The 144179-nt window shown below is 46.0% G+C and overlaps 1 protein-coding gene and 2 long non-coding RNA genes across 3 annotated transcripts in view; all 3 read left to right on the forward strand.

Moving 5' to 3' along the window:
- Positions 1 to 39508: 39508 nt before the first annotated feature.
- Positions 39509 to 79969, forward strand: LOC139047593 (uncharacterized). Its single transcript, XM_070521599.1, has 6 exons — positions 39509 to 39585; positions 39942 to 40066; positions 41913 to 42026; positions 77705 to 77947; positions 78307 to 78474; positions 79691 to 79969. The coding sequence occupies exons 1-6, from the start codon at positions 39509 to 39511 to the stop codon at positions 79843 to 79845; spliced, it is 882 nt and encodes a 293-aa protein (XP_070377700.1). The 3' UTR covers positions 79846 to 79969.
- Positions 79970 to 83675: 3706 nt separating this feature from the next.
- Positions 83676 to 85891, forward strand: LOC139054616 (uncharacterized). The gene is made up of 3 exons (XR_011511363.1): positions 83676 to 83706; positions 84454 to 84576; positions 85738 to 85891. It is a non-coding gene; the product is annotated as an uncharacterized lncRNA (long non-coding RNA).
- Positions 85892 to 137858: 51967 nt separating this feature from the next.
- Positions 137859 to 144179, forward strand: part of LOC139054617 (uncharacterized) — a 7915-nt gene continuing 1594 nt past the window's right edge. The window contains exons 1-2 of the long non-coding RNA XR_011511364.1: positions 137859 to 138628; positions 140134 to 140270. This is a non-coding gene — a long non-coding RNA (uncharacterized lncRNA). The remainder of the gene's footprint in view (positions 138629 to 140133; positions 140271 to 144179) is intronic.

The following is a 144179-nucleotide window of genomic DNA, read 5'->3' on the forward strand; positions in this document are numbered from 1 at the left end:
TGGTGCAGTACTTGGCCACAACCTCCTATATGAACAACACAATCAAACCCCGGCCCTCAGTCCCCAGCAGCTGTGAAGCAACTGACCACGGCGGCGGTCAGACCTGCCACGCAGCAGAGGGTGCTAAAAATCACTGGCTCCGGACAGGCCGCCATTGGAATATGAACCTGGCAACGTTTAACGCTAGAACGTTATCTAGTGAGGCGAGTCTAGCAGTGCTATTGGAGGAAATAGAGAGCAGTAAATGGTATATCATAGGGCTCAGTGAAGTTAGGAGGCCAAAAGAAGCATATACGGTGCTAAAAAGCGGACACGTCCTGTGCTACCGGGGCTTAGCGGAGAGAAGAGAGCTAGGCGTCGGATTCCTGATTAATAAGAATATAGCTGGTAACATACAGGAATTCTATAGCATTAACGAGAGGGTGGCAGGTCTTCTTGTGAAACTTAATAAGAGGTACAAAATGAAGATTGTACAGGCCTACGCCCCTACATCCAGTCATGATGAACAGGAAGTCGAAAGCTTCTATGAAGACGTGGAATCGGCGATGGGTAGAGTGAAAACTAAATACACTATACTAATGGGCGACTTTAATGCCAAGGTAGGCAAGAAGCAGGCTGGAGACAAGGCCGTGGGGGAATATGGCATAGGCACTAGGAATATCAGGGGAGAGTTATTAGTAGAGTTTGCGGAACAAAATAATATGAGGCTAATGAATACCTTCCGCAAGCGGGATAGCCGAAAGTGGACGTGGAGGAGCCCGAACGGCGAGACTAGAAATGAAATAGACTTCATACTCTGCGCTAACCCTGGCGCAATACAAGATGTGGACGTGCTCGGCAAGGTGCGCTGCAGTGACCACAGGATGGTAAGAACTCGAATTAGCCTAGACCTGAGAAGGGAACGGAAGAAACTGGTACATAAGAAGCCGATCAATGAGTTAGTGGTAAGAGGGAAAATAGAGGAATTCCAGATCAAGCTCTAGAACAGGTATTCGGCTTTAACGCAAGAAGAGGACCGTAGTGTTGAAGCAATGAACGACAATCTTGTGGGCATCATTAAGGAGTGTACAATGGAAGTCGGTGGTAACTCTGTTAGGCAGGATACCAGTAAACTATCGCAGGAGACGAAAGATCTGATCAAGAAACGCCAATATATGAAAGCCTCTAACCCTACAGCTAGAATAGAACTGGCAGAAATTTCGAAGTTAATCAAGAAGCGTAAGACAGCTGACATAAGGAAGTATAATATGGATAGAATTGAACATGCTCTCAGCAACGGAGGAAGCCTAAAAACAGTGAAGAAGAAACTGGGAATTGGCAAGAATCAGATGTATGCGTTAAGAGACAAAGCCGGCAATATCATTACTAATATGGATGAGATAGTTCAAGTGGCTGAGGAGTTCTATAGACATTTATACAGTACCAGTGGCACCCACGACGATAATGGAAGAGAAAATAGTCTAGACGAATTCGAAATCCCACAGGTAACGCCGGAAGAAGTAAAGAAAGCATTGGGAGATATGCAAAGGGGGAAGGCAGCTGGGGAGGATCAGGTAACAGCAGATTTGTTGAAGGATGGTGGGCAGATTGTTCTACAGAAACTGGCCACCCTGTATACGCAATGCCTCATAACGTCGAGCGTACCGGAATCTTGGAAAAACGCTAACATAATCCTAATCCATAAGAAAGGGGACGCCAATGACTAGAAAAATTATAGACCGATAAGCTTGCTGTCTGTTGCCTACAAAGTATTTACTAAGGTAATCGCAAATAGAATCAGGAACACCTTAGACTTCTGTCAACCAAAGGACCAGGCAGGATTCCGTAAAGGCTACTCAACAATAGACCACATTCACACTATCAATCAGGTTATAGAGAAATGTGCGGAATATAACCAACCCTTATATATAGCTTTCATTGATTACGAGAAAGCATTTGATTCTGTCGAAACCTCAGCAGTCATGCAGGCATTACGGAATCAGGGTGTAGACGAGCCGTATGTGAAAATACTGAAAGATATCTATAGCGGCTCCACAGCCACCGTAGTTCTCCATAAAAAAGCAACAAAATCCCAATAAAGAAAGGCGTCAGGCAGGGAGATACGATCTCTCCAATGCTATTCACAGCGTGTTTACAGGAGGTATTCAGAGACCTGGATTGGGAAGAAATGGGGATAAAAGTTAATGGAGAATACCTTAGTAACTTGCGATTCGCTGATGATATTGCCTTGCTTAGTAACTCAGGGGACCAACTGCAATGCATGCTCACTGACCTCGAGAGGCAAAGCAGAAGAGTGGGTCTAAAAATTAATCTGCAGAAAACTAAAGTAATGTTTAACAGTCTCGGAAGAGAACAGCAATTTACAATAGGCAGCGAGGCACTGGAAGTCGTGAGGGAATACATCTACTTAGTGCAGGTAGTGACTGCGGATCCGGATCATGAGACGGAAATAATCAGAAGAATAAGAATGGGCTGGGGTGCGTTTGGCAGGCATTCTCAGATCATGAACAGCAGGTTGCCATTATCCCTCAAGAGAAAAGTCTATAATAGCTGTGTCTTACCAGTACTCACCTACGGGGCAGAAACCTGGAGGCTTACGAAAAGGGTTCTACTCAAATTGAGGACGACGCAACGAGCTATGGAAAGAAGAATGATAGGTGTAACGTTAAGGGATAAGAAAAGAGCAGATTGGGTGAGGGAACAAACGCGAGTTAATGACATCTTAGTTGAAATCAAGAAAAAGAAATGGGCATGGGCAGGACATGTAATGAGGAGGGAAGATAACCGATGGTCATTAAGGGTTACGGACTGGATTCCAAGGGAAGGGAAGCGTAGCAGGGGGCGGCAGAAAGTTAGGTGGGCGGATGAGATTAAGAAGTTTGCAGGGACGGCATGGCCACAATTAGGACATGACCGGGGTTGGAGAAATATGGGAGAGGCCTTTGCCCTGCAGTGGGCGTGACCAGGCTGATGATGATGGTGATGATGATGAAAAGGCATTAGTCTTGATTACAATACAAACGCAGCAGTGAACAGTGGACAACGTTGCAGCTGTTCAACCAGTATTACTTCATATAGATGCGTTCTTTTAAAAAATGATGGTCCAAAACACAAACGTCAACACCACCTGAGAGCGATGCAAATACTGTGAGCATGCGTTATGAACGAAATATTTTCACGGCGCCAAACGACGGGGAACATGTGGCGATACGCATTCCTCTCGGCTGCCATCGCATATGGCTGCTCATTAGCATAATTCGCGCGGCTTGTCGCACCGCAATTTATGGCAGAAAATATCTGCAATGGCGGCCCAGCGCAACGTCATATTGACATTTATAAAACGGCCCTTCCTGTGACGTTCCCAGGCCACATTTCTTCACCCAATCAGCAAGCTGACATGGCGCCTATCTTGGATCGCCACCACATATTCGCGAAATTGCAGATGCATTGCAATGGCTTCTGTACGCTACTACTTACTTTCTTTTTGAAGCGCTAACGTCCCAATATTAGTCAATATTATGTATTAGTCGATAAAATTTGCAGCCCGACGTCACGTGTCGTCACGTTGATGAAAACGCAAAATTGCAAACCTTGCGTTTCCCGGCTCAAATTTCAAGGCACGTGAGCTCCCGACAGCCAATCAGAGTCGGCATGGCGGATAATGGCGGCCGTGCAGCCACCATGCGTGTCGACACGGAGGAAGGAAAATAAAGGCCGATCCACACGACGGACCAAATTGCTCTTCTGGACCGCGGTCCGCGCATCACGTGATATGACGTCACCAGTTCATGCGTACCGCCGTTGGCCCGCGCAAGACCGCGGCCCTCGCGGTCCAACAAATCGCCGAGGCTTTTCCGCTTCCGTATTGGCGGTGGACCGCATGCAAACCGCAGCAATTTTGGCTTAGCCAACGAATTTTGTCCGGCAACAGAGTGTCTTCAGCCAAATCCAATCTAGTTTTCGGCTCAGCAAAAGCCGGTCAAGCCAGTCGTTTCATGTCCGCCGTTCACCTAGAGTGTACTAGAATGTTTTGAGTGGAAGGAGCGGAGACCACTTCTATTGTTAGCCGGGGCCCCAGCTTGTGTAGAAAGTTGCGGCGGCACTGTCGTCGACCGCACTTGAAGAGCCTTGCTTGCTGGGAATGGTTGGTGCGCTTGGTTTTGGCAGTTCTTCAGGCGCTGGTTCTTCCTATCGAGAAATCTCTGCTGGCCTGCTGTTGATCTGTGATGCTTCCCAAGCGACGGCTAAATCACTGTTACGCGCCAGGGTGCAAAACGGGATATGCTCGAACTGGAAATAACCCCAAGCTGTCCCTTTTCAAAGCTCCAGCTGACGAAGAAAGGCGACTAGTTTGGCAACGGAATTTACACAGGTCTGACAAACCACTGGACGTCGACTGTGCAGTGTGCGAGCTGCATTTTGAGTCACGTTTCATTGTAAAAGACTATGTGCACATTGTGAATGGTGCTGAAGTGCGAATTCTTAGAGGATCACCAACTCTTTCCCCCGATGCGGTGCCGACAATCTTGCCGAAGTTGCCCAACTACCTGAGCGTGAAAACCCCGGCACCGAAGCCAGAGAAGAAACGACGACAAATAGTGACTTCTGAAAAGATGATAAAGCGTCGTTGCACGGACGCTTTATCTCCTACTAGATCAGACGACGTTGATCGTGGAGCAGTGGGACACGAAGGAAACGATGCTAGTGCTAACTGCGTTGGTCTAGCTGATCTTCGCAACCTCGCGCTTCCTTCGAAGTCATGGGCACCGCATGAATTTCAAAATTTTCCTGGAGTGTCATACGTGGCCTGCACACTGGACTCCCGCTCAAACGAGCTCGCAATTGACATAGCCGTGTTTTTTTATTGTTCAAGCCAGGACAGCGTCGAGTGTAAAGAGTATGTGTCAGAAAAGCTCGTAAATAAGTGTCGTTTGATGACCGTGCAAGAAGCAACAGAGCTCTTGCAAAGAGCTGCAAAAATTCCTGTGTGCTGTGGAGTCGCGGAAGCGTCGTTTGTGGCTTCGTGTGAGCTCACAATAGCTCTTCATGCACAAATCCAGTCAAGAAGAGGAGCCCTCTTCTGTGTGAACTGCTCAGGGAGATCACCAGATGCAGGTAAGATTGAAATGTTTATTATTTCACAAAATGTAGGGCATTCCATGGAGATACATTTAAGTAAAACTTATCCAAATAAGTTCTTAATATGATCATACCTGCTTCAGTAAACTTAATCATGTGACAAGAAATATTAAAGAGTGCTGTATCACATTTTGTAAAGTATTTGAAGGATCCAATTCTTTTTCTATTTTTTTACAGGGTTGCCTTGCATACACTGCAAGTACCTGCGCAAGACCCTGCAGACGAGAAAGTCACGCCTGAAATGCCGAGTGACGAAAACTACTCGTAGCAATTTGTGCAAACTCCGAGCTTTCAACAAAAAAGCTAGTAGACTTGCATCAAAGGTTAAAACACTAAGTTGTGTTATCGTCAGCATGAAGGAAGCTGCTGCAGCCACCGCCGAGAGCATTCTGCAGGACAGAATGCAGTCTTTGACCCCAAAGCAACAGCTAGCTGTAAAGCAGCGCTTTCAAGCTGCAAGAAGAAAAAGTACTCGAGACATGCCATACGACAAAGAGTGGATGCTTGAATGCATTCTCCTGAAGATGCGAAGCCCTAGGCTTTATGAATACATCCGCAGACAAAAGATCTTAGTGCTTCCAAGCAGGTGTACCATCAGAAAGTACTTGTCATATTACATGGGCAGTTTTGGGTTCAATCAGAACATGCTGGAAGCACTGAAGAAGAAAACCTCTTTAATGGACCCTTTCAGGTGTCACGGTGGGCTGATTGTAGACGAGATGTCTCTATCCGAGCACCCCTCCGTAAACAGTGCTGGCAAAGTTGCTGGCTTCGTAGACTTGGGCCCCTACACACCGAAAGAGCAGGTACACCTGCTGTCAAATCATGGGCTTGTGGTTATGTTCGTTCCTTTAGTTGGAAAGTGGACTCAGATCTTGGGCACATTTGCAATCCATACCAACATCAAAGCATATCTTCTTGCAAAGATTATCCTTGACGCCACAGTTCTCGCTGAGCAAGCAGGTCTGTTTGTTGATTATGTACCATGTGGTGCTGCGCCATGGTATCGGAAGATGTGGCGAGTGATGGGTGTGAAGGCAACAGCAAAGGAAATAGTAGCAAAGAGGGTCCACCCATTGGACAACAAACGTTTCCTACATTTCCTGTCGGACTTCCCTCATCTGGTGAAGAACCTTCGCAATCGGCTTCTGCAAAGAACTTTCGACACACCAGACGGAACAGTAAGTTCTATTCTTGTAATAAACAATAGTAGGCATGACTACAGCTTTGGTGCACCATGTTTTGCGTCCTGGCGCAGGCATGACTGTCTATAATATGGCTATAAAGTGTGTTGAGAGCTTGTGGTTCATATGAACGTGAACATTCATTTTGCATTTGCATCACAACACGATGTTTAATAGCTCATTCCTGTTCGTCTTCATTTTGATTTTTTCATATAGGTTTTCCTGGAGCCACATAAGGTAGCCCTCAATCTAGATGCAAACAATATAACACTGAAGGCGATTCCCCGACTGACAAAAGTGCATCTTGAGCCTAAAAACTTCGAGAAGATGAGAGTGTCCTATGCTTTTCAGCTGTTCAGCTTGTGGGGAGCACCTGCCTCCGTTTCCTCCCGCGTACCCGCGGCGTCCCGTGCGCATGTGGCGACAGGTCGGGCCGGCGTAGACAAGGGAGAGAGGCACTACGCGCCCTCCCTTTCTCCATCGCTCTGATGACGCGCGTACCCCTCTCCCCCTACGCGGCTCACGGGAAAGGGAAACGTATCCGGCGGGCGAGGAGGACTTCCCCTCGCAAAAAGGTAAAAAGGCATAAAAGCGCGACACCGGGAGAGACTCTCTCTTAGGACGCCGACACCTGGACCGCCCGGACGACAGCACCTGCCGCATGCCGTGAGTGATCTCGTTTGTCTGATCCACCCAGACAACGAGGCACACCTATTTACTACTATTACTGAGAGACGTCCCTCTGCGAGTGTTCGCTATTGCTATTAGCAATAAACGTTATTACCGTTGACACCGCTGGATGCCTTATTCGTTCGAACCCGGCGTAGCCGCTATTCCCGCGCTACGGGTTGGGAATACCACGAAGCGACTTCGTGGGGCTAGATCCGGAGCTCGCCTTCAGCACTAGCTGCACGCAGAGTGGAACCCCCACAAGCTCGGACACTCTAAGAGCCCTGCATCTCTACAAGCCCCAGCTTGAAAAACGTTGTGGAAACATTGCAGCAACACAGATGTTTTTCCGGTGTGTATTGTTAATTCAGCCCTCCTTTTGATATTCGAAATTATTATCATCTTGCGCTTGCTTCTGCATTCTTATCCTCTACCTTTGTAAAAGGCCTATATATTTTTTATCCAATAGCAACATGGGTTATATGAGATCCCCTTACCCGCCGCGGTTGCTCAGTGGCTATGGTGTTAGGCTGCTGAGCACGAGGTCACGGGATCGAATCCCGGCCACGGCGGCCGCATTTCGATGGGGGCGAAATGCGAAAACACCCGTGTACTTGGATTTAGGTGCACGTTAATGAACCCCAGGTGGTCAAAATTTCCGGAGTCCCCCACTACGGCGTGCCTCATAATCGGAAAGTGGTTTTGGCACGGAAAACCGCATATATTATTATGAGATCCCCACTTAGGGATGTTTAAAGGGCACTCATGTTGTACAGCACGTGGACTATTTTGCATTTTATGTTTTTCTTTGAAATGCGGCTACTGTGGCTATAATTCAATATAGTATTTTCATTCCTTTTTGCAGTGCTTAGATGTTTTTGGTATTTTCTTTATCTGCAATGTCACACCCTTTTCATGATTGATACCGTTAATTCATCAACCTTAAAATCAATTATGGTTACTTTTCTACAGGAGGATGGAGTCCCTGATCACCACAATGACGTCACGTTTCTCATGGGAAGCTTTGAAGCGTGATTCACCTGCAGTGCAGGAGCTTGTGAATTTCCTGGAGAGAGAGAGAGAGAGAGCAAATGATAAATGAAAGGGAGGGAGGTTAACCAGGACTGAGCCCGGTTGGCTACCCTACACTGGGGAAAGGGAAATGGGGACGGAAAGATTAAAGAAAGAAGAGAAAGTCCATCGGGGATAACGTTCAGTCACTCAGTCCGGATTACAGACGCTCACTCAATCCTGTATCTTTCAAATATCGCAGCAGCGCTTTTGTGGCCTTTTGTAGCTGCGATATACGAGGCCATGGTCCCAAGATCTTGTTCAAGGTGAACAGTTTGCTATCTAACTTGTTGAGAGCTGTGCAGAGATCTTGTCTTTCATTTTCAAATGATGGGCAGCAGCACAGTAGATGGTCGATAGTTTCTTCGACACCGCAGGCATTGCACTCGGCGCTATCTGCCATGCCAATCAAAAACGTATATGCATTCGTGAATGCGACGCCCAAGCGTAAGCGACACAACATTGTTTCCTCATTACGCGGAAGCCCTGGTAACAGCCGCAGTTGCATAGATGGATCGAGGGGATGCAATCGATGCTGAGTGAAATCAGGTGTGTGCCACTTCTCCAATGTCATACGGTGCGCTAGCTTGCCTAAGTGTTGGGCTGCGTCAGTACGCGATAAAGGTATAGAAACAAGGGTTGCTCCTTCGTGTGCTTTCTTAGCAGCGTCGTCAGCGAGGTCGTTGCCGCAGATACCGCAATGGCCAGGCAGCCACTGAAACACGACGTCGTGCCCTTTAGCAATCATGTGATGGTGAAGTTCTCGTATCTCCGATACGAGTTGTTCACAGGACCCGCGACGAAGAGATGACAGAAGACATTGTAAGGCCGCCTTTGAGTCACAGAATATTGCCCACCGATTAGCCGGTTGGTTGCTAATATAATCAATGGCACCTCGGAGGGCAACAAGCCCCGAACCGGTCGATGTTGTCATGTGAGAAATCTGGTATCGAATGCTTAGTGATTGTGATGGTATAACCACTGCCCCGGTGGAGCTGGTCTGGGTGGAAGAGCGATCCGTATATATGTGGACTCGGTCAAAGTAGGAAGTGTGCAAACAATCCAGAGCTGCTTGCTTCAAGGCCAAGGTAGATAGGTCGGTCTTCTTTCTTATTCCTGGAACCGTAAGACGCACTTGAGGTTGTTTTAAACACCACAAAGCTGAGGTTGAACGTGCTGATGGTGTAAACCCCGATGGTAGGGAGGCACGGTACTTGCTGACCTCGTTGGAGAAGGATGCCTGTGGTCGTCGTTCTGGCAGACAGGCAAGAAAGCTTGATTGAATCCGTGAAATATGACGAACATGGGCCCTGAGCGAGTCGGTGCTGATGTAAGTCGTGATCGGATGGCCTTGAGCCATTATAATGGTTCCTGCTGTTGAAGCGCTCCGCGGAAGGCCTAGGCAAACACGTAGTGCCTGTGCTTGCACGCTCTGAAGTTCTCTAAGATTGGACTTGCATATCTTAGCAAGCACGGGAGAACTATAACGTAGAAATCCGATAAAAAGTGCTCGATATAACTGTAGCATGGAGCCTATTGACGATCCCCATGTTTTGCCGGCGATGAACTTGAAGATGTGAACAATAGATGTGAGCCTCTTCTTCAAGTGGGCAACCTGAGGGCTCCAAGAGAGGTCCCGGTCAACAATGACACCCAAAAACCGATGATTTTTCTTGTAGCTGATAGGCTGGCCATTGATATATACTGGATAACCAGACATTGCTTTCCGTGTAAAAGCGACTAACGCACATTTTTCTGTTGAGATGGTAAGGCCTTGTGTCTGAAGATAGTCAGATGCCTGTGTTGCTGCTTGCTGTAGCCTTGCGCGAACCTGCAGGCGAGTGACCGCTGATGTCCAGATGCAGATGTCGTCGGCGTATATTGAAACACTCACTGTTTCCGGGAGGGATTCAGCCAGCCCCAGAAGCGCGAGGTTGAAAAGAACAGGGCTTAGAACACCGCCTTGGGGAACGCCTCGGCACATGTAGTGGTCGGTAGTCGGACCATCTTCCGTACGCACGAACAAGGACCTTTGTGTCAAGTAGTTTCTGATCCATCGATATACTCGCCCTCCTAGTTCAACTGTGAGAAGTGCGTCGAGAATGGTGAATTTCCTGGACTTCTTGAATAAGTGGGAAGCTCATGCAAAGAACGGGAAGTTCCTGAGTGAATCAACAGCTGAAGGACTGAGAGTCACTCTTACAAGTACCTTGGAGCTGTTGACGTATACAAATTCAGAGCTTGGCTTTTCATATGGGATGACATCACGCCTGAGCCAAGACAAGCTCGAGAGCACATTCGGTATAGTAAGGCAGTCGTCAGGCTGTAATGCCCACCGAAGCCCACAGCAATTCCTAATAACCATCAACTGCCTCAATTATTACAATCTGGCAAAGAGCGTCGCTGGGTCAAATGTGCCTGAGGTTATGGTTTGCTCACCTCTATCAGTCAAGGACCAAGCGGCAGGTTCTCATAAGCAGCAGAAACTTTTTGATATGCTGATCAACATGGGTAATCTTGATGAAGCTGAAAGAGCTCTTAAGGATGAAGAAGCTATGACTGAACATTCTTATAACAATCAGAGGAGTGACTCAAGGCTTACGTACTATATTGCAGGGTATGTTGCAAGAAAGTGTCTTGAAAACAAAATGTCGTGTGTGCAGGGATCAGCTTCTGTTACCAGCTCCCGATGGCAAAAATTTGAATGCTGCCATATTTACAAAAGCATGCGATTTTGAAGGCTTGCTCTACCCCGCATTGAGCCTCTTCAAGTTTATCAGTCAGCTTGAGGACGTTTTCACAGGATGTTTTAGCTCTGGAGAACTGCATCACGACAGCATCATGGATGTGCTTGCTCTTCTGAACAAGACAGGCATGGACCGTATTGGATGCGATCACACTTCAAGGAGCTCACCTCAAGTTGGACTGGGTTTTCTCTTGTGACCAGAATGCATTTTTTTTGTCAAAGGTCTCAACAAGTCTCGTGACTTCGCCCGAAGGAAATTAAGCACAGCAGCATTTAAAGTTGGGCCGTGTGTAGAAAAGTGAGATGCAAGATTTTGTTGAGGACTGAGTGGGGCACAGTATATGTGAATAAAGTTAGTTGTGTCATGCATATTCATGTATGTTTTTAAAGGGGGGGGGCGGCTGCTGCTGCCTGAAGACTGGGTTGCCATGCACAAAGTTTGCCTGACCTATTGGCGCTTCTCTCAAGTTCGCGGAAAGTTGGTATTAGATGCATGAATTAGAGCTGCACTTTCACTAGGTACAGCCTTTGTCAAGAGCTCAGAGCTCACGGGGTTTGCTTGTAGGCCGTGTAGTGGGGCTCCTGTAGCAATTTTGGGCGTAGCGGGACCAAAAATCTTACCTTCAGGAGATAAAGAACGCTGGAAATGCATTACGGGCTACGCGGTGCGGCTCGGAAGTGAACCCCGTCGGCTCGAAATTTTTTACAAAGGCTCTATTTGCACTGATGCTGCAAGTAAGTCCACTAGCTCGCCCTTCTAAAGAACTGCGTGCGCTAAGAGACAACGATAGCGTTCCATGTGACCGAGGCACGCTCCTCGCCGAACCCTGGCCTATTCCCCGTCGTGGGTGTGTGCGATGGCATTAAGGCAACAACATCGCAGTCACTGCATTCCGCAAGGCTGTTACGTAATTCCGTGTCGCAGCATCGTGCAAACTAAACAAGATCGCGGATGTACACGGGGAGGGAGCTCCTGTGTAAATTTCCAGGCATTTCACTTACAGCTACACATTATTTTGGAGTTTTTTATGGGGTGCGTGAGGTCACAGAGAATTTGCATAATTCATTTTACCAAAGAGGAACGATGCATCAGTCTGAACATCACGCGGGCATTGCGCAGCGACTTCCGTACGCGGCAGCAAACGGCAGGCTGACCGCGAAGACACATTCAAGTGCGGTTGACTGCAGTGCCACCGCCAACTTCCACGCTCACCGGCCCTCTCTAGGGCGGCCGGTCGCGCCACTCAAAACATTCTCACTCTAGTTCCGCCTACACGTGCGTGCAGCAGATATATTTTTTAAACACCGTGTCCTCTTGGAGTGACGAGGTTTTTTTTCATTTTGTATGCCTCGTTGAGCAGTTCCCGGCTTTGTGGGACTCGAGCCGGAATGATAACAATGATAACTCTGGACTAGAGTGTAGCTGGTTGGTCCGCTCTGCCGTCTGCTATGGCGGTCCGCCGTGTGGGTGTGCTCCACGGAGGAAGGAAACTAAGGAGAGGCCCTACCCCTTCCGCGCGCTAGGAGAAACGTGTGGCGGAAATGACGAGGTAGGTTCATTTTTTTGCTGCCTTTTTATTTTTTTGCTGTATGGCCCCGCCTTTTGGGCCACAATGGCGGCGTTGTTATGGTTTTGAGCGCTCACACGTGTTGCTCTGGTAGGTTTCGTGCCGTGGCAAAGGCGCTGTGTGGGCGGGTTTGCGTTAGTCACCGTATCTTGTTGTGCTGTGTTACCTGTACCGTTGTTCATATAGGAGGTTCATATAGGAACACCTATAGGTATAGGTGTTCATATAGGAGGTACATGGCCGGGGCTGTTGGAGAAATATGGGAGAGGCCTTTGCCCTGCAGTGGGCGTAACCAGGCTGATGATGATGATGACCTGCACCGTGCTCTGCCGGATGTTGCTGTGGCCATGTGGGACAGGAGGAACTAAAGCTCGTGAGATGAACGCACATATGTAACTCTGTACGCAATGTACCGCGCCATGGCAGTGACAACGGACGAAGGAATATCCGCGGGAAATTTTGCCTCCACTTCAGCGGAATCATGCTAACGTGCCATCGCAGACCGAAATCGATGCGTTTCAGAATCTGTACAGTGAACGCCTTGCAGGTCAGTGATTCCTGCTTTTGACAGCGCATGTTGCATTTGCGGCACGCAGAATATGCGTTATTCAAGAATGCATAATCCTAGTTTCAGAACTTCGTGTTCAGTAACAACTTGCTTTTGTGCATATTAAAACACGTGTTGCTCAACTGTTGCTTGTTTCTCGCATTACTCGGGACAGCGCCGACTCTTTTAGGCAGAGCACGTTCGAGGGTCATGCACACCTGCACAGGTGTACCACAATTAATACACACGTGCTGATAGAGATTTACCCAGAATATGTGCATTTTGCTGCCCTCGACATCGACATTTTCACAAGCTGCACGCCTGCTTTATACCAACATGTAGTGTTTCATGACCTAGATTGGCACGTCGATGTGCACAGTAGCCGTTAAAGCGCTGCATTCATGTAACGGCGCACCATACAGAAAAGCACACGGGCCTACTAATTAAAAAAAAGAAACTAAATAAAACCAGTACTGTACAAAACTATTTGGAAGGCACTCATGACATGTACAAGTGGAAGTGAAATCTCAGTGCACAAAGAGCAAGAAATGCACAATCCTCGCGAGCCAGTTTGCATAATGAGTTTATTAAGCAAGTTCTCCAAGTTGCATCTTTGTCTAATACGATTTGAGCGTAGAGAAAAAACATTAGAACTTGAGACTGACTCCAACCAAATAACTGAATTTTATTAGCCCGACGTTTCGACAGGCAATTCTGTCGAAATGTTTAGAAAAAACATTAGTTTAATTCGGTCACTTTTCCTATAGGCACTTGTGACTGGCAACTGTAAAAGTTTGCACACCCTGTGTCTTAAGTCCAGAAAAGGTTTGTTCATCTTCAAGCCTTTCATGGGAGAGGTTAAAGATTATCATTTAAATACAACATAGCAAATGCAAACCACTGAATCAACAAGTTGAATGTAAGGAGTTCTGCGCCATATAAATGGAACTAATCTAATAAGGAATATACGCATAAGATACTGCTGTGTATTGGTATGACTCAAAGAGGAAGGCGTGGCAATTGTATTCATATAATCAGTTCAATAGAACGTTTAAACCATGCAGTAAAAATGTGCAATAAAACAACTTAGAATGGCAACACAATCCGTTCTTTTCATCCATTTTTATTTTCCTTTCTTATTCATGTACATCTATTCTCAAGTAGCATCAATCAAGTAGCTCAAGCTCAAGCTCAATCAAGCTCAAGTAGCATCAATCCAGAAGAGGCTTGATGAGCTTGAAACAAAAACTAAATCGATTGAGCTCCTAGAGCGCGCTGTTGATCACGTAGAGGACTCGGTCAAGTCGGTTGACGCCCATCTTGGCCATTTAGAATCCCGCCTGAACGAGCAAGAAGACCGCTCCCAGCGCAACAACATAATTCTTCGAGGCATTCCAGATTCTCAAGAATCGTGGGAACAATCCGAGTCCAAGATAAGGTCCATCTTAGCAGGTGCGCTTGACGCCCTGTCGGACAACGCGATCGAGTGCGCACATCGCTTAGGATCATATTCGCAAAACAAATGTCGCCCTATGATCGTCAAATTTTCTGATTTCAAGTTAAAAAAAAAGTTCTTTCAGCAAGAGCAATACTGAAACAGAAAAATGTAAGTGTTAGCGAAGACTTTTGTGCAGCCACACGTGAAGTGAGGCGCAAACTATTTCAATTTGCTGAAGATCAACCTGGCGCACCCGCCTACCAAGTGCGTTACAAAAAGTTAATAATAAATAAGAAACAGTATGTCTATGACCCAATAAGTCAATGTGTCAAAGAAAACGAGTTGTCGCGAACGCGCAGAGCTGCAGACAGTACAGAGCATGCGCCTGGGCAGTCGACGTCCCCTGCTCGCTCTGTGAGATAGGAACGCGACAGGGTCAACAAACGCAACCTATCGAATACTTCAGTTCTTTTTACTAACATCCGAAGCATTATCAACAAACGCGTTGCACTGGAATCGGCCATGGACACGTGCGGGCCGGACATTATCGCGTTAACCGAAACATGGCTTCATCCACAAATCGGAGACCATGAATTATTCATGAACTCGCGCGATTTTTCTGTTTACCGCTGTGACCGCGATACACGCCAAGGAGGCGGTGTACTGCTGGCGATAAATAAAAGGCTCCCTTCAAATTGCATTAAAATTGCATCCAGTTTGGAGATTGTATGGGCATTCGTTAAACTAGCACATCAAAAAATAATTTTGGGTGTCTTCTATCACCCCCCGAATTTCACCGCAACATTTGTGAGCGATTTACACGATGCCATTCATAGTGTTTGCTCTTGTCACACCACAGTGCCAATTTTCTTGCTTGGTGATTTTAATATGCCAAATATTATGTGGTACAATGATCCCCCCACAGTGTATCCTAACTCCTCTATGGCGCAAGACTTCTTAGAATTGTGCAATACCTTTTCGCTGACCCAAATCGTTAAGGAACCGACAAGAATAACCACGTCTGTTTGCAATACACTTGACCTTGTTTTTACTACCCGACCCGATCTTATTTCCGACCTAACATATTCGCCAGGTATCAGCGATCATTGCCTACTTTCATTTAAAGTTTGCCTCGAGCGACCTAAACCGATTAAAAAGATCAAGACATTAAGAAATTATAACAAAGCTGACTTTCTTTCAATTAATAATGAACTCGCAGTGTTCCTTGACGAATACTTGCGTGAATTTGAATGCCGTAATGTTCAGTCAAACTGGAGTATCTTTGTTAATAAAGTGATTGAATTAACAGATAGGCATATCCCATATTAACATAGGCATATTAACATAGGCATATAGGCAGATAGGCATATTTACACGATCACCTCTAATCTAAAGAAACCATGGTATAATCATCAGCTAAAACGCTTGTCTAATAAAAAAAAGTGCCTGTTTAAATCGGTTAAACTAAGCCGTACCAATGTTCGTTGGACAGCCTACAAAATGAGTGCCGATGAGTACGCGCAGGCCCTAAAAGACGCCAAAGATAACTTCTTAAGCAGCACATTACCTCGTATGCCTAAAACTAACCCTAAACAATTTTGGCACACGGTTAATTTTAAAGACAATAATATAATAGCGCTCAGTGACGTTAATGGTGACGCTATACCGGCCAACCAGTGTCCCGGAGTACTAAATGAAGTTTTCGCAAAACATTTCTCGTTGCCTAGTAATTCCACTCCACCACACCTACGACCATATGACCATGATGTAATGTTCCCTGTCATTATCAGCTATGATGGTGTCGCGAGCATCATTAGGTCACTAAAACCATCCTCTGCGCCGGGTAGTGATCACATTAATGTGAAATTCCTTCAAAGCACAGTTTGTTGCACATCAATAATCTTAACTAAAATTTTCCAGCAATCATTGCACGATGGTTTTCTTCCATCCGAGTGGAAGGTCGGGAAGGTAATTCCAATTCATAAATCAGGCAATAAGCATTCCCCTCTAAACTACAGACCGATTTCGCTCACAAGTATACCTTGTGAGATACTAGAGCATATCTTGGCTTCTCATCTTGCTAGTTTTTTGGAGTCGAATTCATTTTTCGCACCATCACAGCATGGATTTCGCAAATCATACTCGTGTGAAACCCAACTAACACTTTTTGTACACAAACTAAACACCATTTTTGACAATAGGTCCTTGGCTGACTGCATTTTCCTTGACTTTGCTAAAGCCTTCGACAAAGTGTGTCGCAAACTGCTCATCTATAAATTACGACTACTTAAGCTCGATCCCTGTATTTTAATCTGAATTGAAAGTTTTCTTGCTAACCGTTCTCAGTTTGTTTCAGCTAACGGCGCGAATTCTGAAAAATGCACAGTCCATTCTGGTGTGCCGCAGGGCTCTGTCCTCGGTCCTCTTCTTTTCCTCATCTATATTAACGATTTACCACCCTGCGTTTCCTCATCAGTTCATTTGTTTGCCGACGATTGCGTTATTTTCCGAGAAATAACAAGTTCAAATGACACCGCTCTTCTTCAAGCTGACATTAACGCTGTCTTTGAGTGGTGTAATATATGGCTTATGGAACTAAACATTAAAAAATGCAAATTCATGCGAGTGTCTAGAAAGATTACTAGTTTACCTACTTATCACCTAAACAATTCACTACTCGACAGCGTATCTTCATATAAGTACCTCGGAGTTCACATCAGTAGCAATCTAACCTGGGATACTCACATCTCTCATGTTGTCTGCAACGCTAATCACATGCTCGGATATCTTCGTCGTAACTTTGCAAAATCGCCTTCGTCTCTCAAACTAATGCTATATAAAACACTCATTCGCCCTAAGTTAGAATATGCCGCTTCGGTTTGGGATCCGCTTTTTAATACTTTGGTACATACGCTTGAAATGGTGCAAAATAATTCCGTCCGTTTTATACTCTCTAATTACAGTCGTAGCGCGAGCATCACGGTAATGAAAGCTAACCTTAATCTACCTACGCTTGCTTCTCGACGTGCGATGCTTCGCTTAAGCCTCTTTCACAAACTGTATCATCATCCCTACCTGCGTGATTTACTAATACTTCCTCCCCATTACGTTTCGCACCGTTTGGATCATGCTCATGAAGTTGGCATTCCATTGTGTAAAACAGAATCATTCCTACATTCCTACATACCACGCACATCAAATGATTGGAATTGCCTTCCCAAATTGGTAGTAACAATTTCAGATCATGAAAAATTTGTGACTTCATTAACCAATGCCCTGTAACATGTTGTTTTTGTTTGCCTCTTTATAGCTATTATTGTATAATTAGAAAAATTGGACTGCTTCTTTGTATATCTATGGTATTTTTTGTAACATGTATTTTGCCTCTTCATAACTACTATCGCATAATTAGAAACATTGTGCTGCCTCTTGTAGTTAAAATAATGTTTTTCTGTGTTTTGTACCACTCCCCTCTGTAATGTCTGTTGACACTGAGGGTATCATAAATAAATAAATAAATAAATATTAAGAAATGTTGATTTCTCCTATGCTTCAATTTCTTTTGGTTTCCTACCATTTTAACTAGCAGACATTGAGCCCCTGGATAAAAAAATGTTTTAATATGTTGCTGTCACATGACAAAATCACCTAAAATTATGTGACCTTGTTGGACAATGCCTAACGGAACTAATGTGTGTGTTGTTTATTTCTTATATTGTGGTGGAGAAAGTAAACGTTCAAAGAAGCAACTCGCACCACAAGATAAATGCGTATGAAATTGTATACGTCCCATACAACAGCAGCATATTCTAGCAATATCCCGATATATTATTTTTTTGCAGACTTGCGGAAGCTCTTCTTAAGAGGAAGCTTTAGCTCGGGCCCAACTCCGACGCGGCCTATTCAAATACATGTAAAAACGCAAAAACGTTTTTCTGAGATAACCCCTGGACCGATTTTAATGAAATTTGTTGCTTTTGAGAGAGAAAGTTAAATTCTAGTGACTGTTGGAAGCGGAATTTTGATTTAGGGCTAGCATTTTGTTAAAGAGATTTACAAAATTTCAGAAGTTTGAAAAAAATAGAAGCACGAAGTTTACAAACTAATAGCTCTGCATCAAGAAGAGAGATCGCGGTTCCGTAAACGGCATCCATTAGATCATTCAAAGCGGACAAATTTCATACGTCATTTTACATCTTACGTGAGTTTGTTACGTTGTTTACGAGGGTTCTGAAAAGTTGTAATTAGGTATTATTAAATTTCTTGAGATTCATGTATAAGATGTCAAATTTGTGCACTTTAGATGCGCAACTAAGTACAATTCACAGAATTGCGATATCACCTATTCTTGCTGAGTTCCAGAGTTGTAAACTTGATGGTTTCGTTTTCTGAAAATTTGCGATTTTTGCCAATTTTTAATAAAAAATGTACGACCTAAATCGAAAATTCGAAACCAACAGTCACTAGATTTTAAGTTTTTCTTTTAAATGCAACAAACCCCGTCAAATTTATTGCTGTGGTTGCCGAGAAAAACGAATTCTCCTTTTACATGCATTTAGATAGGAGCACCCGAGCTAAAGCTTCCTCTTAAGTGCGCCAGTTTCTTCCTTACTTTTTTCCACTATGGTTTTTCAAGTGTGAATCATTCTTCCTAAGGCCATCAGAAATATCTCACAGGCACTTATAACTAGATACCACGGATAGTAGATGATGACTGATGCAATGAGTAAAAGGTTCTTCTAGGTATTGGTCAGTCAGAGTTCTTTATTTTTAGCATGGGATAAAAATGTGTTTAATGGAGCCCATTTTAAGGCAAAATGATTTCCTGGTACAGGATTGAAAAATCAGCAAACTGCCATATATCCATGGCCATATTATGGACAGTGTTATTAAGAAATAGCAGATCGAAAAGAGAGGCACGCACAGAACATGTCAGAATACTCAACTGTATAGTAGCGCATGAATTTGTGGCAACCCAAATTAAACACACCTTGTTGTTTACAAAATAGTATGCTTCATCAAAACGCTGAAGTCATTTTGCAGTATTAGTTTCAACTTCAGTAGCTAATCGATTATTTCATTTTTTATACCCTCAGTGCTTTTACATTGCATAGGGGAATGTTTTAATTTATTTACCTATTTATTTATTTATTTATTTATTTATTTATTTATTTATTTATTTATTTATTTATTTATTTATACAATACTGCAGGCCTCATTGAGGCCCAGGCAGGAGGGGCATACAAAATACAGAATAATTGCATTTGCAGACGTAAGAACAAAAGGACCAAATTAGTGTGCGCAATAGCAATGGAGTCCACCAGCTGCGAGAACCAAATGGGTAAAAATACACTCGGTCTTGTAACCAAACAATTGCCAAAACAAAAGTGAAGAGTAAATGTACAAATGAACCGTCAGTACAATTTTAAGCAATGAGAAGGAATGTAACACAAAGATCAATTTCAGTTATTACTATGAAATCAGTAGTTCAAACGGTCAATGGAATCAGTACTGTTTAGTAGCGACTGAGGTAAATTATTCCAATCGGTTATAGTGCGTGGGAAAAAAGAATATTTAAAAATGTTAGTTCTGGCATTATAGGGAGTTAGAGAGTCAGCATGACGATGACGTGTTCGGCGTGCTGTCATTGGCGTTACATAAGGCTCAGGAGTGAGGGCGAGGAGATTATTTTTAAGAAGAAAAAGAAATTTCAGCCGTTGTATTTTTCTTCGTATTTCCAATGTCTGAATGCCATGTTGTCTCATTATTGCTGTCGGGGAATCAGTCATACGGTATTTCGAAAAAATAAATCTGATTGCTTTACGCTGTACTCTTTCTAGTGCATCAATGTTCGTTTTCGTGTAAGGGTCCCACACTATGCAGGCATACTCCAGTTTTGGCCTTATTATTGATGTGTAGGCTAAAAGTTTAGTTTCAGCGGGAGCTTGTTTTAGTTTATGACGTAGAAGACAGAGTTTACGAAAGGCTGAGTCACATACGTTAGAAATATGAATGTTCCAGTGCAGGTTATGAGTTATTGTGACGCCAAGATATTTGTATTCCCTAACCTCGGTTAATGGTTCAGATCCGAGAGCGTAAGGAAAAGATAGGCTATTTATTTTTTTAGTTATCTTCATGTAAACTGTTTTGTTAGCATTTACCTCCATGTTCCAACGATTGCACCAAGAAAGAAGGTTTTGAAGATTATTGTTCAGGGTTATCTGATCATCGCAACCGGTTACCTCACTGAACAGAACACAATCGTCAGCGAACAGTTTTATTTGAACTGGTGCTGTGACAACGCTGGCAATGTCATTAATATAAATTAAGAATAATAAAGGCCCTAAAACACTACCCTGAGGGACGCCTGAGGTAACTGGAAGTTCATGGGAATGGTAAGTATCGATACTAACAAACTGTTTTCGGTTAGTGAGGTATGCTGAAACCCAATTAACAATGAAACAAGGAATGTTAATTAATCGAAGTTTTTCAATTAACTTGGAGTGTGAAACAAGGTCAAATGCTTTCCTGAAATCTAAAAATATTACATCTACCTGGCTGGATTTGTCGAGAATATTCGCAAAATAATGAATAACCGATGTTAATTGGGTGACAGTAGAAAAACCTTTTCGAAAACCATGTTGCTCAGGTGAGAGTACACTGTTATCACTTAAGAATTTAATAATGTAGTTAGCTATGATGTGTTCTAGCATCTTACAGCATGATGACGTTAGCGATATTGGGCGATAGTTACTTATCAGCGTTAGGTCCCCTTTTTTCGGTACAGGTACTACGCGTGCAGTTAGCCAGTCAATAGGAAGAGTTGCTGTGGATAATGAAGCACGAAAAATGATCACAAGAAACTTGGACACCATTTCTGCGTATCGGCACAGAAAAACATTCGATATATTGTCAGGACCAGGGTTTGATTTGGTTTTTAAGTTAAGAAGCATAGAAACTACGCCAGGTACAGATACAAGGTCCGAGTTTGCAACGGACAAAGAAAAAATGGGAATCGATATATCACTTGTATTTGCAAAGACACTATGGAAGTATGTGTTGAAATGCTCTGCAATACTTTGCTTTTCGACGATAAGAATGCCGCCATCCACTATTTGTTCAATTGGTTTGTTTTTTTACTCAAATATGTCCAAAATTTTTGTGGCGCGGTACGAATAAAATTAGGCAGAGTGTGGTTAAAATATCGCCGTTTAGCATGCCCAATAGACGAGCTTAATTTAGCTCTTGCGGTTTGAATTTGCGTTATAGGGGCGTTCTTTCGTCTCCAGCGTTTAATCTTTCTTTTCAAGTGAATGACTTCCCGCGTAACCCAAGGGTTAACTTTCGCTGTTTTCTTTGTCTTGTTTGGTACAAAATTTTGAACACAATATGTGCAATGTTCTTTAAACCTGTCCCAAAGTTCTATAACATTGTTTCCTTTAAAGTTGCTGAGGTGAAAATCTAGATAATCTAAAATAGTTTCGTCCCTGGCACGTGAAAAGTCCTTCACTACAACACTTTTTGCATTACTGCGATTGCATTTTTCCAAGCAGCATGAAAAACATACCATTTCATGATCAGATATGCCGCGTTCAACAGACACTGATAACTTTTCGACATTTCTATTCACAAACACGAGGTCAAGTATTGACGACGAAGATCCGTATACTCGCGTGGGTAAAGTTACAACTTGATGTAAATTGTGGCATAGAATTATATCACGCATGTAATTGACATGGGGAGTAAGTTCAGTGCAAGAAGTATTATCCTCCCAATTAACTCCTGGAAGATTGAAGTCTCCTAACAGAAATATTTTTTGTGTGTGTGTGAACGAAGTGATATGCGTACGCAAATCACTCATGAATTGAAGCGGTGAACCGGGTGCTCGATAAACGGCAAACAACAGGAAAGATTGTCCCCAACAAGAAATTTTTAGGCTAATAGTTTCTATATCGTCAGCCTGACGCAAAAGAGTAGACGGCATATTTTTCTTTACCAGTACAGCTACCCCACCTCCTCTCGTTGGTCTGTCGCGTCGAAAAACACGATAAGAAGGCGGGAACACGACTTCATCTTCTATTCCGCTGTGTAGCCATGTTTCAGTTAGAACAACTATATGCGGACTATAACCTATAATAATAGCCTCAAGTTGATCACATTTATTAATGATACTACGGGCATTGTTGTTTATAATACGGAGTTCTTTATTATCTGCGTAGTGAAGTCAGTCTTTCTTAGAATTGTTGTACTTTCCAATTTTTACTCGAGCGTTTTCCGTATCATCCCAAACAAAGACGTTATTATCAATGCGTAGTTTTTCGTGAATTAAGTTTACTTTCCTTTTTTGTTGCCTTTCCTCTGAAGCACTGTGCCACAGAAGTTTACGCTTCCTGAGCGTATCTCGCGAGTAGTCATTTTGTACACATGTATTGGAACCTTTTAGTTTGTAAGCATTTTTCATAATCTGGTTTTTTTCTTCGTAATCTTGAAAGTACAAGATGACTGGTCTGGAACTGCCAGACCGACCAAGACGGTGAATTCTGCCAACTGATTTACATGTGACTTCAAGTTTAGTAGAAAAAATTTCAGTTAGAATTTTGTTCCGCAAATCAGCCTCTGTTTCATTTTCGTCCTCAGGCACGCCAAAGACCACTAGATTTGAGCGTCTACTCCTGTCCTCTAAGTCAGTAATCTTGGCCTCCAAGGATTTTACCGTTCGTTCAAGGCTGTCCACGCGCTCAGTTTGCTTTTCTATTTCTAGGAAGCGGGAATCCCACTCCGCAAGACGTTTTTCCATATTTGTTTGCTGTGTTCGGAGGGCTGCCACATCCTCAGCTAGCTTATTCTGACCTAAAAGCAACTTTTCCAGCAACTCGCGAGTGCTAGACTCCTCTGGATTAGGGCCTGGATTTACTTCAACGTCTCCGCACAAGAGAAGCAAGCACATACAGTACACATCATAAGCCATTGAGACACAGTGCTGTGGGCACGGTAGGACCAAAAGATAACGGCAGTCACTTTTTATGGAGCTGTAGTAGGGACTAACCTGCACAAGGCAGAAGAATGGCTTGTTAGGCCACATGCTCGTTCCAAGTCCACCGTGCCCACTGAAGTTGAATGCTTGTAGCTGCTGGTTTATAGCTCGATGCGGTGAAGTCACGTGAGGGCTAGATGGCGCTGTTGGAACGCCACGAGGCAGTGAAGATATGATGCCAGGGAATCGAGGCGCTGAGCACTGCGACGATTGTGACGCAGCTGTAGACTGGGATTTCGTGGTGGTGATAAGCTCGATGAACTGTTCGTCTTCTTTCGCTGATCCGGCAAGCCCAAGAACAAGCACCTGCACAAGGCAGAAGAATGGCTTGCCAGGCCACATGCTCGTTCCAAGTCCACCGTGCCCACTGAAGTTGAATGCTTGTAGCTGCTGGTTTATAGCTCGATGCGGTGAAGTCACGTGAGGGCTAGATGGCGCTGTTGGAACGCCACGAGGCAGTGAAGATATGATGCCAGGGAATCGAGGCGCTGAGCACTGCGACGATTGTGACGCAGCTGTAGACTGGGATTTCGTGGTGGTGATAAGCTCGATGAACTGTTCGTCTTCTTTCGCTAAGACACTTGTGAACAAAAACAATAGACGGAAGTGTGATATAGGAACAGTCTTGCAATCAACAAAAACATTTCAACATGCATGTATGAAGAACAGTGAATGCAGGGCTAATGAAGCACTAAATAACGCCACCGGTGCATACACATTGGAACATCAGCAAAGTCAAAACTTGATGAAAACATAGGCAGGAAAATGAGAAAAAAAACATTGAAGGTTTCAGTACACATTCAACACAAACACATATTTGGCATTACCTTGACTGGAAAAATTGAAATGACGTCATTACTTTCCTTAGTAAATGAAACGTTGCAACAAAATTTTATTGCCCTTTAAATTCAGGCAGTTTTGTGAGCATTTGGCGCACTTGACTGCTGTGGAAACTCTGAGTTGTCTCTTTTCCGACATGATAGAGGCGTACATTGAAATAACATTCTGCTACACTTCTTAAAAGACGGACATAATGATTCTCCAGTGGAGAATTATCAAACATGTGGGAGTGTAGCTCTGCAAACAGCTCTCTTTGCTGCAGTGATTCAAGCACTTGGTGTACTAAGTCCTGCAATAGTGTTTTTGATGACAATTTTTTCATATGCACAGCCCATCGAAGAAGAGATTCTGATATTTGGCAAATTGAAATGACTCTTTGATGGGTAGTGAAGCCTTCCTCTGCTCTTTCTTTGTATAAATGCAGTGTCTGCTGTTCCAGGTGTACTAAACAATGCCGCTTTGCACTGCTCACACATCAGCTTTTGGCCCAGCTTGTATGCCACGTAGCCAGCGACGCAGGCCACAACACGACTCCAAAAATCACTGATTTTTTCTAGTGATGCAGAGTAATCATGTTCACTGGCTATTTGTCTCTCCTCAACCACCGACTCCGGTCAAAAGCTGCTTCCTCTGTGTGCTTGCATTCAGCACATCAGTTGGTGAACGTCTTATGGCTGAACTGCATGACAATATTGTAATACTGTCCAGGACTTGACAATTTCCCGAGACATCAGAAAGTTCATTTTGGACTATCACTTTCCTGAATGCTGCCTGAAACTGCTGTGATGTGGGGTTGTCGTTGTGACCGCCGTGTGCTCTAATTAAACCAAAAAGTAATTCCAACTGGTCCTGGCAAATCTTGTGCACTGGAATGTACTGTAGTACTTTCTTTTCAACAACAAGGAAATTATACATGACTATCACACTCTTCATGCATATAATAAATCCCATGAACCCAGTCTTCCGCGCTGTCTCTATCAAGTTTCCTCTATTTACAGGCTCTTTCAAAGCGGAAAGGTACTGTACTGCAGTATTAAACAAATCTTTTAGATTATTTATATTTTCTTTGCATAGTGGCTTCTTCCACTCTCTTTGATTCATACTGCGGGAATTCAACACATCAAAAAGGTTGTTGACAATGACTAAAAATTCCTCGGTTGGTTCTGTATTGGCAAACCCTTCCACGTGCATGATCCTGCATTCAGCAAGTGCCGTCGCCACGGACAGGCTCATCACTTGGGCTGCCAGGCGAACCTTCATCGGTTGCCTTTGCCGCTCAATATGAGCCTTTCGCAACTTGTTTGCCAAATGGACACCCTCTTTTTCTTGCAAATTGTGCAGCTTTTCCACATATGCCCAAGATACGACCCTTCCATCTTGGTTGATAAAGTATTTGTGATGAGCAAGAGCATTCCTCACCAACTTCAGCATATGGCAGGGATCTAAAAAGGCTGCAACTGGTTCTTTGGTTGCGGGGTGCTGGAAGGTTGTTTGCAGATTGTCAATATCTGCAAAATTGCAGCCAAGCTCTTGAAGCATTGCTATGTTTTCTGGTGCACCATCACAAGTTATTGAGACAAACATGGCCCCTGCCTCATGTGCAGACAGCAATCTTTGCTTAACTAGGTTTGCTCGCTGTTCACCTACAAGTCCATCTACAAGGAAGTAACCCAGCGGAACCGTCCAGTGTCCATCAATACAGAGAACTATTATAACAAAGGCAGCTTTTGCCTGTGGCAAGCAGTCACCTTCAGCTCCTGTGCCCATGTCCACGTAGCCTTCAAAGTGGCCCCCTTGCCATTCGACTTGCTGTCTGATTGACATCTCAACTATGAGGCTGCACACCATTTGATGGCCTCGGGTGCTGTTCTCTGAACACTTCAGCTTTAGAGGAGTCGCAGCCCGTTTAGAAAACCCTGCCTTCCCATCAATGCTTTCGTACCATTTCCTTAAAGTACGAGTATGTGGTAAGCATGTGTCGAATACCTTCCTCACAAAACTGTATGCCCGTGGTGAATAAAAGTTGAGAGTGAGAGCAAATGTCCTCAACTCAGGCGAGTACTCCTTTGGTTTCTGTTGTCCTGTTTGCTTTGCTACCTGTCGTACAGAAACCTGTTCAGACAGAAACCTGTTCTCTGAGCTAAATGTTCTGTGTGGTTAGTGTCTTCAGAACTGATTTTAGTTCGGCATTCTGTTTTTGAAGACGCCGCCTTGATTGCTGCAGTCTTTTGATCGCTTTTCTTTACTGTTGCTGCTGTGAAGCAAATCTTGCTGCACGAGCTCGCAAGAAAGCTTTCTCAGGGGTGTCGACCTACAATGCAAAAACTAAGTGTCACAAGGAAAGCCTAATTTATTATATTATAACCAATTTATCAACTAGTAAGCTGTAACACCTATGCAAACCTAAAGTTCTCTTAACAATGATATAACTAAGCTCAAGGACAGATTTCAGGCTTTATTTTTCCTGCATTCCTGTTCTTTATTCAAGTGGTGTACTGTAGCACGATTAAAAGACTGGACAAACGAAGACACAGAGGGACACACAGCGCTGTGTGTGTCCCTGTGTGTCTTCTTTTGTCCCGTATTTTAATCGCACTACCGTACACCCCTTGAATATGCATTACCAACAAGCCCACATTGCAACACTCCTGTTCTTTCTATCCACATTCATGCAAAAAAATACGTCAAACTTACACATGCATGACAACCATCTGCCATCATATCATGGTCTCCTCAAAGAACTTCTTACCATGACTAGCCAACCAGTTTCGTGAGCTCAAAGCACAGATATTAAAACACTTAATATTACATGCATTTATTGATTTATACATCATGCAGATAAATACAGCATGTGTAGTTAGTATGCATTGTCTGGAATCAAATTATGCCCTTACATACATATCCCTGTCTGCTGTTGTTGCATTACACTGAACTCAATAAATGCTTATTTTTTATGAACATAACTTTTTTATATCGCCCATGACAAGGAGCACAGTTCTTCATCTTGGGCTAGATTACTCACAGACTATAATTGTACAAGGAATTAAAATATATTATTTAACTAATTAAGTTTTTATCTAATTACTGTGCAGCACACGTTGCAATTGATCACTTGTAGCCGATCCCTTCGGAAGTCATCTGCTCCAAGTGAATTATGAAGACGCCAGTTTTGGGATATGCATTCTCAAGTTTCATGAAGAACTGCTTTGGTGTTCCAGCAGTTTTTTTGTGCCTCAGTGTGTAAAGAGACATTGTTAAGAAAAGTAAGCAGACGAACAGTGCATTTTCATCGCAAGTTTCACGGTGCTTATTTCAAAAGGTGTGCAAGTTTAAAAATTCATTCCAAGTGGATGTGCCTTGTGAAATCACCGGCTTCATTTTGTATATTGCAATAAGTAGGCTAAACGTATTAGCTCGAAAGGTTATTAGTGGAATTTCGTTAATTATTCAAATATGGTTTTTAATGTCTTATGTAATTAATTGTCACCTCTTCCAAACCATCCAGATCGATGGGGATAATTGTGCTGTTTCACCACAGGTGATTTTCAAACAAAATGATAATGTCAAAACAAGGACGCCCGGTTACTAGAACTGCTCACATTCATTTACTTGGATGCACATACATTGCTTTGGTAAGATAGTTTCCATCCGTAGATCTCCCTTACCTTTGCCAGCTTCCTTCTTTTGGCGCTGTTAGAGCAGCTTCCACATTCGATGACCTTTGCAATTTCTGCAGAAGCAGTTGATAGCACCTCATTAATTAATGGTTAAATGATTTGCAATGAGCACAAGTACTTATATTTACTGGGACTTGCATAGCCAGTTATGGCAGACACTACTGTACCCTTAATGCGATTTGACTAACACGTGAGATGATGACTGATAACACTACTGACCCTGTTACAATGAATGCACGGCACTAGTTGTTACATGAGCTATGCACCTCAAGGTACGAACATGATTGATCATGAGATGGTGGAATGAAGTTTCTTAAAAACAACATTACACTACAGAATTTTTTACTGTTGTTAACCTGTAGAAGCATACTGCAACCAATATGAAAGCTGCATACTAAGTTTATCCTATGGAAAAAAGGGAAGTGTCAGCAAATCATGAGGTGTATATTGTAGGTGCTCCATATTAGTCCATACCACACTATCACGAGTGCGTGACTGCATGTAACAGGCTAACGCCCTCCAAACATGAGTACCAAACAGTAAGCACTAATCAGCCATGTTTTCAAAGCAGATCTGTAAGCTTGCATGTATGCCCTTGCTAGCTTGAATCAGTTTCTCGAGAGTAATAGCAATCATATAGGTTTTATTAGGTAATAGCTTTATCAAAAATTAGTTGGGCCCACAAACCTGTTACATATTTCTGCTACTTTCATTTTTGTATTGATTGTGATCAAACGGGAGGAGGACAGAAATTCACAGTCACTAAACCAGTGTCTTGTGACTAGAATACCTTCAGCTAGGCTAGTTCATGCATCCCTTAACATCAGAATAATGCAAGCACAAAACTAAATGGAAAGTGCTAACTATGCTTTTTTTACAGAAAAGACGTGTTTACCTGTGCTGGTGTCACCTCCAATTGAAGAACAGCAGCTAGGCTGGATGGGTCGGTGACATAGAGGCTCTCCTGCACTTGACTGTTGTCTCCAGTATCCATTGCAGCCTGGTAGCAAGAGCACATGTCAGCCATTTCCGTTTAAACTTCAATTGCAACCACTGTATGCTTATAACACAATAAAAGTGTTGGGTGAATTGCAGATAGAATAGATGCTCACCTGCGCAAGTTGTGGCTCAATAGGAAGACTGGTACTTAGGCCGGATGGACCGGGCTCAGACAGGCTGGTCTAGACTGCACTTTCATACTCCAAATTCATGGCAGCCTGAAAACAAGAGTGCTTATTGTAATCAGCTGTATGTCGTAAACTGCCTACTTGAAGTACTACAAAGGTGTAGGAAAAGTGCAACACAGAAGGAAATAATGTGCACCTGTTCAAACGTAGTCTGACTGTAGAGACCAGCACCTAAGCCAGACAAACCAGGGGTAGGTAGGCTGGCCAGAGCTGTGTGTTCATCAAAACTTGTGGCAACCTGAGGGCAAGACATCAATGAGTAAATAACCGCTTCAAGTAAAACTGTGCAGCATGATGCGGACTAAGCGAGACGTGGAATTTACAGGGATGAGCGTGCGATAGCCGCATTCATCCCTATTATGCGTTGTGCAGTCTTACTTGAAACTGATATGTGCCAAATGACCTGATACAATTTTGTGTTCAATAGCAACTGCTGACTATTATTAGTGAATTGAAATGTTCACCTGTGCAAGCACCATCAAGCCTTCATCACATCCTTGCGTGAGGTGAGAGGATGCAGAGTGCGAGTGTGCAACATGGCTTGTTGCATCAGATGCACTGTCACCTTGGTAAACTGGATGAGGCAGCTGGGAGGTTGCAAACTTCATATTAATATTACACATGATAAGGAAGGAATGTCAAATAGCAGTAACTGAATGTGTGCTTGGCCACTTTGGGACTGCTAACAACATATCCTTTGTTTGCTCTCACAAAATTATTTGGCATGGTTTGCCAAGATTACTTCTGAAATTGTGCTTTCAGTAAAAAGTTTAAAATACATGCAGTTAATTTTTTCCATCACTCCAACTCATGTACTGGGCGCCACGAATAACCAGAGAAGCAGGTACGATATGCATAATTAAAATTTATGAGAAACATATAGTTTACCTCGTGTTAAAGTTGGAAAACTTGTATAGTGAGTATTGTATACTGCTGAAAATTTATTTATTTGTTTCGGTAAGTCGGTTCATTGTGTGTAAATTTGCTTTCTAAAATTTCATCCTCTACAAAAAATTCTGGTCGCATACAAGTATCAGCATTGTTTACCAGTTTAAAGAAAGCGCCCCCCCTCCCCTTATATGCATGTGTGTATGTATTGCAAGAGCCATGCCACATAAGAAGCATCAGTTCTCACCAAGAGCGTCGGCACTGCATGTTCCCGCAGACGGACTCTACTTAGCGACGTGCGATCTATATGTTCATCCCGAAAGTGAGTTGAACAAATACGGGCTTGCTTCTTAGGCTCTCGATCAACTCTGGAGGATTGCCAAATTGCCTCTATCCACTTTTCCGACGAACGGTGTCACCGGGAAACCTGATAATGAAGAATCACATGCATATGTATTAGATGATAACTTATACTGTGCGAATAAAATATTTAACTGTTATACTACAACCATAGAATTATTATCGCTATGTGAATGCGTGTATCATAAATTCTAGTTTTTCCTCCGATAAAACACCAACCACATAAGGAAATAAACTTACACGTGAAAAGATATGGGCGGTCCACTTTTCGGCGTGCGCGACTTGCATCCTGGCACACAACTAGGCATTGGATGAGCGCATACCTAGGCAAGCGTCCGCACAACTCGTGCGCGGAACGAAAACTGAAAAAACGGTGCCCTTCGCGCATCGTTCGCTGGGAAAGAAACGCAGAAAAAGCAGTCATGGCCAGTCGACTCTTGATCCGGGACGGCTGCTTTGACTTGTTAAGGAACGAATCCTCCCTACCACAAGCTTATCTCATATCTCTGCGTGCGAGAAGCGCTGGGAAGTGAAGGTTAGCGGATGCGCTGCAAGAATATGCAACCACAGAACGTACACCTGAGAACACGTCGAACGGCTAGCTATTCCATGTTTCCACGTAGGCCGGGTCCACGCGCGTATTAACGCGATACCGTTAAGGAGCTCGTGTCGCAGAAAAGCCGGTGTCATCGGCGTCGGTGTCGGCGTTTGCTGCGCTGACCGTCAGCGATAAATCACGGCAGGCGCTTCATACATAAAAAGCAACTTCCAAGATTGGCCTGGTGGGAATCGAACCAGGGTCTCCGGAGTGTGAGACGGAGACGCTACCACTCAGCCACGAGTTCGATGCTTCCAAGCGGTGCAAACGCACTTCTAGTGAATGCGGTGTTGCCTTCGAAACGAGCCGTGGAAAGTTATACTGCAGTGTATATCGGTAATTATGAACATGTAACGTACAGAAGTCACAATTACACGAGTTGCGAAGTGCGTTTCCGCTGCATTTCTTCTGCGCTTTCCGCACACGCAGAGCCATCTTGCGGCAAACACAGAAGACCCCCTCCTCTCAATGTACGGCGCTGCCCCGACAGGAGGCGCGCCGCGCGCGCATTGGGACCGCTGCCAGGCGCGTCGCGGGACTCCCTCTCCCCTGACGACGCTTCGCCGTGCTCCCGTTCCTTTCTTTAGATTACTATCTATCTCTCTGCCCGTGCCGATCACGACGTTTGGCTGGCGTAGATCGTTTCCCCTCCGAGACACCGAGTTCTTTGGTTCGTTCCGTTCGCTCAGGCACACGTTTCGTTCCCGCGCCGAACGCTGCGTTGCTCGACGCTCACCGCGTGATAGGTGGGCGCTAAGTCCGACGCGGGGCGCATCGTAGGTGATCGCTGTGACGTAGCGCATTGTCTTATACCCCTTGGCGGGTCGACGGGAACGCTGTCGCGTCCCACTCTTGAAGGCGAAGCTTAAGCGTCCTCCAATTTTTTGTTCGGCACCGTGCGCCGGCCAGCCGACTCTTCATCCGGGAAGATGGGAAAGAAGCGGCTGCTTTGACTTATTAAGGAAATAATCCTCCCTACCGCAGGCGTACCTTATCTGTGCGCGCGCGAAGCGCAGGGAAGGTCAGCGGATGCGCCGCAAGAGTGAGGAAGGCTCCACAAAGCGTACCTGCGAACACAGCAAACGGCTGTTCCATGGTCGCTGGTAGGCCGGTTCCACGCGCGTACTGTTCTGCGTTGTGCGCCGGCTATCGCAAAACTTTGGTTCCGTGACGCTTCACTTACCGTGCGAAGAAGGCACCTCAAGTCGCAGTCAATGAACCTAAATGCGGAGTCAGAAATGACATTCTGCCTCCTCGCCGGCGCGCTGTCGAAGTTATGCGCGGCCACCCGAAGTTTGTTCAATAAAGCACGACGATTCTTCAAGCGAGAATGTGTTTGTGCTCATAAACTCCAAATGGATCGCAAATGGGTTGGTGTGTCGTACGTGTCTCCAGTGCGTTCTTGCAGTGCAGTAAGAATGCGTACGTCTTTTTTCGCATCGCCAGACGTCTAGCTCACAAGACCGTATGAGAGCCCCAGGAAGCCCAAGCAGAGAAAAGCAAGTAGAAGGCAGCGAAAAAGGGGACCTTTTTTTAAAAAGCACACAAGAGCTGGGTAGCGGCCGGTACCTGCGGTTAATGAGAACGGTTCAGTTGGTTGGCCGTATATGTAAGGTATGTTTATTTTCATAAAAGCCGGTAAAAGCAGCCGATTCGACCTCACGGCCCAATTTGCGAAGTTCATTATGAACTTCTTTTAACATGGGTTCGGCAACGGCAACGCAATGAGACATCGCGATTGTTTAGTATTGCTGCGGAGCGAGCGCGCGCGCTCCGCGCGCGAAACCACGCGCAGCGCGGCGTGGTTTCGCGAAAGATGTAAACAAGAGAGGAGGGTGGCCCGAAAGGCGGAGCATCGCCATGAGCAACGCCAACTTCCGGCTTCACTTTTGCTTCACAAAGAGTGACGTCAGGGCGTCTCCTTAGTTTCCTTCCTCCGTGATGTGCTCTGGGCCGCTATTTTGTAGCGATGCCTTATGCCTTATTCTATGCTATTCTTATCATTCACCACACACGACCATCCGATCCCGTTGATAATGTGGGCAGACCGTCGCTCTGACCACTGGCCAACCGCGAAAAACGTGAAAAAGCATAGAGTAGGAAAAGGCATCGCTACAAAATACCGGCCCTGAGCCGAACCGGACCGCGGCGGGCCGTGACGTCGCATCACGTGACCGATGGGCCCGCGGACTTGGTCCGTCGTGTGGATCGGCCAGAGGCCCTGACGTCACTCTTTATGAAGCTAAAGTGAAGCCGGAAGTCGGCGTTGCTCATGGCGTTGCTCCGCCTATCGGGCCAGCTCTCCTCTCTTGTTTACATTTCTCGCGAAACCACACCGCGCCGCGCGCAACCGTGCTGCTCGGGCCAGCGCGCTCCGCAGCAATACTAAGCAATCGTTAGCACGTTAGCATGATTCCGCGAAAAAGGGCGAAATTTCCCGCAGATATTCCTTCGTCCGTATCCATTGCCATGGCGCAGTACATTGCGTACAGCGATGCATGCGCGTTCATTTCACGAATTTTAGTTCCTCCTGTCCCACCTGGCCACAGCAACATCCTGGAGAACACAGTCCAGATAACGCAGCGCAACAAAACACGAAGACCAACGCAAACCTGCCCGCACGGCGCCTTTGCCACAGTACGAAATCTACGGAGCAACACGTGTGAGTGCACAGAACCAAAACAAACTGGCCATTGTGGCCCGAAAGGCGTGGCCGCTACGACAAAGAAATAAAAAATGAGCAAAAAAAGAGAACGTACTACGTCACTTCCTCCACACTTTTCTCCTAGCGCGCGGAGGGGGTAGGGCCTCTCCTCAGTTTCCTTCCTCCACGCGTGTCGAGAATAGAGCTTCAGGATCAGTTTTACAACCATCTGCCTGCTTCATTGTCGCCAGTGTCTCCAGCTCTGGAATTGCCGCCAAGTGGCGCCACCGCTCCATCTTGCGCCTCACAGTGGCTTCGTCCCCTTCGCTACGTGCGTCAGGCGCCCCTTTTAACGTGCGCTTCAAGGCATGCTACGTCTGCTAGGCGTTTTATATTCCAACATAGCTTTGTAATAAGTTTATCAGCACTCACCTGCATGCTGTCAAGCGACAGAAAACCGTACGAAACATTAGACTCGGACCGTTGCTGAGCAGCCTCCGATGCAGATTTTGCTACGAGATCTGCGCCATACCCGAGCACTCTCGTCGTCTGAGCTTTAGGCTCATTTTTTTTTCATTACGTATATATTACATTCCAGCATGAATGAATACAACGATGCTGTCGGCATCAAGTAGTGCCGACAGCAACATCGCATGCAGATGCAGATTAGTTGGTGTAAGCTAGAACTTTACGTTATTTCCTAACTGAAAGTGCACTAAAGTGTTAGAAAGACTAATTTAGTTGCGACTTCACTATTGCAATTATAGAAGCAGGACTGATGACCGTTGAACAGGACTTTATTTCAAACCCGCACACATGGTAGGGTTGAATTTCTTGCACAAAAGGTAGACGAGCTTTACATGGAACTACAGCGGCTTTGCATGTTTTCTCGCGGACTTTACTTGTATGCTACAGCTTTGGTGATGGTGCAAGGATTTCGTATAAAAATGCATTCGTGCCGTCAGATGAAATATAATGATGCGGGCCCTTAAGTCCTCCAAATGCACTGCTCACACAACGTGACTGACGCAGTTGTTGGACAGTTCATTTACTGCCCATGAGAACAAGTTTCCAAACACTCTGTTTCACCTTGTTTGTCTTTCCATTACACTCTCGATGACTGACAGTAAGAGGTACGGGCACTTGATGGATTCTTCAGTGCACCAGGCACAAAAGGCTTCAGTTAAGGATGGCGGCTCACCACAGATAGTTTTCTTGAATTTGTTTACAGTGCAAAACAAAACAAATGTCATCTCTTAGGGTGAAATGACACGTAAAAAAACACACAAAAAAACAACAAATACCTCCAGTTGGTCCTGGTTGAGCTTTGCTGAGAGTATGCATCTCACATCCTTCTAGTGCAGAAATGTGATAACATCCAGAATGGACATCCTTATTGTCACGCGTAGGGATTCGGTGCTCATTTGCGATGCAAAAAGGTTTGTGTTTTTTTCAACACAGTTTGTTTGTGTTGCATTGAACATTTCCAGAAAGTTTTTGACCTGCCACAATGTAGAACGACATATAATACGTCAACGCACGCACGTACAAATACACTGGATTTTAACAAAGGGATATAATTTCTACCTCAATATGCGATATGTCCTTGCTTACATCGGTGGCTAGACATTTTGCATTTAATTCGTCAAAACAGCTTGATTATCACATTGGTGAGGTTTTCTGTGCCTTCAAAAAGAGCCTTGCACAATTCTGCAGCCTCTCTGCAGAATTACCAGCCAGTGGCAACAATTCTGCTGTACAACTGAAAGTAAAGTAGAAAACTATGGGTTAAGATATTTCGCTCCATTAAAAAAAATAAACATAAAAACTGTTTATTCCTTCTTGGTATGGCATACTCTCTGAATTAAAAGAAATCATGCTTTTTAATACAGCAAACACAATATTGGTTTTGTACCTGTGTTGCAAGTCCCACATTCATCTTCTCCAGATTTTCTGGATTTACATTAGAGCCTGTCAACTTGGGCGCAACTTTTAGCTGTTGGTCTTTTACGGTCTCTAAAGGGGTTGGAAATGCTTAAAGTTGATGCAGTCAAAGCCTGCCTAAAAGAAATTAATGCTTAGTAATATCACAATAGTGTACAGGAGTAACATTTATAATGTTAGATGAACACGAATATTACCTCCAGACGTGTGTGACAAGACATAGATACGCAAGCACTTAAACATGTGTGGCACATCACACAGGAAGTGCAGAAAGAGTCCTATTTCAAGTGATGGTTGAGGTGTTTTGTTGATGGGCTCTGAAATCTTGCCCGACACTCCCAGATGAGCCCACATAAATCTGTTGTTGCTTGCACAATCGCTCACGACAGCAACAACAGATGCCTCATGCATCTTAAGCTACAAAGCATACTCGATTGCTATCTTTCCTAGCACAATGCCTGGCACAAACCTGTAGTCGGAAAACCGGCAATTGGCTGCACCCACATATGGAACAGTGGGATAAAGATCATCACGAGAGCGTGGTCAACTGCAGCAGGTGTCCGTTGCCCTACAATATTTCGAAATTCCAAAAAGGCATCGAATTTGTATGTTTACTCATGGAATCCAATCGACTCTTGGAGCTCAATTCCGTCAAGGATAAGTGTGCCAGACCTTTTAAAATGATGTACATCTTTCAAGAAAGGCCTTCATTGCTCTTTCAGAGCAATATAATTGTACCTGTACTCACAGGGCACACCAAAGAGAACTTGGTTCAGACGGCTGCAGGTTGGGAGTGGACGCAAGTTCATGTTGCACAGGAGATTGTATGCCTTCGGACTGGCAATGCGAAGAAGCAGGCAATTTGTAACCCACATTCTAGAGTATCTGATGCCTTGAGGGCCTTTCGCTTTCACTTGATGCAAGGATGTTTCAAATGCTAGCTGTTTCACTTTGGTATTTGTGCTTGTGTGATTTCGAGGGTTGGTTCGTTTGTGAGTTGCTGTTTTAGGCTTCAATGTTTCTCATAAAGGAAGCCCTCACTGCCGCAGCTCTGATGGCCTTTTTTGCAAGGTTTTGAGTTTATCTTGTTTCATTTGCATCATATTTTGCCTGCGAGTGGTTTGTGCCAGCTGCTTTTTCTTTGAGTGCGGCACGGCAGACATATGTCGGCCCTGTAGACAGAACCTTGCATTTATCGGATATTTGGTTTTTGCCCTTCGTTTTTAATCCTTGACAGACGTTAAGCTAGTGTACAGTATTTATGAACGATGTCAGGCAATTGCGGTGGCAACGCTCACGCTCGAAAATGCCGCGACTGACAAGCCAAAAGCACTTGTCGTAGCCGCTTTCTCGTCTTCTACCTCCACGCATTTTTCGGTTTCCAGCCGTCTTCCAACAGCTTCAAGTTTGAAAAATGCGATGATGCGTCGTCGCTGCCCTCAACTGTGACTTTGTACCACAATGGTGGTGGCAGGACACACTGAATGTTACTCGATTCTTGCACAGCTTCAGGAATATAATCAGTATCCCGCTCATTTCAGGCATCCGTGCCACCATCTCCACGAAGCGGCACTTCAGCGCGATCAGTTAAATTTGAGATTATCCATCCTTCTCTTTCACTTCTTTTTTGAAGGTTTAGGCAGGTACGATGGAAGGTTTGGAAACACTTTGGGGACGGCACCCTCAAGAGAGTCATGACTTATTTATTTTTTTATTTTTATTTCATATTACTGTGAGCCTTTCTCAGGCTCCGAGAGGTGTGGAATGAACAATAGGTGGTACAACAGGTTTGGTGCTTCCGGAACATGAATGAAAAGACACATAACTTATATAAATAATCGAATAAAGTGTGCAGTGCTGTAGAATCATACAATTCATGACTAATAATCAAGAAAGCTATGGCTACAACAGATTTACAAAAGGGACTGCTCTTCAAAGAAAGATTCAACATTCGCAACAAAAACGTCAAGTGACACATCATTCACAATATGGTGGGGCAGGTTATTCCATAGTTCTATGGATCGAGGAAAAAAAGAAAATTTGAATAAATCACATCTAGCAGCAAATGGTCGTATGCACATGTCGTGGTTGATTCTTTTGGAGCGGTGATGAGGTGGCTTTAGGTACGCATGTTTAGTTATGCTGATGCAATCATGATAACAGGAAAAGAAATTCCATACATGTAGTCAGTCGTCGGCATTCTAACGTCAAGATGCTAGCTAGCCCTCTTACGGATAAGTGTCACGCTATCGTAGCGGGACTAACGGGAATAAATAAAACGGAGTGCTATAGGTTTTGAATTCTTTCAAGTTTCGTTTTGAGATAAGACTGATGGGGGTTCCAAACTATGGCGCTATACTCAAGAATGGGTCTTACTAGAGTCTTATAGGCGTTCCGTTTTACATGCGTGGGTGCAGCTGACAATTTTCGTCGGCGTCGGCAGTCGCCTTGCGGCTTGTGAAAATCTGTCCATTGATAACATGCACGTAGCCATTCAGAAGGTCTTGCTCGTGAAGATGTAGATTGCATACCTTGGACTTTGAAGATATTTGTTTATTAGCACGTTGATTGGCTTTATTCCACGCCTAATGGAGATGCTGATCACTGGGAGGGAAAAATAAAGGACGCATGGACTGGTTCTTATCCTTCTCGCCACTTCTGCAGCCGGGAACCCCGCAGAGGCATCTGCGTCAGCAGGCGTTTGATGTGTTGCGACACCACGTATCCGAGCACACGAGGGTTGGACCCTCCCGCGTGTAGCCGTGCGCGGCTTAGCCGTGTCTGGGGAAAGGGGGATTCTGGGGGTTGAGCCGATGCCGAGTGTCTGGACCTTTACGGCCCCTCGGCGGAGGCAACACACCTCTTTGGCCTCGGCTTCACGTAGACGGCACACCCGGACTGACACACCCGGGGGAAATCGGTAGTTGCCTTTTCCTGTCCCCCTCTCCGAACTTTTTCTTGCCTGTATACTTTCTTAACTGTGCTGTCTTCTCTGTTCTTCTGTTACTTCTACATTTTCGTATGCGGCTTGGGTTAACCTTGTGTATACGCCCTCTCTGGGGTATGTTATATTAAGTTATAACAGCAATGCACGGCTGACGTCTGCAGCCGTACATGTTAAGTGCTACACAAGGAGGTTGAAGAAAAATTGCAGTTTTTCTTTAACCTCCTTGGTGCTACAGCGTCCCCTAGTTGGAGGGGGGGGGGGCTCCATGGTGGGTGGCCGCTATTGCCACCGAAAATGGCGGAAGTGTTATGGGAACACCTGCTTTTCCACGTCTACTTGATCGTCACCCTCAAAAGAGGGGACGCACCGGTGAAATTCTAAGCCTGTTCACACCGAAAGAAATTTTCCCCTGCTTTCAAGTTGTGTACAGCGAAAAAACTGAAACACCATCTCAAACGGTATCCCCATTTCTTGCTGCGAAAGGCTTGACTGACGCCCTCGGCCCATATAAGGTAACCAAAATGGCGAGCGGCGAGCTCCTGCTTGAGATCCATAACAAAGAACAGCACGCTAAGCTAAACGAACTTGTAGCATTTGGAGACATTATTCCTGTCACCGTTTCACCTCATCGGTCTATGAATACAGCACACGGAGTGTGTCTGATGTAGATCTGAACGACTTGTCCGAGACAGAACTATTGGATGGCTGGAAAGAGCGAAATGTAACCAACGTACAGCGCATCATTATTGTATCGTATCTAGCGCAGCGCTGGCTTCGCACCTACGGCACGTGTGATGTGACCGATATCTGTATCGCCCATGACACATGGCGGTGAGGGAACACACCCTATCCCACTTAGTCCATATATACACGGCGGTTGAATAAACGGGGACGCTTTCCGCTCCCCTTGCCTGGAGCCTCTGGTCATGTCTTGCCTGCGGCACCGCCCGATACATGGTGTCAGAAGTGGGATGAACGCCGACGTCCAGTCTTGGTGAGCCGACGATTATACTACAAGACCAGCCCCATGGACTTCCTCAAGCCACCAGGCCCGCTGAGCTCGGCTGGTGAAATTGCCGAGAACTGGCAGGCATTCAAGCAAAGGTTCGAATTTTTTCTCGCCGCGTCAGAACAGCCAACCGGCAAGCCTTGAACGGAATCATGCAAGACAGCACTTCTGCTGAGCGTTGCAGGCGAGCAAGCCATCGAGATTTATTCATTTATTTATTTATTCATACTGCAGGTCAACATACTGGCCCATGCAGGAGGGGTAATACTGTTTACAAGGTAATAACAATGCAACAAAGATAATAAAAAATGTATATATAACCAGTGCATGAAAATGATGCATCCCATAGCCACGTTACAAAGATCATAATGCTTCCCTTAGCACAGTAACTACAACAAAATAATCGCACATTTGAATTTATTTGTGGATTTGAGATCTTCAACACGTTCAGCTTTGGCGAAGACGAGAGCAGGAATGACTACGCCACTGTCGTTGCGAAGTTCGATGCATATTGTGCGGCTCAGCAGAACGAAGTCCATGAGCGCTACGTTTTCCGTACGCGAGTCCAGGCCCCTGGTGAGCTTTTCGAACCTTTTTTGCGAGACTTAAAGAACCAAGCTCGAGCATGCAACTTTGGCTCCCAAATGGACGCAATGATTAGGGACCAAATTGTTTATGGAACGAACGACGAGAAACTTAGAGAAAGGTTGCTGCGGGACACTACGCTGAATTTACTGAAGGCTGAGCAGGTTGCTGAAGCAGCTGAAGTGACGGCAGCGCAACAAAATGTTTGGGCAGGGACGAAAGCCGCGTCGACGCGATGCGTAAGGAATACCCAAGTAAACAAAGCGAGTTGCCCAGGCATTACAAGTGTCCTAAGTGCGCACGTATGCATCCGCCACGAAGGTATCCTGCATTCCGGAAAGCATGTCGCAAATGTCAACGCCCCAACCACTTTGCTATCTGCTGCAGACGATTTGCCCATATTGGCGAACTTCAGGGCGGTGAAGATAACTTCGACATTCTCGACGTGTCAAGCTGCGCAGCAAACCAACACGACTGGACAGTTGTGGGCCAAATCAAGAACGTACCACTTGAATTCAAGGTCGACACAGGAGCGCAAGCAAATCTACTACCTTTTGGATGCTACCGTAAAATTCGCCCGAAGCCGCCCCTGAAACCAAGCATCAACAATGCCGCCGAGTCACCGGCCATAACTGGCCACATTCCCGCCTCATACAACGCTCCTGCATGCTTGCAGCAGAACCAAGAACCTGCGTTCAGAAGGTCAACCCGAGAACGAAGGCCCCCACAGAGGCTTCCTTATAATCGAAGCTTTGTGCAAGTTCCCTAAATCGCGGTGTCAATGTTCGTTTCTACTAATGTTCATTCCTGTTTCTTTTTTGCTCCTTTGAAAGAAAAGGGGATGTATCGTATCTAGCCTGCTAGTAACAGCGCAAAATATAGACAAGGGACGAGACAAGAAGACACCACAAGCGCTGACTTTCAACAACGTTTATTCCGAAAGAAACACGGCTTTTTATAAACATTGCCCTCATGTGTCGCAGTCACGTGATCGCACATCATGTGAAACAAGCACTTTTTTCTTTTATGCACTCAAGATAGCGGTTGCACGTGCAAAAGCTCAAGTTCTTTTTTTGTCAGTAACAAGGACGGCGTGCTAACGCATTGATCACGAAGTCTGGTAATCTCGGCTGCCTCAATTATCTCCCGGACCAGCTGGTCATTGTGTTTCTTCAGCACTTTACAGCGTCTAAATTCTGCGGCGCAATCTTTTGAGGGGCAATCCCTGATATGTATGCCTAGATTCCTGTTAGCCTGCTCGACGCTAAGTTTATGTTCCTTCAGTCTCTCATTTGTGCATCTAGAAGTTTGCCCTATATACCTTTTTCCACATTTCAGAGGTATTGAATACACAACGGCTTCTGCGCACTCCACAAAACGATTCTGGTGATTAGTCGTGCACCCTTCCTGCTTTATCGGCTCTTCAGCATTGACGCGTCGGCAGAGGCTTTTTAGTTTTTTTCGTTTTTTCGGGGCAGTAAGCACTACATTGACTCCAGCTTTTCGCCCAATCTTTTTCAGGCGGTGAGATAGGTTGTGCACGTATGGCAGGGCCACGGTCCGTCGTTTTTCTTTTGGCTTCTCGCTACCTGGCTCGCCATGGGCACGCTCGAGTTTTAGGTTCTTGCTCATTTTTCCCGCAACGGACACAAGAAGGTGCGACGGGTAACCAGCCCTAGTAAGCCGGTCAACCTGCCGACGAAAACTTTGTTCCATTGCGTGGATGCACGATTTTTTGAGCGCATTTGTTAGACAAAGGTTTGCAATTGCTCTCTTCACTAGTTTTGAATGCGCTGATTCGAATGGCAGTGGCGCCTTGTCGCCTCTGGGTTCATAGGCCCAGCAGACCTTCCCTTTGGAGAGCTCGAGCCGGAGATCAAGGAATCTCAAGGACCCTTGCGTGGGGACCTCGTGGGTAACAGCAAGCGGCTGAAGCGCATGACTAAAGCATGTTAGTGCCTCCGAAACTGCGTCATCTGAATTCGTGCCAGAGCCATCACATAGAACCAAGTAATCGTCAACATACCGAAAGACTCCCCGGACGTTGGTTCTGGTTAGGGCGTTCTGAAGTAATCTATCTTTCTGGGCAAGAAACAAATCGCTAAGTACTGGCGCAATACATGACCCTATACAGACGCCGCGTTTCTGGAGGTACACATTCCCTTCCCACGTAACATAAGTGGATTTCAAGTATACAGAAAGGAGTTCCAGGAACCCACCGGTTGAAACCCCGGAGGCGTTCTGAAAAGCGACAGCACCGTGTGCATCTATACATTCTTCCACGCACTCCAAAATTTCATGTTGGGGGATCGAATAATATAAATCTTTAACATCTACAGAGCATGCTGCAAAGTCAGTGCTAGAATTGTCTTTTAAAAACCTTATTACAGCGTCTGAGGATTTCACCTGGTAAGGATCGTCAACAGTTAGTAGCTTTAGTTTTTCTTGCAAAAACAGGGCAATCGTTTTCTGCCAAGTGCCCTTCTCAGATACTATAACCCGCAGGGGCCACTCAGGTTTATGCGTTTTTACAGTGAAAAACATGTCAAGGGATGATTTTTTGCTAGTTTCGATGTTACGCACAAGGCGGTCGAGTTTGAGATTTCCGCATAGCTTCTTTGCAGCTGACTTTGCTTTTCGCAGAACAGACTTTTCATGACTGTTAAAAACAGAACTTATGGCCTCTAACGCCTTATATTGGTAGACGTCTTTCGGCATCACAGCGAAGCCCCCCTCCTTGTCAGAAGTAAGCAACGAGAGGGAATGTTCTTTCAAATACGTCACCACTTGTCGCACAGGTAGGCGGTTCGTGCCCATTTTGCAACGGGCAACCACGTCGACTCCGTCGGACAGGCACCTGGCACTTTCAGACTCTGGCCCTGCGCGCGCAACTCGTCGCACCATTGCCAGTAGTTCCGGTGTAGAAGTCCTCGGCTCGACGGCAAATTTAGGTCCATGACGTAGAACCTCCAGGATCGAGTGAGGCAGAGCCTCGACTCCGCTGGTATGGACACTGCTTCCAGGCGTCCGTGTTTCTGCTGCTCTTCGTTTCAGGGTAGTGTCGGTGCGCAGCTTCGCCAGGATGACGTTCCACAGAGCCTCGGTAGACCTGTCGATGACGCGCAACGTATCCCGCCATTGCCGGGTGCAGCTGGAGAGACGTAGGCGTAAACAGTCCCTGTACAGACGGGCCTGGCGGTACCATTCAGATTTTAGAATCTTCAGGCATCTTCGCCCGTGGCTATCAGAGGGTGCATGTCCTCCAAAGAGGGCAATTACTTCCGGCGGAAGAATCTTCATACGTGCGCAGAACGACATGGTTCTCGCTCGGCAGACAGCGTTGACAATGAGGGCAATGAGTGCTGGGAAGTCGAGAGTGAAACATCGAAAAGGGCCCGAGGTACTAGAAATGTATTTCGCTAGAATAGCAGCTTGGGCTTGTTGGTTTTCCATCCTGCTAGTAACAGCGCAAAATATAGACAAGGGACGAGACAAGAAGACACCACAAGCGCTGACTTTCAACAACGTTTATTCCGAAAGAAACACGGCTTTTTATAAACTCTACACTCTATAAACATTTCTAGTACCTCGGGCCCTTTTCGATGTTTCACTCTCGACTTCCCAGCACTCATTGCCCTCATTGTCAACGCTGTCTGCCGAGCGAGAACCATGTCGTTCTGCGCACGTATGAAGATTCTTCCGCCGGAAGTAATTGCCCTCTTTGGAGGACATGCACCCTCTGATAGCCACGGGCGAAGATGCCTGAAGATTCTAAAATCTGAATGGTACCGCCAGGCCCGTCTGTACAGGGACTGTTTACGCCTACGTCTCTCCAGCTGCACCCGGCAATGGCGGGATACGTTGCGCGTCATCGACAGGTCTACCGAGGCTCTGTGGAACGTCATCCTGGCGAAGCTGCGCACCGACACTACCCTGAAACGAAGAGCAGCAGAAACACGGACGCCTGGAAGCAGTGTCCATACCAGCGGAGTCGAGGCTCTGCCTCACTCGATCCTGGAGGTTCTACGTCATGGACCTAAATTTGCCGTCGAGCCGAGGACTTCTACACCGGAACTACTGGCAATGGTGCGACGAGTTGCGCGCGCAGGGCCAGAGTCTGAAAGTGCCAGGTGCCTGTCCGACGGAGTCGACGTGGTTGCCCGTTGCAAAATGGGCACGAACCGCCTACCTGTGCGACAAGTGGTGACGTATTTGAAAGAACATTCCCTCTCGTTGCTTACTTCTGACAAGGAGGGGGGCTTCGCTGTGATGCCGAAAGACGTCTACCAATATAAGGCGTTAGAGGCCATAAGTTCTGTTTTTAACAGTCATGAAAAGTCTGTTCTGCGAAAAGCAAAGTCAGCTGCAAAGAAGCTATGCGGAAATCTCAAACTCGACCGCCTTGTGCGTAACATCGAAACTAGCAAAAAATCATCCCTTGACATGTTTTTCACTGTAAAAACGCATAAACCTGAGTGGCCCCTGCGGGTTATAGTATCTGAGAAGGGCACTTGGCAGAAAACGATTGCCCTGTTTTTGCAAGAAAAACTAAAGCTACTAACTGTTGACGATCCTTACCAGGTGAAATCCTCAGACGCTGTAATAAGGTTTTTAAAAGACAATTCTAGCACTGACTTTGCAGCATGCTCTGTAGATGTTAAAGATTTATATTATTCGATCCCCCAACATGAAATTTTGGAGTGCGTGGAAGAATGTATAGATGCACACGGTGCTGTCGCTTTTCAGAACGCCTCCGGGGTTTCAACCGGTGGGTTCCTGGAACTCCTTTCTGTATACTTGAAATCCACTTATGTTACGTGGGAAGGGAATGTGTACCTCCAGAAACGCGGCGTCTGTATAGGGTCATGTATTGCGCCAGTACTTAGCGATTTGTTTCTTGCCCAGAAAGATAGATTACTTCAGAACGCCCTAACCAGAACCAACGTCCGGGGAGTCTTTCGGTATGTTGACGATTACTTGGTTCTATGTGATGGCTCTGGCATGAATTCAGATGACGCAGTTTCGGAGGCACTAACATGCTTTAGTCATGCGCTTCAGCCGCTTGCTGTTACCCACGAGGTCCCCACGCAAGGGTCCTTGAGATTCCTTGATCTCCGGCTCGAGCTCTCCAAAGGGAAGGTCTGCTGGGCCTATGAACCCAGAGGCGACAAGGCGCCACTGCCATTCGAATCAGCGCATTCAAAACTAGTGAAGAGAGCAATTGCAAACCTTTGTCTAACAAATGCGCTCAAAAAATCGTGCATCCACGCAATGGAACAAAGTTTTCGTCGGCAGGTTGACCGGCTTACTAGGGCTGGTTACCCGTCGCACCTTCTTGTGTCCGTTGCGGAAAAAATGAGCAAGAACCTAAAACTCGAGCGTGCCCATGGCGAGCCAGGTAGCGAGAAGCCAAAAGAAAAACGACGGACCGTGGCCCTGCCATACGTGCACAACCTATCTCACCGCCTGAAAAAGATTGGGCGAAAAGCTGGAGTCAATGTAGTGCTTACTGCCCCGAAAAAACGAAAAAAACTAAAAAGCCTCTGCCGACGCGTCAATGCTGAAGAGCCGATAAAGCAGGAAGGGTGCACGACTAATCACCAGAATCGTTTTGTGGAGTGCGCAGAAGCTGTTGTGTATTCAATACCTCTGAAATGTGGAAAAAGGTATATAGGGCAAACTTCTAGATGCACAAATGAGAGACTGAAGGAACATAAACTTAGCGTCGAGCAGGCTAACAGGAATCTAGGCATACATATCAGGGATTGCCCCTCAAAAGATTGCGCCGCAGAATTTAGACGCTGTAAAGTGCTGAAGAAACACAATGACCAGCTGGTCCGGGAGATAATTGAGGCAGCCGAGATTACCAGACTTCGTGATCAATGCGTTAGCACGCCGTCCTTGTTACTGACAAAAAAAGAACTTGAGCTTTTGCACGTGCAACCGCTATCTTGAGTGCATAAAAGAAAAAAGTGCTTGTTTCACATGATGTGCGATCACGTGACTGCGACACATGAGGGCAATGTTTATAAAAAGCCGTGTTTCTTTCGGAATAAACGTTGTTGAAAGTCAGCGCTTGTGGTGTCTTCTTGTCTCGTCCCTTGTCTATATTTTGCGCTGTTACTAGCAGGATGGAAAACCAACAAGCCCAAGCTGCTATTCTATCGTATCTAGCGTAGCGCTGGCTTCGCACCTACGGCACGTGTGACGTGACCGATATCGTTATCGCCTATGACACATGGTGGTGAGGGAACACACCCTCTCCCACTTAGCGTAAATATACATGGCTGTTGAATAAACGGGGACGGTTTCCGCTCCCCTTGCTTGGAGCCTCTGGTCATGTCTTGCCTGCGGCACCGCCCGATACTTGTATCGGTAACGATATCGATAACGATTGTAACGATAATTGTATCGTATCTAGCGCAGCGCTGCGCTAGATACGTTACAATTATCAGATGAGAAAAAAAGGAAATTCCTACAAAGCACCTAATCCTGACCTTTGCGACTTGCGATCTGCCACGAACAATCGAAATTGAACACACAAAGATAGCTGTCAGACCATACATCCCTAATCCAAGAAGGTGCTTCCAATGCCAAAGATTTCGCCACGGATCACGGAGCTGCCGTGGTAGACTCACATGTGCGAAATGTGGAGTGCAAGGTCACGCCTCAGACAAGAGTGAAGCGACACCTCACCGTATGAACTGTGATGGTGAATATCCAGCATACTCCAAATCTTGTCCCAACTGGAAAAAAGAAAAGCAAATTATCACTCTAAAAGTACACGAGAACATTTCCTTCAAGGAAGCACGTAAAAGGTGCTCACCGTTCCACAGCACACCTTATGCTGACGCGGCGGGTCGGGGGGCGGCGTCGCAGCGGCCAATGCCAAGTGCCCAGCCCACGCGCAGCGAGCTGGTACCTTTGGTTTCTGCCCCAAGGGTGGGCGTAGGTAAGCCTACTCCACTCAACCAGCAAACAGGCCAGGCTACCCTTGGGTTTACCTTAAAATTACAGTGCAAACACCTAAGACAAACCACAAAAGGAAGATAGGACATACACTGGCGCAGTATCAACTAGGCCTAAATGAAGTTTTACTGAAATACCCTTGGGTTTCCGGCCCCACAAACGTTATCTGCGGCAACCTACGCTACACGCAGTGATCCCTCAGGACTGATAGCGGCCTCGAAGGTAGGCGCAGCCAAGGCTGCCTAAGCCTCCCCGGCACCTTCCAGCGCCGGCAATAGCCGGCGCAGCTCAATCCCTCGGGCAGCCCTGTCGACCTTCGGGCTGGTGGGCGCAGGGGTCTTGCCCTCCGAGGCAGGACTCTCTCGGTTAATTTCTCGCTCGCAAGAGAGCGTGTCCGGTGCCCCACAAGAGCCAATGGACACTATACCTATCCTCACGGCGCACTAAGTGCCTAAGGAGCGGCGAGGCTCCCTCGAACGCTCCAGAAAGGACAAAACCCGCGTTACAGGGCCTCTAAAGAGCTCTGTAATCTAATCTGTGTAATCTCTGTAATCACTACTTCTGTTTCTGTACACACAGCACCAATTCACTTCCAATCATCATTATCATCAGCCTGGTTACGCCTACTGCAGGGTAAAGACCTCTCCCATATTTCTCCAACTACCCCGGTCAAGTACTAATTGTGGCCATGTTGTCCCTGCAAACTTAACCTCATCCGCCCACCTAACTTTCTGCCGCCCCCTGCTACGCTTCTATTCCCTTGGAATCCAGTCCGTAACCCTTAATGACCATCGGTTATCTTCCCTCCTCATTACATGTCCTGCTCATGCCCATTTCTTTTTCTTGATTTCACCTAAGACGTCATTAACTCGCGTTTGTTCCCTCACCCAATCTGCTCTTCTCTTATCCCTTAACGTTACACCTATCATTCTTCTTTCCATAGCTCGTTGCGTCGTCCTCAATTTGAGTAGAACCCTTTTCGTAAGCCTCCAGGTTTCTGCCCCGTAGGTGAGTACTGGTAAGACACAGCTATTATAGACTTTTCTCTTGAGCGATAATGGCAACCTGCTGTTCATGATCTGAGAATGCCTGCCAAACGCACCCCAGCCCATTCTTATTCTTCTGATTCTTCTGATTTCTGAATCAATGAAAGCTATATATAAGGGTCGGTTATATTCTGCACATTTCTCTATCCCCTGAATGATAGTGTGAATATGGTCTATTGCTGAGTAGCCTTGGTCCTTTGGTTGACAGAAGTCTAAGGTGTTCCTGATTCTACTTGCAATTACCTTGGTAAATACTTTGTCGGCAACGGACAGTAAGCTGATCGGTCTATAATTTTGCAAGTCTTTGGCGTCCCCTTTTTTATGGATTAGGATTATGTTAGCGTTCTTCCAAGATTCCGGTACGCTCGAGGTCATGAGGCGTTGCGTATACAGAGTGGCCAGTTTTTCTAGAACAATCTGCCCACCATCCTTCAACAAATATGCTGTTACCTGATCCTCCCCAGCTGCCTTCCCCCTTTGCATAGCTACCAAGGCTTTCTCTACTTCTTCCGGCGTTACTTGTGGGATTTCAAATTCCTCTAGACTATTCTCTCTTCCATTATTGTCGTGGCTGCCACTGGTACTGTATAAATCTCTGTAGAACTCCTCAGCCACTTTAACTATCTTATGCATATTAGTAATGATATTACCGGCTTTGTCTCTTAACGCATACATCTTACTCTTGCCTATTCCTAGTTTCTTCTTCACTGCTTTTAGGCTTTCTCCGTTCCTGAGAGCATGTTCAATTCAATCCATATTATACTTCCTTATGTCAGCTGTCTTACGCTTGTTAATTAACTTCGAAAGTTCTGCCAGTTCTATTCTAGCTGCAGGGTTAGAGGCTATAATACATTGGCGTTTCTTGATCGGATCTTTCGTCTCCTGCGATAGCTTACTGATATCCTGTCTAACGGAGTTACCACCAACTTCTATTGCACACTCCTTATTGATGGCCATAAGATTGTCGTTAATTGCTTCAACACTAAGGTCCTCTTCCTGAGCTAAAGCTGAATATCTATTCTGTAGCTTGATCCGGAATTCCTATATGTTCCCTCTTACCGCTAACTCATTGATCGGCTTCTTATGTACCAGTTTCTTCCGTTCCCTCCTCAAGTCTAGGCTAATACGAGTTCTTACCATCCTATCGTCCCTGCAGCGCACCTTGACGAGCACGTCCACATCTTGTGTGATGCCAGGGTTAGCGCAGAGTATAAGGTCTATTTCATTTCTAGTCTCGCCATTCGGGCTCCTCCACGTCCACTTTCGGCTATCCCGCTTGCGGAAGAAGGTATTCATTATCCGCATATTATTCTGTTCTGCAAACTCTACTAATAACTCGGTCTTTCTTGCTATTTCTAGAGCCTGTGCCATAATCCCCCACTGACTTGTCTCCAGCCTGATTCTTGCTTGCCCTGAAGTCGCCAATCAATATAGCTTATATAGTTTTGACTTTACCCATCGCCGATTCCATGTCTTCATAAAAGCTTTCAACTTCCTGGTCATCATGACTGGATGTAGGGGCGTAGACTTGTTCCACCTTGAATTCGTACCTTTTATTAGGCTTCACAAGACCTGCCACCCTCTCGTTAATGCTATAGAGTTCCTGTATGTTACCAGTTATATCCTTATTAATCAGGAATCCGACTCCTAGTTCTCGTCTCTCCGTTAGGCCCCGGTAGCACAGGACGTGCCCTATTTTTAGCACTGTATATGCTTTTTTTTCCTCCTAACTTCACTAAGCCCTATTATATCCAATTTACTGCTCTCTAATTCCTCCAATAGCACTGCTAAACTCGCCTCACTAGATAACGTTCTAGCGTTAAACGTTGCCAGGTTCAGATTCCAATGGCGGCCTGTTCGGAACCAGGTATTCTTAGCCCCCTCTGCTGCGTCACAGGTCTGACCGTCACCATGGTCAGTTGCTTCGCAGCTGCTGGGGACTGAGGGGCCGGGGTTTGATTGTTGTATTCATATAGGAGGTTGTGGCCAAGTATTGCACCATGGTGGCCAATTCTGCTCTGTTGAGGGAGTGCGTAACTGGTTCTGGTCACCGGGATCAGACCGCACTCCAGGCCTGTTTATGCAATTTTATCAATACGCGGATTTTATTTTTAAAAAATGGAAAATTGCACGGCACCGGGATTCGAACCCCAGTCCTCTTGCACGCGAGGCGGATACTCTACCTCTACGCCACCGCTACACCGCTCATTATCCATATACTTCCATTGAGGATACACAAATTCAATGGAACGTGAGAGGTCTTCTTAGAAACCTTGATGATGTTCATGAACTTATGCACGAACACAATCCAAAAGTGCTGTGTATACAGGAAACATACCTAAAATCAAAACACACAAACTTTCTCCGACAGCATGTTACGTTTCGCAAGGATCACGGTGATGCTGTCTCATCATCGGGCGCTATTGCCATTGTTATTCATAAAAGCATAGCGTGTAAACGTATACAGCTACAAAAGCCTCTTGAAGCAGTGGCGGTTCGAGTTGTTCTCCTAAACAAAATCATCACCATTTGCTCCCTTTACATAGCCCCGCAATACAAATTAAACAAACATGAATTTCAGTCCTTTATAGAAGAATTGCCACAACCTTATGTTGTTCTTGGCGATTTCAGTGCGCACAGCTGCCTGTGGGGCGACTCTCGTATAAATGCACGAGGCCGTCTTGTTGAACAGTTCCTTTTTACTTCTGGTGCGTGCCTGCTGAATAACCCACATATTACTGTCTTGCAAACAGAACCTTTTCTTCCATTGACCTGAGTATAGTTTCCCCGTCTATACTCTATACTGCCTGAACTTGAATGGGAAGTTACCAACAATCCTTACAGGAGCGACCACTTCCCCATATTGCTACGAACATCTAAAGAAAACGAATATCCACCACAGGCTCTTAGGTGGAAGATTGATATAGCCGAATGGGAGAAATTCCGAACTCACTAGTATCTCATGGGATGACATGTCTTCGTTAGGAATTGTTGCTGCTGTGCTGTATTTTACAGCCTTCATTATAGATGCCGCATCTAAATGCATATCTGAAGTAAGTGGCTTGGCATGCAAACGGCATGCCCCGTGGTGGAACGACGACTGTAGGATCGCTCGTAAGAAACAGAACAAAGCGTGGGGGTTGCTACGCGCCTATCCCACTGCGGAGAATCTTACTAACTTCAAGAAATTGAAGTCCCAAGGCAGGAGAACGCGCCGACAGGCCAGAAGAGAGAGTTGGCAGAAGTTTCAATCGGGTAGCAACTGCTATACAGATGGGGCCAAAGTCGGAAACAGGGTTAATATGATAAGAGGGCGACAAACATACTCCCTCCCTTTGGTAAACACACAAGGCGGTACCCTGCAAGACCAGGCAGATTCACATGGGGAGCATTTTGAGAGCGTGTCGAGTTCAACCAATTATTAACAATTTTTTCTCAAATATAAACAAATAGAAGAACGTAAGTTATTCACAGGAAAAAGTTGAGAGAATGAGCCTTACAACCGTCCCTTTATTATTGCCGAGCTGAGAGCTGCCTTGATCACATGCAAGAGCTCTGCACCGCGATCTGACAGAATCATGTATGAAATGATCCAAAACTTACACAATGACACGCAAGTTACACTACTCGCACTTTTCAACAGTATTTCGGCTGTAGGTTACCTTCTAACCGCATGGAAAGAAGCCATTGTGGTTCCTGTATTGAAACAAGGTAAAGACCCTTCCTCAGTGGCAAGTTACCTCCCGATAGCCTTCACAAGTTGCCTTTGTAGGGTATTTGAAAAAACGATTAATCGGCGACTCATGTATTTCCTTCAACTGAAGGAAATATCCGGAGCGCATTTGTACACAAACAGTTTTTCTTATCCATATTCCTCGATATGTAGAATGCGTACGGCGCAACGTGGTGTTATGGAATCTTAAGAGACTTGTCAGAAATGGACATCCATGGTAATATGCTAAACCTAATAGAAAGCTATCTGTCCAATCGTACCTTCCGGGTAAAAGTCGGCAATGTACTTTCACGTCCTTCTACGCAAGAAACGGGTGTACCCCAAAGAAGGCGTGCTCAGCTGCACACTATCGTGAAGATGACCACGTTTCGTGCTTCATTACCACCGGCCATCTTTTATTCTGTCTACGGTGTGGGGATTTGGGGAATTCGACGCGCCATTGCGCGGGCGCATTTCACCTTGTTCTGCAATCCTTAAGCCACATCGTCCTCGCTCAGAAGCAGTTTTTAGCGGTGGCGCTCCACTCGCGGTGGTTCGCGGTGAGGGCGGAGCTAGTGACGTCACGGAGCGGCACCTGGTGGCTACTGCCATGACGATAGCGACTCTTTCTCCTAGGGACAGCGCCCGGTATGTAGTACATGCTCCCTCTCGTCCGCCGACATCATTGTGAATAGGACTGAGCTCACGCATGGTGCCTTTGCCCGTGCGGGGAGCGCGTACCTTGTTTTGATTCCTATCCCGACGCTAAGCCGAAGAACGGGTGCCTAGTGCTCACGCGAGGTCGTACCACGCCGAGCCGCACTTATCGGAGGCCCAAGCCGAAGGAGATTGCCCGAGCTCTCGCGAGAGCAGTATCATAGCCGCCGGGACTTTTCCTAGCGGCGTGTCCCAGCTTGAGCCTGTGCTCTCGCAGCGACGTGCTACAGGCGCCCCTGACTGTATTTTCGCCCTTGGTGCGGGACCCCTTTGGTTCCCCGCCGTCCTGGTACCGGGCGTTCGTGCAGTGTTTGGAGACAATAAACGGTTTCCGTCGACTTAGGGCAATACTGTGTTCTTGCGTGCGTTGCTCGGTAGCCCCTTGTGGCCTGACCTCGCGCACAGCGGCGCTAAAGGCTGACGGCTGACGCGGCCCTGTGGCTCGCTAAGCTTGAACCCGCGGTGGCCGGTACTCCTGTGAGACCCTAAGACCCCACAACGTGGACGATATTCAAATCGCTTTCAAATCCTGTAACCTCGCAGTGTGCGAGAGGCACGTACAGCATGGCCTGAACAAAGTGTCAAAGTGGGCAGAGAAAAATGGATTTAAGATCAATCCTAACAAACGTTCTTGTGTTCTTCTTACAAGAAAGAGAGGCCTGGTCCCGGACCCTTACTTAGAACTGTGCGGACAACAAATACCTGTCAACAAAGAGCACACATTTCTTGGTATAATACTTGACTATAGACTCACTTTCCTTCCACACATCAAATATCTGAAAGAAAAATGTCTAAAAACAGTGAACATAATGAAAATTCTATCCCAGACTACATGGGGTAGCGACAGGAAATGTCTAATGAATCTCTACAAGAGCCTAATTCGGTCAAGATTGGATTATGGTGCCGTAGTGTATAACTCTGCCGCACCGAACGCGCTAAGAATGCTGGATCCTGTCCACCATCTAGGTATCCGATTAGCCACTGGCGCTTTCAGAACAAGCCCGATTGATAGCTTATATGCCGAATCGAATGAGTGGTCGCTCCACCTGCAGAGATCATACATCTGCTTCACCTATTGCCTTAACGTGCACTCTAATCGTGAACATCCATGTTTTAATACCGTAACCGATATGACGTGTGCTACACTTTTCCGCAATCGTCTCTCTATAAGACAGCCTTTCTCGCTGCATTTGAAGAAGCCTAGCGATGAAATGCATGTCCCACTCGAGCTTCGCTTAATGCACCTAACCAAGCTCTTACCTCCTTGGGAGTGGCAGGTGATAGAATGTGACGTATCGTTTCTCAAAATTACAAAGCACGCTCCAGAGATTGAAATCCAAATGCATTTCCGGGAACTCCAGTACAAGCACTTGAGCACAGAGTTCTACACAGACGCTTCCAAGTCACATGCTGTAGTGTCCTATGCAGCCGTCGGTCCATGCTTCTCAGAATACGATGTACTACATCCAGAAACAAGTATATTTGCGGCCGAGGCCTACGCATTATGTTCGGCTGTAAAGCATATAAGGAAATCAAAACTCCAAAAATCCGTTATATATAGAGACTCCCTAAGTGTGGTGAAGGCTTTAATGTCACTCTGCAAATATAAAAATCCCGTACTCACTGAGGTCTATTCTGACCTGTGCAAAGCTAATCAATCTAACCAGCATATCATTATATGCTGGGTACCTGGCCATAGGGGAATCGAAGGTAACGTACTGGCAGACGAGATGGCCACGCCAATTGCATTTCCTGCTGTTAATCCTACTGCTTCGGTCCCTGTCACTGACCTAAAGCCTTTCTTAAGAAGGCACGACGCCGCTGAAAGGATGGGACACTTACCGCTGCTGTTTTTCCAGATTACGTTCCTCGGTGCCTTATCTCCGCGGATTCTCGATACTTGGCCGCGCTGGGTTGATCAAGCATTCCTGTCCCGGTTTCCAAAAGTGCAAGGATGGCCAAGTTCGGTTCCTTCTTCTACTGGTGGCTGGCAACATGGTCCCTTCACTGACGCCCTCGCAAGCTATGAAGCGGGATATAAAGGCCAGCAAGGCACCACTTCGGTTGGGCACGAAGTTGAGCCAAAGCCACCTAGAAACAAGCGCAGCTGCTTATATACCGCCGCGACAGCGCGAGTTGGAGCCCCCCCTATTGAAAAATTTGTGTGAGAAATAGAACGAGATGTATGCATGTCGCACAGATTTGACGAGAAATAGAACGAGATGGATGCATGTCGCACAGATTTGACGAGAAAAGAACGATATGAAATGCATATTGAACGAACTCGCAGAGAAAACGGGCGAGATCTGTGTGATGTGCTACGCAGACATTTACGAAGTGCACGAGATTTATGCGATGTGCGATATGAATGCATAGAGCTTGAGTGACATGTGGGCGATGAGTTGTGTAGACCTGACGAGATTATGTATGACGTGTGTGAGGCGGCATGTGATGTGTACGCACTGTAGTCGTATGAGCAACTTGATCTTTGAAGATGACTGAATTGTATAAAAAGTGTGTGCACTTAAGTCGTAGTGCATACAAAAGCTCATTAATGACAGTCAGATTTATGAGCTGTTCGTAGTAAATGCAAGAGTGTGATCAATGTGCTGTATGATCACATTGAATCATTATGACACATATATACCAGCATAAACTACAGAGCAAATAAGACGTTCAGAGCTCAACTTCTGGAATTTCATCCCCATCAAAGCTGGTGTCGGTACTTTTGATGCAATGATTTTCACTTGGGGACATATTCTCGGATGAACACTTATGGCGATACTACTGCCTTTGCATGACGCATTCCTCGACCAGCCAGTAAGCACTGGATAGCACAATGATATTGTCAAAAGCTATCAGCAGAGTTTGAATCCCTAGTACAGAGAGTAGATCTGCCTAAGATTTTCCTGCTGTTAATCCTACTGCTTCGGTCCCTGTCACTGACCTAAAGCCTTTCTTAAGAAGGCACGACGCCGCTGAAAGGATGGGACGCTTACCGCTGCTGTTTTTCCAGGTTGGTTACTTCAAAGATGCATCCTGTATAAAATGCAGCCATTACTGCCTTGTTGCGGTGTCGTGCCCGACCGAACTGTATGATGAGATGCGGCGTTTGCTGCTGTTCTTTTCATTTTTGCGCAAAAATTCTGCATGTCTGTTGTTGTTGCTGTCGGGTGATATTGAATCAAATCCCGGCCCTACCGTCGAACAAACACTTAACATTGTTCTTGAAACTGTGCGTAGGCTAGAAGCTGGTCAGAATACATTAATCGGTGAAATTAAGAGGCTGAGCGAAAAGCAAGATGCTACCGATAAAGAAATTAAAAGCTTGACCGAGAGAGTGGTCACTTTGGAGGCAAAGCTTGTTTCACATGCCACCTCACTGTCTAACAGCTCTGATCATGCTAGTGGCTCATTTGCCGATCAACTTCGGGCAGTAACGTCAAGGTGTGACGATGCTGAGAACAGAATGCGACGGTGCAATCTGTTCTTTGGAATCCCTGACGAGGATAAAGAGAGTTGGTCGACTACAGAAAGAAAAATAATTGCCCTATGCTCAGATAAGTTGGATATCACAACTGCCGGTTCACAGTTTGAACGTGTGCACCGGCTGGGAAAATTTGCTTCAAATAAATCAAGACCAATAATTGCCAAGTTTACGTTATTTAAGGATAAGCAGGAAATTCTCACTAGCGCACATAAGCTGAAAAATACTGGGATCTCTATTAGAGAAGATTTCTCACTAGCTACTCGACAGGCACGTTAGAAATTGCTTCGATTCGCCAGAGAACGTAATAGTCCCTACAAATTGAATGTTGACAAACTTCGTATCAATAATACCACGTATATTTACGATAGTTGTTCTGATTCCGTAGTACCTGCTCGATAGCTAGTTGCCGATGTGCGCGGTGCTAAAGTCCAGCGGCTATCAACTACACGCGCACCTTCACTTTCAGTATCATTCACCAACATCCGCAGTCTGTTGCCAAAACGTGTCATGCTTGCATCATATCTTGAAGATAGCATGTCTGATGTTGTATTGTTAACCGAGACCTGGCTTAATGCAGATGTAGGTGACTCCGAGTTATTTCATACTTCTAATCAGTACGCCATTTATCGCCATGATCGTTCACATAAAAAGGGGGGCGGCGTGTTGGTGGCCATCAATAAAACTATTCCTTCTTTTCTCGTTGACACTGACACTGCTCTTGAGGTAGTTTGGGTGGCTTGTCCTACATTATACGGGAAGTTACTGATGGGTGTGTGTTATCGCCCACCTGCCACTGACCGCTTGTTCGTGTCTGATCTTCATAAAAGTATTACCAGGGCCCTTGAACAGTTTCCCACTAATAAAATATACCTATTTGGGGATTTTAATTTCCCTGACATTAATTGGTCTCGCTTGTCTTCATCGAGCACTGATTCAGGTGATTTTATTGAGCTGTGTTTAGAGTTCAATCTTACGCAAATTGTTTCTGAGCCTACCCGCGGTACTAACATATTAGATCTTATTCTCACAACAGAGACACATAGCATAAGCCCTGTAATACAACTTGATGGATTTAGTGACCATAACCTACTGCAGTTCTCAATTTATATTCCACTGAAATTCGCTGGTGCTGAACGTAAGATTATAAGGGATTATAACAAAGCTAATTACGAACAAATGAACAATGAACTTGAGGTTTTCCTTCAGGAAACGTTTCTTCCATCATTTACAAATAATTCTGTTGAAGTGAATTGGAATTCATTTATAAATATTATTTCACGCCTAGTAGACAAATATGTGCCACTACTCACTATATCTAATGACAAACGTAACCCATGGTTTAATAAATCACTTAGATCACTCCGAAATAAAAAGAAAAGGTTATACGCTTCTGCTAAACGGCTATCGTGTCCCTCGGCATGGTCTAAATATAAGGATTGTTTAAAATCTTACTGCCTAGCAATATGTGAAGCCAAAAAGAAGTAGTTTTTCAAAGATCTGTCCTCACTTCTACACACTAACCCAAGAAAGTTTTGGCAAGCTATCTCTACTGATCGTGGCAGTAATACAGTAACATTACATGACGCTGACAATGTTGTTGTCCCTGCATCTGAGTGTGCTTCAACTTTCAATTCGTTCTTTAGCTCTGTGTTCACCAATGAAGACTGCTCTTCCATTCCCTGTGTCTCCGACCTTCATTATCGCTTCATGTCCCCTATAAATATTAGTGTTGAAGGCATTTCAAAACTAATACGCGATCTAAAGGTGTCTACATCATGTGGCATTGACAATATTAATTCTAAAATTCTAAAGAACACGTCAGCTACATCCAGTCAGATTTTGTGCTACATCTTTCAGCAGTCTTTGTCAACAGGTCTTCTACCTGCTGACTGGAAGATAGCCAAAGTTATTCCTATATTCAAAGATGGAAACAGGCACTCACCTGGTAACTACCGCCCCATTTCACTAACATGCATTTGTTGTAAGCTTCTCGAGCACATAATTGCCTCCCATTTATCCCACCATCTTGAATCTAATAACTTTTTCTTTCAAAATCAACATGGTTTCCGTAAAGCGTTGTCTTGTGACACCCAACTTTTGGAATTTACATCAGATTTACATTATGGCATGAATAACAGCAAAATGATTGATTGCATCTTTCTCGACTATGCAAAAGCATTTGACAGAGTGGCTCACTGTCGTCTAATAGCTAAATTAAGTGCTCTTAAGATTGACTCATTAACATTATCTTGGCTTCGCAATTTCTTATCTAATCGGCACCAGTTTGTATTTGTGAATAACTTTAACTCCTCCACGTCTGTTGTAACATCAGGTGTACCCCAGGGTAGTGTGCTAGCCCCTCTTCTTTTCCTAATCTTTATAAATGATTTACCGAGCAACATTTCCTCCTGCATACGACTCTTTGCGGATGATTGCGTCATTTACAGAACAATTAACTGTCATAATGATCACCAAACTTTGCAAAATGACCTTCACCTAGTTAATCAGTGGTGCGACTGTTGGCAAATGACACTTAACACATCTAAGTGCTGCGTTCTTTCCTTCACTCGTACGAAATCATATCCTAATTTCCCTTACAAAATCTCCTCATCGGAAGTTCCCCGTGACTCTACTTACAAATATCTTGGCATTCATTTTTCTACTAACCTAGCCTGGAGCTTTCACATCGAGAAAATATGCGCTAAAGCTAACAGAACGTTAGGGTTTTTACGTCGTCATCTGCACCTCTCGCCATCTACCATCCGTCAACAGGCCTACCAAACTTTTGTACGCCCTCAACTTGAATACGCTTCTTCGATCTGGTCTCCTCATCAACAATACCTAATAGATAAATTGGAATCCATCCAAAATCGTGCTGCCCGCTTTATAACTTCTAACTACAGTCGTCAATCTAGCATTACCCAAATTAAACGCGATGTTCTCCTGCCGGACTTGGATTCCCGCCGCTCCGTTGCTCTCCTATGCCTCTTTCATAAATACTACTATAACTCATGGTCCAGCCGCCTGTCGCTTGAAACTCCTTCTCGCACATCTACTCGACTTCATAATCATCTCAGTTTCAGGCGCATTTTTGGCCGCACACAGTCATTCAGTAACTCTGCATTACCGCGCGCCATCGCACTATGAAATAGCCTTCCAAATAATAATGTTTCAATAAAAGATCCTGCGAAATTTCGTGAACATTTGGAACTTCACATGTTCCTTTGACTTTTTTGTACGACTTTGTATTGTATTCGCCTTTTTATTGTTTTTGGACTTTGTTTTCCATTGTATTTCCTTGAATTTGTATGTATTTTTCCAATGTTTAACAGTGTTCTTTGTTTTTCTAATGTACAAACGTATTTGTTTCTCTTACTATGCAGTTCCCTTCTTTGCGTTAATTATTTGTCATTTTTCTGTAACCCCCCCTACTCAATGCTCCTCCGAGCCTGTAGGGTAAACTGAATAAAAAAAAAAGAAACTACGAAACTACTGGCAACGCATGTGGGACGAAGAAATAAATAACAAACTGCACGTGATAAAGCCACGGTTAGGTTCTTGGCCCTCCGCAACAAAATCACGGCGAACAGATGTCCTATTCTGTCGCCTAAGAATAGGACACACATTTGGTACGCATAATTTTTTACTCACTGAAAATTATCCTCCAACCTGTGGTAGATGTGGGGAGAGGCTGACTGTCCTCCACCTCCTCCTGAACTGTCGGGCAGCCGAATCTGAGAGAAAGAAGCATTTTCCCCTAGCTTACCGGCAGCACATCCCCCTTCATCCTGTAATGTTACTATGTCTAGAACCACTCTTTGCCACCAACGCAGTCCTAGTTTTTTGAAAGATGTTGTGTTGCATGTTATTAGCCCCACACGCTCGTAGCGCCTGCTCTCTACAGAGGATGCCACTGTGATAGCTGTTTCGTATAGCACATGCCTCCAGGCCCTTGTGTTTCAAGGGTTCTTAGGAGGCAGTAGTGCTCTAGTAAATTTTTTAGAATCAGATATATTTTATACATCGTATCATTCTTTTGAAATGCACCTCAACGTTCATAGTACAAGTGATAAGTCATCGCCATATATTATACATATTTTACGCACTCTAGAGCGAGTATTTTTAAGGCCCCTTTACAGCCACGTCACACCAACTTCATAGAAATCATAATTACACTGCAAACTCATTACCACAGACATGGCGCTCTTTGGTCATATTTGGCCCTTGCGCCATTAAACATCATTCATACATTCATTCGCGCTTCATTACAACCGGCCATCTTTTATTGCATCCACGTGGATCACATAACAATAGGTTTAAAATACGTTGCAGGAATGTTCTTCTCTTCATCTGGCGCGCAGTGCACCCCAGAACGTTGTTGCTGACCAAGTAGTTCGTCTGGCACGGGAAAAGAATCACAATGTTCTTGTTCGGGGAGAACCTCGCTTAACACCTCGCAACGGGACCAGACTGAAACCCGACCTTGACATCGAGACTGGTGGAGATACTCGGAGAGCAGACAAAGCTGCTGCGTGGGACTCAATGAAGGGGCTTAAAAGCATAAATGGCGCGAGAAGGCCTCTGAGTATACTGTTCTCAACAGCTGCTTCAATGTGGAGAAGTTCTCATGTGGATTGGTTTATGGTACAAGGAACATGGTATGCAAAACGACTTTAGAGTTAGGAGGGATTCTGCGATTGTGAAGAGCTGACTTCTCATGGTTGAGTGCTAGCGTCCTTAGAGGTAGTTCAATCAGTTTAAGTAGGTTCAGAAAACGGGTGTAGCCTTGTCAGAAAATCGCGATTATTCCAGAGATCTTGCATTATTTTTTCTCACGTTGACTTCTCTTTCCCTCAATATTGCGTGTTTTCTCTTATGTCTTAAAAGTTAAGCATGTGGCTACAGGAAAAAAGATGCACAAACACAAGAATACACTAGACTTACCCTAGATAGCGTGTGCATAGGACGTCTTGGGGAGGCTTGCATTGGATAGTAATAGCGAACATACGCTGGGTGCTACCCACCAATTGCTGGTCCTTCTCAAACGTCCACTGCACTAAGTCCTCCTGTGACCACTGGTGCCACTCAAGCCATGCAGCAGTCCCTTTTTATGAATGAGACTCATTAAAATATTCGTTATAGGGCATGTATGCTCAGACGATTTCAACCAGAGAGCCGGCAGGTTCACGAAATGTGATTTCACCGCATAACAACGACAAAAAACCTGTCGAACAGCTCATAGAGATAATCAAACAAATTAAGGCCTGTTTACCCTGAGTGAATGCGCAAAAGATCATCATATACAAAATAGGGCACGCTCAGATTAAGTGATTTCGCCAAAAAGAAATACGCCAAAAGAGCTATCCCAGCAGGTTCAAAAATGTGATTTCGTCGGGATGCCAAGGCACAACTCACAGAGGAGTCCCTTTTTATGGAGGAGCCTCATTGAAATAATTGTCCCAGACATGTATGCCCAGGCGATTTCAACCAGAGAGCCGGCAGGTTCACAGTATGTGATTTCTCCGGATAACAGAAAAACAGAAATCTGTCCAAGAGCCCATAGAGATGATCTAAAAAATTGTAGGCATGTTCACCTTAAGTGATTCCGCAAAAGATCAGCATATATAAAATAAGGCATGCTCAGAATATGTGATTTCGCCAAAAAGAAATACGCCGTAAGAGCTATCCGAGCAGGTTCACAAAATGTGATTTCGTCGGGATGCCAAGGCACCACTCCCAGAGTAGTCCCTTTTTATGAAGGAGACTCATTGAAATAATTGTGCCAGACATGTATGCCCAGGCGATTTCAACCAGAGAGCCGGCAGGTTCACAGTATGTGACTTCGCCCGATAACAGAAAAAAAGAAATCGATCCAAGAGCCCATAGACATGATCTAAACATATGTAGGCATGTTCACCTTAAGTGATTCCGCAAAAGATCAGCATATACAAAATAGGGCATGCTCAGAATAAGTGATTTCGCCAAAAAGAAATGCGCCTAAAGAGCTATCCGAACAGGTTCAAAAAATGTGATTTCGTCGGGATGCCAAGGCACAACTCCCAGAGTAGTCCCTTTTTATGAAGGAGACTCATCGAAATAATTGTGCCAGACATGTATGCCCAGGCGATTTCAACCAGAGAGCCGGCAGGTTCACAGTATGTGATTTCGCCCGATAACAGAAAAAAAGAAATCTATCCAAGAGCCCATAGAGATGATCTAAACAAATGTAGGCATGTTCACCTTAGTGATTCCGCAGAACATCAGCATATATAAAATAGGGCATGCTCAGAATAAGTAATTTCGCCAAAAAGAAATACGCCTAAAGAGCTATCCGAACAGGTTCAAAAAATGTGATTTCGTCGGGATGCCAAAGCACAACTCCCAGAGTAGTCCCCTTTTATGAAGGAGACTCATTGAAATAATTGTGCCAGACATGTATGCCCAGGTGATTTCAACCAGAGAGCCGGCAGGTTCACAGTATGTGACTTCGCCCGATAACAGAAAAAAAGAAATCTATCCAAGAGCCCATAGATATGATCTAAACAAATGTAGGCATGTTCACCTTAAGTGATTCCGCAAAAGATCAGCATATACAAAATAGGGCATGCTCAGAATAAGTGATTTCGCCAAAAAGAAATGCGCCTAAAGAGCTATCCGAACAGGTTCAAAAAATGTGATTTCGTCGGGATGCCAAGGCACAACTCCCGGAGTAGTCCCTTTTTATGAAGGAGACTCAACGAAATAATGGTGCCAGACATGTATGCCCAGGCGATTTCAACCAGAGAGCCGGCAGGTTCACAGTATGTGACTTCGCCCGATAACAGAAAAAAAGAAATCGATCCAAGAGCCCATAGACATGATCTAAACATATGTAGGCATGTTCACCTTAAGTGATTCCGCAAAAGATCAGCATATACAAAATAGGGCATGCTCAGAATAAGTGATTTCGCCAAAAAGAAATACGCCAAAAGAGCTATCCCAGAAGGTTCAAAAAATGTGATTTCGTCGGGATGCCAAGGCACAAAACAACTCCCAGAAAAGTCCCCTTTTTATGAAGGAGACTCATTGAAATAATTGCCCCAGGCATCTATGCCCAGGCGATTTCAACCAGAGAGCCGGCAGGTTCACAGAATGTGATTTCGCCGGATAACAGAGAAAAAGAATTTGCAGGTATTATACTTGACTATAGACTCACTTTCCTTCCACACATTAAATATCTTAAAGAAAAATGTCTAAAAACAATGAACTTAAAGAAACTTCTATCCCAGAGTACATGGGGTAGTGACAGCAAGTGTTTAATGAATCTCTCCAAGAGCCTAATTCGGTCGCGATTGGATTATGGTGCCGTAGTATATAACTCTGCCGGCCCGAGCACGCTAAAGATGCTAGGTCTTGCTCACCATCTAGGTATCCGCTTAGCCAATGGTTATTTCAGAACAAGCCCGATTGGAAGCTTAAATGTCGAATCGAATGAGTGGTCACTCCACCTGCAGAGATCATACATCAGCTTTGCACATTTCCTTAAAGCGCACTCTAACCTTGAACATCCATGTTTTAATACCGTTACCGATATGACGTGTACTACACTTTTCTGCAATCGTCCCTCTACAAGACACTCTTTCTCGCTGCTTGTGAAGGAGCTTGGTGATGAAATGCGTGTCCCACTCCTCGAGCATCACTTAATGCACCTAACCAAGCTCTTACCTCCTTGGGAGTGGCATGTGATAGAATGTGACGTATGCTTTCTAAAAGTTACAAAGCACGCTCCAGAGGTAGAAATCCGAATGTATTTCCTAGAACTTCAGTATAAGCACTCGTGCACAGAGTTCTACACATATGCTTCCAAGTCACATGCCGAAGTGTCCTATGCAGCCGTTGGTTCATTCTTCTCAGAATCCGATGTACTACATCCAGAAACAAGTATCTTTAAGGCCGAGGCCTACACACTATTGTCGGTTGTAAAGCATATAAGAAAATCAAAACTCCAAAAAGCTGTTATATATACAGACTCCTTAAGTGTGGTGAAGGCCTTAATGTCACCCTACAAACAAGAAATCCTGTACTCACTGAGGTCTATTCTCACCTGTGCAAAGCTCATCTATCTAACCAGCATATCATCATATGCTGGGTACCTGGCCTCAGGGGAATAGAAGCTAACATTCTGGCAGACCAGATGGCTACGTCAATTGCACGGAACCCCTGCTGTTAATAATACAGCTTTGGTGCCTCTCACAGATCTGAAACCTTACATACGAAAGAAACTGCGAAACCACGGGCAACGCATGTGGGACGCAGAAATAAATAATAAACTGCGCGTTATAAAGCCACAGTTAGGTTTTTGGCCCTCCCCAAGAAAATCTCAGCGAACAGATGTCCTATTCTGTTGCCTCAGAAAAGGACACACATTTGGGACCCATCATTTTCTACTTACTGGAAATGAACCTCCAACCTGTGGTGGATGTGGTGAGAGGCCGACCGTCCTCAACGTCCTCCTGGAGTGTTGGGAAGCCGAAGCGGAGTGACGGAAACATTTTCCTCTTGCATACCGTTATTACATTCCTCTCCACCCGGCTATGTTTCTTGGTAAGGAACCGCTGTTTAACACCAAGGCAGTCCTCGGTTTCCTAAATGATGTTATCTTACATGTTATAAGTCCATTAAATTCGTAGAGCATCCTAGTTACAGAGGATGCCGCTGCGATAATCGTTTTGCATAGCACATGCCTCCAGGCCCTTGTGCTTCAAGGTCTCTATGGAGACAATAGTGCTCTAGCCAATCGTACTCTGATATATTTTATACATCATATCATTCTTTTGAAATTCATCTTAATGTTCATACTACACGTCATATGTAATCGCCATAATCTTTTTATATTATATAGATTTTACGCACTTTAGAGCGACTTTTTTTAAGGCCCCTTTACAGCCACGTCACACCAACTTCATAGACTTCATAACTACAATGCGAATTCATTACTACGGGCATGGCACTCTGTGGCCATACTTGGCCCTTGCGCAAGTAAACATCAAACATTCATTCATTGCAGCGGGGTACGCGACACATCGGCATGGTTTGCTTTGAATATGACTGTTAACACGCACGATTAGGTAGGTCATCATCGACATAATCAGCCTGCTGTGCGAGATAGAAGCAAACACTGCCGCCACACACACTTGCATCGCAGCCTTTGTCGCAGTGGCAGCCAGAAAATGTGGAGCTGGGTGCGACGGCAGCACCACGGATGCACAAATCTGTGGTGGTTCCGTGCAACTTCGCCAAGTTTTAAACCTGAACGTACTCTAGTATCGTTGGGCAAAGCCACCTCGACAACTTCAAAGCCTCCATACGACGGCGTGACGTCACGCTAGTGGGATGGGCCTACAAGCCAGTTTCACCACGCCAGGCTCGCACGACGTGTGCAGGAATTCACGCAGGCCATTTTTGATTACCATAATCAGCACGACGCGCAGAGGCACCACGAGTGCGGGTTGTAAAAGCTGCTTTACAGTAAAAATTATAGTTTTAAAAAATTACCATTTTCCAGGAAGTAATAGCAAACTAGCCAAGAGAATATTTCTTTCCCTTCCACGGCGTAACATGTAGAACTGCCACATAAATTATTGGCGTTATCTGGTTCTTCGCATTCATAAAGTTCATAAAATAATAAAGGATAAATGAGGCCTCCACCCGATCGTAGCAATTGCTACAAAGGAAACCCATGTGGGTCCCTCGAAAGCAAAGCATCGCAATTCAAGAAAAAATCATCCTGGTCTGGGACTCGATCCTGGGACCACTGCCTTTCCGGGGCAGCCACTCTACTATCTGAGCTAACCAGGGGGCCACCAGATGGCAGGGCGAAGTCAAACTTATAAACAACTCGAAGCAAAGGCAGGAGTTTGACGAAATATTTGCAGGTAGTAATTGCGGGTTTCCGCACAACTATTACTTCTTCGCATTCAACACCACCATGAAGAAGTGATATTCGGTTCGACTCTTTCAGCTCTTACATCCATTTATTATATATCCTCAAGAGGACCTGGCTTGCACTCCTATTCTCCTGTATATCATTAGATCATTTTTGTGAAGGTATGAAGTTCTTTCTGCATAACTGATGGATGGTGTTCATCTTCGCAGCCCCCCTTCTAAGGAGTTGAATAGCAAAAGTACATTTTCAAAGCCGGGCATAAATTTTTCCTAAACATAAACAAATGTTCTGGTCCCAAAATTAGCAGTAAATGTTCATTTATTGTTAAGTTTTTCTTCGAAATTCATTTCAAGGTTCATTTACTGAAAAAAGTATCAAAATCACAGTTGCATTGCACAAACTATTGGCACAAATCAAGCCTTTACAGTAGTTATTCTTGCTTTCCCATTTCCATCAGCCTTGTTTGCAAGTGATCTGAGATTTCATAAAATGCTGAGAAACTGAAGAAGACACATCCACAAACGAAATATTTGATACACGAATCATAAAAAAGGTGAGCTAATAAAGTACTGTAGCTTAGAGTGTCCCAAGAAAAAATAAACTTTATGACACACTTAAAAACAGACAGCATAAGCAAAAAGAAGTGTTTAACACAGGTGCATAAAGAAAATAATATGCGGCACAAATTGTTCAACAGTGTATTCGCTGCAGCACAACGACAATTTCCCTCTGCTCCTCTGTTGTATGGCCAAAATCAAACATGTGTAGGTGTTCAGTATCTCCGAGGGCTGAAAATACAAGGCCCACAAGTGCATCCTTCTGCATACGAGGGCTGAAAAACTGCGTGGAAGGTCCTGGGGCCCTGAGCCTTTTCAGGATAATTTTTGTGAAAAGCAGAGCCTTTACAACAGCGGCTCGTGGGAACTTAAGCCCGCCTCTGGACATTTCCTGCGTTATCTAAGTCTACATCTTGCTGAACAAGGTTTTCACTGCACGATGTGCATGTTAGTTTTTTCAAAGCAGCGCGGGCGCAGTGTCCGTCCGGTGACAGAGGTTACCGCTGGCAGCCTAGAAGCTTTTGCCTCAGTGTCAGGATCTGTCACGGGGACCCGAAAGTGATTCTCGAATGAATAAATATGTACCTTTGACACACTTGATGCTTGCAGCATGTTCAGCTTGGGGAAATCTTGAACTCTTTTCAAACACAGCTTTGTCTCTGACTCATATTGGACTGATGGACACATGATGGTTGGCCCCCGACAACTGCCGGTATTTTCAAAGCCGATCCTCCAGGTTATCGGTTTGAAATTTCCCCAAGCCAACATAACTGAAATGAGGTTCTTCCAAACAGTACATGGCGAGTTCGTGCAAGGCCTGGGTGGTATGGCTCAAAGCAGAGTGTGTTTCACGAGTCAGGCGACCATTATTATATTTGATGCTTGCCCAGTGGTCGAGCCAGTGAACTATACTGCTCAGATGTTCGAGCTGAGGACATGAGGATGTCATTGGGCGTTGCAGCTCATCTCGAAGCTGCTGTCCTTTTCGAGCGAAGCCTGTGTTGCCGCACTCATGTCGGCATTGGTGTTACCGAACGAAAAAAACTCAAGCCTTGGAGAAAGTAAAAATTGCGTGTTGGGCTGGGGATTCGAACAACCGACCTCCGGGTTGCGAGACCACCATGCCGATTCAGCCACTGTCGGTTCATCATACACGCCCTCTAAAGCGAGGTTTTATATGCATGAAGAAGTAGATGCAGCGCAAGGCGCGACCAGTCAGGCATCCCCTCCGTCACGAGGAGAGAAAGTGCATGATCGCGCGTTCGCTTGCCTCGTGCCCGCCAGTTGATACTCGGCAGTCAGACGGGGAGGCCGCGTTTGGTTCGTTCTGTCGAAATGCAGGCTACATTGAAGGACGGCAGCGAGAGCAGGCCGCGCGTCTTGTGTTCGGCCGAAGAACAGGCGGCGTTTCATGAATGTTGCTGAGAACTCGTTCGAGAAAGGGCACCCCTTCGTTGCGCCGACCTCGCCATGAGGAAGCGCGACGCCGAGGCGTTACGATAACGAACAGCCGCGGATCCCGAGCATCGCTTGCCCCCCTCTTCACAGTAGTGGAAGGGCGGTCAATTTTTTTGGTGTCTTTACATTTACTACATTCCACGACGTCAAAATGGTGTCGACGTATTTGGATGTTTTCGCTTCACTCCGGAATGAAACTGTATCAAGGGCAGCAACAGTGGACAAGGTTTTAAAAATGTTCAGGGCAAGCTTATTATTCTTGCGTTTCATGTTTAAAAGGTTCAGTGCTTTTACGGTAAGCGTTGGCGCTACGTTTAAGAGCTCATTTTTCTCAGCTTCGTGCAGCTGATACAGAAATTTAAAGGATGCTGTTAATGTATTTGTTGAGCTTCATTACTTTTTGCGTTAAGAAAGTACATGCACTTACCAATGTTGTGCCGATTCAGCCAGTTATTCCCATAGCAATTAAGTGAGCTGGGTTTACCACAAAACACGGGGCATGATCGATCGGCAGGATGCTGGTACACAATACTGAGACTTGCGGACTTAGAAAAGAATGAGATAGCTTTTCTCTTTATGGAGTTATTGTCTGATAGGAGTGCTATGATTCCTAAACCAGATGCTTCGGGATAATAAGCTTCGGAAGAAAGTCATGCGGCACCGTAGCAATAGTTGGCGCAACAGGTAACATGTGCTAAACATCTTTGTTTGAAGAAAGTAGACTCTGGATCACAAAAACATGGGTTGTTTCTGCAGGGTTTGATAAATTAGGAGCAGCGCCAGTCACAAATCCAGCCTTGCAAGCAAAATATGCTTTAAGGTGCGCTTCATGTATAATTAGTCAGTCCGTTCATGCTCTTTGTAGGTGGTCACAAGTCGCTTCGCATAAGAAAGAAAGTCAGATAACTGTTGTTCTCTTGCAGCACTTACATCATATGATGAACAGAGCCTTCTGATTGTGTCTGGGTGCGGTAACTTAAGGTTCATCGAACTTCTCAAAAACATGCACACATGAGTTGAAGTTTTAAACGAAAGACAGGCAAAAGCAAAAAATAGGGTTGATATTGGCTAGCATTGCTTAAAACAAGGTCAACTTGGCTTTTGAAAAAGTCTAGCACCTCGAAATGCCATTCTTGCAATTTGCAGGCAAAATCTTCATCACTCACTTCATTCAGTAAAGTTGCTACCATTTGCAGAAGAGTGTGAATCTTCTGAGAAGGCTCAGCGCAGATACTCCTCTAAAACTCTTTAATCGTCTGCAGTAATACCTTCAAATCGCTTAGGTCACACAGCTTATCAGTTGTGTGACCTAAGACATTACCACACTTGCTCAGGCAGGTCCGACGACACAATCACCGACGAACGGACTGCTAGAGCAGAACGAAGGGCCCAATTAAAGAAAACTTTCCCGTCCTTGTTGATGATAGCCCAGAAGTCAGAATTTTGAAGGCTTGGCAAGACGGGTCGAGCAAGTTGGAGAAACCACTTATTCTGTTATTGGCCTCCTCTGCAGCTTGAGCCCGCTTTAAAAACAGTATATCCAGTTGCAAAGAAGCGGCCTCCAAGCGCATTCTTTCCTTTTCTGATGCTTCTATATGCTTGTGACCGCGGGATAAATAACACGGCACTTCAGAAACAACCTTGAAACTGCAGTTCTTTCAGGTGATAGGTTTTCAGGGGAACTTCGAAAACTTTTCCGGTTTTAACATGTGTAGGTAGTTCTCACGTTGGCAGGAAATGCCCATCACAGAGCTGAAGTAAAATAAAAATCAATTGAGCATGAAACTGGACAAAAAACGGCAAGAAAAGCACGCCGAAAAGTTCAAGGACCCTGTCTCTCAGCGAAAGAAATACAGATCGTCAGCACGTCCTTTACGATGATGCCGTGCATAACCAAAATCATGCATTTGCAACCATCAGCGGATAAATCGCGCGACGAATGCTTTTTTTCTGAGAACACAGAGTAGCAATACAGAAAAGGAATGCTTTCAACAGCGTACTTTGTTGGTAAGAAGACTTTCCGGGGAACATCTCTTGTCCATGCTGCCCGCATCGTCGGGTCGGTAGGCTTAAATCTGTCCGTTCGGACACTTGGACCGCCGTCCTAATTTGGTATCAGTGGGGGGTGCACAGCAAAAGCCAGGCAACGATGAAGACTCGCACAGAAACAACCAACCGCAACCTCGCATGCTCGACTTACGATGCGCTATGTTTATCCATGTCGTCAAAATTATGCTTCTCCTTCAACGTGAACGCGTGCCCCTGAATAAGCGTTGCCAGCAATCGACACAAATTCGCTCAAACTATCGTGCGAAGCGGATATGAAAATTGCATATCTATATGTTTCTATCTATATTAGAGCGAAGCTGTTAAGAGGTACTTTCCCCACTATGGTGTTCGCGTGTGGAAAATGAATCCCATGATAGTACATTGCCGGGCTGACCTGCGGTGGAAATGCAGTAGGCATTAGGCACTCCCCATACGTGGGCCGATCCTGAAGCTAGTGCAATACCAGGCCAACCCGCGACGAAGGTGAAGCAGGCGTAAAGCACTCCCCATACGTGAGCCGATCCCGAAGATAGTGCAATGCCTGTCCGATGCGCGGCGGAAGAGTAGTATGCCATTAAAGCGCCCACATACACAGCTTCGCTCCTCATCCCTATTCACAGAGCGGAAGGGCACCGATATTTTGTATTTAAAACTGAAGGGTTATATATTTGGTTTGTGCTCTTAATTATGAAGAGTGTAAAAAGGCGTTCCCATGTGCCACCATAAAATTTTTTTTCATGCCGTAATCACAGTGAAAGTCGCACTCAGTTAAGCCAGGAACGATAAGCACGTTTGCGGCGCAGCATCCGGTGCCGCCTGTGCGCGCTGGCTCGGCCCCTTGCGACGCAGCCGTGACGTGGCTGCCACAGAAAGGAGGCGGCCTTGATCAGGCTCGCAGCGTTTGAAACTGCTGGTGACACTTCTCGGAAGGGTCGTTCGTACTACTTCCCGCGGTTATATGCGTTCAGACCCCCCAAACGGTCTTTATAATTACACGATGTATTTATGCCTTATGAATAGGTACGTTTGTTTGTTTTATGTAGTTCATTTTATTTTCTTTACTGCCTCTCTGTTATTGCGCGTGCATTGCGGCCGCAGAGTGGGCTTCCATTCGACTATGTTGTACGGTTCCCTTTGAAGAACAAATCTTCTTCTTGCTCTCCAAGCATGTATCTCTCGTGTATATTTTTCGCATATATAGTTTGCCATCAGTAGGTCTTACGAAACGCAGACAGAAAAACTTACGTAAACTATCTGCTTGCGACTTCAAATAAATAAAACATATCTGCCCCATCCGGTAACCTGTTCTCAGATTTACTGGACGTATTTTTATAGAAAAAGAAAAAAATCAGTGGAACATTTCATTCATGGAATGTGGAGTAATCAGTAGGGGTTTTTAATTGTGGTCGGAGGTCGGGCGCCCAAAACAGATTTATATAGCCATCATATAAGCTAATCTTCGTTCCGTACGCCGTGTGAAATTTTTTCCACTCCATGGTTAACAACAACAACAAAAAAAACCGCCGTGGTGGCCTAATTAGTCACGACGTAGTAGATATGGCATTTCGCTGCTAAACTCGAGCTCACGGGTTAAGCCAGGTCGCGGAACTCGATGGGAAGGAAATGAAAAAAAAAAGAAACACTCGTGTACTCCTGTTTAGGTGCACATCAAAAAAGCCCACGTGTTGAGAAATGCCTCATAATCATATCGGTAGACGCAAAATGTCAGAATTTTGTATAATAATAAAAAAGGGTCGTTGCATCCTTCTGGCTTCTTCTAGAAGTGAAAACCAAAGAAATTGTCGAGTGTGATTCCTGAGCAAAAAATGTTGCGCTTATCATATATTGCGTACCTTAATATAGTATCGTCCCAAATATACGTCCGCTTAACTAGGCCGCTTCGGAATTGTAAACGGCTGCATCCAGTTATCCGGTGCTCTACCACAAGGTCGATACTGGAGCAAATAAAGGAACGGCGTGCCTCACATACACGTAGAGATTATTGTAGACCTGCCGCGTTCGTTGATGAAAACAAATGTGGCACCACATTGGACACCCAGATTTATTGGGTTGCTGACATGGTGACTGTAAAGCAAATGCTTTACTTGCCTGAATAAAGTTCGCAGATTTCATCCGGGCTCACAAGGTGCGATATTACACTGCGTTGTACGCAGCTACAATTTCAGCAAATGCGAACTTCGCATTGCCGCTTCACATGCATGCAGTGCGGCAGCTGTCATCTTTGACGTTTTCGAACACCTAATGGAGGACTGAATTATCCTTGGCATCAGTCTGCTTTGATAAAAACAAAGTAAAACAACTTAGAAACTGTTTTCGTCAAGGTTCTTCGGGTTTGAGTGCGTTGCTTCATCAAAACAAAAATTAAGTAGGAAGGCCACGACATGTCTACGATCCACGTTGTGATTGGTTCCCCGTCCTTGCCGTATGTGTGTTTTTGCAGAGATGTTAAGCACTCCGAACATCAAAAAACCGCACGTACGAATGGTCCGACGGCCAATTTGCTGCATCTGTGAATTCGCAAGGGCGAAAACGCAGTCAAATGCGCACCATATGAAACGGGGTTTACAAGCTCCTCCAAAACGAGGCGTTCATATTGAGTGATAGCTAAGAACTTGTTCAGGAGAACCCATTGACACCCGCGCGTTAATTCTCCCGGGAACAAGCCTCTGTGCAACAGCCACGGCCCTCCAGCTGCACAATCATTCGGAATAAGAATCCTCACTTGCATCGGCCCTTCATCTTTGAGACTTCAAAAGTGCTGTTATACATTACATTCGAACGGAAACGGGTATTCGATAATTTTTCAATGTGAATTCTGAATTAAAATACGATCGGAATAGGTAATACCATTCGATTAGACTATATGTTTCTACTTCACTTCGCCTGCTGGCACGTTGAAGGACATCACCAGACAAGCCACAGAGATTACATTGGTAGAGACTTCCTGCTATCCCCCATTCAATCTGAATACATAGGCAATATATTTTCCCTAACACTGTTTTTCATATTAACGTCCAATAATTGCCTTGGATTACGCAGAAGTGGTTTGCCGCGTGCTTACTGTGTAAGCACGCTGGAAAGCAGGAAAACGCTGATACAAGCAAAGGTGCGAAGCAAAGTGCAGTGGTGGCGTAGAGGTAGAACACCCGCCTCGCGTGCAAGAGGTCCGTGGTTCGAATCCCGGTGCCGGCAATTTTCGACCGGATGAAAACAAAATCCGCGTGTTGATAAAATTGCACAAACAGGCCTGGAGTGTGGCCTGATCCCGGTGACCAGAACCGGTAACGCCCCAGACAAAACATCCTCAGGATGTCCTGAAATGGTCAAAATGTCCTCATCCCGTAGCGGATGAACTGAGGACATCCCTAGCACGACCTGGTATCTTGTTCCAGAAAATGTACCTTATAGAACATCCTCAGGAAGTCCCGAAAAGAGCCTACATTTTTATCCCGAAAATGTGCTTGATAGGACGTTCTCTGGAAGTCCCGAAAAGAGCCTACATTTTTATCCCGAAAATGTGCTTGATAGGACGTTCTCTGGAAGTCCTGAAAAGAGCCTACATTTTTATCCCGAAAATGTGCGTGATAGGACGTCCTCTGGAAGTCCTGAAAAGAGCCTACATTATTAACCAGAAAATTATAAATGAATTATATATATATATTATATATTATTATATATAATATATAATATATTATATATATATATTATATATTATTATATATTTTTATATATTATATGTTATTATTATTATATGAATATATATAGCATATTCATTGTCAATTAGTGATAGTGACAGAAGTTCACGTGCCTGCGGCAACGAACGATATGTATGCTAACCATCGTATCATAGTATGCCATGAAATGTGCATGCCGGCATAAATCTGTCTTGGAATTAAGAATAAGGCAATTGAAGAAATCTTTAATTAATAATAATAATAATATATATATATATATATATATATATATATATATATATATATATATATATATATATATATATATATATATATATATATATATATATATATATATATATATATACAAGCGTATATCTGATATAGATGGTGTCTGTAGCCTCTAGACGTGCGCTAGGCAGGTGCAGGTGGAACATCCATCCGCCCTTGCTACTTAGCCGCTGTGTGGAAAATGGCGAACTGCACCTCTCTTTTGATGCTGTAGGCATTCTTCGGCTAAGCTTCCCCCGAAATATGCCTATCTGTTCGTCTTTAACACATATCTACGCGCTCCGTAGGAATACATGGGGTAACGTAACGCGCCATACGTGGGCCGAACCCGGTGTTCGCGCAATACCAGGCCGACCAAGGCAGCAGAGGTGAGTGGCCGATTTCGGTGGTAGTGCAATACCTCGAAAACCCACAGTTAACCTGCAGCAGGCTTAAACCTATGCAAATTTCCAAGGCAAGAATGCTGAAACTTATACTAAAATGTAGGTAGCAATTAAGCTTGATTGGACGCCCCAGAAAAAGACTGATCCCACGCCCTCATAACCACTAGCCACTGTTCCCCCACGAGGCTGCAAATAGTTCGTACTTCAAACTTTCCCTGTTACCTAAATGAGGTGGTAATCAAAAAAACTAAATTATAAGCGCGTAATTTTGGACGTTTTCACTCGTATGCTATAGTGGAATGGTGAAAACCAAATTTTTTATTGAGCTGAAATAAAACGCATGCTTCGCATCAACTATTTATTGTCAAGTTTAAGTCGGCAGTGAAATCTCATGAGTAAAACGGGGTCAGCAGTAAAATGAACTGTACCGCAGACTTTTGAGGATTGAAATGCTCAGACTTCATATACTTTGTTCATTTCTGTTGCACACCTTATCGCTTCCTCCGATGAAAAGCCTCTTCAAGAACAGCAGACGCTCTGGAGGTATTAAGCACGACGCCATTTTGAAAAGGTCACATTGGCAGGCGGAGTAACACAACCCCGCGCGAGCCGTACGTGTGTTGGTTGCCAACTGCTGTTTTTTTTTAAAGTTATATATACCATACAATGATTGCTTACTGTCAAATAATTTCTCAGTGGAGTTTCCCTTACGTTTTTTCGCTCCCAAACATCCTTTTTCTCATATTTTTCTAGGCTGTGCTTCAGTGGCTTGCTTGCACGAAGAACCGGTACACATGGTATGGTGCCTAGAGTATATTCTAGGCACTATAACATGGCGCAGACTAGTGCAGGCTCTCAACAAAAGGGAATCTCGGAGGGTTCCGGCACTTGTTGGGCATAAAAACAAGGCCTTTGAGATTGGCTAATGCTGGCAACGTTGTGCATGCAACAAAGTCAAGTCAGGTCCAAGCAGAAGGCCAGTCAGCCGTCAGCGTTTCGCGCGTTTTCTGTATTTGCCGCAGCAGAGTTTGCAGCGACCTCCCTTGCGGTATTTTGTTCCTCGGAGGCATGCCCTCGGAATCCGAAAAAGGAGGTGAGTGCATTTTATTTGTTAGTGAAATAAAAACCTTAAGTGGAGTAGTTTGTGGCGGTATTCTAGAGACGACTACTTGTTCACGCTTAGCGCCAAGTACTGTACCCTTGTGCACCATGTCGGCGAGTGACCGATGGTTTCGCCGCTTGAGGAAGCGAAGAGTAGATGAATTCTTTATGATCCTAAATCCATCGCAATCTGGAACTAATAGCGAGCAGAATAATGTGCACCCATCTGGCTCTGGAGAGAGCACTTGGCGCAATCAACTTGACGCTGCTAGTGGGAGCTCATTGTTCAGCGATGTTGCATCGGAATCCGACCAACGTGAGCGGCCCAGCATCGAGCACGACGCCGTGTTCTGCAGCAGTAGTTCGGATTCTGAGTGCCTACAGGAGCAAATGAAGCAAACGAATGTGCATCAAGAAGAGCAACCTGAGGTAGACGATGTCGCGCCGTTAAGCGACCAATTACAAGCATGGGCCATTCAGTACGGCTGTTCCCACAGCCCAGTTACTGCCCTTTTGAGAATCTTGCGTGGTCATGAATGTTTTTCTTGTCTTCCACGATCAGCAAGAACGCTGCTAGAAACGCCCAGAAAGTCATTAAACATAGTCAACATAGCAGGAGGGCGGTACTGCCACTTTGGTATCGTGCAACCTCTTCGTGAACTGCTAGATATAGCAAAGGATGTACCATTGGAGCTTGCTCTCAATTTTCATGTTGATGGGCTCCCTCTGGCAAAGAGCTCGAGAAAACAATTTTGGACAATACTTTGTCATGTGAAGAAAATCGAATCTCATGACCCTTTTGTTGTGGGTGTCTTCTTTGGAGAAAAAAAAAACCAGATGATGCAAATGAGTTTCTCCGTCAGTTTGTTGATGAAGTAAAGGAAATCATTAGCTCTGGCATCTGTTTTGGTGCACAGGTTATACCTATCAGAATAAATGCCATCATCTGCGATGCACCTGCACGAGCATTTATCCTGAGTGTAAGAAACCACACTGGGTACTACAGCTGTACAAAATGCACTGTGAAAGGCCTCTACAGTGAAGGGAGAGTGTGCTTTCCGGCAAAAAGTGGGAATCTGCGCACTAACACCACATTTCGAGGCCAATTTCAAGAGCAACACCATGTTGGCAGTACAGTTCTTGAGGAGTTGCCACTTGACTTGGTCAAAGACGTGCCACTGGATTATATGCATCTTGTGTGTCTAGGAGTCATGCGAAAACTGCTTCTGTTGTGGTTTCGAGGTCCCAAGCAGATTAGACAAGGGGCTTCTGCACAAAATCGCATTTCAGCCAAGCAAACAGAGCTTTCTCTTTTTGTACCATCTGACTTCAATCGACGTCCAAGAGGTCTACATGACATAGATCGCTGGAAAGCAACAGAATTCAGGTTTTTTTTGTTCTATAGTGGGCCACTGGTGTTGTTTTCTGTAGTGCCACAAGGGATGTATGAAAACTTTCTGTGTCTTCATGTAGCAATAACCATACTTGCATCACAAAGCGCAGTAGCTGCCGAGCTTGACTATGCTGAAGAGCTTTTGAAGTTATTTGTGAGAGGCTTTGCAGAAATATATGGGCAGCACCGTGTATCCCATAATGTACATGGGCTATGCCACCTTGCAGATGATGTAAGACATTTGGGGCCACTGGACTCATGGAGTGCATTTCCATTTGAGAGCCACATGGGCACCATCAAGAAGCTTCTGAGAAAGCCGCAGCACCCACTGGAGCAACTGTCAAACAGAATTCCTGAAACAAAGAAGCTTCAGTGCAGAAAAAAAATGACTAAGCAGTTCCCCTCTGCTCACTGTACAACATCAAGATGGGCCTCTTGTGCCTCTTTGCCAAGGGCCACAGTTCAAAAAAGTGACGTTTCCGGAAGGAATTGTCTTAGACACTAGTAGGAGGAATAACTGCTGCAAGCTCCTTGACGGAAGTGTAGTTGTGGTGGAGAACTTTGCCCATAATGCACAAGGTATGCCATACATAATTGGAAGGAAGTTCCTGAAGAAAGATGACGTATATTTGACACCCTGTCCCGCATCAGCACTGGGAATATTGATTGTGTCCAAGCCTTCCTTGCTGCGGTGTTGGCCTCTGACATGGGTCTCGGAAAAATGCATGCGAGTTCCATTCAAAAAGAAGCTGGTTGTATTTCCTCTTGTGCATCTGAAGATGTAAATGATGAAGAAACTCCTGTATGTAGAATTGTACAATACGTATATTGTTTTTCTTTAAGGCGATCAATATGCAGTCGTCAAGTTTCCAGAGGAAGGCAACTCTGTGCCTACCTCTGGAAGGCACAGAGTTGCCATACAGACATCCCATACAGACATCCACAGACATCGCCATACCAAGTGGCTGCATGGCGATGTCTGCTTGTGGCCACAGGATTCCAAGAATGTTTCGTATTTAGCCAAATGTGGAGCCTCTCCATCCTCCAACTGGCAAGTCGTGCCATGTGTGCCCATAGACACATTCAGTAAGTTTTATATTTCTCTTCTAATTCTTTTGTAGCATGTCTCATAACATAGTAATCATGTTCATTTTGGCAATGTACTTGAAATTGCAATGTGTGCACACATCTCTGAACTAAAAAGTAACTTTAGAAAGATCTTCTTTGGTGGCACAACTGTAGATTTTACATGCTTACTAGGTGACAATCACTTTTTTATTCAGAAATGAAAGCTCATATACGCACTGGCGCAACAATTTGTTTAAGGTTGCATGGTAACTCTAGATCTCGTAACATTATTAGAAAACTTATCTAAAATTCCATTCAGTTGAAGAATTGGGGCAATGCTTGAATTTATGCTCATTATTATTTTTCACTTTCCGTAGGAACATATGATGCAGCGCGACAAAAGCTCAAGCAAGCTGAAGATGGGTCAGACTTGGGGAGTGAAGTGGACCTGGGACGGGGCAAAAGAAAAAAGCAACGAAGAGCCCTTAGCTCAAGTCCGGAAAGTGTGCAGCGACTACCACTTCCACCGCCATCTATGATGAAAAGTATGTTTACTATTTGTTTTTCACACTAGCAAGCTTTGTTCACTATATTCCTCGTATTAATTTTTCTATGCCACATAATTTTTCCCATTAATATGCTAAGTAGGCCTGCACCTTCAAAGAAAACACATGTGGGTTTCCCTGGCAGGTGGGCAGTGACCTGCCATTTTGCAAATTCACCTCTACATCGTAAATTTTTATACAGCTCTGTAAAATGAAGCTCTCTGCTTTCACTAGAAACTGGCGACATCTGAGCTTTGAAATCACATTGCATGTGGTTGGTACACTAAGGAATTGTAGCTTGTTTCTCGAATTCTTTCAATGTCGTTTTTTTTTCAATTTCAAAAGCACAGAAGAGGGATGGGAGACGTATTCACAAGCAGTCATCGCATGCATCAACATCTAGGGCTAATGATCCCAATGTTTGCAGTAAGTCTGTGCCTTTTGATAATATAAGGAATGCATGTTAAGAATGCTGTCATTGCAAAAAATTGAATATTGAGAAGGAACTGCTCCAAGATGATGTCTGGCAATGGCACAATAATCTTTACAAATCTACTGGTAGCATAGCATGTTATAGAAAAACAGTCAGCATAGGATGGAGCATATAAATAATTGACAGGGCATGTTTCCACTATGGCTTGTACCTGAAGCTGTTGTTGCAAAAGTGGAACATAAAGCTTTTTCTAATGGCATTTTAACGGCGGTGCATTTTGATGTACAAAGTAAAATTGAGACAAGATTGACTGAGGATTGTCAACCAGTGTCTTATTTCTGGACATTGGCTTTTTTTTTTGGTTTACAAGAGCCCTTTGCTTTGGCACTTCCAGTTTCTTTAGAACACTAAAACCTATCAGTCAGTGTTAGAGACAACCCGTCATGGTAGCTCAGTGGCTGTAGCATTGTGCTGCTCAGCACGAGGCCACAGGTTTCACCCTGGCTTCGGTGGCTTTCTGGTGCATCATAAGAGCACCATGTTGTCAACATTAACTTGGAATCCCTCGCTACGGTGTGCTCCAAAACCACGTCACAGATGTGGCATGCAAAACCCCAGTTACATTTTTTTTAGTCTTAGACACAAGCTCTTGTACTTTGTGTACTTTCTTGATGATGGTCGAATAAGTTATCTTTACTGATTTTCCTTATGATTTGCTTGCTACATTATTTGATGCTTGTCAGTCATTCACATGAGTCGGTTTGTTTCCTCTCCTTTTTTTAGGTGATCAAGGCGCAGTGCAATGTGCACAAATGTGTGCTAGCGAGACTTCAGAATCTGAGGGTGAGGCTGAGTCTGGAGGTGAACAAGATGCAATGCAAGAATCATCAGGCATTAAAACATCGTTCACAGCTCACTCTTTGATGAAAAGTATGTAATCTAGCATTGTCTGTTTTCTTTCTTACAGAACCTCTTGAAGTTGTAGCCAAAATGTGTAAAACGTTGTCTTGTAACACAACTGGCTTCCTTTCACAAGCACTACTCAGCAGTAACACACCTTAAAGGCCTGCTGGTGAACATGATTTTGTATTTTTCTTGTTTTGTCGTGCGAAGGAGCAAGCCAAATGGGAAATAGACAGTGCAACAATGAGAAGTGGCATTCAAGTCATTCTGTTGCACCTATTTCAGATGATGGTAAGCATTTAAGAATTCATATTAAGCCAGAGGTTTCATGTGTTAGAGGATTGAGTAATCTTCCAAGTTGTCTAGAGTCATGCATTCAGAGTGAACGGAGCAAATTGCAAGCAAGACAGTGATGCAAACCATGGTCTAGATGCTCTAGGAAGGCCCTGCACAACCTTTAAGGAAACTTGAGCTACATCAATAGATTATTTTTCTAGATGTTCATCATTGCTTTCCATGTGTAAATATATGAATTTGTTGCTTAGAAATTTTGTCCACTCTAGATGAACTATTAGGTTCAATAAACAGAACTGTGATCTCATTTTTTATTTCTGAGTTACGAAAAACATCATAGTTTCATTTCTGAGAATTTGCGTTTTTTGCCAATTTTTATTTAACAAATTGACGACAAATAAAAATTCGCAACAGTCACTAGATCCTTTTTCTTTTCGATGTAACAAACCTCATCAAATTTGGTGCAGTGGTTTCCGAGAAAATCGATTTCTCCTTTCCCAGGTATTTAGATAGGAGCCTTCGAGCTAAGCTTCCTCTTAAGGGAGCCAGTTGCTCTTTGGGGCTCGGATTAATGTTACTATGGCCTAGAGCACCATTTGTGTACTCCGTTAACTTGTTGACTGCTGCTTATTGACTAGTGTACGAACGTCAACATATTTTGTTTGATGCGATAAAGTCGCAATGTAGACCAGATGCCCAAGCAGGAAGTTTGCTCCCTTTTGGTTTACTTTGGGCAGAGGAGCTGTGCAATAACCAGAAATGTTTTGGACTGCATTGTGTGCAGTAATGGTAGTGTTGCACAGCACACTTTCCATCATTACCGAATTTCTTGGTTGTGATTGGCTGTTGTGATTGGCTCCTTCCTGCAATATTGCGGGAGGGAGTCAATTGTGGTTGAGAATTTCTATCAGGATCGGGCTCAAGTCATAATAAATAGTGGCCGTGTGACACCGATGTAACATCAGAGCCTTTCCTCATTTTTCATGAAGTTAACACGAAACATGATTGGCACTGCCACTTTAACAATACAGTACCACCTCTTTTTACACATGCTGCCATTATAATTGGTAGCACGGCGATTCCTGATTGAAATATTTGCTGCATTTCAGTAAGGAAAATGGTTTGGCAAATTTAATCGGATTTCCCTATGAAAAAAAGTTGCCTGTGCTACCTTTTGACACTGTTTTTCGCATAGCTTATAGATGTAGTGCCACCACTGTGCGGGTTTTGACTAAAAGTGGACAGAATGCTTGGCAGAACAATGTTTTTGGGTTCCCAGAGCCCAACCAATGAACTCAATATAGCAAAGGGGCACTAAAGAAGCTTATTAAATTCTATTTCTTTATTGATGCTCTTTTAATAGCAAAACAACCACTCTTGTGGGCTTGGCAAGAATGAAGGATGGGTGACTATACTGTGCTGAAGTTCCACACCAGTCAACTGATTTTGACAGTTGGCTACGAGCTAGTAATTTATTTATCAATGAAGGACTGCATCACACTAAACAAACCAAACGAAACCTGACAACTGCATGAATATTAACTGATCAGCCAGAGTACCCGCCGTGGTTGCTCAGTGGCTATGGTGTTAGGCTGCTGAGCACGAGGTGGCGGGATCGAATCCCGGCCATGGCGGCCGCATTTCGATGGGGGCGAAATGCGAAAACACCCGTGTACTTAGATTTAGGTGCACGTTAAAGAACCCCAGGTGGTCAAAATTTCCGGAGTCCCCCACTACGGCGTGCCTCATAATCAGAAAGTGGTTTTGGCACGTAAAACCCCATATATTATTATTATTATCAGCCAGAGTGTCCTCACGCATTTTCTTCGTGAATTTCAGGCATTAAGCAGGTCATCAGGCATCTACAAACGGCAATCTTGAGAGTCGAGCACCTGGGAAGCCAACTAGACGTAATAAAAGCAAAGCTTTGTGACCAACAACTGCAGCCTGAAGCAGATTTGTTAGAAAAACCATTTTGTGGCATCACGGAGTTCGAACTGTTTGATCAAGGCCTCTCTGAAAGTGATGCAATGAAGTCAAAGTTGGTAAGTGTTTTTAGTGGAGTATTGTTATACACGAATTTTATAAGCGTGAGGTTGACTGACATATCTCACGGTAAACTTTTCCAGGTTTCTATGTATGAAATAAGCAAGTATCCTTGCTTGTATATGTAGAAGGTTTTATGTGCGCTGCAGTTCTTAATTCCAGGTAGAAAAACGTTTTTTTTTCTTCATGTACCTAAAGGCCCTTTTACAGGCATTACATAGGGGGTTACATATTACATAACATCACGGGGAATAAATAATGAAAATATACAAGCGTGAAATGTACCTGGCTTTTTGCACTTAAAAAACGAAATGTAATGTATAATAGCCATATCTTAAGGGACTAATTTTGTGAACAGTGTACTTGTATATTCCTCAGATCCAACGTAACACAGTACCTTTCAAAGTCAGTATTTATGTCAACTGGTCTTTTGCAAACCTGAAAATGGCTGTTTCCTTGAACAGATGGTGTGAGCAATTACTCATATCAGCAACTCGTGTGCGTGGACAATGAGCCCATTTCTACAGTTCTCTAGTGGCATTACCACTAGAAAGCTTCTGCATGCCACTATGTATTTGCATGACTACATATCTATAGTCGGATACAACTTTAGAAAAAAGGGGGCGTTTACTCTTCCGAGGCGGATGCACGCGAGCATCCACCAATGGGCGCGTACACTGGACCGACGTCATGCGCCGGACGGCCAGTGACTTCGCCGCTTCGGTCATCTGGGCGGGGCCTCCCCTTTTTTCTAAAGTTGTATCCGACTATAGTGGCATTTAAAATGTACTGCACATTCATAATTTTTGTCATTGATGGGACAGCAGTACATAATGTACAAAGTTTCAATCTTCCGAAAAGCAGGTTGCTACAAAAGGATTACACGCTTGACATATGCTGCCACCTGCACTCGGTTTTCCATTACACCAAATATATTAGCCTATCACTTCTGGTTTATTTACGAGAAGGATGAAAGTTGTCCATGGGTGTGGACAATCACACTGAAGAGGGCATAGCAATGATGTTAAAGGTTTTTGCAGTGCCATTGTAGTGCTTAAGTGCATAAATGAAATAAAACGACTACTACTTTGCCTGTCATTTTGAATTGCATTGAACTTTTTTGTGAGATACTAAGCGCTGACCTCTGAGGTATAAAACACCGATGAAAACAGTGCCATGCTAGAAACTTGTAGCATGTTTGGTATAAGATGTAAATCTTGTTTAGGATTCTTTATGTTTTAAAATCTGCAATCACGTTTTATTGAACCTTGCACTGCAGCCTGAAACTCGCTTTCACTCAGTGGGTGGCTTGAAAATTCACCTGCTATAAAAAATTGCTTAGTGTTCTTTGAAATGTTGGTATTCCTGTAATGGTGTAAAACCTTGTAAATTCCAGGTACGGGAACTCGCTGCCTTAGGAGGAAGAAATGTTAGTTTGTCTACGCGTCGCATTCTTGAAGCCCTGATGACCCAGGAAGTGGCTGTTCAATATAGTTGGCTCAGACAAAAAGGAAAGAAGAAGTTGTTGTCGTTGACAACCTGCGACTTGATATATAGTAAGTACACTTCAGTATCCTGTTTCTGCTTTTGGCAAGTTTCTTCTCCTTCACCCTGCAGGGAAATGGACTTCTAGCGTTAAACTGCACACATAATGTAGCTATCAGCAGGTTGCTGTGGTGCACCAGGATAGTTTTCTAAGGCCCTTCAACGCCTTACACCTTTAAGGAGTACTTCTGCTATTGACTTATAATCATTTTTTAATTTTGTCTCGACAAGAACTGCGTGTGCACATTGCCTGAATACAAAATAAGCTCACATTAAAGAGAGCATGTGTACGATTGAGCCACTTTCTGTGAAGAACCACATAGGTGCATCATGCGTAATATAAATTGAACAAATGCTACCTGTTGGCTGATAATATAATCAGGAGGGCTACACTGGGTGCACACAACACCTTCAAAGGCCATGTGTGGTTTCTAGCCACATGTCTGAAACATGCAAGTTGTGAAGTTTGAATCTTTCTCCACTATTAAGCAGACACTATTTGCTCTTGCTATATAAAATATTTCATCACTGGCTTGCTCATAAACCTTTGCCTCCCATCATGGCCAGATAAGTAACATAACTGAATTAAATGTATATTCTGGAATATTTTTTTATTGACAGCTAATATACAGCATTAAATTGTGTAAACTAAACTGCAAGCCACTCATCTTTTGTTACCCTTTCTGTTACGACCCTGCTCTCTTTTATGCCATGACTGACTGTCAAGATAACTACAGAGCATCTCCTTATTGTTGCAGAAAGTGTTAAGTGCACATTTGAGACTGTAAAAAGAAGTGAAGTTGAGGACGTTGTAAAAACGTGGCTCAGACACGCTGGGGAGAAGCTTAGAAAGAATAACAAACAGTCTGAAAAAGTCACAGGTGAGTATTTCTTCTGATAGGTTCTCGTAATTATTAAATTTAGGTCTCCACCTAATAACATTTAACTATTAAATAAAATTCAAAGGTTTTCCTGCAGCTGATCTGATAAGTGCTTAAATATACAATCTGAAACATGATTATGTTGGGCAGTTTAACAATATTTAGTGGGATAAGCATCCAGGCTACAGGTTTTTTTATGCTGGTACTCTTCTGTTTGCATGAAGTGTCCACTTGCCGTATTTATTCGAAGAGAAGGCGGGGCATTTTTTCTGAAATCCTCAGTCTAGACGTTACCCCTTACCTTATATGCGACGCTGATAGATTAAGTGACTTATTCAATATGGCGGTAGCGGTGCCAAATCTCTGGTGATCCTAATTTTAGACATCAGCGAGAGGTGTAGCAAATAATAAGCTTTGGCAGGTGAGCCAGTATGGTATTCTGTGCGTACATTCCATACTTAGTATTTGAAAATAAAATTTAATAATGAAGATGAAGTATGGGTTTAGGTGAATTTCTCCTTCAAATGTGGCTTCTGTGGCAGCACGCACCATACTGCTAGGATACCACACCATAAGGCAACATCCGCATATAATCCCAACTGGTCATTCAGTTTATTCTGCTAACTTTCACCGCCGACACCTCAGGAGTAAGATGAGGCGCTGTGCTTTTTGGTATTTCTAGCGAATGCCGATGGGTCTCAATAATTCGTCGGCTACTGTATGTCACCTTATATTATTGTTCATACTAGCTTTTTTTTTCTTGGGTGCCCCAACTGCACCCTCACCTTATAATCGAATAAGTATGGTATATGCTTAGAACTACAGAAAGTTGAACTAGTTAGTTTGGTAGGGGTTCGTTGTGACAGAAGGTAAGGCATAGACATGAACACACAAGAAGAGAACCAGAAAACTCAAACGGCACTTGTGTTGTCTGGTTCTCTTGTGTTTTGTATCTCCACGCCTTACCTTCTCTCACGAAGGTATATGCCTTTACTTCCTCCTCATTGAGAGTTAATTTCTGAAATCTCCCTTTTAATTGAAGAGTACACCTTGAATTGCCAAGTTAAGTTACTGGCAAGTCTTTTCACTTGCTTCCCTTGTTTCTCTTGTAAAAGTAAGTCAGAGACGCTGAATCTGTGATTCATTGTGTGTCTTTTCTAGAGCTGCTGGAGTGACAACGCAGGCCTCACTGAAGTGCAGCATGTTTCAACCACAGCATGGAGGACTTTTTTTCCACATTTTGCTGTTTTAACGATAATTTCGTCATTATAAACCTCATTTTTACTTTTCCGTTCTTTAATATTTAAAGATTGTATTTTAATTCCTCATTTTCTAGTCATTTTTAGTCAGTTACAGTTTATTATTCATTTTTGCATTGCTGTAGCAGGAAGACAATTTTTTCGCGCATTAACAGTGATGCCTTATGTATTCATGTTTTTTATAATAAATTTTATATTTAAGCTTTTGCGAGCCTTTCTTTTTGCAAGAAGAAGTATGTTACGCATTGCGTTGTGATGTGTACATGAGATATTTAAAGAGTAGGTCAGCAGTGATATTTACACGAATGATTCCATGGTACAACACCACCATATAATCACATTCATGGATTCTTTAGAAGTGGACGTGAGCACGTCTTGGAAACATGCCTTAGTGGTCCGGAGATGGTCCTGGCAGAATGTCAAAAGAATGTTCACAGTATGCGATTTGGGGAAAGAAATGGATTTGGGTCGGTAGTGACATTTACACATGTAATTCCATTGTACAGCACCAGTATGTAATCACATTCACGGCTTATTTAAATGTGCTTAGGCACATCCTGGAAAGGTACTGGAATGGTCCAGAAATGATCCTGGCATTATGTCCAAAGAATGTTCACAGTATGTTCTTTGGACGGACAAATGGATCCAAGTAGGATCAGTTGAGGACATTTTAGGATGGCCTGAGGATGTTCAAATATCCGCGATTCCACATCCTGCGGACAAACTCAGGATGTCTTTGCGTTGTCTGGGGCAGTCCCTCATCAGAGCAGGATTGGCCACTCTGGTGCAGTACTTGGCCACAACCTCCTATATGAACACAACAAAGGGTCAGAAAACCATACTTTATTTTCTTTTACTTTCCTGTCTTGTTATCACTTCCGTATTTTGGGCGGCAAGGGTTAACCTGGTGTAATTATCTAATCTTGAGTATCTTAGGTTATAGCAGCGATGCATGGCTGGCATCTGCAGTTATTCTTCCAAACTTGTAGTGTCCTCTTGTTGGGCTCGGTGGTGGGTGGCTACCATCGCCGCCAAATTTTCCGATGCTATAGGGCAAGCGGCTTTCCACTGTTACCAGATCGCTCCTTGAGGGGGCGAACCGATGAAACATTCACGTTTTTCATGCAACCAAAAGAACCTTTTCCCAAGTACTACGTTGTACACAGTCAGCCCGATACCAAAATAGTCAGAATGGTCTAACCATTTGTTGTAGCGAAATGTATCACGGAAGCAATTGACCCAGGCTATAACGTAACGAAGATTGGAACTGGCGATCTTCTCGAACTTCACGACAAAGTACAATATGACAAACTCTCCAAATTTGTAGCATTTGGGGAAATTCTCGTCTCAGTGGGCCCACGCAGGTCAAAAGCATGGCAGTTTGGGCGAGTTGGTATGTCATGACTTTTTTTAGGCTTGTAGCGCAGCTCACAAAGAGCAAAAAGGAAGGTGGAAGGGGTAAAGAAAAGGAACAGACTGAACAGAGAGCACGGGAACCTTCCTTTTTGCTCTTTCTGAGCTGCGCTACAAGCCTAAAAAACCCACGCAGGTCTATGAACACCGTGCGCAAGGTTGTCTCGGAAGATGACCTTCTCGAACTGAGTGAAAGCGAACTACTAGAAGGACGGCAAGACCACGACGTACTAAAAGTGCAAAGAATAAAATTAAGGCGAGATGACAAGCAAATACCAACCAAACACATAATCAATACTTTTGGAACCAGAAACCTACCTGAAACAATAGAAACCAGCTACTGAAAGCTTCACCCACCGTGGTTGCTCAGTGGCTATGGTGTTGGGCTGCTGAGAACGTGGTCGCGGGATTGAATCCCGGCCCCGGCGGCTGCATTTCAATGGGGGCGAAATGCGAAAACACCCGTGTACTTAGATTTAGGTGCACGTTAAAGAACCCCAGGTGGTCGAAATTTCCGGAGTCCTCCACTACGGCGTGCCTCATAATCAGAAAGTGGTTTTGGCACGTAAAACCCCGTAATTTAATTTAAATTTTGCTGAAAGCTTCGTGTCGGATCATACATTCCATATCCGCGTCGATGCTTCAAGTAACAGCGTTTTGAGCATGGGTCGCAAAGCTTCAGAGGGCGTGACAATTGTGCTAAGTGTAGCTCAACAGAATACACTTCAGACATCTGCACTACAGCAACACACTGTGCCAACTTTGAAGGAGATCACCCTGCCTACTCGCGATCCTGCCCCTCGTGGAAAAAAGCGAAACAAATCATAGAACTGACAGTCCAACTCAACCTATCCTTTCCAGAGGCACATAAGCGTTTCGCTCTCCACAATCAGTCCAGTCCTTCCTACACCGATGCGGTGCGCCGGGGGCAGCGCCACATCCTTTGGCGGCCACCGAAGTCGCACGGAGTGTGACCTGGCTACGCCACCAGCCCACCTGGCAGGAGCAGCCAGGTGTGCCCATGCAGACAGACCCGAGAAACTCCAGAGCGTGTCCGCCGAGCGGGCATCATCCACCACCTGAAGGGGCGATGGATGCAACCAACACTCCACCGGTGTCCCAGACGCCAAAGGAACGGCGTAGTTCCGTGGAGCGCGCCGGAATAAAAAAGGAAAATCCCTTATTACGGGGCCTGGAAAGGCCTCGTGAGGTAACTCGACCTACCTCTCTCGACACACAGCACAAAACACTTCCAATATGGCTACACAAATTATACATTGGAATGCCAGAGGTCTACTCCACAATCTGGATGGCATAAATGAACTCCAACACAAATTTAGACCAAGAGTGCTGTGTGTGTAAGAGAAACACCTAAATTCTACACAGACAAACTTTTTTCTGACAATACGCCATCTATACCGCAAGGACCACAACGACGCTCTCACCTCATCGGGCGGGGTCACCATAATAGTCGATAAGGGTGTCACCTGCCAGCATTTAGAGCTGCAAACGCCCCTTGAGGCAGTTGTTAAGCCCCTGACAATTACTTCTTTATACATCCCACCCAACTGTCAACTCTCCAGAACTGAATTTGAAAGCATTATTGGACAGCTTCCGGAGCGCTACATTGTCAGTGGAGACCTGAATTCTCATCATACCTTGTGGGGTGACTTTCGATGTGATGAGAGAGGGCGTCTGATTGAAAATTTCCTCTTAAGTACATTTGCTTGTTTGCTAAATAAGCAAACCAACTTTTTACAGCGTCGCAAACAAAACATTTTCATCTATCAATTTAACCATTGCATCAAGTACACTCGTGCCGTACTTGAAGTGGAAAGTACATGAAAATCCATACGGAAGTGACCATTTCCCGATTCTTTTAAAATTAGGAAAACGGCACGAATGCTCTTCACGTGTGCCCCAGTGGGAAGTTGACTCAGCGACCTGGCAGCGATGCAGAGAGCTGACATATTTGAACTGGGATGACATTTGAGGGGTACATATCAACGCTACGTCGACAATAAATGCAGGTAAATATGACACTGCATCGTCAATACTGAGCGTACAAACAAATGCACCGCCTATTAAATGACGTGTTCCCTGGTGGAATGATGAATATAAGGAAGCGCGAAAGAAACAAAGTAAGGCTTGGAATCACCTCCGTGACATTCCGACTACAGAAAACCTTATCAGCTTTAAGAAAATCATAAGGTAGAAGAACGCGCCGCCGAGCCAAAAGGGACAGTTTGCAAAAATATATCTCCGGCACTAATTCTTATACAGACAAAAGAAAAGCCTGGAACAGTGTAAACGAAATAAAAGGCAGTGAAACTCATCCTCTACATTAGCAAACACACAAGCAGATACTCTTGAGTGCCAGGCTGATTGTCTAGGAGCACATTTCGAGCACGTTTCCAGTACATCTCATTACAAAGATACATTCCTAAAATACCAGCGACAAGCAGAGCAACTGACTCTGGGTTGGAAAGGTTCATCCAATGAAGTATACAATCGTCCATTTAGAATGGCCGAGTTCCAGGCCTCACTGAACTGTTGCAACAAGTCTGCTTCCAGGAAGTGACAAAATAATGTATGAGATGATAGACTTATATCCCGAACCCCCCCCCCCCCCCCACGCCCCCTAAAAAAAATACTGTCACTCTTTAACTCCATGTTCTCTGCCGGATACATTGTTTGCCTGGAAAGAAGCAATGGTAATTCCTATTGTCAAAAAAGAGGGCAAGGACCCTTCCTCACCCAACAGTTAAAGGCCTATAGCTCTGACAAGTTGCCTATGCGAACTATTTGAGAAAATGATTAACCGTCGCCTTATCCATTTTCTTAAGAGCAACAAGGAATTCGATCCCTTACAGTGCGGTTTCAGGGAGGTTAGGTCCACTACAGATCACCTTGTCCGCACCGAGACAAATGTCAGTGATGTCTTTGTCCACAAACAGTTTTTCTTGTCAGTATTGTTAGATATGGAGAAGGCATACAACACAACCTGACGCTTTGAAATCCTCCGTGATCTGTCTGAAATGGGAGTTCGAGGCAACTTGCTGAACGTTATTCATAGTTACCTCTTTTATCGTACGTTCCGTGTTAGAGAGGGTAACGCTGTATCTCGTCCTTTTACGCTGGAGGCTGGTGTTCTACAAGGTTATGTGCTGAGCTGCACCTTTTTTTGTTGTCAAAATGAACTCGATCCAGACTGTCATACCACGTACTATGCTTTATTCTGCATATGTGGATGACATCCAGCTAGGTTACAAATAATGTAATATAAGTATGTGCGAGCGACAAGTACAGCTTTGCTTAAATAAATTCTCTAAGTGGGTGGACGAAAATGGTTTAAAAAAGTATGTGCGTCCTGTTCTCTAACAAGAGAGGTATGCTGGCGGACCCCGTAGTAGATCTCAATGGAGAACAGCTATCTGCGAGCCGTGAACACAAATTTTTAGGGATCGTTTTAGACAGCAAGCTGACTTTTGTACCACACCTGAAGTATCTTAAGGCAAGATGCCTCAAGGCTATGAATCTTCTGAAGCTCTTGTCATGCATATCTTGGGGAAGCGCCAGGAGTGCCTTATATAGTTGTACAAAAGTCTTATACTAATACGCCTTGACTAAGGAGCAATAGTCTATAATTATGCTGGACCTAGTATTCTGAAAATGCTACATCCTATCGACCACTTAGGCATCCGCCTTGCTACAGGTGCTTTTAGGACTAGTTTTGTGCAAAACCTTTACGTTGAATCTAACGAATGGTCTCTATACTGCCAAAGGACATATTTAAGCTTATCGTATGCCTTGAAGGTAAAATCAGCTGTGGGTCACCGATGTCATTCAATTATTAACGACTTCTCCCCGGCCAGGCGGTTCTGTAGCCGCCCAGCTGTGCGGCCTCCTCTGTCCCTCCGACTGGAAACACTCTCAGAAAAAACAGGAGTCCCTCTTTTATAGGGAGGAAGAAGAAGAAGCCGACTAGTGCGGTCGTGCAAACATTGGCTCCCGCTTCGATCAATGTTTTTGCGCCGAATTTCTGTGCCACCCCTGAGAACCTGGTGGCGATCGACGCGTCATATCACAAGGATTACGCGGATGCCCAATTTTTGCCGGTGGGTCCATTTTTCGCCTCGTTGGAAACTATTTTCTGCGCGCCACGTAGAAAAGGTGCCAGCCCCTGACTCGTGCTGTAGGCCTAGGCCTCACCCGCACGACGGAGTGTAGGAATGGCCTCCGGCTTCGCTGTTGACGGCATGGAGATCACCTCGGAGGAAGATATCGGATGGATGACAGCCATCACTCGCCGAAGGAGACGCGCATTAGCCGCTGGCAGGAAATCCGTGGCTATAAAGGATACCAACCATGGCGGGAAAGGTAGTCGCCGGACGGCCACCTCGCAGAACGTGCTTAAGCGCGTCGCTATCGCCTCTAGGATCCCGATGCTACCGAGGGATCACATCAAGATAATTGTCTGCCCCCGTGGCGGCCTCGACGTTAAAAAGTTCAGCCTTAGCGCCGGAAGACACGACGGAGGACACGTACTGTCCGAACGGCTGTCAAAACATCTTGGTGGTATCGACTCCGCGGAAAGAAAACGCAAGAGCTTACGCCAAGGTACGCAAGATCCATACGAGGGATGGACCCTTCGAAGTGGCGGCCTACACCGCAGCAGGAGAAGATGCATGTAAGGGTGTTGTTCGCGGTATCGACCTGGACATTAGCGATGCGGAACTGAAAACCCTTTTCGTCAATAACCGAAATCCGGGCCTCGTCGAGGTACGTCGGATCAAGCAAAGTACAACGGTGGTGGTTTTTTTTAAGGACAAAGAGTGCCAAACCACGTTATTTGTGGTAACGTACTCATGCCCTGTTATCTCTACCGACGACAGATAGATGTGTGCAACGGCTGTAGTGAAATCGGACATAGATCCGACGTGTGTCCCAATCCGGCAAGTGTTAGAAAGTGTAGGGGCTGTGGAATCACTTCCCCACCTGAAGATCATCATTGCGATCCCAAGTGCGCTATTTGCGGTGGCGCACACCAAACTGGGGACCGAAAATGCAGTCGAAGATTCCAGATGCCTTATATTGTGAGGCAAAGGCGTCGAAGGCGCCAACGACAGCAAGCACGCTGTACACAGGTGGCCGACGACATTGAAGACAGCGACAATTCCCAGCGCAAAGGGGTCATGTAAGAAAATGACGCCAACTTGCGCTCTCGCACGAGAGGACGCTCCAGCTCACGAGGGCGCTCCCGCTCCAGAGGGCGTTCTCGATCCAGAGGACAACCCAGCTCTGGAGAATCTTCTGGCGTAAACCCGCAACCCCCAGGACCTGGGGCAAGATCGAGGTCCCGTTCACAGTCGACCCCAAGAGCAACCTGGGCCGATCGAGTCAAGAACCGAGGCCTTGGGAAACCAGGACAACCGACGAGGGCAAGGTCTAGGCGTACTAATGGTAGGGCACAGCCGGAACGTGAGTCAAATCCCCGAATATTGGCATTAGAATCAGAAAATTGGAAATTAAGGCAAGAACTGTCTGAGCTCAGGGAGGCTTTCAAATCCTTTAAAGAAAGGTCCGAAACACCCCGTAGTCAGATGGAGACAACGGCTCCAAAACCCTTGGACGGCAAACCTAAACGTAAAACCCCCCACCCCATTCCCATTAGCGAAATAGAGGAGGAAGATTTAGAAACCTCAGAGGCAGAGGAGATGGGAGAGAATGAAGCGCCCCCCAAACACAAAAAAAGTCAGAATAGCCGCAAGGTTAGCCACAGTTGACAGGACTCTGGCGAAAATCATGGAGCTGATCACTAATCTAGATGCTCGAGTGGGTCAACTAGAAAGGCCCAAAGTTAAGGCAAAGGCAAGCGCAGCGGCTGCATCGGCAGTCCACGGAGGCACAAACGGTAGCCCGAGCGCGGACTCTAGGGGTTCGGGTAGTCAACCAGTGGTATCATAATGGCTTCAAACGACAACAATAACATTAAAATATGGCAGTGGAATTGTGCGAGTTTCCGAAGGCGCAAGGCTCCCCTGCAGCAGCTCATTAGATCGGCCAAAGTTAAGCCGCACGTTATTCTCTTACAGGAAACACTAGCTAAGGAGGATATCTCTCTACCGGGTTACAACTCCGAAACCTTGACCATTCCAGGGGGTTGGGGAATAGCGACTTTGGTTCGAAAGGGTACCTCCTATGAAACTCACGAGCTCCCCAAGTACAAGGTTGGTCTAGAAGCACAAATGATCGAACTCATCCTGAAGAACAAAAAAGCAGCTAACGTGTATATAGCTAACGTTTATAGCTCTCCGCAAGATAGTAAAAGGGATTTTAAGACCCTCTTGGGCCGCATTTCCAGTAAGGCAGATACAGCCCCACTTGTAGTGGCTGGGGACTTCAACGCTTCCAACAAAGAATGGGGCTATGGTCATCAGAGCGTCAAGGGTACTAATTTAGCAACCACGGCAAGTGAATTAAAATTTGCTCTTATTACAGATGCTAACTCCCCCACGAGAACTGGTACCTCCACTACCAGAGATACAACCCCCGATCTTACATTCCTTCGGGGAATTGAAGGCTCATTGGACAATCTGCAGGAGAATTTAGGAAGTGATCACTACATAACTGAAGTCATCTTACAGACGCAACCACCACCACTAAGGAAATATGAGTACGTGGACTGGGATCTCTTCCGTAAGCTGCGTAAGGAAACCAGCATAGATGACGAATCTTATGAGGAGCTTTTAGATCAACTAAAGGCAACGATTAAGAAAGCTACTAAAGTAGTCTCAACAGAAATCGAAGTCCCAAAAATGGACTCCAAGCTAGCTCACATGCTGGAAGCGAAAAATGCCCTTCTAACCAGATGGAAGAGTCACAGACTCAATAGAAGACTTAGAGCGAAGGTCGCCCAAGTTATTCGTGATATCGAAACATACGCGGCTCAAATTTCACGTCAACAATGGGACGAAACTTGCTTAGAAACAGACGGTAGATTGCGCTGAGGAGGCAAATGGAATCTATTGAAGAGCCTACTTAATGACAAGCTCTCCAGAGCTGCTACAAACCTCGCCATAAACAGGCTCGTCAATAAACAGATAACTATAGGGCGGACAGCAACAGAGGTCGCAAACGACCTCGCACACATGTACCTGCCACTTAAAAATGAATATGAAAACGAAGAAGAAATAAGCGATCCTTACTCCGGAACATCGCAACCGGACTTCGACAGTGACTTCACTGCAGCTGAGATAAGGCATGTACTTTTTAATTTAAATGGGAGATCTGCCCCGGGTCCGGATGGCATCACAAGTAAACTTTTGCGAAACCTGGACGATGATGCCATAGACATAATCACGGTCAAAATTAATAGTCACTGGAGATCCGGCACTGTCCCACCGGAATGGAGGGAGGCCAAGGTGACGTTTATACCGAAACCCGGCAAACCACTAAAAAAGGAGAACATCAGGCCCATATCACTTACATCCTGTATTGGCAAAGTAGCCGAACACGCTATTCATAACAGGATAATAGAACACATAGAAAACCAGGAGCTTTTCAGACACAATCTCATAGGCTTTCGGAAGGCATTATCCACACAGGACGCCATGCTCATGATCAAACGGGCTATTAATGACGACCCTTGCAGGGACGTAAAGTGCCTCCTGGGTCTGGATCTTAACAAAGCATTTGATACGGTTGCACATAAACATATCCTACACGAAATCTCAACCTTGAACCTGGGAAGCAATTTTTACAATTATGTGAGGTCCTTTCTAGCTAATCGGACAACTCGGGTCAAATTCGGGATAGTCACAGGCGGTCCATACAATTTAGGCAACAACGGCACACCACAAGGTTCAGTATTGTCCCCACTCCTCTTTAACATTGCCAAGCACAGGCTCTCGGAAGAATTGTCCAAAATCCCGAGCTTGGGGCACGTCATATACGCTGACGATATCACAGTGTGGGTCCCAAGGGGGTCACTCGCAGTACTAGAGCAGACACTACAGGCAGTGGTAGACACCACAGAATCCTTCCTTAAGGGCACCGGACTCAGGCTATCACCAAGTAAATCTGAGCTGCTGCTCTTTTGACAGGGGAGACAAGGCGTTAGAAACCTTGTGCCTTTTGAAACTCTGCCAATAAAAATCACAGACAACACAGGGCGGGTCACACCCAGAGTAGAGCAAATAAAAATTCTGGGTCTTCTCATTGACGCAAGGAGCTGTAACGCTACGGCCCTGAACCGTCTCACAGGTCAGGCCAACAGTACTTTAAAGCTCCTGGGCAGGGTCTCAAACCGAAATGCAGGCCTCAAGGAGGACAATCTCATCAGAGCATATCATGCATTTTTCATCAGTCATGTGACGTACATTGCATCATACCTGAACTGAGGGAAAGGAGAGAAGGCTAAGCTAAACGCACTTATACGCTCCGGACTCAAAAGGGCTCTGGGACTCCCGCACGGAACGCGTACCGAACTCCTCAACAAGTTAGGACTTCATAACACTATAGATGAGCTCATTGAGGCACATTCGATGTTACAAATTGCAAGACTCTCCAACACTAAGCCAGGGTGTAAAATTCTAGATGAAGTCGGAATACTGCCTCGAGGAGGAGACATATCTAAGTTCAAAATACCCAAGGAGGTGGAGACACAATTAGTTGTAGACCCCATACCTAGAAACATTCATCCTGTGTACAACAAGGGCAGGAGGGACGCCAGGGCCAAATGCATTCTGGGTAAACTGCACCAACAACACAGCTCAGCTCTTTTTGTCGATGCAACTAGTTATGGATCGGGCAACCGCTACGCTATCGCCGTGGTCTATGAGAGCGGTAAATTAATAAACGCGGCGTCACTAAGAACGAGCTCCATTCAGGCCGCCGAAGAAGCAAGCCACTTGCAATTACAGTGAGGAGAGGCTTCACGATTTTCTCCGATTCCCGTACAGCTATTAGGAATTACTCAGCCGGCTTCATCTCAGTGGAAGCACACAAGTTACTTATACACAGTATTAATACTCATAATTACGACCAACTGGATAGCTCACACCTAGTCTGGTTTCCGGCTCATCAGGGCCACTCGGTCAGCCCCAGTGGCTGCAATCCTAACGAGCAAGCTCACTCTGCTGTGCGAGATCTCACATGCCGCGCATGTGAGATCTCGAAGATCAGGAACTGGATCAGGATCTCGAGATCAGGAACTGCTCCAGGATGACTGCGGCTCCTACAAAGACCCACTTACTACTTTTCACGAGATCACCTCACACTATAGGGACGGCAGGAGGTTTTTTCCTCCCCCCCATCAGAAGCTCAACCGAGCTCAGGCAGTCACATTAAGAATGGTTGAAACGAAATCTTATCCCACACCTTTTGTGCTTAACAAAATTGACCGGGATTTTCCCGCGGAATGTAAAAGTTGTGGACACACTCTGTGTCCATTTGATCATATGTTCTGGCTGTGCCCCAACCAAAGGGCTTCGGATCTCAACAGTGAGGAGGACTGGAGTCGGCGCATATCCAGCGAAATCCTCCAAGATCAACTCCTGGCCGTCCTGAGTGCTCACGACATCGGGAAAGCCTTTGGCCTACCGGTGCCTACGTGGGCGAAGCCACCGACTTAGCCTGGGGGCTTGTGCCCTCTGACCCTAGTTTCTCTGGACTAAAATAAAGTTCTTGCCATGCCATGCCTCTTTTATAGAATATCATAATGGCTCCTACTCAGCTTCCACCGCCTTGGGAGTGGCAAACTATCGAATGTGACTTCTCTTTCTTAAAAATATCAAAATGAGCACTTGAGGATCACGTACAATCGCATTTTCTTGAGCTTAAAGGGAAGTATTTCTGGGATGAATTTTACACAGACGCTTCGAAGTCTCCTGCTGGTGTTGCTTACGCAGCTTTCGGACCCTAATTTTCAACATCCGGAGCACTAAACGCACACTTCACTATCTTTACAGCGGAGGCATACGCTATAGTCTCGACTCTTAAACACATAAGGCTAACAAATGCCGCTAAAGCTGTTGTCTTCACAGACTCATTAAGTGTCGTGAGAGCCCTAATTAGTTTACGATAACATAAGAATTCCGTTTCGAATGAACTGTATAGCTTGTTGTGCTCCACATATATGTGTAACCAAGCCATTGTCGTATGCTGGGTACCAGGCTACAAAGGTATAATAGGCAACGTAGCTGCTGATGAAAACACTGTGAGCTAGTTTTAGCGACACAGACGATAATGTCCCCATCCCTGCCACAGACCTAAAGTCTTTTCTATGTACGTCGTAAACTGAGGAGTCATTGTCAAAGAGAGTGGGATACACAAACATTGCATCAGCTACACAGGATAAAACCAGAACTAGTGAACTGGATAAGGGAGAAAACAGCGTGGTACAAGGAAGTACTTCTTTGCCGATTAAGAATACAACACACTTACAGTACTCACTTTTATCTCTTGACTGGTGGGGATTCTCCGACTTGTAGTAGGTGCGGCAATAGTCTGACAGTCCTCCATGTTCTTATTCAGTGCCCTGCAACAGAAACAGAGAGAAAAGGTATTTCCCTTCTGCATATCGGGAAAATGGGAAATCGGGAAATATTCACCCTGAAATCTTTCTTCGCGATGAACCGCTTCTTAATCTGCAAATAGTCTTAGATTTCTCAGCCGAAACACCCTTTGGCCAGGTAATTTTAACACGTAATTAACAGCCCTTGTATTCGAGGGCTGTCGTGAAGCTTTAGTGTCACTGTTTCGTTTCCGTATGTTTTTACCATAACACTGTTGCCATCACCTACATCCCCAACTAATCAGTGTCACTATTTTTATACCCATATATTTTACGCTATTTGCAGCGACAGTTTCTAGGCCCTTTAACAGCCATGTCACACATACCATGATGAATTCACTGTCAACGCCCATTCGCAATACATTCTTAAGATTACCATTTGTCATAGCGCTCTTGAGCCATACCTGGCCCTTGCGCCATTAAACACGACATATCATATTTTCTTTCACTTTGTGATGCGCCTTCATCTGGGTAGCCCCGAGCGATCCATGGCTTGTAACAAACGCATGAAAGGGTCTTTGCAGCGCACGTCGCCGTTAATTGACTGCCAGCACATCCATGACAGGTTTGAATTCGGTAGCGGTGCAGTTAATCTGTAGCCGCCACTGATGAGGTGGCGCCTCACTTTTTTTTGACACTCGCTTCTTTTTGCATGTGAGCACCCGTGACTGGGCCCAGATAGCGCTGTGCTTCATTGTCTCCCAATGCAGATTCAGGCTCGCCCCGTGAGCATTTATTAAATTTTGGATACAGCTGTAGGCGTCCTATTCTTCACTGTGAATAATGCTCCCTAGTTGAACATTGGTTGCAGGGATGGGGCCTAGTGTCGCCGCGTCTTCTCGGTCGAGCTTCAAATATCGCACGTCCCCTGCGGTTGCGCAAACCATGCCGAAGAGTCATGGTGCACAATCTGCAACGCCATCGTAATTTCGGCGGCTCGGCGGAACGTTGTCACTCGTTATCAGGTGGCCTCGATTGTACATTCGCTTGCCGCGAAGGAGGCACTCATCAATTTGCACTATCTTCCCAGGGCCACTAAGTGGAGGTCTCGCCAGCCACTCGTCCCTCACGACCACAAGGGCGTTGTTCCTCCAGTCGGCGATGGCGTGCTCCGACAGAGGAAACAATTCGCCCGTAATCTCCTTCTACAGCGACATGTCTATGCTTTTGCTCACGCAGTACGTGAGCCAAATCACTTACCCACTGGTGAGTTACGCATGTTTGGACGGAAGTGCCGGTGCAGTGAAGCGGCATCATGTAACTGTGACAGACTGCTTTCGGTACCTAATGTGAGCACTTCGCCTTCAAAGGTTGGTTGGTCAGGTTTGAACCCCATGTCCTTGCAGATGCCTCAGTTCTCCGATAACGCCGGTGGACCTGACCGGAAACCGGTTCGGAGTGACGAGTTTGGCATGAGTTAGCCTGTCAATCAAAACCATAATTCACGCCCCGCGCGAGGCATGCAACGCTTCAGCGCGCCCTAACTACGGTTGGGTCCCATCCAAATGATTCATAAGCCTCTGAGCCCAGCTGAGAGGCATATCTTGACTATATATATGGTGATTATAAGGAGGAAAGAGACCCTTAAATTTCTGCAGCTCACCAGGGAGCACTGCGCAGCGTCATAGGGGAGAGGAGAGGAAGAGTAGGAGGAAAAGAGGAAAGAGGAGAGATGGTGAGATGGCTCGTCCGCAGATGGCAGCAGAAGAGGCAGGGACTGGCAGGGGAAGGTGTGCTCAATGGTATGCTGCTGACCCACTCGCCTCCATGAACTCCACAAGGCTGTGTAGTGCCGGGAGATGGTAGCGGGGTGGGAACAGAAGGTCAGAGAGTGAGCCAGCAGGAATGCCCTGGAGTCTATAGGCTCGGGTGACCTTCGAACGTTCCTGCGCTAGGACTGGACAGGCGCATAGGAGGTGTTCGAGGGTCTCGGGATCACCGCATCGTCGGCAGGAGGGGGAGGCCAGTCGGCCTTTGGTGTGAAGTCTAGCTGCTGTCCATGTGCAGCCAGTCCGGAGTCACAGCAGGGCGGCCCTATCTCTCCTGGTGAGGCCAGACTCTGGGAGCAGCTTGGGTCCCTTGCCTTTAGCCACCCTCGGGTCTGGGTGAATTGCCCGTAGAAGCTGCTTCAGTCATGGCCTCGAGTAGTCTGAGGCCGCCACTGCTCGAGTGTGGCTCCTGAGTGGTGGGCAGCTTTGGCGAGGGTGTCCGCCTCCTCGTTGCCAGCTATGCCCACATGGGAGGGCAGCCAGTGAAAGGAGACGGACACTCAGGAGGAGGCGAGCGCCGAGAACTTCGCGGCCAGGAGAGTCCCCGTCATTCCAGCTCGATGGCAATTGGAGTGGGACTGTAGCGCCGGTTTGCTGTCGCATAGCACAGCGACCGGTTGTGCAGGTGGGTCCTCCGCCAGGAGATCTGCGGCCAGATGAAGCCCTGCCAGTTCCGCCGTGGTCGAACTCGCTAGGAACGGGAAACGGCATTGCCTGCTGATGGCTCTGGCAGGGATGACGCACGCCGCTGCTGCTGACCCATCCTGCATCACGGATCCGTCGGTGAACACCTGCAGCTGGCCCTCGAGTTGTCCTGGAGTTTGCAGGATGCTGCCTACTGCAGAGTGGCCACAGGTGTCCGATGTTTTGTAGCCACACCGAGGGAGAGGTGCACCTCTGGTGGCCGGTGGTGTGGTGGTGGTGGTGGTGGTGAGGCAATCGCCACTGGTGCGTGTGTGATGATCTGCTCATAGAGAAGGCAGAGCCCTCCTATCCATGAAGATGGTAGGCTGCGAAGCCATTCTAGGAGGGCCCTGCCATCAAGTGTCCGGTGCAGCCGGTCCACATGTCCTAGCGCTCGCTGGAGCATTCGTAGAGAGAGAGGCCACTCGTTGGCCTCGGTGAGTGTAGCTGCTACTGGGGAATACTTGGGGAGCCCCAGGATGGCCCTCACGGCACCCCTGTGCAGTCCCTCCAGTTGGCATGTCCTGGCTGGAGACAGGTTCACCAGTGGGAGGGCGTAAAGGAGAGCAGATGTTGCTGTGGCCTGGTTGAGCGGCAGTGCCCACTTCATAATGCATCCACGGTCATGCTGCTGTAGCTTACTGATTGCTCCCTGGACTCGGCACACTTTGGTCGTGGCCGCCTTGGCAGCTGGAATCCAGGTAAGCCAGTGGTCGATGGTGAGCCCCAGGTACGTGACCACCGGTTTCCATGATAGTGCTTTGGTGCCAACCTTCAGCTGCTTGAGGCACAGACGGGCTTAGGCCAGCGGGTGAATCAGGGGGGCCTCCGTTTTGGCGGCAGAGACCCTGAGCCCTATGCCTCCTAAGCTCGAGACCACTGCATCCAAGGCCACCTGCAGCGACCTCCTGATGGCCGGGATCGATCGCCTCGGTCCCCGCACCCATAGTGCCACATCGTCCGCATAAATGGAGCAGCGGGCCGGGAATCGGGCGGCGGCTGGGAGCGAGGCCGCCAATCCTACCAATGCCATGTTGAAGAAGAGAGGGCTGAGCACTGATGACTGCCGCCATACGACACATACAACGCACCGCCATCGGTGATGTACTGAGCACCACTATCAAAAATGAAGCGTCGAGTTTCACTGGCTTCTGCATACATCTTCTCGATCTATGATGGCGATGCTGAGGAGTCTGTCGGGTTCTCCAAAGACAACGTATTGCAATTGTTGTTTGAGATGGCTGCTCTGTCATTGGTGATGTATGGGAGCCGCAGTGGGGCAAGCCCGGTCAGCGTCGAGAATCGCTCGCTTTTCTAGACGCAGTGCGATAGCATTTCTTCATCACAAGCACTCACACTAAACCGTTGCCACACCTCTATCTGTTCGATGTCTTATTTGTTCAATGCACATAAGAGCCCTCACCTGCCAAAATGCGATCACTGCGATATCGTTACGATATCCGTCTGCTCCAACACCGATCGCAGAGGTGATTGGCAAACACCTTGGAGTTCAGAAGACCCTCAAATACTGCGTACCAGAAGACCCTCAACCCCGCAGGGGCGTCTGCGTCAGCAGGCGTTTGGTGCGTTGCGACACCACGAACCCGAGCACACGAGGGTTGGACCCTCCCGCATGTAGCCGTGCGCGGCTTAGCCGTGTCTGGGGAAAAGGGGATCCTGGGGGTTGAGCCGACGCTGGGTGCTTGGACCTTTAAGGCCCCCCGGTGGAGGCAACACACCTCTTCGGCCTCGGCTTCACATAGACGGCACCTCCAGACTGACCCACCTGGAGGACATCGGCAGTCGCCTTTTCCTGTCTCTCTCTCCCTACAACCTACGTCTTTCCCTTACTTTTCACCTTTCCTGTCTCCTTCTCTCTTCTATTTACATCCTTCTTGGCGGCAAGGGTTAACCCTGTGTGGCTATCCAAGCTTGGGTACACCATATTTGGTTATAGTGGCGGCGTACGACTGGCGTCATGCAGACTTGCATGCAAGCTCTGCCGCGTCCCCTTCATTGGGCTCCATGGTGGGCGGTCGGCGCTGTTGCCGAAATTATTATGCCTATTCATGGAAAATTCTCTTCCCCCACTTCCTGATCGCCCTCCTAAACGAGGGCGCACCGAAGTCTTTCAATTTTCGGGCAACCGAACATGTAACTTTCCCCGCTTTCACGTCGTCCACTCTGATCAATCTGGAAAGACGGTGAGAATGATTTCACCTTTTCTGGTATCGAAATCCCTGACTGAAGTCTTTGGACCTGGCTACAAAGCGTCGAAAATGGCAAGCGGCGATCTCCTACTGGAGTTTCGCGATGAGAAACAGCATGAAAAACTACCTAAACTAGTGTCCTTTGGCGATGTTCCAGTTACAGTTACTCCCCACCGAACCATGAATACCACCCGCGGCGTCGTCTCCGATGCTGATTTGCTAGAGCTATCTGAAACTGAACTCTTGGAGGGCTGGAGTGATCAGAATGTCATCAGTGTCAAACGAATTAAGATGAGGCGGGAAGGGAAAGAAATTCAGACAAAACACCTAATACTTACTTTCGGCTCTAGTGTTCTGCCTGACACCATCGAGGCCGGGTACCTCAAGATTCGTGTTAGGCCATATGTACCAAATCCCCTGAGATGCTTCAAATGTCAAAGGTTCGGCCACAGCTCACAGAACTGTCGAGGCCGGATGACTTGTGCCAAGTGTAGTGAAAACGAACACTCCTCTGAAACATGCCAGAATACCCCACACTGTGTCAACTGTGATGGCGAGCATGCCGCATACTCGCGTTCCTGCCCGTCTTGGAAAAAAGAAAAAGAAATAGTGACCATAAAAGTAAAAGAAAATATCACTTTCAAAGAGGCACGCAGGCGGGTTTCATACCTGCCCAAGAAAAGCTTTGCCGATGTGACGCGTCAGGGGGCAGCGACACAAAGGCTTCCAGCGGCTGTCCGACCCACAGTCAGCGAGTTGGCAGTTACGCCATCTGCCCCCGCGGCGGTTGCAGCTAGCGCTGCTCCGTCAACCAAGGAGAAGGGACCATCGACCCCAAAGGTGGGCGCAGCCGAGGCTGCCCCAACCTCCCAGGTCCCTTCCAGCGCTGGCAACGGCCGGCGCAGCCAAATCCCCCAGGGAGCCCCATCGACCTCCGGGCTGGTGGGCGCAGGGGTCTTGCCCTCCAAAGCGGCACCTTCCCTGGTAACTTCTCGCTCACAAGAGCACGTGTCCGGCACCTCACATGAGGCAATGGACGCTACACCTATCCCCATGGCGCGCCAAGCGCCTAAGGAGCGGCGAGGTTCCCTCGAACGCTCCAGAAAGGGCAGTACTCTCGTTAGAGGGCCTCGAAAGGGCTCTGTAATTTAATCTTTGTAATTTACATAATCACTACTTCTTTTCTGTACACACAGCACCTATTTACTACCCACATGGATACACAGATAATTCAATGGAACGTCAGGGGTCTTCTTAGAAACCTTGATGATGTGCAGGAACTCCTCCAAAAACACAATCCAAAAGTGCTGTGTTTACAGGAAACACACTTAAAAAACAAACACACGAACTTTCTCCGACAATATATAACTTTTCGCAAAGATCGCGATGATGCCGTCGTATCACCGGGAGGTGTTGCCATTGTCACTCATAGAAGTATAGCGTGTCAACCTTTACAGCTAGGAACGCCCCTTGAAGCAGTGGCGGTTCGTGCTGTTCTCCTAAACAAACTTATTACTGTGTGCTCGCTCTACATACCCCCACATTACAAATTAACTAAATATGAATTTCAGTCCTTCATAGATGAATTGCCAGAACCTTATATTGGTCTTGGCGATTTCAATGCACACACCTACCTGTGGGGCAACCCTCGTATAAATGCGCGAGGACGACTTGTTGAACAGTTCCTTTTTTCTTCAGGCGCGTGCTTGCTGAATAAGAAGAAACCCACTTATTACTGTCTTGCAAACAATACCTTTTCTTCAATTGATCTGAGCATAGTTTCCCCGTCGCTACTGTCTGAACTTGAATGGGAGGTTAACAACAATCCTTACGGAAGTGACCACTTCCCCATACTGCAAAGATCACCTAAAGAAAACGAATATCCACCACAGGCTCCTAGGTGGAAGGCTGACACAGCTGACTGGGAGAAATTCCGAACCCTAACTAGTATATCATGGGATGACATGTCCTCGTTAGGAATTGATGCTGCTGTTGAGTATTTTACAGCCTTTATAATAGATGCCGCATCACAATGCATATCAGAAGTAAACGGCCTAGCATGCAAACGGTGTGTCTCGTGGTGGAACCACGATCGCTCGTAAAAAACAGAACAAAGCGTGGGGGTTGCTACGCGCCTCTCCCACTGTGGAGAATCTTATTAACTTTAAGAAAGTAAAGTCCCAAGGCAGGAGAACTCGCCGACAGGCTAAAAGAGAAAGTTGGGAAAAGTTTTTATCGAGTATAAATTCCTATACAGTTGAGGCCAAAGTCTGGAACAAGGTTAATAGGATAAAAGGGCGACAAACATATTCACTTCCTTTGGTAAACACACAAGGTGAAACACTGAAAGATCAGGCAGACTCACTTGGGGAACACTTTCAGAGCGTGTCGAGTTCAAACCATTATTCGCAATCCTTTTTGAAATACAAACAAATTGAAGAACGTAAGCCAATAACACGAAAATCCAGACAGAATGAACCTTATAACCGACCTTTCAGTATTGCTGAGTTGAGAGCTGCCTTGAACACATGCAAAAGCTCTGCACCAGGACCTGACGGAGTCATGTATGAAATGATCAGAAACTTACATACTGACACACAACTTACACTTCTCACACTTTTCAACGCTATTTGGACTACGGGATACCTCCCATCCACATGGAAAGAAGCGATTGTGGTCCCTGTTCTAAAGCAGGGTAAAGACCCTTCCTTGGCGGCAAGTTACCGCCCGATGGCCCTCACAAGTTGCCTTTGTAAGGTATTTGAAAAAATGATTAACCGGCGACTCATTAATTTCCTTGAACAGAGAAAAATGCTTGATCCCTATCAGAGTGGCTTCAGGGAAGGGCGCTCACCAACTGATCACCTTGTACGTATTGAAGCAAACATCCGTGACGCACTTGTACACAAACAGTTTTTCCTATCTATATTCCTTGATATGGAGAAAGCATACGACACAACCTGGCGCTACGGAATCTTGAGAGACCTGTCAGAAATGGGAATCCATGGTAAAATGCTAATCCTAATAGAAAACTATTTGTCCACTCGTACCTTCCGGGTAAAAGTCGGCAATGTTCTCTCACGTCCTTTTACACAGGAAACTGGTATACCTCAAGGAGGCGTGCTCAGCTGCACGCTCTTCATCGTGAAAATGAACACCCTTCGTGCTTCATTACCGCCAGCCATTTTTTATTCTGTTTACGTAGACGATATACAGATAGGCTTCAAGTCCTGTAACCTCACAGTGTGTGAGAGGCAAGTACAAGAGGGCTTGAACAAAGTGTCGAAATGGGCAGAAGAAAACGGATTTAAAGCGAACCCCAACAAAAGTTCTTGTGTGCTTTTCACAAGAAAGAGAGGGATCATTCCAGAACCCTGTATCGAAATGTATGGTCAGCGAATTCCTGTGAACAAAGAACACAAGTTCTTAGGCATCATACTTGATGCTAAATTAACTTTTATTTCAAACATAAAGTACCTCAAGGTCAAATGCTTACAAACAATGAACTTACCTAAAGTGTTATCCCACACAACATGGGGCAGCGACAGGAAATGTTTAATGAATCTTTACAAGAGCCTCATTCGAACACGCTTGGACTACGGTGCCGTGATCTATCATTCTGCAGCACCGAGCGCGCTAAAGATGCTAGATCCGGTCCACCATCTAGGAATCCGACTGGCCACTGGAGCTTTCAGAACAACTCCCATTGAAAGTTTTTATGCAGAATGAAATTAATGGTCACTTCATCTGCAGCGAACATACATCAGCCAAACATATTTTCTGAAAGTCCACTCAAATCCTCAACATCCCTGTTTTAATACCGTTAACGACACGACATATGCTACACTCTTTCGCAATCGTCCCTCCCTAAGACAGCCTTTCTCGCTACGTGTGAGGGAGCTTAGTGAAGAAATGCATGTTCCACTCCTCGAGCTCCGCCTAATGCATCCAGCCAAGCTGCTACCTCCGTGGGAGTGGCAGCTCATACAATGCGATATATCTTTCGTACAAGTCACAAAGCATGCTCCAGAGATTGAAATCCAAATGCATTTCCGGAAGCTCCTGCACAAATACTCCTGCACAGAGTTCTACACAGACGCATCTAAGTCACGCGACGGGGTGTCTTATGCAGCCGTCGGTCCATCCTTCTAGGAATCCGACGTACTGCATCCGGAAACTAGTATCTTTATGGCTGAGGCCTACGCACTGCTGTCAGCCGTAAAGCATATAAATAAATCACAACTCCAGAAATCAATTATATATACGGACTCCCGCAGTGTTGCGAAGGCCTTGATGTCTTTCTGTAATCACAAAAATCCAGTATTTATTGAACTCTACTCCGCACTGTGTAAAGCATATATACCTAACCAGCATGTGATTATGTGCTGGGTGCCTGGACATAGGGGCATCGAGGGAAACGTTCTAGCCGACCAGATGGCCACATCAACTTCATTGCATGCAGTTAATCCTACTGCGTCGGTCGCTGTCACAGACCTGAAACCTTTCTTAAGAAGGAAACTACGAAACCACTGGCAACGCATGTGGGACGAAGAAATAAATAATAAACTGCATGTAATAAAACCACAATTAGGTTTCTGGCCTCCTGTAACAAAATCCCGCCGAACAGATGTCCTATTCTGCCGTCTAAGAATAGGACACACTTTTGGCACACATAACTTTTACTCACGGGAAACGAGCCTCCAACCTGCGGTAGATGCGGGGAGAGGCTGACCGTCCTCCACGTCCTACTGGAGTGTCGAGAAGCCGAATCTGAAAGAAGGAAACATTTTTCCCTAGCATACCGGCAGCACATCCCCCTACATCCCGTAATGCTACTGGGCCCAGAACCTTTATTTGACACCAACGCAGTCCTAAGTTTTCTGAAAGATGTTGTCTTGCATGTTTTTAGCCCCACATGTTCGTAGCGGGTCCTCTCTTCAGAGGATGCCACTGCGATAGCTCTTTAGTATAGCCCATGCCTCTAGGCCCTTGTGTTTCAAGGGCTCTGGCGAGGCAGCAGTGCTCCAAGTAATTTTACCATCTTATATATTTTTTATTTTGCATCATTCTTCTACGATGGATTTTAATGTTCATAGTATTCGTCATTAGTCATCGCCATAATTTTATAGTACATAGATTTTACGCACTTTACAGCGACTATTTTTAGGCCACTTTACATCCAAGTCACATCTTCCATAACACATCGTTAACCCTACCACTTGTCATGGCGCTCTTTGGCCAAACCTGGCCCTTGCGCCACAAAACACCACACATCATCATCAGAAGACCCTCCAATACTGCGTACATGCGCACAGAGACACCATCACTGGGCATGCGATGAATTGCGTCGCTGGACATCGCGGAGGCTTCGCGCACACAGATAAACTAGAAAATTTTCGCGGTGCTTTGTAACTACAGACCCTAGAATACCGCACCACAATTTTGCAACAAGAGCCGTTTCATCCGTCTTCACAGCGAGAGTGCCGTTTTTACTTGGCAAAGTGGCGGTGGATTTAGGAACAATATTTGAAGTCAGAGCAGCACTACATCTGTGTTTTCAAGAAACTGCTATCGAACAATTTTTTATTGGCTACTTGGGTCCCGTTGAACATCTACTTTGGTGAAAATATACTAGTGCCTAGTAACAGTCTGGTTGGCTATTTCATTCACAAATTTCTTTCATGTGCGCCTGGATTGGCTGATTGTATAGATAAATCAGCCACAACGCAGCATAAGCATAAACACTAGCAAAAATAGCTAAACTGGCGCTATAAAACACGACCAAACATACCTACATCTCTCCGTCCGTACCACGCCGGCGTGGCAAAGGAATTAACATCGATATCATGGTCTTCTTTGCCACGGCTTAAACCACTTGCAAATTTGTTCGCATACACGAGAGAGGCATGTGATATTCTTTTCATCCACCAACTTCGCCGTGACTGCAGCAGAACCATAGCCGAACCGTGCACACCCCTGGCGAATGACAACCTGACACTCCTCCTCGGTGAAGTGGGACTTTGCGCACGCTTCCCTTCTTGGGGTACTGCACTTGGAGGGAAGCACGCACGCTATGGCCGATGTTGAAAAAAAAATCTGAAAAAGCTGCCGGCCTAAAATAGTACCACCCCAAAATAGTAATACCCCAAACTGACTGTTTCTGCAGATGTATTAAAAATTGAAAATAAATGTCATATAGGGTAACTTCACAACCTATATCAAATGCACATACCTTTACATCCTGCTTTAATTTTAGGAGATGGTTCGATAATCCCATTACCTAACCTGCGTAAATTCCTAGACGACACTGGCTTTTTAAACAAAATATAGATTAACAAGGCCTTTCTCCTCTTAAATAGTATTATAAAACACCTCTTGTTTGGCGCAGCATAGCCTTAGCCGCTTTTCGCCACTAAACCACATTTAACCAACCAACCAATCATATAGGGTAACTTGCGTGATAAGTCTATTTTTCACTAGAACATCTTTTAGCACTTCCCGCTCTGAAAGACAAAGATTCGCTTCTCGGCGCCCAGCGCAAGCTAACGCTGAAATCTATTCTTGTCAAGTAGTATTTTAATATTTATATGGACGTCCAAAGCACGACGATTATGATGTTACCGGTCTTCAGGCGCCCGAAGCACGGCAAAACTTTGACCTGCAATATCTTGGCTTTTGGTACCGCGGAATGCAGTAATTACGAATGTCGTAAGGCAACCGCAAAACCTTTATGGAGCTCAGTAGTTTATCTCCATTTTATGAATCGAAAGCACAGAATATTATAAGCCAGCTTTCTCGCAGCAAGCAAAATTCGCCATAAAGCAAATCAGTTGACTTTTTTTTTTCACTTTGCCTTCGCTTTGATGCAATGTCGTATGCAGTTTTATTTAATCTGGAGGAGCCGTCGGTAGGAGAGAGGGACGAAAGCATGCGAATAGGGGGCCAAACATTATTTTTATTTTTGGCAGAATAATTTCACAGAAGGTTGACGCTTGCAACCAATTCAGCTTTTTTCGGTCTTTGACCTGTGCACTTTCTCAGGTCAACATTCGCTCTCGCTAAATAACAGCTCTATTTTGCATCGTTTTAGATGTTTGAGGGGCAGCGCTCCAGCACCGTGTTGCTGAGTTTTGGCTTATTCTTTTTAAGAAAGATTGTGACGCTACTGCGCTGACATGTTCCAGCTTAGGGCGTGCTATTTCTATCGCAGAGTCCATGAACCTGATTATCTCGTCAGAAAGCTAGCTGGTGGCCTTTCAATAGCAGGGTGTGGCAAGGGCCGATTTACAATCGCGCCGCATGCCACAACGCTCGCCTGATGCGCGCGTGGTCGGGCTAGAAATTGTACATTTCGCACACTGGTGGACAAATTTTAGTGGGGGCGCACACGCCGTGTAAACTGAAATTTGTGCACCAGAGTTACATATGTAGTTGTTAACAAGACCGGACGCGTGCGACAGGCGGGCCGTGCAACTTGCAGCTCGAGCGTAAATCGGCGCTAAGGCCGTGCTTCAGATGTGTAGCTGGCCACTAAAGCGCGCTGCCGGCAGAGCACTCCGCTCTTGTCACCCTTCGTGTAGCGCAAGCTAATTTTTTTTCGAACTGGGCCGACGTCACCGCAGACTCATTTACCGCAGTCGAACCTTTAAAAATTTCAATTCTGATAACATTTATGAATAGAGTAACCTATTACTTCAAACATTCTAGCAGCACTCCGTCAATAATTCGGCCCCGGCTTGAATTTGAAACATGTTCATATATACAAAGCAAATAATTTTGGGGCGACCTCTCGGCGAGATGATCCACAGGCTACTTTCGGCAAACGCAGGTGCTTTTTCCGATAGAAGAACACAAAAATAAAAAAGTGGAAGTGAACCCTGAACACGCACCCAAAGAAAGGCAGACCGCCTATATTCAGCCTGGTGACAGAGTAACTTAACACGGAGAGTTGTGACTTGAATGCTACCCAGTCAAATTTTGCGTTTGCCACCAAGTTGTCCCACAGCGTGTTCGGCATATGACCCTCACGACAATTCACCTCGCATCAATAACGGCGGCGACGATGCTTCGGCGTACTCTGGCATATGCTCGCCTACAGTTAGCCTCCAACTTGCCGGGTTTGCCCGCCTCGAGCACGGTTTGTCGGACAAAAAGCGCCCGCATTCCATGACTTGTGTTGCATTCGCTAAAGCACACCACCCTATGTACGTGTTGAACGCTTTTCGAGCGTGAGAACCACGTACAGAACTCAAAACAAGTAACAAAACGAGCGAGACCCGTGATACTCTATGGGGCAGCGTATTTTCCGTACTGTGCAGCCGACTTCGCTGACCGAAGCCAGGTTGCGCCACGGTGTTATTAGCATTATTAGCATTATTCTAACAATGACTTACTCGCTCACAATCGCTTTGTTGTGCCATGACTCCAAGCTCTTAGAGGACGGTCATCCTATCACGGCTATTTAAATGTCTTAGGGCAAATCTTCGTCCAACAAGGTACGTAACTAACAATCAGAGCCGAGACCCTACATCTCTGTGCCGAAAAATAATCCCAACGTTCTTTTTCATAAAGAACCTCGCTTAACATCTCACAACGGGACCAGACTGAAACCCGACCTTGACATCGAGACTGGTGGAGATATTCTGAGTCCCACGCAGCAGCTTTGTCTGCTCTCAATGAAGGGGCTTTAAAGCATAAATGGCGCGAGAAGGCCTCTGAGTATGCTGTTCTCAACAGCTGCTTCAATGTAGAGAAGTTCTCATGTGGATTGGTTTATGGTACAAGGAACATGGTATGCAAAAAGACTTTAGGCTTAGGAGGGATTCTGCGATTGTGAAGAGCTGACTTCTCATGGTTGAGTACTAGCGTCCTTAGAGATAGTTCAATCAGATTAAGTAGGTTTAGAAAACGGGTGTAGCCTTGTCAGAAAATCGCGATTACATTACAGAGATCTTGTATTATTTTTTCTCACGTTGACTTCTCTTTCACTCATTATTGCGTGTTTTCTCTTATGTCTTAAGGTTAAGCATGTGGCTACAGGAAAAAAGATGCACAAACACAAGAATACACTAGACTTACCCTAGATAGCGTGTGCATAGGACGCCTTGGGGAGGCTTGCATTGGATAGTAATAGCGAACATACGCTGGGTGCTACCCACCAATTGCTGGTCTTTCTCAAACATCCACTGCACTAAGTCCTTCTGTGACCACTGATGCCACTCAAGCCATGCGGTAGTCCCTTTTTATGAATGAGACTCATTAAAATAATCGTTATAGGTCTTGTATGCTCTCACGATTTCAACCAGAGAGCCGGCAGGTTCACGAAATGTGATTTCACCGCATAACAACGACAAAAAATCTGTCGAACAGCTCATAGAGATAATCAAACAAATTAAGGCCTGTTGACCTTAAGTGACTGGGCAAAAGATCATATACAAAATAGGGCATGCTCAGATTAAGTGATTTTGCCAAAAAGAAATACGCCAAAAGAGCTATCCCAGCAGGTTCACAAATTGTGATTTCGCCGGGATGCCAAGGCACAACTCCAAGAGCAGTCCCTTTTTATGAAGAAGACTCATTGAAATAATTGTCCCAGAAATGTATGCCCAGGCGATTTCAACCAGACGGCAGGTTCACAGTATGTGATTTCACCGGATAACAGAAAAAAAAGAAATCTGTCCAAGAGCCCATAGAGATGATCTAAAAAAATGTAGGCATGTTCACCTTAAGTCATTCCGCAAAAGATCGTCATATACAAAATAGGGCATGTTCAGATTAGGTGAGTTCGCCAAAAAGAAATGCTACAGAAGTGCTATCCCGGCAGGATCACAAATTGTGATTTCGCCGGGATGCCAAGGCACAACTGCAAGAGCAGTCCCTTTTTATGAAGGAGACTCATTGAAATAATATTCCCAGACATGTATGCCCAGGCGATTTCAACCAGAGAGCCGGCAGGTTCACAGTATGTGATTTCACCGGATAACAGAAAAAAGAAATCTGTCCAAGAGCCCATAGAGATGATCTAAAAAATTGTAGGCATGTTCACCTTAAGTGATTCCGCAAAAGATCATCATATACAAAATAGGGCATGTTCAGATTAGGTGATTTCGCCAAAAAGAAATGCTACAGAAGTGCTATCCCGGCAGGTTCACAAATTGTGATTTTGCCGGGATGCTAAGGCACAACTCCAAGAGCAGTCCCTTTTTATGAAGGAGACTCATTGAAATATTTGTCACAGACATATATGCCCAGGGGATTTCAACCAGAGAGCCGGCAGGTTCACAGTATGTGATTTCACCGGATAACAGAAAAAAAGGAATCTGTCCAAGAGCCCATAGAGATGATCTAAAAAATTGTAGGCATGTTCACCTTAAGTGGTTCCGCAAAAGATCATCATATACAAAATAGGGCATGTTCAGATTAGGTGATTTCGCCAAAAAGAAATGCTACAGAAGAGCTATCCCGGCAGGTTCACAAAATGTGATTTCGTCGAGATGCCAAGGCACAGCTCCCAGAGTAGTCCCTTTTTATGAAGGATTCTCATTGAAATAATTGTCCCAGACATGTATGCCCTGGCGATTTTAACCAGAGAGCCGGCAGGTTCACAGTATGTGATTTCACCGGATAACAAAAAAAACGAAATCTGTCCAAGAGCCCATAGACATGATCTAAAAAATTGTAGGCATGTTCACCTTAAGTGATTCCGCAAAAGATAATCATATACAAAATAGGGCATGTTCAGATTAGGTGATTTCGCCAAAAAGAAATGCTACAGAAGAGCTATCCCGGCAGGTTCATAAAATGTGATTACGTCGGGATGCCAAGGCACAACTCCCAGAGCAGTCCCTTTTTATGAAGGAGACTCATTGAAATAATTGTGCCAGACATGTATGCCCAGGCGATTTCAACCAGAGAGCCGGCAGGTTCACAGAATGTGATTTCGCCGGATAACAGAAAAAAAAGGAATCTGTCCAAGAGCCCATAGAGATGATCTAAAAAATATTAGGCATGTTCACCTTAAGTGATTCCGCAAAAAAATCATCATATACAAAACAGCACATGTTCCCATTAAATGATTTCGCCAAAATGAAATGCTACAAAGGTGCTATCCGAGCACGTTCAAAAATGCGGTTACTTGCGCCATACACCAATCCACATGAGAACTTCTGCCTATCGAAGCAGCGGTTGAGAACAGCATATCCGGAGGCCTTCTCGCTCATTTATGCTTTAAAGCCCCTTCATTTGTGTCCCACGCAGCAGCTGTGTCTGCTCTCACCGTATCTCCACCAGTCTCGATGTCAAGGTCGGGTTTCAGTGTGGTCCCGTTGCGAGATGTTAAGCGAGGTTCTTTATGAAAAAGAACGTTGGGATTATTTTTCGGTACAGAGATGTAGGGTCTCGGCTCTGATTGTTATTTACGTACTCTGTTGGACGAAGTTTTGCCCGAAGACAAATAGCCGCGATAGGTTGACCGTCCTCCAAGAGCTTGGAGTCATGGCACAACAAAGCGAGTGTGAGCGAGTAAGTCATTGTTAGAATAATGCTACGAAGCGCTGCAGGAGTGAACGATCACGAGAGGACTGACAACTTAGTGATAAGAGGACTGGGTTCAACTGTACGAACGGGTGAGCATCGGCAAGAACTGGGACCCGACTCTGTGGCTAGCGAACATCATATGTTATTTGGCGGGCACAGCACAAGTGTGGTTTTTGAATCACAAACAGGAACTTACGTGCTGGGAGGTATGTAAGCATGGAGGAAGGAAACTGAGGAGAGAGCCCTACCCCCCGCGCGCTAGGAGAAAAGTGTGGAGGAAATGACGTAGCCGGTAAAAGCATCCGATTCGACCTCACGGCCCAATTTGCGAAGTTCATTATTAACTTCTTTCAAGACGACTTGTGTGTGTGTGAAGTGATTTTTGGAAAGGAAATGGAAGAGATGAGTGCAGCGCCGTAACTGTCTCTCACAGGAGGACACCTCAACAGCACTGCACGGGGAAGGGGGAATGGGAAGAAAAAGATGAAGGGGAGAAAAACAGTACGAACGTGGGAAGGGGAAAAAAAGTGAGTGCGGGGCTCAGAGCCACGATCTCAAGTGCGTGGCATTGCAGTAGTCTAGCAGTGCCGAAAGAGCGTGCTTCACGACGGACGAGTGGGCTGCAGGGAATAGCAGCGCGGTCGCCGTATCGTAAGTCAGTCCCAGTCGCCGATAGACTGTACACAAGTCCGTGCGCTCCACATCGAAGGCAGGGCAGCGAAGTAGTAAGTGGTCGAGCGTCTCCAAATCGGCGCAGTTGCTGCACGCGGGGACGCCAAATCCCTGCAGCCTGTGTGTTCTAGCAGCCGTGTGTTCTAGAAGGCTAGAGGATGCGCTGCAAAAGTCGGCAAGGCTCCACAGAACGTACAGTCGCCCAAATCTTTAACTGGTGTGCGGGAGCGGCGACTTTTCCGTGCGTCAGCGCCGTTTGACGGTGCGAGGCTGGAAACAGTCTGAGGCTAAGCGCATGCGGACAAAGCGCGCTCAGCTGGGCCCATCGTCTACTAGGCTGTTTCCAGCCTCGCCGCGTCATACGGCGCTGACGCCCGGAAAAGTCGCCGCTCCCGCACACCAGTTAAAGATTTGGGCGACTGTACGCCTGCGAACACATCAAACGGCTGTTCTATGGTCGCACGTCGGCCGGTTCTACGCGCGTACTGTTCTGCAGTTTGCGCCGGCTATACTTTGGTTCCGTACGATTCACTCACCTCAGGCCGCAGTCAATCAATTTAAACGCGAAGTCAGAGATGACGTTTTGCCTCCTCGCCGGCGCGCTGACGTAGTGATGCGCGGCCACGCGAACTTTGTTCAATAAAGCTCGACGATTCCTCAAGCGAGAGTGTGTTTGTGCTCATAAACTCCGAATAGATTGCAAATGGGTCGATGTGCCGTACGTGTCTCCAGTGCGTTCTTGCAGTGCAGTGAGAATGCGTACATTTTTGTCGTATCGCCAGACGTCTAGTTCGCAAGATCGTCTGAGCGCCCCAGGAAGTCCAAGCAGAGAAAAGCAAGTAGAAGTCAGCGATAAAGGTGACCTTCTTTAAAATCGTGGAAGAACTGGGCAGCGGCCGGTACCCGCGGTTGATGAGAATAGCTCATTTGGCTGGCCTGATAAAGCATGTTTATTTTCATAAAAGCCGGTAAAAGCATCCGATTCGACTTCACGGCCCAATTTGCGAAGTTCATTATTAACTTCTTTCAAGACGACTTGTGTGTGTGTGAAGTGATTTTTGGAAAGGAAATGGAAGAGATGAGTGTAGCGCCGTAACTGTCTCTCACAGGAGGACACCTCAACAGCACTGCACGGGGAAGGGGGAATGGGAAGAAAAAGATGAAGGAGAGAAAGACAGGACGAACGTGGGAAGGGGAAAAAAAGTGAGTGCGGGGCTCAGAGCCGCGCTCTCAAGTGCGTGGCATTGCAGTAGTCTAGCAGTGCCGAAAGAGCGTGCTTCACGATGGACGAGTGGGCTGCAGGGAATAGCAGCGCGGTCGCCGTATCGTAAGTCAGTCCCAGTCGCCGATAGACTGTACACAAGTCCGTGCGCTCCACATCGAAGGCAGGGCAGCGAAGTAGTAAGTGGTCGAGCGTCTCCAAATCGGCGCAGTTGCTGCACGCGGGGTCGCCAAATCCCTGCAGCCTGTGTGTTCTAGCAGCCGACCTGTAGCAGCCGACGCGCAGGCGAAGCAGGAAAGAGCGGTCCGCACGGGAGAAGCCAAAGCGGGGGAGGAGGCGAGGTGACGCACCCACGGCGACGCGCTGGTCTGGGTGCTGCGCACGGAGCGTTCGCAGAATGATTGCTTTGGCCACGTCGAAGCCACTGACCGAGGTAGCGAGGGGGAAGCGCAGGGAGTGAGCCTGCTTTGCGAGGGCGTCCGCGGCTTCGTTCCCTTGCAGGCCGATGTGTGCTGGAACCCATTGCAACGCCAAATCGCAGCCCTGGCTGACGAGATGGCGGAGCTTTCAGCCGACGCGCTGCACCAACGGAGGTCCAAGGTAATCCTTCGCCAGCATACACAGTGCCGCGCGCGAGTCCGAAAGGATCGCGGCAGAAACAACACTGCGCTGTTGAAGCAGGAGATCAGCTGCTAGGTCGATCGCAGCAAGCTCGGCCACCGTCGACGACCACACAACACGAAGGCGGCACTGCCGTGTAGCGCAAATATCCGGCGCCGTGCACGCTGCAGCACCAGAACCATCACTCGCCACGGAGCCGTCGGTGTAAACGAGCAGCCGGCCCCCTAGGCGCTCGTCTAGCAGTGCGGCCGTTTCCTGCTGCATAGCACAAACAGCTGTTTGACGCTTGGACTTGACGCCTGGCACCGTGGTGTTTACATCGAGTAGCGCGGAGGCGTGCGGCGATACCGACAGAGGTAGGAGTTGCGGCGTCGACGCGACGAGTGCGCTGAACTCGGTGGCACGCAGGCCCATGCACGAGCCCTCGAGGGTGTGGAGGCGACAGACGAGGCGTTGTCCCTGTGGCGAACGTTGAAGGCGCTCGATGTGGCTCATCGCTTGCTTCCATGCGCGAAGTGAGGGCGGCCAGTCTCCCGCTTCGGCGAGAGTTGCTCCTACTTGCGAGTTGCGAGGAAGCCCGTAAATTTGGCGAATTACGGTGCGGTGCTCCATGTCGATGGCGTTCCAGTTGGTGGCTCTGGCGTTCGTGAGGGGAAGCGCATAGAGTGCTCGCGTTGTTGCGACAGAGTTGTAAACTCGAAGCCAGTGGCGTAGCTAGGTCGTCTGGCACCCGGGGCCCATTGGTCTTCTGTCACCCCCCCCCCTTCCCGTTTGTAGTTGAGGAAGGCGAGGATATCGACAATTTCCGGGTTTCAGCACCAGTACAGCCGCCGAATTCCGGATCAAGCTACAGAACAGGTATTCGGCTTTAACTCAGGAAGAGGACCTTAGTATTGAAGCAATGAACGACAATCTTATGGGCATCATTAAGGAGTCTGCAATAGAAGTCGGTGGCAACTCCGTTAGACAGGATACCAGTAAGCTATCGCAGGAGACGAAACATCTGATCAAGAAACGCCAATGTATGAAAGCCTCTAACCCTACAGCTAGAATGGAACTGGCAGAACTTTTCAAGTTAATCAACAAGCGTAAGACAGCTGACATAAGGAAGTATAATATGGATAGAATAGAACATGCACTCAGGAACGGAGGAAGCCTAAAAGCGGTGAAGAAGAAACTAGGAATAGGCAAGAATCAGATGTATGCGTTAAGAGACAAAGCCGCCAATATCATTACTCATACGGATGAAATCGTTAAAGTGGCTTTAGAGTTATATAGAGATTTATACAGTACCAGTGGCAACCACGACGATAATGGTACAGAAAATAGTCTAGAGAAATTCGAAATCCCACAAGTACCGCCGGAAGAAGAAAAGAAAGCCTTGGGAGCTATGCAAAGGGAGAAGGCAGCTGGGGAGGATCAGGTAACAGCAGATTTGTTTGGTGGGCAGATAGTTCTAGAAAAACTGGCCGCCCTGTACACGCAATGCCTCATGACTTCGAGCGTACCGGAATCTTGGAAAAACGCTAACATAATATTATCCATAAGAAAGGGGATGCCATAGGCTGATCAGCTTACTGTCCATTGCCTACAAAGTATTTACTAAGGTAATTGCAAATAGAAACAGGAACACCTTAAACTTCCGTCAACCAAAGGGCCAGGCAGGATTCCGTAAAGGCAACTCAACAATAGATCATATTCACACTATCAATCAGGTGATAGAGCAATGTGCGGAATATAACGAACCCTTATATATAACTTTCATTGATTACGAGAAAGCGTTTGATTCAGTCGAAACCTCAGTAGTCCTGGAGGCATTGCGGAATCAGGGTGTAGACGAGCCATATGTAAAAATACTGAAAGATATCTATAGCGGCTCCACAGCCACCGATGTCTTCCATAATGAAAGCAACAAAATCCCAATACAGAAAGGCGTCAGGCAGGGAGATACGATCTCTCCAATGCTATTTACAGCGTGTTTACAGGAGGTATTCAGAGACCTGGATTGGGAAGAATTGGGGATAAGAGTTAATGGAGAATACCTTAGTAACTTGCGATTCGCTGATGACATTGCCTTGCTTATACTCAGGGGACCAATTGCAATGCATGCTCACTGACCTGGAGAGAGAAGCCGAAGGGTGGGTCTAAAAATTAATCTGCAGAAAACTAAAGTTATGTTTAACAGTCTCGGAAGAGAACAGCAGTTTCAATAGGTAGCGAGGCACTGGAAGAGGTAAGGGAATACATCTACTTGGGACAGGTAGCGACTGCGGATCCGAATCATGAGACTAAAAATAATCAGAAGAATAAGAATGGGCTCGGGTGCGTTTGGCAGGCATTCTCAGATTATGAACAGCAGGTTGCCATTATCCCTCAAGAGAAAAGTATATAACAGCAATGTCTTACCATTACTCACGTACGGGGCAGAAACCTGGAGGCTTACGAAAGGGGTTCTACTTAAATTGAGGACGACGCAACGAGCTATGGAAAGAATGATAGGTGTAACGTTAAGGGTTAAGAAAAGAGCAGATTGGGTGAGGGAACAAACGCGAGTTAATGACATCGTAGTTGAAATCAAGAAAAAGAAATGGGCGTGGGCAGGACATGTTAGGAGGAGTGAAGATAACCGTTGGTCATTAAGGGTTACGGACTGGATTCCAAGGGATGTGAAGCGTAGCAGGGGGCGGCAGAAAGTTAGGTGGGCGGATGAGATTAAGAAGTTTGCAGGGGCGACATTGCCACAATTAGTACGTGACCGGGGTAGTTGGAGAAGTATGTGAGAGGCCTTTGCCCTGCAGTGGGCGTAACCTGGCTGATGATGATGATGATGACAGCCGCCGTGGATACCACGCACGTCCCCCGGGTCCCCCTCTCTTTCGCTTTCTTTCCCATGAGATCGCGAATGCAGCTGGTATTGGCGGCGAGGAGTTACGGAGTCGCCATCTATCGGAAGCGCCTCGCTGGCATTGTATGAGGGATCACGCGGTGCGCTCGTCATAGGTTTTGCTGTCAGCGCTGACTGAAAACACCACGCGGGAGCTCTCCCGGATATTTCTGTAGGTACTTTCGAAACGAGAGAAGGTTTTTACAGTCAAAATAATAAACTTGGGCAAACTGAAAGCACAGAATCGTTTACAGGCGCTATCTCTTTACCGAATACGTACAGTGAACGCGACTGTGCGCGGTCGTCGGGATGGAGTCTCCCAAACCAGCTTCTTACGTGAAAGGTAGGCAAACGCTGAGAGCAAACTATGCGGAAAATGTTCTTATAGTGTTTGTATAACTAAATGGAGTGTAATAGAATGAAGCCTCAATGCAGCGATAGCACAGCTTCGCAGCGACTGACTGCGCGTCTGCATGCTTGTCCGCTATTGGAATCCCACCGATGGCACCGGCTGTTGGAATCTCAGCGCTGCCACCAGCTGTTGGAACCTCAGTGCTGACACCCGTTATTGCAATCGGACCGCTGGCGCCCGTTGTTGCAAATGGGTCGCAAGCCCCAAGGGTAGCGTTGGCCTGGCGGCCTGGGGCACACTGGAAGCATCCGAAGGTCCCGGCAAAGCATGAGTCGACTGACAACAGAACAACTTGTTTATTCTAGCATCGCAAAGAGCGGGCGGTCAGGTCGACCGAAGTGGAGAGACGGGAGAGCACGTTACTCAACAGAAGAAATCGGAGCCTCTCTCTTGGCGTCCGGGAGCAGCTGCTTTTATACTCTTGGCGTCGCGGGCAAGAAGGAAGGGCACGGGATGACACCACGTGACAGCGAGGCACGGACGGACTGAGAGACATGTAGAGACTAGTGTAGTGACGCATCAGCCAGGCCGGCGCCGGTCAGACCTCCTCGCTTCACACTTGGGGAGCTCCTCTCCCCGGCTGCCGCGCTTTGACAAGCGTGGGCACACACACACGCACACACAAAGACACGTGGCACTGAACATGCCGGGACGCGCTCGGCGGGGATGCGTCGCGGCCGCTCCGAACGGGCCAAAATATCCGCCGCTTTGAACGAAGCCCCGGCGTCCGTTGCATCTGCGCCGGCTACACCGCGCGTCGTAGGCGAAACGTGACAGACCGCCCCGCCGGGGGAAGGAGATCCCGATGGTCAGGGGACTGCATCCGCTGTCCGGAGGGATGTCGCTCGATGATGCTCATAACCGAAGTCGGTCGTCCCTCGGCGTTTCTTGAGCGCAGCGCACCGAGAAGGCCTCGTTCTCACGTTCAGGTTCATACAGGACACTGCAAAGTGACTTCGGGAAAGTTGCCATTTTTGTTCTCGTTACCCAGCAAGCGTTAGAACTGCGCTGAAACTCAGCCGCTCAGTCAGCAAGCACGGCACAACCCTCACTAAGCCATGCCAGGCTCTTTCCCCTTTTATACTACTGCCTAGTTCCTTACAGTAGTCTAGCAGCACCCAGAACGCGTCCACAAATCGGAAAATTGCACTAGAAAGCACATCATCACTTTAAAACACTACACAAAAGCAATATGTTAAAAATCCTGCCTAAGGAAGAAAAACATCAATAACAAACAATTTTGCGGCTGATTCCCACGTTAGGGGCTTCGACTTAAGCCATCGGCGTTACCGTTGAGACTCCCCTTCTTGTAACGCACCTCAAAGGAATATTGTTGCAAAGCGAGGCTCCAGCACAGGAGGTGGCCATTTGTGAAAGAGTTGGTGTGCAGCCATTGGAGAGGGCAGTGATCCGTCTCGAAACATGGGATGCGGAGATCGCAGCGAGCGACCGTACACTAGCTCAGCTGGCGAAAACCCTGTAGCCACATGCGGCGCGGTCCTCAATGCAAATATCACCCCAGGCAGAAACAGCTCCCAGTCAGTTTGTTGTTCAAACCACAATGCTCTCCACACGCGCTTCATGACGGAATCTAGCTTCTCAAGGGAATTCGACTGTGGGAGGTACACTGAGCTGTGTAACAGCTTTACCCCACACCTTTCGAGAAAGGCTGTCGTCAAAGCGCTAGTAAACACTGTGCCCTGATCTGATTGGATTTCCGCAGGAAAACCAACTCGCGCATATATGGACAGTAGTGCATTGACTATCTCAACTGAGCTGAGTTCTTTAAGCGGCACTGCTTCAGGGAACTTTGTCGCTGGGCAGATCACAGTCAAAATGTGTCTGTACCCCGTGGCTGTTACCGGCAGAGGTCCCACTGTATCAATAACGAGCCGTCTAAAAGGCTCCGTAATGATAGGTTCCAACTTCAACGGCGCCCTCGATTTGTCCCCTGGTTTGCCCACCCGCTGACAGGTGTCACATGTCTTCACAAAGTGGTCTGCGTCCCGAAAACACCCTGGCCAATAGTACTCTTGCAAGAGACGGTCCTTAGTTTTCTTAACTCCTAGGTGTCCGGACCACGAACCCCCATGCGACAAGCGCAACAGATCCTGACGATAGCATTGAGGCACGATCAGCTGATCGAACTCCACTCCCCTGCGGTCTAGATACTTCCGGTACAGGACCCCACCTCTTTCCACAAAGCGAGCATTTTTCTTGGCGATACCTTCCTTGACAATGCAGCGTATGTTTTCTAGGCTGTCATCCTTCTTTTGCTCGGCTATCAAAGCCGACCGGCTGACTTTTAGCAACCTATTAAGTCCGTCTGACGTAGGCGCGATGAGCAAATCTGCAGATAGCTCTTCTAACTTTCCCGCATCGGAAATGTCCTCTCCAGTATCTGGTGCCTTTAACGCTACAGGCTCAATTTTATTCAGTTCGGGCGTGCTCTGTATATCAGCTTGCTGCGCCTCTGACCCTTTTTCATTGTTCGACAACGCCGGCCCCGCAACTACCGCCTTTGCAGCGAGCTCCCGAACCTTCGATCTGGTTAAGGCCTGAACGCTAGCCTCACCAAACAAAAGCCCCTTCTCGCGCAGGAGGTGATCGGACCTGTTCGAAAATAGGTACGGGTACTGGGGGGGGGGGGGGGGGCAGCATAGATGACACCGCCGCCTCCGTCTCAAGTGCTCCGAAAGGTCCTTCAATAAGCACTTTTGCTACGGGCAGACACACGCTATGTGTTTCCACGGCTTGCTTGATCCATGCGCACTCGCCCGTGAACATATCGGGTTCTACGTAAGAGGGGTGAACCAGATCCATCGTAGCTGCGGAATCGCGAAGCACTCGGAACTCTCTCCCGTTCACAAGGAGGTCTCGCATGTAAGGCTCGAGAAGCTTCATGTTCTCGTCAGTGCTGCATAAGGACAAAAACACGACTTTTGTTTTTGTTCCCGGACACTGCGCCGAAAAGTGACCCGGCTTTTGGCACGTATAACACACGCGCGCTTGCCTCGTCTCGAACCGCTTTCTGTGTTCGGCTTCGGTTGCCGCCGTCTCCTTACGTTCGGTCGGACTGCTTGCACTCGAATCCGCACTACGTGTGTCCGCCTTTGCTCTCATGGGCGTGAACTTCGGCCTCTCAAACTTGGAGCCAAATTCACCCTTTTGACCGTACTTAGCTCCGCGAGCCCGACGCGTCACAAACTCTTCGGCTAGCTCAGCGGCTCTAGCCACCGTACTAACATCTGGCCTATCCAAGACCCAGTACCGCACGTTCTCAGGTAACCGACTATAAAACTGTTCCAGCCCGAAACACTGCAGAACTTTCTCGTGGTCACCAAACGCTTTCTCTTCTTTGAGCCACTCCTCCACGTTTGACATAAGCCTGTAGGCAAACTCTGTATATGACTCACTTTTACCTTTCTCATTTTCCCGAAACTTCCGACGGAACGCCTCCGCTGACAGCCTGTACTTTTTTAGCAGACTCGATTTCACTTTGTCGAAATCCTCTGCCTCCTCTCTCTCCAAGCGAGAGACTACGTCGGCCGCCTCGCCGTGTAATAAAGTGAGCAAGCGCTGTGGCCACGTTTCCCGAGAGAACCCCTGCTTCTCGCACGTTCGCTCAAAGTTAACCAGGAACAAACCAATGTCCTCTCCAAGCTTAAACGGCCGCATCAGGTCAGTCATTTTGAACAATACTCGTTCTCCTGCACCGTGTGCCTGACTTCCATTACGAGCGCGTTCCATCTCTACTTCGAGACGCTTCATTTGCAAAGCGTGATCGCGCTCTTCTTTTTTCTCTTGTTGCTCTCGCTCTTTTTCTTTCTCTTGTTGCTCTCGCTCTTTTTCTTTCTCTTGTTGCTCTAGCTCTTTTTCTTTCTCTTGTTGCTCTCGCTCTTTCTGTTCTTTAAGTTCGCGCTCCTGTCTTTTTGCCCTTTCCTCAATGGTCTCAAGGCATTCCGACAGCTCGTCATCCTCAGCTTCTAACTCAAGAATAGCCGTCAGCAGTTCTGGTTTTCTGAGTTTGTCTGAGACATCCAGACCCAACTCTCTTGCAAGCTCCAACAATTTCGGTTTGCGCAACGACTTCAAATCCATGGCTGCTCTGAATGCTGCTTTCTCTACTGCCTACTATTCATTATGACAAACTAGAAGTGAGGCGTGCAGACAGGACACAAGAGTAGAGAAGTGGACAACACGAACGCCGACTATCAACTGAAGGGAGCACTGAGGCGAAAAATGAAAGACACAAAACTCATCTGCGCATGCTCAGGAATGGTAACACCACGTGTCAATCGGGTACACGTGCTGGTCTACGTGAGAGATAACTGTTAAGGCACTTAATCTCTTCCTTATGTAAAGTAATCGAAGGCTGACTCACGCACGCACTTCCACCATTATAGATATGCCAAGCCTCTACCATAAGACGCGTATCTTCATTCTTATGCCTGTACAGTATCGCGCATTCATCTAACTTTGGCTTGCAGTTACAATCTCGGCAATGTAGCGAAAGATTAGAAGGCGATCCACCGGTTAACGACCTTTTATGCTCCATTAGCCTCTGATTGATACACCGTCCCGTTTGCCCTACGTAGAACTGGCCACAGCTAAGGGGAATTTGATATACCACACCCATACGACATTCTGTAAAACTGTTGTTCTTATTGTGCTTCACTGGACAAATATCTGTTCGTTTTTTGCCTTTAACCCGCTCCTTTTTATTCTGTACGGCAGCGCATATCTTACCTAGCTTATTGGGAGCAGTGAAAGCAACATTAACATCATATCTACTAGCAACTTTTTAAGCCTGTGCGACACTGAATGAATATACGGAATAGCCACTACTCTTTTTTTGCGATTACTGCTTTCTGTGATTACGTCCGTCCCCCTGGAAACAGACTTCTTTAGGCGCTCAGCTACAGTGGCCACCGCTACATTAGGATAACCTGCTTCTAATAGGCGCCGGACCTGCGCATTAAAACTGGCGCTCATTTTGTGCATGCAGGATCTTGTGAGGGAAGACTTAAGGCACGACATGGCGATTCCGTTTTTTACTAATTTAGAATGCTTGGATTGAAAGTTTAGCAACGGCTTCGTACATCTTGGGGAGTACTGCCAACAAACATGATTTTGTTCGAAGATCAAGGAAATGTCAAGAAACTGAATTACGCGTCGCTGAGGTAATTCCTTGGTAAACTTTAATCCTCCCCCATAAAGTTTAAATTGCTCACTTACTGAGGTAGCAGCCGAGTCTAATTCTTCCCTATTGCAGAAAATCAGGTAATCATCAACGTAACGAAATATCTTGATAACGCTATCACCTAAGGCTTTCTCTAAGCAGTTGTCAACCTTACTCAGGTAAATGTTGCTAAGAATAGGGGCAACCTTTGAGCCAATGCAAATGCCTGATTTCTGCAGAAAAACGCCATCTCTCCACCCAATCAGCGTCGACTTCAAGTACATTGAAAGAATTTCTAGAAAAGCTCCCGTGGAAACACCGCATCTGTCAATAAAAGCCGACTCTTGCACTTGTTCTTTAATGCACTCATTTACGGAATTTAGCAACCCGTCATGCGGCAAGGAATAATACAGGTCTTCGATATCCATACTAAAAGCTGTACAATCACCCGGATTCTCCTCTCTTAAATAGTGAACTAGCGCCTGAGAATTACGTAGGCAAAAGGGATCTGAAAAAATTAGTGAAGCTAGGCAGTTCTGTAGGTAACTAGCGACACAGACCTGCCACGTCCCTTTCTCTGACACTATAGCACGAAAAGGAATTTCTTGTTTATGGGTCTTGGCCGAGAAAAACAGTTCTAATGTGTGAAAAAAAAAGTTGCTAGTAGATATGATGTTAATGTTGCTTTCACTGCTCCCAATAAGCTAGGTAAGATATGCGCTGCCGTACAGAATAAAAAGGAGCGGGTTAAAGGCAAAAAACGAACAGATATTTGTCCAGTGAAGCACAATAAGAACAACAGTTTTACAGAATGTCGTATGGGTGTGGTATATCAAATTCCCCTTAGCTGTGGCCAGTTCTACGTAGGGCAAACGGGACGGTGTATCAATCAGAGGCTAATGGAGCATAAAAGGTCGTTAACCGGTGGATCGCCTTCTAATCTTTCGCTACATTGCCGAGATTGTAACTGCAAGCCAAAGTTAGATGAATGCGCGATACTGTACAGGCATAAGAATGAAGATACGCGTCTTATGGTAGAGGTTTGGCATATCTATAATGGTGGAAGTGCGTGCGTGAGTCAGCCTTCGATTACTTTACATAAGGAAGAGATTAAGTGCCTTAACAGTTATCTCTCACGTAGACCAGCACGTGTACCCGATTGACACGTGGTGTTACCATTCCTGAGCATGCGCAGATGAGTTTTGTGTCTTCTTTCATTTTTCGCCTCAGTGCTCCCTTCAGTTGATAGTCGGCGTTCGTGTTGTCCACTTCTCTACTCTTGTGTCCTGTCTGCACGCCTCACTTCTAGTTTGTCATAATGAATCCTTACCAACTAGCTCAGCTTTCTGTCGTTCTATGCCTACTATTGTCTTGCCGCAAACTAACCCGGCAGCAACGACAACCACAATTACCAGCTCTGTTTCTGACACTAACAAAAGCCTGGCAAAACTCAGAAGAAGAAAGCCCCGCACTCACCAAACCTCGCAGCCAAGAATTCAGAGCAGTCGTTCCGCTGCAGGCAACCAGTCATCACACAGGGCTCGTTGCACTGCTCCCGGATGGTCGTTGTGCTGCTCAGCATACAATCAACCTCATATCTTCGCTGCTGGCCTCCGTTGTCGCGATCTCACCGCTGGCAACCAGCTGTTGGAATCCCACTGGTGGCACCGGCTGTTGGAATCTCAGCGCTGCCACCAGCTGTTGGAACCTCAGTGCTGACACCCGTTATTGCAATCGGACCCCTGGCGCCCGTTGTTGCAAATGGGTCGCAAGCCCCAAGGGTAGCGTTGGCCTGGCGGCCTGGGGCACACTGGAAGCATCCGAAGGTCCCGGCAAAGCATGAGTCGACTGCTAACAGAACAACTTGTTTATTCTAGCATCGCAAAGAGCGGGCGGTCAGGTCGACCAAAGTGGAGAGACGGGAGAGCACGTTACTCAACAGAAGAAATCGGAGCCTCTCTCTTGGCGTCCGGGAGCAGCTGCTTTTATACTCTTGGCGTCGCGGGCAAGAAGGAAGGGCACGGGATGACACCACGTGACAGCGAGGCACGGACGGACTGAGAGACATGTAGAGACGAGTGTAGTGACGCATCAGCCGGGCCGGCGCCGGTCAGACCTCCTCGCTTCACACTTGGGGAGCTCCTCTCCCCGGCTGCCGCGCTTTGACAAGCGTGGACACACACACACACACGCACACACAAAGACACGTGGCACTGAACATGCCGGGACGCGCTCGGCGGGGATGCGTCGCGGCCGCTCCGAACGGGCCAAAATGTCCGCTGCTTTGAGCGAAGCCCCGGCGTCCGTTGCATCTGCGCCGGCTACACCGCGCGTCGTAGGCGAAACGTAACACCGCCATCGTTTCGCTTTAACCGCGCGCGCGTTTTCGCACCGTGCCATGAGCTTTAGGTCGCAGAATATGAGCATTTGACAGTATACAAGCAACCATTGTTGCATGGGCGCTATTGGAGCTGTTCAGAAATAATTTCATTGTAGAGACTTCGACGCCTACTGGGACTGTGATGTGACGTCGCCATGATTCATCCTTTTTTTTCTAAATTCTTAGACGTTTCAATATTATTCCTCGAGTTGTGCCGCACTATATGTTTATCGGTGTTCTCAGCGTGCGATTTCTCGCTGCTTCTTTTTATGCGAAGCATATTACTAGAGCTCAACCCAGCTCCTCAGGCGCGGCGGTGTCGCCTTCAATACCACGTGACACCATGACGTCACGACAGAGGAGAAACGGGGCTCCAACTCGCGCCGTCGCTCGCGGCGTCGCGGCGGTATATAAGCAGCTGCGCTTGCCTCTGCTAGACACTCACGAGGTGAGATGCCTCCTGGAGATAGAGCTGCTCGTTGGAATGAGAAGCGAAGGTTGCGGCGTGCTACAGAGACTGTTTCTAGGTGGCTTTGCTACGGCGCAGCGACTACGCGCCCCGCATCAGACGAGGTGAGCGTCGAGCAACGCAGCGTTCGGCGCGACAACGAAATGTGCGCCTGAGCAAGCGCCGCACGCCGAGCCGACGCCGACGACACTGGCTTATCTGCGACACGAGCTCCTTAACGCTGTCGCGTTAAAATAAAGGCTAGTATGCTTCGCATCCTGGGCTTAACCTTAGCTAAGCCACAGCCATTCTTTTATTTGTAGCAAAACGTTTTGTTGGGCTAGTTGGTGCATTACTGAAGTACTATAGCGCCAAACAGACGACACGGGAAGAAGAGACACAGACGAGCGCTTACTAACAACTGATGCTTTAATGACGGAAGCACACAATATATATACACAAATCTGGCGGCGCAACTCGCGCATTGTCAAAACATCACATGGTAAAAGGGCAAAAGGCGATAGAACGATTGTGAATGTGACGTTCCTGAAGATGACACGTGGTGTACAGGGCCAAATGACTATAAGTGATAATGGTTACATGATACACAAACACTGGCGTAAGGGAGTACCCCTTAAAAAACTAAAAGATTAGGAATGTTCACCAGGCGCGGGCGGCGCAGCAACATGCACAGATTCAACTATGGGCTTCTAAAAATGACATCTCACTTTTATAGAGAATTTTAGATGGTTCGCTTACGCATTCAGTGCCCTTCCTTTTAATGTAGAAGGCTTCCTTCAGCTCGTGGGCCACGCTGTCTCGACTTCTGTCCAGAATGATAGTCTCACTTAGGCGAGGCTTGCACCCGCACTCTTTGCAGTAATCCAGTGCACTATTTCATAACACAAGCATGACCATATGCCATGCTTTATTTTAATGTGCTTCTTACCACTCCCTTTCCATTGGAGTGAACTTGCCAGTATCTATAGCATCGACAAGTTCATAGACCAAACCGTCATGATATCAGTCGGGCAGCGGACTCGGGCGAGCGTCTCAGTGCGCGTTTTTCGAACATCGCAGACCCGGCGCCGTGGCAGAAATCTTCCTCGCCCTGTGCTTGCTGCATACCCGAGTTGCAACCAATGACTGTTTGCCGGTTTTATGTTTCGCGAGCCAAGCTTCACGCAGCTTCTTGTCCTGCGGCTACGTATGAATAAGGCTGACACCGGGCTCCGTTCCGTACGTCCGGCACTGCGGCACCGAGCAGTAGTCTACCATGTTGCGCGCCTTCAAAGGCAGCCACTACCTATTGTAGTGCTTTCAATCGTTGTAAGGGAGATACTCGAAGCTGGAAAATCTCGCCACTAAATGAGGACCGCAGCGTACGAGGGAACTTAAACGATCGTTTCCAGCTCGCTTCGGCGCTCCCGAAGCAGCCGACGCGGCCGCTATGTCCACGTGATCCCTAATAGCACGTCACGCCGACGGTGGCGCCAGCTTTTCCAGTGTGCACACAGTGTGCTGCACTGAAAACTTGTGATAAGCGCATGTGCACATCTTCTGTCAGACTGTAAGGCTTGGCAACCAATACAAATGCGGCATCGTGGCTAATACGGTTCACGTCATAAATAGAAAAAAAACATTTTATAAAGATTGAACTATCAATTTTAGCGGCAACATTGCATTTGCAAAACTGAAGGCCGACATTCATATCTTGCCCAACAGCAACTTCACAAAAATCGTCGTAGGTACTATGGCCCGCAGTATTTTGGCTGTGGGCAGCCCTGAACGAAAACGAAAATTAAATTATGTCTCAGTGACGCTGATCTCCCCACCATATTAGAGAAACGGAAAACGCCACCTGCCTCCCTGCTGCGCGGGCGCCAATGCTATGACAATTACGAGTTCTCTTCATTCTGATCAATAAAGCCTGTTTTTATTTGCTGCTATGCGGACAAACGTGATTATCCGAGCTGCGGTACCACCAATAGATTGGGAGCAGAATAGAGCACGCTTCGCGTCGATTCTTGGCGTCACCATGAAGCCCGTGCCAGCGAAACCTGTTCATTTGCACTCGCAATGGAGAGGGTTGAGGGATCAACGCCACTGGTCTACTATTTCATATTTCTTTCGCTACTGCCATACTGGGCGCCGGCGGCAGTGCCAAAGTACTGTAGGCTGCAGCACCCAAAACGATTTTGTTTAAGAAGTTTTTGTTGACTTAGTAATATGACTTTGAATTCTCAATTCTTGGAATTGAAGTGCTTCCTCCTTAAGTACTAATTAAGGGATTATTAAGGATATGGTTATTACTTATCTGCCATATTTTTCACGCTACCGAGTACTTAGTAATCACAACGACATATAACTTCATAGAATAGCAGGAAATAACCTTATAAGATTCACGTTCTTTTTTTTTGTAAAATTTGGTGCAGCTGACACAGACACTGCACTTGTGACATGAAGTCACACAACAACAACAGTTTTCTGAAACTTTCGAGGATAAGAAGGAAAGCGTGAAACATAACGGCAGGTTTCGCAGCGGCTTCTCGGAGCGAGCGGGAGAGGGGAAGTAATAGCGAGCTGAACATCGCGGCATTTACGAATTAATTTGTTTTGCCCACACATTCGTGCAATTATTTCGTGGGGTGTTGATAGAGCTGCAGCCGACAATTCTGCGGCGGCGCAACGCATCGGGTACATGAGCTCGGGCGACTGGATCCCGGAGCATTCTTTGCCATTTGCGTCCAGTCAAGCCGGCGGAAAGAGGGGTGTCTTGAGGCGTATGCCACCCCCCCCCCCCAGTGGCCCCTTGCACCCGGGGTCCACGGCCCCCCGGCCCCCCCTGTTGCTACGCCACTGCTTGAAGCGCAAGTTGCGGTGTACAACCACGACCACGGGCGAGCAGGGAGCGTGCGGCGCCAGCCACCTTCTTAGAATTCTTGCAGAGCTGGGAGACGGCGGCGTTAAAGTTGACCCGGCAGTCGATGTCAAGTTTCGCGAGAAATGTAAACGTCAGGGCCTCTCCTGAGTTTCCTTCCTCCGTGTATGTAAGTAAAAGGGGGGAGGCTCATAGGTTTGTTCGTAAAACCCATCGGACATCGTCGTGCTGCGCATAAAGGACTTGCATGCCGTGCTCAGTCTTTCACCGAGTCATATGTGAAGAACATGTGGGACGTATACATGCGCTGTGTCGCAAAGTCGATGACACAATGCCGGAAACGGAAGAGGTTGCACATATGCTTAAAGGTATCGCGGATGACGCGCTTACACTTCTGGCTTGTAAGAACTCATCCACAGTGCAAATCGTCATAAAGGAGTGCGGACGCTATGAAGAAGCAAGAAGTCGCCGCATTACTCCGAATTTCACACGTTTTCCGAACACGGCTGCGGCGTCAACCTGCGAGGATCTCCGTTTCCCACCCGTTCCTAATGCATCCGACAATATTGAGCGCATTATCCGTCGCGAGATTGAACCTGCCTCCCCGTTCCCCTTCAGGTACGTAACCCCGACGAGTCCCATGCACCCATTTCCCTCATCCATACCGTTGTGCGTCAAGAACTAATGATAATAATATTTGGGGTTTTACGTGCCAAAACCACTTTCTGATTATGAGGCACGCCGTAGTGGAGGACTCCGGAAATTTTGACCACCTGGGGTTCTTTAACGCGCACCTAAATCTAAGCACACGGGTGTTTTCGCATTTCGCCCCCATCGAAATGCGGCCGCCGTGGCCGGGATTCGATCCCGCGACCTCGTGCTCAGCAGCCCAACACCATAGCCACTGAGCAACCACGGCGGGTGTCAAGAACTAGCAAGCGCAGGATAACAGAAGCTTTGGCCAGTCAACGAGCCTGGCAACCACCCACCAGTCACACCCAAGTTATCCAGATGTCCAATCTTTCACCGTCGTTATCAGAATTCCGCAGAATGGCACATTTTCCATGACAGACCCATCTGCTTCTGTTGTGGGTGCGTCGGACACATTTCCCACCATTGTCGCAGTCCTTGGAATTCGCAGCATCTACCGAGTTGTCGAGTTCTACACAGGCGCTTCCAAGTCACATGCCAGAGTGTCCTATGCAGCCGTCGGTCCATCCTTCTCCGAATCCGATGTACTACATCCAGAAACAAGTATCTTTACGGTTGAGGGCTGCGCACTATTATCACCGCGGCATCCTCTGAAAAGAGGAGGCGCTACGAACTAATGGGGCTTATAACATGTAGCAGAACGTCTTTCAGGAAACTTCTTTCACTATTGTCGGCAGTGAAGCATATAAGGAAATCAAAACTCAAAAAAATCGGTTATATATACGGACTCTCTAATTGTTGTGAAGGCCTTGATGTCCTTCTGTGAGCACAAAAATCCAGTAATTAATGAACTCTATTCCGTCCTGTGTAAAGCATATACATCTAACCAGCATGTGATTATATGCTGGGTGCCTGGACATAGGGGCATCGAGGGTGACCTTCTAGCGGACCAGATGGTCGCATCAATTTCATTGCATGCAGTTAATCCTACTGCTGCTGTCCCTGCTACAGATCTGACTCATTTCTTACGAAAGAAACTTCGAAAGCACTGGCAACGCATGTGGGACGCAGAAACAAATAGTAGGCTGCGCGTGATAAAGCCACAGTTAGGTTTTTAGCACTCCGCAACAAAATCATGGCGAACAGATGTCCTATTCTGTCGTCTCAGAATTGGACACACATTTGGCACGCATAGCTTTTTACTCACTGGAAATGAACCTCCAACCTGTGGTAGATGAGGGGAGAGGCTGACCGTCCTCCACGTCCTCCTGGAGTGTAGGGAAGCCGAATCTGAAAGAAAAAAACATTTTCCCTTAGTATACCGGCAGCACATCCCCCTTCATCCTGTTATGTTACTCGGTGCAGAACCGCTCTTTGATACCGACGCTGTCCTAGGTTTCCTGAAAGAAGTTCTGCTACATGTTATAAGCCCCATTAGTTCGTAGCGCCTCCTCTTTTCAGAGGATGCCGCGGTGATAATTATTTTGAATAGCACATGCCTCTAGGCCCTTGTGTTTCAAGGGCTCTGGCGAGGCAGTAGTGCTCTAAGCAATTTAGCATCTCGCATATTTTATATAATACATCATTCTTTCTTAATGCATTTTAGTGATCATAGTACACGTCATTAATCATTGCCATAATTTTATTACGTGTACATTTTATGCAATTTCCACCAACTGTTTTAGGGCTCTTTACAGCCACGTCACATTATATTCACAAAATCCATCAGACCACCACATATTCATTACAACTAGCATGGCGCTCTTTGGCCATACCTGGCCCTTCTTTCATTGCGCCATTAAACCTCAAACATTATCATATTTTAGGCCTCTTTACAGCCACGTCAATTTAAATTCACAGAACCCATAAGACCACTACATATTCATTACCACTAGCATGGCGCTCTTTGGCCATACCAGGCTCTTGCGCCATTAAACCTCAATCATCAAGCGTTTAAACCTGTAGGAAAAATTTATACGTAGCTTTGAAGTACAATCGCCAGTTTTATTAGAAGAAAACTTTTGATTTATATTAAACAATCTTTGAGAGCACAAGGATTGTTGCAGCTAGCGAAGCTGCACAAAAGGTTGGCAACCTGTGAAGCAGACGAAAGTCACTTGTGGATAGGTTGTGTTTGTTTTGTTGCACGGTATTCTTTCGTCGCGCGCAGGCCGTTCAAGTGCACTTTTTGTGTTTACGGACTCCGTGTGATAAGGCGAACTTCATCAGGTCGGCGCTGCGACGGTCTCGCTGCGGCAGGCGCCATTTTGTTTCTGGGCTTCGGATTTGACATACATTGGCCACCGTTGTTATGGTCGATTCTAAAAGAGAGCAAGAAACTCCAAGCTTAGTTTTACATTTCACTGTTTAGTACGACAGTTTAAACTTGTAAATGCATATTTATTTTTTAAATTCATACCATAACATTGCTCACTTCAGAAGACGATGTCATCCCTGCAGGGGCGTCTGCGTCAGCAGGCGTTAGGGGTGTTGCGGCACCACGCACCCGAGGGCTGGACCCTCCCGCGTGTAGCCGTGCGCGGCTTAGCCATGTCCGCGGATAGGCGGATCCTGGGTTTTGAGCCGATGGCGGGTGTTCGAACCGTTAAGGTACGGACACACTAGCGTCAAAACGCGCGCGGCACGCCGCCGGCGGCGCGCCGCGTGCCGGCGTGTACCGCGTACAGGCCGCGTACCGCCGGCCGCGACTTGTAGCGCGCCGCGTGCCGCGCGCGCTAGAAGGAAGTAATATCGGGTTTAATCTCTCATACAAACAGGCGGGTACGGTAATAGAGCAGCAACTCCCAGGTTTATTTTATGCGGATGACATTGTGTTGCTAGCTAACAAGCAAAGTCATTTGCAACGTCTGGCTAATATCTGTGGACAGGAAGGCAACGATCTAGGCTTGAAGTTTAGTGTTAGAAAATCAGGTGTTATGGTATTCAATGAAAACTGTGAACAGACAGTGGAGATACAGGGCCAAGAAATACCTCGGGTAACAGAATATAAATACCTTGGTATATGGATAAACGAAGGCAATGGATATATGGAAACACAGGAAAAAAAACATAACAGTAAAGGGGAAGAGAAATGCAGCCATAATGAAGCATACAGCGCTATGGGGATACAATAGGTACGAGGTCCTCCGAGGTATGTGGAAAAGTGTAATGGTTCCAGGACTTACTTTTGGAAATGCGGTTGTTTGCTATAACTCAGGGGTACAATCACGACTCGACGGGAACCAAAGGTCAGTGGGTTGCCTCGCATTGGGCGCTCACGGGAAGACTACAAATGAAGCTGTGCAGGGTGATATGGGCTGGACTAGTTTTGAAGTGAGGGAAGCTTGCAGTAAAATTGAGTATGAAGAACGGCTGAGTGATATGGAAGAAAGTAAATGGGCTGGGAGAGTGTTCAGGTATCTGTACAGGAAAAACATTGATTCACAGTGGAGGAAAAGAACTAGGAAGCTTACCAGCAAGTATGCGGCCTGTAGGGTGGACAACACAACAACAAAGGTCAAGCGGAATGTCAGAGAAGCTGAAATAATCTCATGGGTGGCGGCAATGGAAAAGAAACCTGCCATGAGTAACTACTTAAGAGGAAAAAACGAAATCAGGAAAGAAACCATTTATGATAACTCAAAGGGAAGCTCATTACTTTTCGAAGCGAGATCAGGATGCCTTAGAACACGCACCTATAAAGCGAGATATAAGAAGGAAGAAGAAGCATGTGCTTGCTGTGGTAAAGCTAGGGAAACTACGGAGCATGTTTTATTAGAATGTGAAGACGTCTACCCAGCGGTCGATTTAGGCACCACTGGCCTCCTTGAAGCCCTTGGGTTCAGAGGGAGCAGTGGTAAAGCAAACATGTCCGCAATAGACATTAGTAAGAGGCGACTCGAGGATTGGTGGAAGAAAAGTAGAGAAACGACAAAAGACGGAGACGTACAAAAGCACAGTTCGCAATACACTCTAAAAATTTTCACACCCTTATGGGTGTAATGCGGGTGTATTCATCTTTTCACCCTTGTAAACACCCTTGAAATACCCTTTTTTAACGAAAAAGGGTGTTCAACAAGAAAACACCCTTGGAACACCCCAGTCTTACTAATTTACACCCTAATTATAAGGGAGTAAGTGAACAAGCTTACAGTATATGATGAATGAACATTGCCAGTTAAGGCGTTGATATTGGCTGTACATGAAACGCGCGCTACCTGCGCTTGAATCAGGTAGCTGGAATGATTAGATCGGGGCACCTAGGCAGCAGCGCACTGGCTCCGAACAGTGGTCAAAAATGAAGTTTCCCACGAATGTTGATATTGAACGGATGACACTAACGCGCAGACTTTGCATAGCCAGATATCTGCAAAAGGCTTCATATGATCAATAGCAAAATATTTACAATGCTATCACTGAATACTTAAAGGTGTGCAACCAGTTAGACTGGGAATGGTTAGGAGTGAGGGCTAACGGTAAATAGCTCACCAACTTACGGTTCGTAGATGACATTGGCATACTCAGCAACACTGCAGACTATTTGCAACAAACGTTTGAGGAACATGTCGAAGAAAGTGTAAGTCTGACTGAGAGTTAGTATGCAGAAGAGAAAAGTAATGTTCCGCAGCGTGGCGAGAGAACGAATGTCATGGTCGGCAGTCAGCCTCTAGAACCTGCGCAGAAATACGTTTATTGAGCTTAATTACTCGCAGGGGCCTCTGATCAAGGAAATTAACAAAAATAAAACATTAGCTGGAGAGCTTACGGCAGGCATTACTAAATCATGACCAGGGAGCTTACTGCTAACCATTGCTTTCTACCGTTACTAACGTATGGGGCCGAAACTTGGAAGTTACCAAAGAAGCTTGGGAAGACGTTGAGGACCGCGCAACGAACGATGGAATGAAAATTATTAGGCATGATGATAATAGACTGGAAGACAGCGATGTGGATTAGAGAGCGAACGGGAATAGCTGATATACTGGTTGACATTATGAGGAAGAAGTCGTGCTGGGCAGACATTGCAATGCGTAAGGGAGAGAACTGCTGGTCTATTGGAGTTGCAAAATGGGTGCTAAGGGAAGGAAAGCACAGTCGAGGACGGCAGAGAATAATGTGGACGTGATGGAATCGGGAAACTTGAAAACACGTGGAACCAGTTAGCACAAGACAGGGGTATTGGAGATCGCTGGAGAAGCTTTCGTCCTGCGATGGACGTCAAAATAAGCTGATGATGATGATGATGTGACGACATCCATGCTAGCTTCGTGGCATGTCTTTCATGTTATGTCATGCATGCGTGTCATGCACGTTCTGATAGCTCGATTTCCGTCGATTGCGGGGGGGGGGGGGGGGGGGGGCGCGCTAGTAGCGGCGTAGCCAAGTGGGGCACACCGGGCACTTGTAACGCTCACTAAAAGTAAAATTTTTGCTGCTATGGCAATGGCCCCGCTCCTTCCCCCTCCACGGTCAATTGGGACCCCCCCCCCCTCACACGAAAAAATTTTCTGGTTACGCCACTGTGGGGAGGGGGGTGTAAGATTGCTCTAGACCCCTCCCCCTAACTTGTCAACGGAAACGGGGGACGGGAGGGCAGCTGCCGCCGGGCCGCAAACCTTAGGCAGCCCAATTAACGGCTGCATTTCCCTTTGGACGTGAATACTGCATTAATGCCATTACACTGTAGGATTCGTGGCGGTTCGAGGGCATGCGACAATAAAAAAAAACACATACAGCCATCAGAAAGTCTTAGCTTGAGCAGATCTTTGGGAGCTGGGCAAGACTCTCACAAAAGAAAAAAAAGCTTGGCACCCCTCTTACAGGCATTGTCAACTCTGGGTCCCACCGCTGACTGTACATTTCCGGTAAACAAAATCACCCATGAACTCCTCTCGGATTTGTCTAAGTGTGCGTAAGCATTGTGACTCTTCCTCATCTACACGCAGTCCATGTCGTTATCAATGTTATGAGACTTGATCCGACAAGTATAAGCGCCAGCGCTGCGGCGACACGGGCTGCTCTGGTAGGCAGCGCAAGCAAAGTACTGCAGGTGGCGGGGCCAGGCGCGCTGGTGACGTTCCGTTCGTTTTGAGCCGTTATCGCTCTTTAGCCCTCCTCATCCGCGACGAACCATTATCAACCGTTCTCCGGCGGCGGCTGCTTGTGGCACGGCCGCGCGAACCGTATCTTGAAAGCGAACTGCATTGTGGACAGAGTGTGCCCACTGCTGAAAACTTCACGCGCTGTGTTCTCACCGTTTACTTCGCTTTGAAAACAGACGCGCGCACACCTATCTTGAAAGTGATCTGCGAAAAGCGCATAGTGCGGCATAAGCTGAAAGCTTCGTGAGCGCAGTGTTCTCGCCGCTTCGGTCGCGTTGAAGCCTTGAAGCGAGAGCTAGCACGAAGGTGAATTCACTCGCTGCTGCGGGTTCTATATTGAAAGATATCGTGCGGTACGGACTGGCGGACGGATGGTTTTTCTTGTTGGGGAAGTATAGAAATGCTTACGTTATAAAAAAAAATCGCAGGGTTCGCGAATTTCGCGATAAGAACCAACACCAACCTACTCCCCCACCCCCCGCTGAGCGATGCCGTCTTGATCGCCCCCTCCCAACCCCAGGAAAAGGGACACTACCTTTCTATCTCAGTTGAAGAAAGGATGATGAAGCGTTAACAACGACAATAACGGCATTTTCTAACGAGTTGTCTTATGGCCTCTGAGATTTGCGCGCGAAGCTGGCGCGCGCGAACCTGAGAGGCCATAATTGGCCGCTTAATAGCATAAAAAGACAAAGATAATGCCAAACGACACAACTAAAAATTCAAACAAAGAACTGATCTTAGCTATACTGTTTGGGGAAAAGAAATAAAAAATTAGACAGCCGCAACACACGCCACTAAAGCCACCACCGCCGGCATAACGCGGAACCAACTGTTGGCAACATTCATTCGCGCGTCATTGCTTCGTCCGCGTCGTCTCCGCAACGAGAGCCGCCATCTTCTCGCGCCTAACGTTTTGTATGGTTTTGTTCTCTGCAATCCGCGCACACAGCTCATCGGTGGCTGCACGTCTGCTCGGCGTCGCAATGCGGCCTGCGTCATTTTCTGGTGCTCGCGCAATCGGTGTGAAACATGTCGCATGTGAAATGTTTGATAGAAGTGCCTCACATCCAAGTCAAGCCGCCGTACGGGTGTATGGCTGTGCGCCCCGTTCTCGGAAGCGTCGACGGGTTTCCAGCATGCGGATTTCAGGTACGTGCAAATGCGTTTCGCCCTCCCATTGAGCTCCGGAGCAAAGCGTGCAATATTTCATGTGAAAGATGCAGTGCCCGTGATCATGGTGTGAATTTCGAGCGGCAAACGAGAACTTTGGCACTTAAAGCACACCGCGGCTGCTAAGTCAGCGTGGAAATTGTTTTACGTTAACGTAATATGTTGCTGTCAGTCTAATCTGCGGCTTGTGGATAGCTAGCCCATTGACGTTTGCTTGTGGCAGCGATAGGTGTATAAATGGAAGCGGTAATAATTTTCGAGAGCACAGTTTTTTCGCTCGATGTTTGGTCGTGTTTATGGCGTTATGAAAGCTAGAAAACTAAATGGCTTGATCGTGCTTAGTTCCAACTCTAAGGGGCGTAACGTTGGCGCTGTATATGTTTGTTTTCGGTGTCACGAGTACCACTTTCATGCTTCTGTTGCATGAGAGTGGTATAGCTGCTGCGTGCCGTCTGGGTAGAACACAATAAAAGCAATTTCCTCACTCATACGCATGCAATGTGAGGTAACAAAATTTCCAGCGTTTTATTCGGAGCGTAAATATCCAGTATATTTTAGTAAGAAACTCAAATTCTGTGTTAGCTTAGTAGGCGTGAAACAAGTGAAACTCGCATTCCTTTTTGAATTGTTCGCCCAAACTGCACCGCCCCCAGATGCGTCATCGGGTAATTGACAGTAGCTTCGCTACGTGAGCTGTTTTATGCGCCTATATTGCCCGGTTAAGTATCCTGTTCATTTATGCTGACGCTCGTTCGTCTTGATTTTAAGCGGTTACTATCCCCGAGTACCGGACGATGCCAAACTTGTGAGGTGTAGCAAACGCGGGAAATTCAAAGTGGCGTGGCTGCAAGGCCCTGTTTTTACGTTTCTTGCATTCAAAGCCAACAGACACAGTATCACTGATTTATTTTCCATTTCTGCTGTACTTGATCAATCTAATGTGACAACTGCATCTGCTCTTTAATGTTCTCCATTTACTGTGTATTCAGCTTGGCTGCCACCTTCTCTTCAGAGGATGCCGCTGTGATAGCTCTTTCGTATAGCACATGCCTCTAGGCCCTTGTGTTTCAAGGGCTCCCGCGAGGCAGCAGTGCTCCAAGTAATTTTACCATCCTATATATTTTCTATTTTGCATCATTCTTCCACGATGGATTTTAATGTTAATAGTATTTGTCATTAGTCATCGCCATAATGTTATAGCACGTAGATTTTACGCACTTCACATCGACAATTTTTAGGCCAGTTTACAGCCAAGTCACATCTTCCATAATACATCGTCAACATTACCACTTGTCATGGCGCTCTTTGGCCAAACCTGGCCCTTGCGCCATAAAACACCACACATCATCATCATCAGCTTGGCTGCAAGAAAATGCTTGAATTTCTTTCAGTATCCAAGTGACGAAATATTTCACTGACGGCCGTGTGTGAAACACGCAAGATGACAAAACTGATAGCAAAATGATCAGATATTTCTTTTATAGCGTTTGGACTCTACTTTTGGTGAGGATGTCGATCGACCTTGGGCCTGGCGACAGCACACCCGACATCGCCAAAGTGCAGCCTATCAGTTGAGTGCCCCCGAATGGACCATCAACATTGGAAAATGAAGCAGAGCCAGGTAGGGGCAATTTTTACTTTGGAACAGAATACTGACAGCTGCCTCTTTTTTAAGAACTAAATAACATATTTACAAACCAATCCTTTCTCTTTGTGCAGCCTACATAGAATTGTTTTTTGCTTGTTATACAGACCTTCAGAAAGCAGTTCTGAACCCTTTTTGCATGCACGAGTAAATAAAGAGGAGTGCACTTTCTGAAGAAATTGATGCACTGAAATGTGCGTTCGACACACAGTGAGATGCAAAATAACCAACAACTTTAAAGCGGTAAAAAAAATTTGAAACATGTTCTAACAATATAGCCCGCCTTGGCATACGGATCTTCATATAACAGCAACAGAGGTGCATGCAGAGAAGTGTGTAAATGTTTGCAAGATATGTCCATTGTCTAACAAATTGTTTTTATTTACTTGGAGCTTCTTGGTGCCATGGCAGTGCAGTAAAAGCTCAAAATGATGCCCCTGCTGCTCCTAATAAAGCACTTTTAGATTTTAAAATTAAATTATGGGCTTTTACATCCCAAAACCTAAAGTTTTGGTAACCTGGCTTCTTTAATATACACCTGAATCTAAGTGCATAAGCGGTATTGCATTTTACCCTCATTGGAGGGCAGCTGCCATGGCCTAGATTGAAGCTGGGACCAGCATGACTGAGCAGCATGGCATCATAGTAAGTGGGCTATTACACCAGGTCAAAATGAGAAATACTGCTTAGAACTACCAACTTCTTGGCTCACAAGCACTTTGCACTAAGTTAAAGGAGTATGTAGTACTGTCAGTGGCCGTTTATGTACCAATTTCTTTTTAACCTGACTCCATTATTAAAGTGCGAAGCTTCAATTAGTCAAAACCAGCCTAAATTACAGAACCAGCTCAAAACACGCACCATGTATAGCTGGATTTGGACATGAAAATGGAGTCAATTCATGTCGCCGAAAATGGCGGTGGCAGTCACGCTATTTCATGCATTTTGCCTAAAACATAGTCAATAATAATTAATCAATTTCTAAAATGTTCTTTTCAAAAAGTTTTTTTCAAGCATGAAAGGAGGAGCCAAATGGTGTTCAGGTGCACGAGCAGTTAGTTGCACGGCACTTCTTGCATGTGTTCACTGGCTTCTTTCTAGCTTGAAAGAAAAATTTGTTGCACCTATTGAGCAGTAGAAAGCTGGATTGGGAATTTTTCAGGATGCTCTACAATTTTCGCACTGACACTTTTGCTTTGAATATAATATTTGAGCAGTTAAGTAATCGTTACTAACTAATTAACTAATTAGAAGAAATGTAAGAATTGGTTTCACTTCCTCAAAACGATGGCAAACGACATTGCCTTGGTGCTGTCCAGCTACGTGGCACTTGTACATATTTAAAGCTTGCACATGTCATACAGACCACCTGGTAATTACAAGGCATATATAGAAGTGGCTAAGTTGTGTGAGCCAGCCATATGTAGCAAATCATGAGAAACAGCCATGTTTCTTTCACTTAAGGGCATGATAAGATTTACATGCTCGACACCTTGCATCAGTGTGTTCTAGGCCTGTTCGTAGTTTAGCTGCTACATAAACAATATTTCTCCACATGTAAGCTCATATGCATCTTTCAAGTATATTGCCCCGTGTGTCCAAAATAAACCATCCTCGCGCTTCCTTCATTATGTATACATCTGTTGCTGTGCTAAATTTTTAACATGCAACTGCCCAAATTTTCATCTAGTTTACATATTTCCTCGTTGTTTGGTGGCTTTATTTCTGAACAAGTTGTTTTCGTTAAACCCTGTTGCACACAGCAGTACACAGCATTTCTGCCTAGAGTGGGAATTGTTTTTTTTCAGATTGACATAAATACACCTTGCCTGGGCAATGTAAGGCATTCTACATAACACGGCCCTGCAATAATGTTTCATATTGCATTCCAGCATCATACAGAACTGTTTACTTACCAGATTAGAATATGTATAAGTGTTGGAAGTAACAGAACTGGAAGAAGCCAGCAGATAATGAGGCCAAGGAAAGCATAGAGGAACATGTTTAAGTTTTTTATATGAAGTATAGAAATGATGAATTCTAGGTAAGTGAAAGTGGATTAAAAGATATCCACCTCTTGGTGGGGAACGGACCCATAACCTTCACATTACGCATGTGATATACTAACCACTGTGGTACTACGGCCGTGTTCGAGCGTCGACAATCTGAGGGGCCATTGTGGACGGTTGAATGCTGCCTCGGTGGCACAGTGGTTAGTGCATCGCATGCCTAATGAAAAGGCTGTAGGTTCGTTCTCCCCCCATGCCTGTTTTTTTTTACCATTTTCATTTCCTTTTATCATTTCTACATTTAAATAGAAAATTACAAATAAGTTTCCACGTGCCTTCCCTGGCATCTTCCAGCTGTGATTCAGAAAAATTTTGACCCTCAGTATCCGTTCTTCTCGTTTGGAAGAACAGGAGCTTCATTTTAAAAATAATGAATTCACCTTGTTGAGCATCTCAATGTGGTCTCAAATCTTATCACAGCATGTGTATTACTAAGTGAAGTTTTTGTTAAGATGATATAGCATGGGACCTAATTAGTAGCCTTTGTGTACAGATATATGACTAGTCTAATAAATAGGAGGATTTTAAGAAGCACTTCTAACATGGTCTGAGCATGTGTTTAAAAAAACTAATCTAGCATGATTTCAGGCATAGCTGTTGCCCCTGAAAAATATTTGGATCATCTGCATTGGCATTGTTTTTAGAGAGCACCAATACTGCTTTGATAGAAGTAGCCTCGTGGAACATGAAGCATCGCTTCTTGCTTAGTCAAGGAAATATTATCTGCATATCTGACGTGCATGTGTCATATGCTCGAATGCTGTTTAAAGGCTGCTAATAAGAAAATTACTTCACTTGCCTTCCAGAGATTGCTTCAGTAGTCTATGCTACTCGATCATAAACAATTTACCAGAGTGAACTTTCATCACAGTTGGCTTTGCAATGTTTATGCAAAATACAATTGCCTACTAGACATGTGACTGCACTAAAACTTGGAATTAATGACCAGTAAGATTTATGGGACCAGCAAAACTTAGTTTATTACTCCAGAACAAAATGCGAGGCACTTCGGTTATTTCTGCCATAGAGTTTCTTACAGTAATTACTAGAGGGAACTCTGGCGCTGCAGTCGTACCACCATGGGAATGATGGGAAGCACATGGATTTGTCTGATATTCGTGCTTGTGAATTCAGACGTTCTTGTGGCTTCGTATATTATACGCTATATAAATCTTATTGTCGTAAATTTCAGCGCAGTCTATACTCTTCGAAGTGCAGAAGACGGCGCCAACACGCACAATTGCTATTAATTGCAACGATTGAGCTTGTCCAGGTAGCCAAATCGAAGGGCACCAAGCGTCTCAAGGCACTAGTATGCCCGCGATAAATTCATCAGGGCGTTGCACTCGCTTGTCGTTACATTCCTCCGTCGCTTAATGGTTTCAATATCAGACTTCTGTTCTAGAGTTCCTGTGTTTGAATCCTGTCGTCGGACGATTTTAATGTTTATTTATTTATTACACAGTATATTGTTGAAAATGACTAGAATACAAAGTCACAAAGCCGTTTGAAGCCAAACAGACGAAGTTTAGACAAATCCATGTACTTCCCATAATTTCCATGCTGGTACAGCCGTTCTTGTTTGATCTCCTGTGGACACTAACGTCAGAGTTCCCTCTAGTAATTATTGTATGAAACTGATTTCTGCGCCTCGCTCGTGCAGAAGCGGCACCACACCTGCTGCGTAAACATGCACTGCCTTTCGGCCGAGTGCAGGGAATGCTGTGAACTCGCCATGTACATAGCCTGCACTAAGTAAAACAAATCACAACGTGCAGTTGCTACCACATTGAACTGGTGGAATGAGTAGTGAAAT

Source organism: Dermacentor albipictus, chromosome 1 (genome assembly GCF_038994185.2).
Source record: "Dermacentor albipictus isolate Rhodes 1998 colony chromosome 1, USDA_Dalb.pri_finalv2, whole genome shotgun sequence".
NCBI classification, from domain to species: Eukaryota; Metazoa; Arthropoda; class Arachnida; order Ixodida; family Ixodidae; genus Dermacentor; species Dermacentor albipictus.

Excerpts from the sequence above, each read along its gene's own strand:
- LOC139047593 (XM_070521599.1), top strand. The coding sequence starts at position 39,509 with ATGGACTTCCTCAAGCCACCAGGCCCGCTGAGCTCGGCTGGTGAAATT. Across the intron at positions 39,586-39,941 it reads TGGCAGGCATTCAAGCAAAG|CTTTGGCGAAGACGAGAGCA; the intron begins GTTCGAATTTTT and ends CAACACGTTCAG. Across the intron at positions 40,067-41,912 it reads TACGCGAGTCCAGGCCCCTG|GCCCAGCAGACCTTCCCTTT; the intron begins GTGAGCTTTTCG and ends CTGGGTTCATAG.